Here is a 131,625-nt window from a genome sequence, read left to right on the forward strand (position 1 = left end):
TCCACGTGTTGCAAGCACACTAACGTTTGAGAACCACTGCATCATCATACAACTAAAACCAAATACCATAGTGGTTCAAGAAGCAATAATGTCTGGCCAGAAGATGAGGAAGGTCCTAAAACGAGAGGAAGACTTTGAGACAGGTTTCAAGATTGGGTAGATGACTTGAAGCAAATATTATCTCACAAACAATATTGTAATTGCGGTGAATAATTTTCAAAACCCTTCACGCAGACAAATCAACTGTTTCCTGTTACATAAGGTCTTTTCATTCTTGGTCGTATATATTGATTTGTAACTAACACAGATAACGTTTTCTATTTTACTTTTTTCACTCGACATGTTTCTTCACGGCGCTGTATGGTTTCCATTATATATGCATTTTAACCATTTATAATACATTTGAGGAAACTAAAGAAGATTTTAGAAGTTATCTACGGACCCACCACCCCAGCCCAATAATTATTATCATTTCCTTCTTGTCTTTTTCTTATGGAGATTATTTATATAATTAGAATAACAGCAGACATACATTATACATATATACTTACATCACAGTACAAGCAATCCTCCTCATTGCTGAACGGTTTTCACGGGCATACGTTTCATTGTGTACAAGAAGCCATCAAATAAACATCATGATTTATTTCACCAGTGTCTGATTATTAATCATGTTGGTTGTTTCCACTTTTGCTGTGATAAACATCTTTGTGCATGAAGTCTTTTCTCCTGCATTTTGGGTTTTTTCCATAGAACAGATCTCCAGAAGTGGAATTACAGGGTCACAGGATACAAACCTTTTTGTAGTTCTCGATACATGTTGCGAGATTTCTTCCAAATGGTTTGTACCAATTTACGTCACCACCAGCAATGTGTGAGAGGGCCAGCTTTCCCACACCCTTGGCAGTTTTGGGTCTTTTAATTAAAAAACAATTTTTTTTTTTTTGGCCAATTTAACAGCGGAAGAAGTTTACCTTGTTATAATTTGCATGTTTATTACTTTACCTAATATTACTTAATACATTTTCCCCAAATTTCTTCAAAGTTCTTAATAAACTCTTTTATGATTGTAAAGCCCTCTTATGGTTGAGATTTAATCAGTGAATATTGAAGGGAGGGCAGTCCAGTAAGAGGCCAGCATGAGCAGCTGCACAGGATCAGGGAGCCCAAACACAGCCTATCCGGAGCTGAGCTCTGTTTCCAGCAGCCTCCTCCTCCTGGGCCTCCCATCCTGAGCAATAGCACCACTAGCCATCTAATTGTTCATGCCCACTGTGGACCCCTCCCTGCTCTTTATCACCTATATCCAATCAAGAACCAAGTCTCCTAAGCTGCTCTTGAAGCTGTAGCCCCATCTGTACTGCTACTACCTTAGTTCAGGCCGTATCAGCTTTTCCCTAAACAATTGTATGTGCCTCCTGCTGGGTCTTGTTTTCCTCCAAATCATACTCCACATTGCAGGCAGACCCATCTTTTAAAAAACCCAAATATTGGCCGGGAGCGGTGGCTCATGCCTGTAATCCTAGCACTTTGGGAGGCGGAGTGGGGAGGATCACGAGGTCAGGAAATCAGGACCATCCTGGCCAACATGGTGAAACCCTGTCTCTACTAAAATGCAAAAATTAGCCGCTGGTAGTCTCACTTACTGGGGAGGCTGAGGCAGGAGAATTGCTTGAACGTGGGAGGCAGAGGTTGCAGGGAGCCGAGATTTCGCCACTGTACTCCAACCTGGGCAACAGAGTGAGACTCCCTCTCCAAAAAAATTAATTAATTAATTAATTAAAAACCCCAAATACCACTCAAGTTTTGCTTTTGTTTTTGATATTCTGAGATGGAGTCTTGTGCCATCACCCAGCCTGGAGTGCAATGGTGCAATCTCAGCTCACTGCAACCTCCGCCTCCTGGGTTCAAGTGATTTTCCTGTCTCAGCTTACCAAGTAGCTGGGACTAAAGACACCTGCCACAATGCCTGGCTAGTTTTTGTATTTTTAGTAGAGACAGGGTTTCACCTTGTTGGCCAGGCTGGTCTTGAACCCCTGACTTCAGGTGATACACCCACGTGGGAGTTCTGGGATTATAGGCATGAGCCAACACACCCAGCCTCAATTTTTTTTGTTTTAAACAACTTTCAACAGTTTTTAGGATGAAGTTCCCAAATTCCTTAATGCATTTTGCAAGCCCTCTATGATCTGAACTCTTCCCTTTTCTTTTCTGAGCAGTGCAGTTGGAAGGTTGCGTATTTCTATTTTCTCGTGAACCACATGGTGACCGTGCACCACACCTTTGGGGACCACAACTGCATTTTCAAAATGGCCGTCTAGGGCTGGGGTTAAATGATGGGGAGCATTACCCAGTTACATGAGTGGCCTTACTAACCTTCCCTGTATCCAGACCAACCATCTGGGTGGTGCTTTGCCCCAGAGCTCTTCAGAGTAGCTGGTTAGTCTTTGAAATGCTTCTTACTGGTACAAGATGAGGTGAATACAGGAAGAGGAAGCAAGCATTTAGAAATGGTTACAGCAACTCGACAATGTAATTTTGTGTTTAATATCTAATAATAAAATGAATTTGTATTTTCTGTCTTTTAAAATTTCATTTGTTAGCTGGGTGCGGTGGCTCACACCTATAATCCCAGCACTTTGGGAGGCCAAGGCAGGCAGATAACCTGAGGTCAGGAGTTCAGGACCAGCCTGGCTAACATGGTGAAACCTAATTTCTACTAAAAATACAAAAATTGGCTGGGTGTGGTGGCAGACACCTGTAATTCCAGGTACTCGGGAGGCTGAGGCAGGAGAATCGCTTGAACCTGGGAGGCAGAGGTTGCAGTGAGCCAAGATTGTGCTGCTACCCTCCAGCCTGGCCAACACTCAAAAAAAAAAACAAATTAATTAATTAAAACATAAACATAAAAATAAAAAAAAGAAAAAGAAAATTCATTTGTCTCATCTCATAATTTAAACATTTTTCTAATATTTAATTTTGTGGGTACATAGCAGGTATATATATTTATGGGGTACATGAGATATTTTGATAGTAGTGTGAAAGAATAATCACATCACAGAAATGGGATATTAATTCCCTCAAACGTTTATCAATTATATTACAAACAATCTAATTATTTTCTTCTAGTTATTTTAAAATGTACGATTAAATGAGTGTTGACTGTAGTAACCCTGCTTTGCTATGAAATACTAGATCTTATTCATTCTTTCTATTGTTTGGTGCCCATTAATCATCCCTCCTCCCACCCCCGCTACCATTCCCAGCCTCTGGCAACCTTCGTTCTATTCTCCATCTCCATGAGTTCAATTGTTTCAATTTTTAGATCCCACACATTTGTGAGAACATGCCATGTTTGTCTTTCTGTACCTGTGTCTCATAATTTGACTCTATCGTATTTTATGAGAGTCTTGGTATACAATGCAATGAATCGGAAATTTTAAAATCAAAGCTCTTTGAACACAGATAGTTTGACTTGAGTTCTTTTGAAAAAGTTCAGTCTGAAACATCTTCCCATAAGTTTATAAACGCATTTCCTGGAGTAAAAAGATGTTTGAATCCCCAGCTGAGAGTGTGTGCTTCAAAAATGGAAGAGAATCACAGAAAGAAAGAAATCACAACTTTAATTTATATCTTAACGGTTCATGATTTTCATAGAGTAACTGGTTAAAATAGAAATCTCTGGCTTCTGACCACCAAGTCCAGATGTAACAGTACGTACTTGATATACTGAACAGTACGGTAACTTGGAACATTTGAGAGGGGGCGTTGCTTTCAAGCACTTTCTCATTTTCTTGGTCTGTAAAATGAGGTGAGATGAAAAAAATTTTCAATGTTCTTTTCAGCTCAGTATAAAACTGTGTACTTTTATGATTCTATAATTGACTATTAAGTTTAAACTTTTCTAATAAAGATACCTGATGGTATATTATAAGGAATAAAACAGGGCTTGGAAAAAAGTAGATGGATAGTCATTGGTATTAGTCATTGTTATTAGTAATTGTTATTATTTTTTACTGTCTACAAATGCAACACATTTTTAGTGCCAGGAATTGCCAAATACTGTTATTTATCAGAGACTTGGTTTCTTTACCATGAAGTGGCTGGGTGACTGAGGATAGATGATTTCACTTGTTTGTGCCCTCTGCTTTGGATGAAGGGATTAAACTGTGTTGTCAGCATCCCTAAAGTGTGGAAAGGGGCTGGGGAGAAGGATGGAGAGCCAAGCAGGTTGGGTACTTCTTGAAAGTTACCTCATCCTCGGCCAAAAGAGCTTTTTTGTGTTTAGAGATGGGTAATGTGGTTTGCCTCTGTGTCCCCACCCAAATCTCATCTCAAATTGTAATCCCCATGTATAGACGGAGCAATCTGTAATCCCCATGTGTTGAGGGAAGAAGGTGATTGGTTCATGAGGGTGGTTTCCCCCAAGCTGTTCTTGTGATGGCTAGTGAGTTCTCATGAAAGCTGATGGTTTTATAAGTGTTTGGAAGTTCCTTCTTTGTTCTTCTCTGTCCTGCTGCCACGTGAAGAAAATCCTTGCTTCCCCTTCCCTTTCCACCATGATTGTAAGTTTCCTGAGGCCTTCTCAGCTATGTGGAACTGTGAGTCAGTTAAAACTCTTTCCTTAATAAAATTACCCTGTCTCAGGTATTTGTTTGCAGCAGTGTGAAAGCAGACTAATTCAACGGACCTTTGAGTCACATTTTATTAGAAGAAATACTCAGCTCTCATAAAAAGATTGGGAAAACGGTTAGGCCATATGATTGCCAATGTCCCTGCTAGCCTTATGTCTGCCTTGTACCATTTAGTGACAGATGCCTGAATTGCAGGTATATTGTCTAGGTTTGGGGGGTTGAAAATTCAAACACATAGAAGACAGGCAAACTATGTAAATGAATGAAGAGGGCTGAATATAAACCCAACAGGGAGCAGTGAGGAAGTGGAGAATTAGGAAGCATATGCCCTGTCTAAAGGGAACCTCAAAATTCAGGTCCTGCCCCTTGTTGCTATGAGATGGTGTGAGCACTGCTCTAGAGGCTATGTATCCAATATGTATTCTGCGAGCTAAATGTGACTCATCTGCCCCTGAACTGTGGTTGACCTGAAATTCTTCGAAGTTTTTTTTACACTAAATAACTAACACACATGATAGCAGGCTAGTAGGCCTAATCATCTTCCCAATTGCTTAGCACTGTCTCTGGTGCATGGTAAACAGACTATGGATGTTAGCTGTCATTATCATCATCATCATCATCATTACCTAATAATGATGTAGCAGACTTGGATCTGCTAATAATTGCAATGGAATTGTAAGATAATTATACGATTTTGTGCTATTCAAATTTAATTCCCTTAAAAGCCATATGATAAAACTGGAACATTGTGGAGAATTACTGACAACAGGAGAAAGGAAATAAATGAAGCCTCACTGTGAACTTGAGTCCTATCCAAGGTAGGTCCTCTGCTACTCTGCCAAGTGTGGCCCTTCAGGCTCACAGTGCAAAACATGTGGGTGTCCAGCACTGCTGCACCCTTGAGTGTGCTTGCTCTGTGTCTCGTGTCAGACCTACCCCAGCGATCATAGAACAACACAGTCACACTGAATGTGAAGGTGTCTGAATGCTTGGCTTCTCTCTCACTCACATGATTATTGCAACTTTAAAATAAGTTAAGAATGTCTACAGAATAAGGTCTCTTTTCTTACTTTTTTTCCAAAAATGTTTTATCTTGTCTTAATGCCAGATAAACTTGCTTACTTATATGTGCTGTAAATGCCCAGGGACCGATTTCAGATACCACTGTGAAATACTGTCTGAGAACTGACTTTACCTTAAAAAAAGGCTGTAAAACAAAACACAAAAGGGAATTTAAAAAATGCTCTCACAGTTCCACCAGCCTAACAAAAGTATGATCATTTCTCCGCATTCTCTCTCATGCATGCTATTACATTAAATAAACTAAATAAATGCTGACTTTATTGAACTTGTTAAAGGCTGGTTAAGGGGTGGGTGGTTACAAAAATGAGTTTTCTTATAGTTTCATAGTTCCCATAGTTTCTACTCTCTGAGAGGCAGGGAGACACTGAGAGGTAAAGGAGAATCTTAAAATGGAATAAAGAGAGCAGAGGATGACAAGTGGGGGTGTCTAGGAAGAAGGAGGCATGAAGGGGAAGGGCTGATTAATACTGACTGGAATTATCTAGCCTTAAGGTTCCAAAACCCCTTTGTAACCTATTCTCACTGAGGGTTTTTTAAAGCAGATTTTCTTTCTTGCTTTTCTTTTAACTTTTATTTTAGGTTCAGGGGTATGTGTGCAGGTTCGTTATGTAGGTCAACTTATGTCACGGGGGTTTGTCGCACAGATTATTTTATCACCCAGGAACTAAGCTTAGTACCCGACAGTTATTTTTTTCTGTTCCTCTCCCTCCTTCCAATTTTCACCCTCAAGGAGGCCCTGGTGTCTGTGGTTCCCCTCTGTGTGTCCATTATTTAGCTCCCACTTAAAAGTGAAGACATGTAGTATTTGGTTTTCTGTTCCTGTGTTAGTTTGCTAAGGATAATGACCTCCATTTCCATACACGATGCTTCAAAGAACATGATCTCCTGCTTTTTATGGCTGCACAGTATTCCATGGTGTGTACGTACCACATTTTCTTTGTCTAATCTGCCATCGGTGGGCATTTAGGCTAATTCCATGTCTTTGCTATTGTGAATAGTGCTGTGAACATTCATGTGCCTGTGTCTTTTTGGTGGAATGATTTATATTCCTTTGGGTTTATACCCAATAATGGGATTGCTGGGTCGAAGAGCAGTTCTGTCTTCAGCTCTTTGAAGAACTGTCATACTACTTTCCACAATGGTTGAACTAATTCACACTCCTACCAACAGGGTGTGTTTCCTTTTCTTCACAACCTTGCCGGCATCTGTTATTTTCTGACTTTTAAATAATTTGCTAAGGGCTTCTAAGGCTGGAGATCCCTACTAGATCTGAGGGCTTGAATTTATATGTAAACACACACACACATTTCTGTTTTCCTTTAATGAATCTTTATGTTAAGAAGTAGACCATTTCTTGTGTTGCTACAGAAAATCCTCATAATTATTTTTTGTAATCTACTGAAATATTTTTCTTGTATTAGATATGTATGTTAGATCCAGTTTATCACAAATATAAATAACACCGTGACCAATATCTTCATACGTGATTTTTTTCTTCATTACAGTCATTTCTTTAGGATAAATACCATAAATTTGAGAATGTTGAATTTAAAGAGATTACTATTGTAACTCGTGTCATATTGCCCAGCTGTCTTCCTATAGATTATACAAATTTACATTGCTACCAGATTAAATGGAGTCTCAGTTTTTCTGCAGACATTTGAGAACTGGATTTTGTAGATTTTTGTTTTTATTGTTTTAGTTTCTGTTTGAAGCTTTGAAGGTTAATAGAGTAGAAGAGCTTTAAAAGCTGCTTGTTGTTATTATTATTATTATTACTATTTGAGACAGAGTCTTGCTCTGTTGCCCAGGCTGAAGTGCAGTGGCACAATCTCAGCTCACTGCAACCTGGGTTCAAGCTCCTGGGTTCAAGCAATTCTCCTGCCTCAGCCTCCCAAGTAGCTGGAATTACAGGCACCAACCACCATGCCCAGCTAATTTTTGTGTTTTTAGTAGAGACAGGATTTCACCATGTTGTCCAGGCTGGTCTTGAACTCCTGACCCCAGGTGATCCACCCTCCTCAGCCTCCCAAAGTGCTGAGATTACAGGCATGAGCCACTGTGCCTGGCCTGATTATTGTTATTTTTCAATAGAGACAGAGTCTCACTCCATTGCCCAGGTTACAGGGCAGTTGTGCCATCATTGACTCATGCAGTCTCAACTTCCTATGCTCAAGTGATCCTCCTGCCTCAGCCTCCTGAGAAACTGGGAGCACAAGCGCATGCCACCACAAACAAAAGATGAAGTTGATGCACATATAGAAATATATCAAACTTATTTATTTATTTATTTTTGTGGAGACAGGGTCTTGTCATCTTGCCCAGGCTGTTCTCAAACTCCTAGGCTCAAGCAATCCTCCCGCCTTGGCCTCCCAAAATGTTGGGATTACAGACATGAGCACTCAGCTTTGTTTATTATTTCTGTTTTTTCTCGCGTTAATTGCCTACTTATGTCTTTCACCATTTTGTCTCATAGGACTGAGACGATGTTCTTGTATACATATCTACCTACTTTTATATGGTATAAATACTAACTTCTGACAAGTAAAAAAATCGTTATGCTGGTCAGGTGTTTCTCCTTTTACATCTTAGTTGAGTTAGGTTGTGCTCATCTGCCCTGGGCTGCCCTGAGCTTTGTTCATCTCACGATGCTATTCACAAGGTTGTGCTGTAACGATTGGTTTACTTGTCCTCTTCTGTTGAGCCACGAACTCAACAGAGCTCCTTTCTATACACCCAGCATCTTCTATCGGGTCTGGCACATCATATTTGCTCAAAATTGCTTGTTGAGGTTTTAGAGAACGAAACACATTTGAGTGAAAGAATGAAATGAAGGAGTGTGCTGCAGTGGTACCCCCATTTTCAATTTCAAGAACTAGGAGACCTGAATTTTCTTCCTTCAGTCAGGAAGCCATAGGAAAACCTCTGGCTGACCCTGTAGGACATTGGAGAGCAGAACTTCCTCTCTCCCCTGGGGCCTCACCCAGGACTCTGAGGTCCTACTTGAGAGCCCCTGGGGGTCTGGGTGGGTAGCTGCTTTCCTTTGGCGCCACTTTTTGGGCAAAAGGTTCCAGTGTTTGGATTTTATTAGCCAATAAAATTAAGGGGAAAATGCTGGAAAAAAAATCACAGCACACTGTTGTTACTCTTGTAAATGAATAACATAACTTGCAACTAGACTATTAATGGCTAAATGGATTTTCTGTGCTCCAAGCCAAAACACATTTCATAAAGTTACACAGAGATGGATAGCATCCCAGTTAATAAAAACAGTTGTGGGCGAAAAATGCATGGTCTGACAGGAGGGTGCTGATTGATGCTAGGTTGCTGGAATTTTTGCATTTAGCTGAGATTTTACCTTATTTTTAAAAATTAAACATTCTATTAAATAGTTGAACTTAAACATTATTCACCCCCTAACTTTAAAAAAGTATATTTATTGAGCGAGTGTTTGGAGATATATAGATGGAATCTTATGAGTTATCTTAAATAATTTTCAACATCGTATTATCAACCAGTTTAGGTTTAATCCAATCCTAGTTTGTCCCAAGTCATAAATAGGGATGTTTCATTTTAAATCACATTTAATTGATTTGTTGGATCAGTATCCCTCCCAGATTGATGTACAGTTTTAGAATTTTAACTCAATACTTAAGTTAAAACAACTCTAGAGATTCTGATAGCTGAGGATACCTACCTTAGCTCAAAGAATTAGTTCTGTGATGACAATCTATTGTGATAATACATTGCAGAGTTTGCCTTCTTTAGATCCACCATTATATTCACCCAGAGAAAGAAAGAACGAATGTGAGTCACTGTATTGAAAGCCCGACAGCCCCAGGACTTTCATCCAAAAAAAGGTAACTTTTCATTTCATTCTTAGAAATCTTCCCCATCCCAGTAGATCTCTTTAGTGGGGATCAGTGGCTGGTGGCTGGATATTGCTTGAAATTGCAGCCGCCTCTTCCAACAGGGTTATTTGTAACAGTGGCAAGGAAATCTGTGGCCCAGGACACAACTGGCTTGGACAAAGTAGGTAGCAGCCTATGTATATTTAATGTCTATATAAGGCCAGGCACAGTGGCTCACACCTCTAATCCCAGCACTTTGGGAGGCTGAGGTAGGTGGATCACTTGAAGCCAGGAGTTCGAGACCAGCCTGACCAACATGGTGAAACACCGTTGCTACTAAAAATACAAAAAATTAGCTGGGCGTGGTGGCGTGCGCCTGTAATCCCAGCTACTCAGGAGGCTGAGGCAGGAGAATCACTTGAACCTTCGAGGAGGAGGTTGCAGTGAGCCGAGACTGTGCTACTGCACTCCAGCTGGGTGACAGAGCCAGACTTGGCCTCAAATATATATATATATACCTCTTTTGTCACACATTAGAATATATAGTCTTCCCTTTTATCACACATTATTACAGACTTGTGTACTGGGTTTCAGGCTTGCTTGGGACCCATGGCCTCCTTTTTTCCTTCTTATTTCTTTTTTTTGGAATGGAAGTGTCTATTATATGCCTGTCCACCACTGTATTTTTGAAGCAGATAATATGTTTTTTGATTTCACAGGTCCACAGATAGAATTTTTTCCCAAATTGTACCATACCCCAAGTCTCACTCATAAATGATTTAGATAATAAAATTTGTGACTTTAAAAGTAGATTTTTTTTTTTTGAGACTGAGTCTAGTGCTCTGTCGCCCAGGCTGGAGTGTAGTGGTGTGATCTCGGTTTACTGCAATCTCCGCCTCCCGAGTTCAAGTGATTCTCTTGCTTCAGCTGCCAGCATAGCTGGGGTTACAGGCACTTGCCACACCCAGCTAATTTTTGTATTTTTTAGTGAAGACAGGGTTTTATCATATTTGCCAGGCTGGTCTCCAACTCCTGACCTCAAGTGATCCACCTGCCCCAGCCTCCCGAAGTGCTGGGATTAGAGGCATGAGCCACCATGCCCTGACTAAAAGTTGATATTTAGATAAGATTTTGGACCTAGAGTTGATAGTGGAATGGCCTAAAATTTTGGGATCAGGCGAATGTATTTTTGCATGGGAGATGGACCTGAATTTTGTGGTGCGTGGCGCAGACTATACTGGGTTAGTGAGTATCCCCCTCCCCCAAATTTGGGTCCTTTCTGGAACCTCAGAATGTGATTTATTTGGAAATAGGGTAGTTGTAGATATAGCTAAGATGTAAGTTAAGATGAGGTCATATTGGAATAGTGTGGGCCTTAATCCAGTATGAATGGCGTCCTTATAAGAAGAGGAGAGTGGTCAGGTATGGTGGCTCACACCTGTAATCCCAGCATTTTGAGAGGCTGAGGTGGGTGGATCACCTAAGGTCAGGAGTTCAAGACCAGCCTGGCCAACATGGCGAAACCCAATCTCTCTTAAAAATACAAAAAAATTAGCTGGGCATGGTGACACATGCCTGTAATTCCAGCTACTGAGGAGGCTGAGGCAGGAGACTTGCTTGAACCCAGGAGGCGGAGGTTGCAGTGAACCAAGATCACACCACTGGACTCCAGCCTGGGCAACAGAATGAGACTCTGTCTCAACAAAAAAGAAGAGGAGAAGGCACACAGGAGGGATACCCAGGGAGACGGCTGTGTGACAACAGAGCAGAGACTGGAGCAATGTGCCCATAAGCCAAGGAACACCAAGAATTGCCGGCCACACCAGGAGGCAGGAGAGAAGCACGAAACAGATTCTTCCCAAGAGCCTTCAAAGAAAGCATGCCCTGCCAACACCTTGACTTTGGACTTCAAACTGTGAGACAATAAATTTCTGTTGTTACAAGCCATGCGGTTTGTGGTGCTTTGCTTTGAAGCGTTAAAAGATGAATACAGCTTGTATATGAGCTACTATATTGATACGTATATTATAAAGCATATACCAAAATTGATATTGACAAATGTATCAAGATAAAGAAACCAATATTTGAAAATTTTTAATCTAGTTTATCAATAGCATATGAAAGAATTTTGAGAGCAATAATCTTGAATATGTGCTATTTTAAAATAAACTTTTAATTTTGGAATAATTTTATATTTATAGAAAAGCTGTAAAGATAGCGCAGAGAGTTCTCCAGCACCCTTCCAGCACCCTTCCATGTGGTGTGTGCGTGGCAGGGGGCGGGAAGCAGATGGTGCCTGCCAGATCGATAGCATCTGTGATACCCAGGAGAAAGTATTGACCTACTCTCCATATCAAAGCCCAGCTTTGCTTCCGCCCATTTCCTGCCTCAGTTTCCTCATCTGGAAACAGGGATGAAATTGTTGTGAAGATGAGTAAATCCTGTTCTGTCCTGTGCTACCTGAAGACGACACTTGACTGTTTAAGGTACAGTTTTCTCCTCTGTAAAGTGAGGAAAGTCATTCTTTCCTTACAAGCGTGGAAGAAGTGGGGTAGTTGTTCAGCTCTAGGCTACTGGTCATCTGATCTTCCCTTTCTTTACTCCTCGCCCACGTTTTTCAGGCTTCTCCTTAGCTCTGTTCTTGTTTGTGGCTGTAAAAATGCCAAAAGGCAGATCAAATATCCACACGGTATGTTCAGACACACCATGAAAACTTGCTCTAAATACACAGCTCACAGCATGTGCATTTGTGTAACCTTGTCTGTATGTGTGTGTGTGTGTGAGAGAGAGATTGGTGACCCCTTGGAGACCTTCCAGTCTTGAGATTCTCTGTATCAAGATAGGCAGAATCTAAGCTCAATGCTTTTTATGCTGGAAGTCTTCAGCTCTGCAGTCCTCTGGAAAATTCCAGGAGGAGGCTTCTTCAGTACATATGTCTGAGAAGCACTGATTTGTTCTAAAACGAGCAAGTGTGTGGGTTGCTACGCACTGCTCCTTAGCACATTCCCCTCGCCCCCACTTCTGCCAGCATCAGCCTTGCCTTCAGTGGAGGAACCTCTGCTACCACCGTTCTTTTCTCTCCAGATCCCTTCAGGGAGGAGGGGACACGCCCCAGGGTCTGGTCCTCAGCTTTTTTCTCTTCTTGTTGCATGATGACAAAGATCACAGAACACCCGTTTTAGAGTCAGCTGTTCTCAGATGGTTTTGTCAATGTGTGTCAGTCCTGGCTACATTCTGCAATCTCTCAGGGGAGCTTTCAACACATACAGATTTCTGGGTTCCACCCTCAGAGATTTTCATTTAATTGGCCCGGGAAGAGGCCCAGGCATTAGTAGGTTTTTAAAGCTCCCTTGGTGATCCTAACATTCTGCCAAGATTGAGAACCATTCCTTCAGTCTAGGATTTTGCAGACCACCTCTTACAGAAAGCAAGGCTGTCTTCTTGTCCACCACTGTTTCCCCCAGCTATGCAAATATTTGTTGAATGAATGATGAAACTCACTCCTCAAAGCCCTGGGGAGTCCCTGTATGTCATGCAAGGCTGGGGAGAAAAGGGCCAATTTTCTGGGCTCTAGGCCCCCATTCCTACCTCAGTTTTATCTGTTAAAACTTCCGGGTAAGATATGGAAACCCCTCATTACTGATAGTGTGGAGGTTCCATACAAGAGCACAGAGACGGTGTCTCCTGATGCAGCAGAATGATCTTTCACAAGTAGAGTTCTGTAGTTTAAGAATAATTTCATTACACAATTACAGAGTTCAACACGTGATAGCCATTTTTCATAACAGACTTATTTGTTTTTCGAGGTGGAATTTCGCTCTTGTTGTCCAGGCTGGAGTGCAATGGCGCAATCTCAACTCACTGCAACCTCTGCCTCCCAGGTTCAAGTGATTCTCCTGCCTCAGCCTCCCGAGTTACAGGTGCCCACGACCGCGCCCGGCTAAGTTTGTGTTTTTATCACATGTTGGTCAGGCTGGTCTTGAACTGCTGACTTTGTGATCTGCCCGCCTCATCCTCCCAAAGTGCTGGGATTACAGGCTTGAGCCAACTCACCCAGCCATAGACTGTATTTTTTAGACAGTTTTAGATTTACAGAAAAGTTGAAACGACAGTACAGAGTTCCCATATACCCTGCGCCCACTTTTCCACTACTACTAACACCTAAGGTACGTGTGTTACAGTCAATGAGCCGAGATGGACACATTATCATTAACTAAAGTTCACACTGTTCAGATTTCCTTACTTTTTGCCTAGTGTTCTTTTTCTGTTTCGGGCTCTCATCCAAAACATCGCATTGTGTTTGTAGCTGCCATGTATCCACAGGCTCTTCTAGGTCATGGCAATCTCTCAGGCTTTAATTTTTTTTTTTTTTAATGACGACCAGTTTTGAGGAATACTAAAGTTTTGAAGAAGGCCCTGTATTGGAATTTGTGTTTCTCGTGGTTTAACTGGGGTTATGGGTCTTTGGGAGGAAGGCTGCAGAGGGGAAGTGCTGTTTTCTTAACATCATGTCAAGGGGACATACTGTCAATATAATTGATCACCACTAGTGTTGACTTTGAGCAGCTGACTGAGGCCATGTTTCCCCACTGTAAAGTTACTTTTCCCATCTCCCCTTGACCTAACTAACTGTACTCTTTGGAATGGAGTCACCGTGCACGGCCCACACTTAAGGAGTGGGGAGCTGCATAACCCTCCATGAGTGGGCAGCATCTATGTACATTATTTGAAATTCTTCTCCATGGAAGATCCTTCCTTCCTTCCTTCCTTCCTTCCTTCCTTCCTTCCTTCCTTCCTTCCTTCTTCCCTCCCTCACTCTTTCCTTTCTCTCTTTCCCTTCCTTCCTTCCTTCCTCCCTCCCTCCCTCCCTCCCTCCCTTCCTTCCTTCCTTCCTTCCTTCCTCCCTCCCTCCCTCCCTCTCTCCCTCCTTCCTTTCTCTCTCTCTTTCCCTTCCTTCCTTCCTCCTTCCTTCTTTCCTTCCTTCCTCCTCCCATTCTCCCTCTTCCCTTCCTTTTTCTTTCCCTCCCTCCCTCCCTTCCTCCCTCCCTTCATTCCATCATTTATGTCAGTGTGAACTCTGGATATTTATTTTATTTTTTGGTTTACAATCCAATATAGGAATACCTCAAAGATATTGTAAGTTCAGTTCCAAACCACTGCAATAAAATAAATATCACAATAAAGCAAGTTACGTAAAGTTTTTGGTTTTCTAGAGTATATAAAGTTTATCCTATACTATAGTCTATTAGGTGTGCAATAGCATTAGGTCTAAAAAATGTGCATACTTTAATTAAAATGACTTTATTGCTAAAAATGTTAATGATCACTCGTCTTCAGTAAATCATAATCTTTATGCTGGTGGAGGGTCTTACCTTGATTTTATGGCTGTGATTAATCAAGGTGGTGGTTGCTGCAGGTTGAGGAGGCTGTGGCTATCTTGGATCACTGCAGCCTCAACCTTCTGGGCTTGGGGGATCCTCCCACTTCAGCCTCCTGAATATTTTTCGTATTTTTAATAGAGATGGGATTTTTTTTAATTACTCTTATTTTTTTATTGCATTTTAGCATGCAATACAGTTGCATAGGTACACACATGGCAGTGTGTTTTGTTTGCTTTCACCCCTTCACCCACATTTGGCGTTTCTCCCCAAGCTATCCCTCCCCACCTTCCCCTCCCACTGGCCCTCCCCGTTTCCCCCCAATAGACCCCAGTGTTTAGTACTCCCCTCTCTGTGTCCATGTGTTCTCATTTTTCATCACCCGCCTATGAGTGAGAATATGCGGTGTTTCATTTTCTGTTCTTGTGTCAGTTTGCTGAGAATGATGTTCTCCAGAGATGGGATTTCATCGTGTTGCCCAGGCTGGTCTTGAACTCCTGAAATTAAGCAATCTACCCATTTTGGCCTCTCAAAGTGCTGGGATTACAGTCACGAGCCACCGCACCAGGCCAACAGTTTCTTAAAGTAAGACAATAGTGAAGTTGGCTGCATCGATTGACTCTTCCTTTCATGAAAGATTTCTCTACAGCACCCAATGCTGTTTGATAACATTTTCCCCACAGTAAAATGTTAAATGCCTTCAAAACTGCAGGCAATCCTCTCAAACCCTGCCACTGCTTCACCAACTACGTTTATGTAATATCCTAAGTCCCTTCTTGTCATTTCAACAATGTTCATGACATCTTCATCAGGAGTAGTTTCTGTCTCAATAAACCACATTCTTTGCCCATCCCTAAGAAGCAACTCCTCATCTGTTCCAGTTTGATCATGAGGTTGCAGCCATCCAGTCACATCTTCAGGCTCCACTTCCAATTCTAGTTCTCTTGCTATTTCTACCAATAACTGCAGATTACTTTCTCCACTGAAGTCTTGAAGTCCTCAGTCATCCATGAGCGTTGGAATCAACTTCTTCCAAATACCTGTCAATGGAGATACTTTGAAATCCTTCCATGAATCACGAATGTTATAATGGCATCTAAAATGGTGAATCCTTTCCAGAAGGTTTTCAATTTACTTTACCTAGATCCATCAGAGGAATCACTATCTATGGCAGCTATAGCCTTCACAAGATTTATTTTTTAAGTAATAAGTCTTAAAAGTTGAAATTACTCTTTGATCCATGGATGTAGAATGGATGTTGTGTTAGCAGGCATGAATACAGCATTAATCTTGTACACCTCCATCAGAGGTCCTGGGTAACCAGGTGCATTGTCTGTCAATGAGCAGCAATATTTTGAAAAGAAATCTTTTTTTTCTGAGCAGTAGGTCTCAACAGTGGGCTTAAAAGATTCCATAAACCATGCTGTAAACAGATATGCTGTCATCCAGGCTTTCTTGTTCCATTTCTAGAGCACAGGCAGAGTAGATTTAGCTCATTCTAAAGGCTCTAGGGTTTTTGGAATTGTAAATGAGCATTGCTTTCAATTTAAAGTCACCAGCTGCATTAGTCCCTAACAAGGGAGTCTATCTGTCCTTTGAAGCTTTGAAGCCAGGCATTGACTTATCTCTGGTTATTAAAGTTCTAAGCCAGGCTCAGTGGCTCATGCCTGTAATTCTAATACTTGTGGAGTCTGAGGCAGGAGGACTGCTTGAGCCCAGACATCAGAGACCAGCCTGAGCAACATAGTGAGATTTTGTCTCCATAAAAAATAAAAATTAGCTGGGTGTGGTGGCTTATGCTAGTAGTACCAGCTACTAGGGAGCTACTAGGTGAGAGGATCACTTGAGCCTGGGAGGTGGAGGTTGCAGAGAGCCAAAATTGCACCACTGCACTCCAGCCTAGGTGACAGAGCAAGACCCTGTCTCAAAAAAAAAAAAAAAAAAAAAAAAAAGGAAAAGAAAAGAAAATATGACATCTTCTTCCAATAGAGGTTGTTTCATTTACACTGAAAAATCTGGCTGGGCGTAGTGGCTCACACCTGTAATCCTGGCACTTTGGGAGGCCAAGGCAGGTGCATCACCTGAGATCAGGAGTTTGAGACCAGCCTGGCCAACATGGTGAAACCTCATCTCTACTAAAAATACAAAAATTAGCCAGGCATGGTGGCAGGATCCTGTAGTCCAGGTGATTAAGTAGCCTGGAGTCCCAGCTACTCAGGAGGATGAGGCAGGAGAATCGCTTGAGCCTCGGAGGCAGAGGTTGTAGTGAGCAGAGATCACGCTACTGCACTCCAGCCTGGGTGCCGGAGAAAGACTCCATTTCAGGGGGGAAAAAAAAGAAAGAAAGAAAATCTGTTGTTTAGTGTAGCCACCTTCACCAGTGATCTTAGCTGCATCTTCTGGATAAGTTGCCGCAGCTTCTCCATCAGCACTTGCTGCTTCACCTTGAGCTTGTATGTTACAGAGACGGCTTCTTTCCTTAAACCTCATGAGCCAACCTCTGCCAGTGTTCACATTTTTTTTTTTTGCAGCTTCCTCACCTTTCTCAGCCTTCATAGAATTGAAGACTGTTAATCCAGTTGCTCTGGATTAAGCTTTGACCTAAGGGAATGTTGTGACTAGTTTTGATCTTCTAACTAGACCATTCAAACTTTGTCTGTAGCAGCAAAAAGGCTGTTTTGCTTTCTTACCATTCATGTGTTCTCTGGAGTAGCACTTTTAATTTCCTTCAATAACTTTTCCTTTGCATTTATGACTTGGCTGTTGGAGGCAAGAGACCTAACTTTTGGCCTATCTTGCCTTTCAATATGTCTTCCTCACTGAGTGTACTCATTTCTAGCTTTTGATTCAAGGTGACAGATGTGTGACTCTTCCTTTCACTTCAACACTCAGAGGCTGTTGTAGGGTTATTAATTGGCTTAATTTCAATATTGTTGTGTCTCAGGGAATAGGGAGGAGAGAGAGAGAGAGAGGGAACAGCCAGCCGGTGGAGAGTCAGAACACACACAACATTTATCAATTAAGTTTGCCACATGTGCACAGTTTGTGATGTCTCAAAACAATTACTATAGCAGCATCAAAAATCACTGATCGCATGGTCAGGTGCAATGGCTCACACCTGTAATCCCAGCACTTTGGGAGGCTGAGGCAGGTGGATCACCTGAGGTCAGGAGTTCAAGATCAGTCTGTCCAACATGGTGAAACCCCATCTCTTCTGCAAATACAAAAATAGCTGGGCATGGTGGTGGCCATCTGTAGTCTCAGCTACTTGTGAGGCTGAGGCAGGAGAATCACTTGAACCTGGGAGGCAGATGGTGCAGTGAGCCAATATTGCACCACTGCATTTCAGCCTGGGTGACAGCAAGACTCCATCTAAAAAAAAAAATCACTGATCACAGAACGCTGTAATAGATATAAAAATAATGAAAAAGTATTTAGTATTAAAATATTGTGAGAATCACCAAAATGCAACACAGAGACACAAAGTGAGCACATGCTATTAGAAAAATGGCACCAATAAACTTGTTTGATGCAGATTTGTCACAGTCCTTCAATTTGTAAAAAACAAAACACACACACAACGTCTGTGAAGCACTGTAAAACGAAGTCCACGGGATAACTAGCTAGCCATATACATAAGATGGAAACTGGATTCATTCCTTACACCATATACAAAAATCAGTTCAAGATGACTTAAAGACTTAAATGTAAAACCCAAAACTATGAAACCCTAGAAGAAAACCTAGGCAATACCATACCATTCAGGCCACAGGCACGGGCAAAGATTTCATGGTAAAGATGTCAAAAGCAACTGCAACAAAAGTAAAAAGTGACAAATGGGGTCTAATTAAACTCAAGAGCTTCTGTACAGCCTAAGAAACTAGCAACAGAGTAAACAGATAACCTACAGGATGGAAGAACATTTTTGCAAACTATGTATCTGACAAAGGTCTAAAATCCACCGTCTATAAGGAACTTAAACAAATTTATAAGAAAAGAACAACCCCATTAAAAAGTGGGCAGATAATATAAACAGACACTTCTCAAAAGAAGACATATGTGTGGCCAAGAAACACATGAGGAAAACTCAACATCACTGATCGTTAGAGAAATGCAAGTCAAAACCACAATGTGATACCATCTCATACCAGTTAGAATGGCTTTTATTAAAAAGTCAAAAAATAATAGATGCTGGTGAGGTTGTGGAGAAAAGGGAACACTTTCACACTGTTGATGGGAGGGCAAATTATTTAAAACATTGTGGAAGACAGTGTGGCAATTCTTCGAAGACTAGAGACAGAAATGCCATTCCACCCAGCAATTTCATTCCTGGGTAAATACTGAAGAAAATATAAACTGTTCTACCATAAAGACACATGTACATGTATCTTCATCGCAGCACTATTCACAATAGCAAAGACATGGAATCAACCCAAATGCCCATCAGTGATAGACGAGATAAAGAAAATGTGGTACATATACACCATGCAAGACTATGCAGCCATACAAAGAATGAGATCACGTCCTTTGCAGAGACATGGATGGAGCTGGAGGCCATCACCCTTAGCAAAGTGACATGGGAACAGAAACCCAAATACTGCATGTTCTCATTTATAAGTGGGACCTACATAATAAGCACATAGACACATAGAGGGGAACGACACACACTGGGCCCACAAGTGGGTGGACAGTGTGAGGAGGGAGAGGATCAGGAAAATCCACTAATGGCTACAAAGCTCAATACCTGGGGGATGGAATAATCTACAGGACACACCCCTGTGACAGACATTTACCTACATAACAAACCTGCAATCCTGCACATGCTGTACCCCTGAACTTAAAATAAAAGTTAAAAAAAATAAAGTGAAGCACAATACAGTGAGATATTCCTGTATTTCTTTATTTTGTTGCTTAAGTTGTTCCAGCTTTGGCCATTGGGAGTTTTTTCAGTTAGCTTTTGTTCCTTTGAAATATGACCACCAATTTTTAAGAATTTATTTACTTTTTTAAGCATTTCCTTACTTTCTGGCACTACAAGATGCTGCAGTCTCATGTTTATTTTCTGCCCCAGATTGTAGCCATTTACTTGTGTTGTTCTTTTGTACTCCTTAATTTCAGATTCATGTTCTATTTTTTTTCCTCAGAATAGCTTAAAAATTAAAAAAAAATTAGAATGGTGTGTCAGATAGTTAGGGTCTTGTGATACGGCTCAGCTTTAAAGATTTTTTTTTTTTTTTTGAGACGGAGTCTTTCTCTTTTCACCAGGCTAATCAGCCTCCTGCGTAGCTGGGACTACAGGTGTGAACCACCACACCTGGCTAATTGTTTGTATTTTAGTAGAGACGGGATTTCACTATGGCCAAGACGGTCTCGATCTCTTGACCTCATGATTCGCCTGCCTTGGCCTCCCAAAGTGCTGGGATTACAGGCGTGAGCCACCGCGCCTGGTCAGCTTTAAAAATTTGTAGATTGTTTTGATTTATTTTCTTTGTTGAAATGAAGTTTTTGTTTTTTTTTGAGACGGAGTCCCACTCTGTTGCCCAGGCTGGAGTGCAGTGACATAGTCTTGGCTCACTGCAACCTCCACCTCCTGGGTTCAAGCAGTTCTCCTGCCTCAGCCTCCTGAGTAGCTGGGATTACAAGCAGCTGCCACCATACCCGGCTAATTTTTTGTATTTTTAGTAGAGACGGGGTTTCACCATGTTGGCCAAGCTGGTCTCAAACTCCTGACCTCAGGTGATCTGCTCGCCTCGGCCTCCCAAAGTTCTGGGATTACAGACGTTAGCCATCACGCCCAGCCATATACATTTTCCTTTAAAAGAGACCTTTCCGGCTGGGCACAGTGGCTTAAACTCGTAATCCCAGCACTTTGGGAAGCCAAGGTGGGGTGGATCACCTGAGGTCAGGAGTTCGAGACCAGCCTGGCCAACCAGAGATGGTGCAACCCCATCTCTACTAAAAATACAAAAAATTGACTCCGGAATCTGCGAACCCTAGTTGGTGCCGCATCCTCAGCCCGCAACCATGGCTGCCTACAAAGTGGTGCTGATCCGGCATGGCGAGAGCGCATGGAACCTGGAGAACTGCTTCAGCGGCTGGTATGAGGCCGACCTGAGCCTGGCGCCACGAGGTGAAGCACGCAGGCAGGCGCTGCGAGATGCTGGCTATGAGTTTGACATCTGCCTCACCTCAGTGCAGAAGAGAGCGATCCAGACCCTCTGGACAGTGCTAGATGCCATGGATCAGATAGCTCTGCCAGAAGTGAGGACCTGGGGCCTCAATGAGCGGCACTATTTCTTACAAAGCATGGCAAGGCCCAGGTGAAGATCTGGAGGCGCTCCTGTGATGTCCCACCACCTCCAGTGGAGCGTCACCGTCCTTTCTACAGCTACATCAGTAAGGATCGCAGGTGTGCAGACCTCACAGATCAGCCACCCTCCTGTGAGAGTCTGAAGGACACTATTGCCAGAGCTCTGCCATTTTAGAAGGAAGAAATAGTTCCCCAGATCCAGGAGGGGAAATGGGCACTGATTGCTGCCCATGGCAACAGCATCCGGGGCACTGCCAAGCATCTGGAGGGTCTCTCTGAAGAGGCTATCATGCAGCTGAACCTGCTGACTGCCATTCCCCTTGCCTATGAATTGGACAAGAACCTGAAACCCATCAAGTCCGTGCAGTTCCTGGGGGATGAAGAGACTGTGTGTAAAACCATGGAAGCTGTGACTGCCCAGGGCAAGGCCAAGAAGTGAAGGCCAGCAGGCAGGCTACTGTCCCGAGGAGAACCCTCCCTGCAGGTCATGTCCCTCGGCCCCTCCCTCCTGCACGCGTCACACTGACCACATCTGCAGGCATCTTGAGTTGTAGCTGCAGATGGAGACCAGTGGCTCCCACTTTCATTTTAGCCATTTTTGTCTCCTGCACCCACCCCCTTCAAACATTCTAGTCAGAATAGCACTTCCAGGGCACACGTTCTCAGTCCAAGCTGTGGGAAATCTCCCCTTATCCAAGAGAGTTGAAAGGTAGTGACTTGGGGTTTTCAAGGAAGTCCTTGTTTACTAAGGACTTGTGGACAGGAACCATGCTAAGCCATGACCAATGAGAGAAGCGAGAGAGCCTGTGTACCCCCAGAAGCCAGTCCTGTGCTCTTCTGCCGTTGGGCCACCGCCTGGGGGCTCTAGTCATTCCCAGGGACGATGAGTGTAACCTGCATGGTGATGTGACAACTGCTTCCTCCCTCACCCCAGAGGAGCTGGCTCTAGAAGGTTGGGATGAATCCTGAATTTAGTTTAGGTGTTACGTTTAATTTTATACAAAAAAAGAAAGTATAGCATATATAAATAATACAAAACAATAACCTTTCTGGGGTTTCTCGTGGCAGCTGAAATAGTCCCACATGTGGTCGTCAGAAAATAGGCCATTCGTCATACCAATATGGGATCAGCTCTCTGACCTCTGAGGGGCAGGAGTGCTTCCTGCTGTGTGTTTTTGAATCCCGCCCCCACCTTGTTTCGTGGCAGCGAAATGCCTCTAGGTCCCGTCCAAGTGTCTCTTTCCCTGATTTCTGCATCATGTTCTAGCTGCTTGGCCCTGCCACTTGGGTCCAGTGTTCATCTGAGCATAACTGTACTAAATCCCTTTTCCAGATCAGTATAATAATGGAGTGATGCGCAATGGTGAAAAACAAATACAAAGAATTAGGTGGGCATGGTGGTGGGCGCCTGTGATCCCAGCTACTCGGGAGGCTGGGGCAAGAGAATCTCTTGAACCCAGGAAGTGGAGGTTGCAGTGAGCCGAGATTGCGCCTCTGCACTCCAGCCTGGGCGACAGAGTGACTCTGTTTCACACACACACACACACACACACACACACACACACACACACAATAAAAAATAAATAAAGAGACCTTTCCTTTGCACTTATGACTGGGATCTTTGTTGCAAGAGGCCTAAAACTTTTATAACTGCATAAAACTTTTACAACTGCATAAAAGTTTTAGGCCATAGATATTTCCCTGCTGAGCCCCTGCTGCCCCTTGGCTGCCTATAGTGAGCCAAGGCCCCAAGGAATGAAGTCTCGGTCTTCAGCATTCACGGTCAAGAGAGAGAGTGACAAAATTGGGACATGGAAAAAAAGCTGGCCCAGCTCATGGGCCAGGACAGCTGAGCCATCCCTTACGCTGACTGCTGACCCCGGGCCTTTGCTAACAGCCCTTCTTTGCCAATAATGTAACTTCAGTTGTTGTATTTATTATTTTACTAACCATGTGGTACTGGTGATTCATTCAATAAGTGTTCAGTGAGAACATCTGCTATGTGTTAGGCATCTTGCTGGGCATGCTGGAGATAATAAGCAAGACAGGGAACCAGGAAGCTAAGAACCAACTCCTAGGAACGAACCTGCAGTGCAGAGGAGGAGCTAAGATAGGAAAGTCCACGGGTAGTCACAGATTAAATGTAACAGGTACTCCGGGGCCACATAATTCTCGAGGAGAGTTGTCTTGTCTTTTGGGGTATCAGAGAAACCTCCCTAGAGCAGGGGATATTTGGATTGGGTCTTGACAAATGAGTAGAAGTTTACCAGGCAGAGAAAGGGTTGATTCAAGTTGGGAAATGAAGTCAGACTGTGTGAATACAGCTTAGGGTTGTGAATACAGCTTAGGGTTGTGAAAAGTCCCGCCAGGCACATCAGGAATCCTAGAGAGGTCAGTGAACCCAGCATGTGATCACTATTTAATATTCTTTTCTAGATGAACAGTTCCTGTGTCAGATCCATCCTCATAAGTCTACACCCAGACGGTTCATGGAGAATAGCAGGTGCTCCACAGCATTTGTTGAGTGAATAAAAGAAAACATGCAGCACGCATTCTAAATTGACTTCTCCAATGTGTGCGAATATCTGACTCTACAGATGTGCAGCATAACATTATATACAACAATAGAAACCTCAAAAGAACTTTCATTTTCAGGTTGGTTAGAAAAAGTATGGCACGTTCACGAATACAGCAGAATTTGATGTAGCCATAACAACAAAAAAAAGATTATACTTATGAATATGGAAGAGTATTTAAATATATCGTCGAGTAGAAGTAAGAGGTTACGAAAACAAAATGTATCATATGAAGAAGTTTTGTAAATTATATATTGTGTATGTAGATATATGCGCACACATAAGTATATATATACATATACACACACATATTTATATATATGAATATCTGAAAGGATTTTTGCAAATAAATTATGGATTATTTTGATTTTCTATTTTTGGTTTATTACTTTTCTTAATTTTTCTATAATGCATAAACATTAAATATGTAATAAGAGAAATGCTTTTAGAAAACTAAAATTTTGAGAAAAAGTGTTTTCTGAAAGTGTTTGGTTCCCGACAGTAACCAAAAAAAATTACCTATTAAAATACAAATAGGGCCGGGCACGGTGGCTCACGCCTGTAATCCCAGCACTTTGGGAGGCTGAGGCGGGTGGATCACGAGGTCAAGAGATCGAGACCATCCTGGTCAACATGATGAAACCCCGTCTCTACTAAAAATACAAAAATTTAGCTGGGCATAGTGGCGCGTTCCTGTAATCCCAGCTACTCAGGAGGCTGAGGCAGGAGAATTGCCTGAACCCAGGAGGCGGAGGTTGCAGTGAGCCAAGATTGCGCCATTGCACTCCAGCCTGGGTAACAAGAGCAAAACTCCGTCTCAAAAATAAAATAAAATGCAAATATGCGTGTGTGTGTGTGTGTGTGTCTGTGTCTGTGTGTGTATGTATGAGTTTAGGAATGGTGTAGCTAGATTGATATTTTGATACCTTGTTGTCTCACGTTTTGAATGATCATTTTCTAAACATTGTCTCACTTAATTTTCACTATAGCCCTGGGGTAGAGGTGAAGCTGGCATCGCTATGAGTGAGGAGTGTCAGTATTGGGAACTGAGGCTCAGAGCCTAAATTCGGCCTTGCCTAAATTCTCACATCTGGTAACTGGCTGAGCTGGAAGTCATCCATGGACCTCTCAGCTCCAAAGGCCAGCACATTCTTCTTTTCTATTTCAGAGATTATAATGGGGGAGGCAGAAAACAGCCCCAGCGATATTCCAGGGCTTTTCCAGACACCGCAGCCTTTGAAAATGATACTGTGGAAGAATATTTGAAAATATGCAAAGAGGTCCACAAACAATTTTTAAGTAAAAAAGCACAAGTTACAGAAGTATGATCTCATTTCAGTAAAAACTAATGTTTGCATAAATACATTAAAAAAAGCAATAGAATATATTGTCAAGTCAAAAGTGAATGCAATTATGTGATATGCTACCTTTTGTAGTAAGACAGGTGTAAAACAAGAATTGACGTTCGTACTTGTACTTGCATTAGACAACGTTAGGAGAATGTAAAAACAGTCGAGTTCACCTGGGAAGGTGGGAGTGAGTGGGAAACGTGATGGAAGGGGAAGGGGTAGGGGAAACAATTCTCAAGGAATATCTTTTTAATGTCACTTAGATTTTGAGCCATGCCAAAACAAAAAAATTAAAACAATTTTAAATGTGATAGACATACCAAAATGTTATTTTTGGGTAGGAGAGAAACAGAGAATATGTATTCCCTTCTCTCGATGCATCTATATTTTCTCAATGTTTTACATGTGTAAGAAAGGGGTTATTTTGAAACATTTCTTTCTAAACTTATTAAAGTCTTTGTACCCATGGTTGAAAAGAGGAGTCGAAGGGGATTTTGAAAGGATTTCAGGAAGAAAAGGCATATCTGTAGGATACTGTGAAAAGGAATCCTTTTTTTCACCTGAATCTGTTTATCCCTTCGGCCTGCCAAGCTGGAAAGATGCCTTCTGGACCTGGTTTCCATTTTAGGAAAAGTCCCTAGAGTTCCCTCTGGAACTGCATTCAGGGTACTGCTTGGCTAAAAGGTGAAAGGCAGATTTCTCACTACAAGGCTAGTCCTCCTCCCACCCCAGTGTTGATTCAGATAATGCTTAAAAAAGGATCCCACACCACCTACTTTCAGGGAAATGGAAGACATCCAGTCCAAATATATTCTCTGGGCCTTTAGCATTTTTGATTGATTGTGAATTTAATGTATTTTTAACTCAATTCAAGTGCTTCTCTCTCAAGAGACTGCTCCTCCTCTGCTTCTCCGCTGTGCTGCTGGAGGTGTAGTTGGTGCAGTTTGGCTGAGTGTTTGTTGACACATTTTCTGGGCAAGGCTATTTGAGAAACACTGACATTTCCCCTAACTTCCTCTCCAGGCACAACTCGGTTTGTCTCCTCATCCCTGTTGGTGCTCCAAGTCTCTTTCTTGGAAGTGAAGAATCTGCTTTCGTCTTCACAATCACTTTCAGATTTTTTTTTCTTCTCTCTTTCTTTATTTCCTTCTCCAGACTTGTCTCTATTCCCTCAGCTTGGGCCTCTGCCCAGTCAGCTTCCGAAACAGGCTGTCTCCCGAAGCACAGAGTCCTCTGCTCTCAAATTTGGAAAGGTCCTCGGAAATCTTGTCAGTTTTGCGAAATAATCAGGAATCTCCTCTACCACATCTTTGCCAGATGGTCATCCAATGCCTTCTTGAACACCCCTAATGGCAGAGCGCTCACTCTCTTTCAAACCGTTGATGTCAGCCAGGGGGTTTCCTAAGGAAGCCAGGAGCAAGCTGGAAGTTCCTGTGCTTGCTCTTGAGTTAGTTTTCATCCGAGTGAAAAGAATGGCCTGGGAAAAGGAGGATGGAAAAGAGAAGAGATCATTGCCCAGCCTGGACTAATGGGAGGAGGTCCGAGAGTGGCATTTGCCCCAAAGGCAATGAGGTCAGCTAGAAAGAGCTCTGCGTTTGGCCTTGGAAGACAGGGCCTAACCCCAGCTCCATATTTCACGTACTGACCCAGTATTCGGGATCATTTGTACTGAGTCTAGCTTCTCTTCTTTATAAAACTGGAGGTGTAATTACCTCATAGGACGAATGGGAGTACTGAATGAAATAAGGCAGGTGGATCTGCTTTGTAACTAGAAAGCGTTTTGCAAACAGGAGCATGGTTATCATCTAAGATGCTAGATGCCTAGGGTGGTAAATCTGTGAACCGCCCAGCCCAGGGAAGTTACAAAGTGAAGAGTTTGTGGATTTGCTCTGCCTGTACCTATGTGTCATTGGGAGAACCAGCTTGTGACCACCATGGCCTCCTCTGAGGGGAAAACTGCAACGTGATGACAGAATCTGGGCAAGCCGGAGGCTGAGGATGTGAGTTCTCATCTGGAATAAAATGCTCATTTTCAAGATGAATGAGATGGATTGGTGACTTGCCCAGTGCCCTGGCTCACTACGGTAGGCTGGACTTTGACCCTGGAAGCCTGATTTCTAGGCGCAGCTGCTGTGAGGTTTCTGACAGAGGTGCAGCTGGTATTTTGGATAGTACACTCTTCATCGTACAGGATTTCCTGGATCACTGTTGCAAGTTTAACATCTCTGCTTCTCATCCACTAAATGGCAGTTGCAACCTCTTTTCTTTCTTTTTTTTAAATTTTGAGATGGAATCTCACTCTGTCGCCCAGGCTGGAGTGCAGTGGCATGATCTCAGCTCACTGCAACCTCCGCCTCCCAGGTTCAAGCGATTCTTCTGCCTTAGCCTCTTGAGTAGCTGGGACTACAGGCACGTGACACCACGTCCGGCTAATTTTTTGTATTTTTAATAGAGACAGGGTTTCGCCACATTGGCCGGGCTGGTTTTGAACTCCAGCTCCTTTTCTTAAGTCTACTAATAAGGCTCCTACACACCTGCCATTGCTTTTGGGGGCAGTACTTCCCCTGGCTGACAACCTCTGGGAACTATAGTGATGTCGTGTAAAGTGAAGAGAATATCGGATGAGGAGTTAGAAAAGTATGTCTGCTCTTAACCAGCTCTGTGAGCTAAAGAGAATGATATCACGGCTCTAAGCGCTCGTTTCCCCATCTATGGAATGAGGGAGCACATCCACAGGCCCTCTGAGTTCTCTTCCATGCCTCTGGTCCCCACGCTTCCCTCTCTGGCCTGCCTACACCCAAAATGCCTCTATCAGTGAGCTTTCACGTTAGGTCTTGATATGATAGATGATTTGGGTTCTTTTATACTATACACCTTTCTGCATTTTCTAAATGTTATACATTGAACATATATTGAGCCCTAACCCTAACCCAAGAATAAAACCAACACAGTGAAAAGCCGAGCCTTGTGTGATAAAATGAGACTAGACGCTAGTAAAATTATTTGAGCCCCTGGATCCTACTGTGTCTTATCCCTGGATGTGTTGGTAACTTGCGCCAATTTATCTATCCGTCAATCATCTATCTTTCTAATGTCAGGGGTCCCCACTCCTTGGGCTGCAGACTGGAACTGGTCACTGGCCTGTTAGGAACCGGGCCGCACAGCAGGAGGTGAGTAGCGAGCATAACCGCCTGAGTAAGCGCTGCCTCCCGTCAGGTCAGTGGTGGCATTCGATTGTCATAAGAGCTCAAACCCTATTGTGACCTGTGCCTATGAGGGATCTAGGTTGTGCTCTCCTTATGAGAATCTAATGCCTGATCTGAGGTGGAATAGTTTCATCCTAAAACCCTCTGCGCCCCCACAATTTCACATGTCCGTGGAAAAACTGTCTTGCATGAAACCAGTCTTTGGTGCCAAAAAGGTTGGGAACTGCTGATAGAGCTTTTACTTGTAAGCAAAAGACCCTTGACTTAAAACAATCCGTTGATTTGAGAAAATGCTCTTATTATATATGAAAAATTGACACGAACTTGTCCCTCTAACCCGTCCCATTGATCCATTTATCTATTTCAAGGGTCATAAACTAGAGGAACGTGCTTTTCAGATCTCTTTTGTTTGGATAGCTCACTTACAAACGTTTTGAATTTGAATGTTGCTGTGAGTAATGGCTGGTGATGGTACCCAGTTAGTCCTCTTCTTCAGAGGAATGCTGTCGGTGAAACAGAAGCCCTCCCATGGGGGAGGCTGTGCCCCACAGTCACCCCCAAATTCTGCTAGTGACTGAATTCCCTGGGGTCCAAAAAGGCCAATCCTCTTGCCTTAAAGGGAGACTGTGTTCCAGAGCATTCTTGCTTGGCTTTTCCTCCTTGCTGGAGAATTGAGAGCACTTCCCAATAAGCCATTTGAGTAAGAATCCCTGACTCAAGTTCTGCTTCTAAGGAACCTGAACTAAGAGAGAAAGGAATTCTTTTTTTTTTTGCTCTGTCACCAGGCTGGAGTGCAGTGGCACCATCTCGGCTCACTGTAACCTGTCCCCAAGTTCAAGTGGTTCCCCTGCTCAGCCTCCTGAGTAGCTGGGACTACAGGTGCCTGCCACCACACCCAGCCAATCTTTTGTATTTTAGTAGAGATGGGGTTTAGTAGAGATGGTCTCGATCTCCTAACCTCGTGATCCGCCCACCTCGGCCTCCCGAAGTGCTGGGATTATAGGCGTGAGCCACTGTGCCCGGCCATTTGAGAGAAAGGAATTCTTTTCAGGCAGTCTTAACACTCATCCCTAAGAGGTGTCACTAACTGGAAAAAGTAGCCCCTCTAACAGCAGAAGCAATGCAGATTAAGGATATCAATTGTTTTTTTTTTATTTTAATTTCTCTCTCTCTCTTTTTTTTTTGCACTTATTGGTAAGATACAGGATGTTGATTCTTTTAAATGTATCTACATAGTTTCCTGAATCCAAGATATATCAGACAATCAACACTGGGCACCCATCAATGTGTAGCTTTGTTTGGGCAAAAAGGTCATCAGTGGGCCGGGCGCAGTGGGTCATGCCTGTAATTCCAGCACTTTGGGAGGCTGAGGTGGGCGGATCATGAGGTCAGAAGTTCGAGACCAGCCTGACCAACATGGTGAAACCCCATCTCTACTAACAAAAACACAAAAAATTAGCCAGGCACAGTGGTGCGTGACTGTAATCCTAGTCACTCAGGAGGCTGAGGCAGGAGAATTGCTTGAACCTGGGAGGCAGAAGGTGCAGTGAGCCGAGATCAAGCCATTGCACTCCAGCCTGGATGACAGAGCTTGACTCCATCTCAAAAAACAAAAACAAAAACAAAAATGAAGAAGAAGATCATCAGTGGATGCTGAGACCATTGGTTTGGAAATGGGTTATTATTAATCACATAGGGGAAAATACACTTTTATAATCAAAAGAATCGGCATTACCACCTTAACGAACAGATCAAACTCAGCATCAGTAATATTGGAGCAAACCAACAATATGTGCCCCTCAGAGGGATGTTAGGAAATTCACAATAACACTTAGGTAGTATTCCTGCCAGAAATATTAACCTGAATCCAATCAGGAGGAAATATCGAGCAAATTCAGCTTGTGAGACATTCTACTAGATGATGCGCCTGGAGAATGTCCTTGTGCTTGGGAGCTGAGGTTCATTAAAAAGTGCACAAATAGCCAGCATAAATGAGTTTAAGTGTTTACACGTGTTCTTCATAGTATTCTTTCTACTTTTCATAGGTTTGAATTTTTTCAAAAACAAATTTGCAAACAAAAAAAGGATTTTTGATAAAGGCACACAAAATATATACCATATAAAATTCTCATGTTCTTCCAAATTGATGTGTGTGGTTCAGTTAAAACCTATTTTGTCAAATCATATTATGAAATGTGCACACAATTATAGTCAATACTCCTCTTATTTCAGCTTATAATAAGGTTTTATTTCTCCTATTAACAAAATATAAAATTATATGCTAGCTGCCAGACCAATTGGTTTCTTTTTCATTAAATACATAAGAAATTTAATTATAAGGCCTAATGAAATTAATGAAGCTATTTTGGCCTCTTTAATGCAATACTTAATTGCATTATCCCCAAAAGCTGTCTACCAGAAGTCAATACCTACACGAATACACATTTACTGGAGTACCTTGTCTTCTGTAATATTCATCACATTAATAATAATTATTAATTTTCGCCACACATCACAGTAGTTATAAAAAAACGGATTGATGTTATCTTCTTGTTTAGGTAACTTGGATATGACTATCTACATTAGATCTGCATCAACTGCATGTTGACCGGGCTGCTTTAGTAATATTTCTTGTAATACATGCTCCAAATTGCATCATTTCAAGTTTAAAAAATATTTCTTAAAATTTGTGTTACCACGTTTTTGTTTTTGTTTTTTTTGAGATGGAGTTTCACTCGTTACCCAGGCTGGAGTGCAATGGCGCGATCTCAGCTCACTGCAACCTCCACCTCCTGGGTTCAGGCAATTCCCCTGCCTCAGCCTCCTGAGTAGCTGGGATTACAGGCACGTGCCACCATGCCCAGCTAATTTTTTTGTATTTTTAGTAGAGACGGGGTTTCACCATGTTGACCAGGATAGTCTTGATCTCTTGACTTCGTGATCCACCCGCCTTGGCCTCTCAAAGTGTTGGGATTACGGACGTGAGCCACTGCGCCTGGCCTATTTTTTTTTTTTTTTTTTTTATAGACACAGTCTCACTCTGTTGCCCAGGCTGGAGTACAGTGGCACAATCATGGCTCACTGCAGCCTACACCTCCTAGACGCGAGTGATCCTCCCACCTCAGCCTCCAAAGTAGCTGAAATAGCTGGGACTATGGGCGCAAACTACCACACCCAGCTGATTTGTATTTTTTGTAGAGACAGGGTTTTGCCATGTTGCCCAGGCTGGTCTGGAACTCCTGGGCTCAAGCGATCCCTCTGCCGTGGCCTCCCAGAGTGTTGGAATTACAGGCATGAGCCACCACACCCAGTCAACACTTTTGAATTGAAAAGTGACATCAGACTCTTTCTGACAGAAATTAAGTCAGAGCCTGATTTGGCTGATTGGTTTGATAATGAGGCCCAGCTTTGCCAAAAATGTTCTAGTGAACATTTTTCAGAATGCTTATTACTGAACGACCTAAATGGAATCTCTGGTTTTGATAAAATAAAGGATGCAATAAAACAAAACATCTCAACAAAAAATATTGGGTGATATGGCAGAAGGATTCTAAGCTGGCCTCATGATCCTTGCTTCCTGGTATTCTTGCCTTTGTGTAATCCCCTCCCTTTGAGTGTGAATGGGACCTAGGACTCTCTTCTAACCAAGGGAATATAGCAAGAATGATGGGATGTATGTGATAATGTGATATAAGACAAATTGTAATGCCAGTGTTGTTAGGAGAGACTCCCTTGCTGGCTTTGAAGAAACAAGTGGCTATGCTGGGAAGACCCACGTGGCAAGGAGCTGAGGATACCCTGCAGCTGACAGCCAGCAAAGAACTGAAGACTGCCAACAGCCACGTGAACTTAGACATGAATCCATTCCCAGCCCCCAGCCATGCCTCAGCGGAGGCTGCTGACCCACCCAACGCCTTGACTGCACCCTCATGAGACCCCGAAGCAGAGGACCCAGCCAAGTCATGCCCGGACTCCTGGCCTACAGAAATGTATGCTGTTTAAAGCCGCTAAATATCTGGTAATATTGCACACTGATGGATGACTAATACGAAGTGGCAAAGGTAGGCTGAAATTGTGATTTCAATATTTGAACCTCTTTGGAACCTCGCCCTATTAAACAGGAGCCCGGGTGAAAGAACTGCAGGCGTAACATCCAGCAGCGGTTCACAGACGAGCAGGCACCAGAATCACCTAAAAGGCGGGTTGGCCAAACGCCGATTGCCAGTCCTACCCCCAGAGTTTCTGATTCAGTAGGTCTGGGTTGGGTTCTGAGAATTTGCATTTCTGACAAGCTGCCAGGGATGCTGATGCTGCTTGTCTGGAATTGACACTTTGAGAGCCACTGTGTGGAGTCACCAGTAGCTAAGTATTAGTAAAGACTTGCTGGTGTACTAGGTCATTGAGAAAATGATTGGATTCTAGTAACTGGTAACAAATACTTTTGCAAGTTAAATTGTTTTCAGTTTTCATTTTCAATAAAATTGAAGGGGGACCTAAGAGAGTTGTCAATTGATAAATCATTACAAATACTTTCTGATGAAAGAATATGTTAATTTCAACAAGAACTTGTTAAAAGTTGGAAAGACTTCCAAGAATGAAGTTGCATTTCTATTAGAAACTCTCACACGTTGGCCTGGCATTGTGGCTCACACCTGTAATCCCAGCACTTTAGGAGGCCGAGGTGGGTGGATCACAAGGTCAGGAGTTCAAGACCAGACTGGCCAAGATGGTGAAACCCCATCTCTACTAAAACTATAAAAATTAGCCAGGCATGGTGGCAGGAACCTGTAGTCCCAGCTACTCAGGAGGCTGAGGCAGGAGAATCGCTTGAACCTGGGCAGCAGAGGTTGCAGGGAGCCGAGATGGAGCCGCTGCACTCCAGCCTGGGTGACAGAGTCAGACTCCATCTCAAAAACAAAACAAAACTAAACAATTCTCACTCGCAACTCCTTCTATTCCTAAGTGCTTATTTAAGTGAATAAGGTGTATTAGAGTAGGTTAAACTGCTGTTACAAATAGACCCAAACATGGTTCAAACATAAAGTTTATTTCTTAATTAGCAAGTGTTTCTGCACGTGGTGAATCAGACGCCCAGGTTTCTTCCATCTGTGGTTCCGCCATTCCCCCAGGGTCTTGCCATCATCCACGCCCAACTAGAAGAATGTACGGAGGAGCACCTCCTCTCTTACTAGTCCTAGCCCAGAAAGAGCATGTTTTATTTCTGCTTACTTTTAATTAGATTGTATCCATCCGGGTCCAATCAGCAGAGAGAAACCATATAGTGATTTGAATAGGGGAAGTTTAATAGGAAGAATTATTAACTGTAAGAGGGGATTGGCAGTTCAGAAGTAAAGGGATAACACTGATAAAAAGTAAATACTACCCCTAGAGCTGAGAAAGAGCACTCCCACCTCCTTCTCTGTCATCAGGGCTGAGACTCATGTTTCATTGAAGAAGTGTATTTGAGGGCCCCAATATCGCCCTTAGCTTCAGTGATATGTGAGGACTCAGAATTCAAAAAGCTTTTATACTGAGAGATATGGTTTGTTACAATGAAAAGAGAGTTAAAAATCAGCCAAAAGAAAAGGCACATGGGGCAGGGGCTGGGACAGGCCAGCTGCAAGCTTCCAGTTGCCTTTTCTCAGTGGAGTCATATGGACAGCACTTAATTCTCCCAGCAATGATGTATGAAAACACTCATAAACTATTGCCAACGAGGGAAGCTCATGCAAGCTTTGGTGTCCAGGGTTTGTACAGGGGATTGATTACATAGGCGTGGCTGATAGGTGCTCACAGGTGACCTTAGTTATTCAAATCTTCAGCTCCTCCAGAGGCTAGTTAATACCAAGACCCTCACCATAAATCACACCATTAGCATAGACTACCTGGCGTGGCCTAAGGTCCCAGATAAACAAAGACACTCTTATCAGGCAGTATATTCCAATACTTTTTTTTTGAGATGGAGTCTCACTCTGTCACCCAGGCTGGAGTGCAGGGGCGCGATCTCAGCTCACTGCAACCTCTGTCTCCCAGGTTCAAGCAATTCTCCTGTCTCAACCTCCTGAGTAGCTGGGATTATAGGTGCGCACCACCATGCCCAGCTAATTTTTGTATTTTTTAGTAGAGGATGGGGTTTCACCATGTTGGTCAGGCTGGTCTTGAACTCCTGAACTTGTGATCCGCCTGCCTTGGCCTCCCAAAGTGCTGTGATTACAGGCGTGAGCCACCATGCCCTAGGACTTATTTTTGAAGGTACAGGGCTTGGACAATGTGAACTGAGTTAATCCTTTATTGCACAACAGGGCATGGCTACTGCTCACTGAAGGGTAGAGAGGGACCTTGCTGATTGGACTTGCTGGAAATCTACCCTATTGGGTGCCAGGGAAAGCTGCTCAGCCCACTCTGCTACAGAACTGCCTGGAAGGGTGTGGGCCAAGGGAAGCTGCAGGCTGCAAATGCTGCTGACTACTGTGCATTGCAGTAGCTGGGCACTGGAGAAGCTGTGATCCTTGGAGGAGGCTGCACATGGGAAGTAGGAAGCAAAACACTTTTCTCTTTTCAGTATCACTCTAGCATTCCAAAGCTCCAGTGCCAGCCACCAAAGGAAAAATGTTTAAAGGGCCCAGATCTACTTTCTCTGTTTTTTGTTTGAGATGGAGTTTCACTCTTGTTGCCCAAGCTGAAGTGCAATGGCAAGATCTCGGCTCACTGCAACCTCTGCCTCCTGGGTTCAAGGGATTCTCCTGCCTCAGCCTCCTGAGTAGCTGGGATTACAGGCGCCCACAACCACACCTGGCTAATTTTTGTATTTTTAGTAGAGACAGGGTTTTGCCATGTTGGCCAGGCTGGTGGTCTCAAACTCCTGACCTCTGGTGATCCGTCCACCTTGGCCTCTGAAAGTGCTGGGCTTATAGGTGCGAGCCATGAGCCTGGCCGGGCCCAGATCTACTTTACAGAGCAAACAGGCAAGGATGAATTTGAGCTGAAAAGCAGTATATTGATAATGGCACAGCCACACTGCAAGGAATGCTGGGAAGTATAACCCACTCACATATTTAGCTAACAATCTTATTACTGAAAGAGAAGAATAATGATTTTGGTGAACAGGTAGCACTCTCTGCCACATGATATTTCTTAGACTTAAAATGGAAAAATAGGAATAGAATTGATGCTAAACCCATCTTATCTTGCAGTGAACTAACTAGTGGAAAAAAAAAATAACACTCCTGTCTAGCTCATTGAGAGATTCAATTCAGACAGATTTTTACTTTTTTGTTTAATAAGTATACATCAGATTTGGTTATATACTTATGTTTTTTGATCAATTGTGAACTAATACTTATAATTGCTCAATACAGAATATTTTTGAACATATATTGCTTTATTGTCAAAAAATTATTTAAAACAATTTGCTGTATACAAGTATGATAGAGTAAATTTTTTTTTTGGTTGGGGGCTGGAGTTTCTCTCTTGTTGCCCAGGCTGGAATGCAATGGCTCAGTCTTTAAAAGTAAGATAAGCCCGGCATGGTGGCTCACACCTGTAATCCCAGCACTTTGGTAGGGTGAGGCAGGCAGATCACTTGAGGTCAGGAGTTTGAGACCAACCTGGCCAACATGGTGAGACCCCGTCTCTACCAAAAATACAAAAATTAGCGGGGTGTGATGGTGCACACCTGTAATCCCAGCTACCCAGGAAGCCAAGTCAGGAGAATCACTTGAACCTGGGAGGCAGAGGTAGCAATGCGTTGAGATCATGCCACTGCACTTCAGCCTGGGTGACAGTATCTCAAAAAAAAAAGGAAAAAAGAAAAAAAAAGTAGGATAAAGACTTTTTTATAATAGTCTTTATAAATTAGTGATAATTTGGTTATGGTGGTAATTAAATTGCTATTGTATACAGAATTGGTTGCTAAATTATGATAATATTTTTATTTTATTTATTTATTTGAGACAGAGTCTCACTCTAATGCCCAGGCTATAGTGCATTGCCATGATTTCAGGTCACTGTAACCTCCTCCTGGGTTCAGGTGATTTTTGTGCCTCAGCCTCCCCAGTAGCTAGAACTACAGGTGTGAGCCACCATGCCTAATTTTTGTATTTTTAGTAGAGACTAACCATGTTGGCCAGGCTGGTCTCAAACTCCTGACCTCAAGTGATCAGCCACCCTCAGCCTCCCAAAGTGCTGGGATTACAGGTGTGAGCTGCTGCCCCTGGCCACTAAAATGTAATAATATTTTTAAATGTCAGAATTTATAATAAATTGGAAATTCTTTTTATAATATGGTAGAAATTACTGTCAACTTAAAATAGTGCTAAAGGGTACCCAGATTTTAAATTCTTTTAGATAGAATGTAAGAAAAAAATGTGAAACTACTGATCTAATTCATCATTTCATCCTCAACATCTGGTCAGAACATGGTATATAATAAGTGCTCAATAAGTATTATTTGAATAAAGATAAGAAAGAATGAATGGTAAATAGAGGCGTAAATATAAATAATGGTTAATATGAACAAAAGTTGTAAGAACCCAGGCAAAAGAAGTTGAAGGATACTAGTAAAGGTACAAATCCACACAATCTTTCTGGAAAGCTTTTTGCAGTTTATATAAATAGCTTTAAAATTTGCCTCCCTTTTGATCAAGTCACATATCTTCTAGGGATTTATCCTGAAAGTCATAAGTGAGCACAGATGCCCATTACTGCATTCATTCAGTCAATAGATATTTCTTTTTCTTTCTTTCTTTTTTTTAGACTGAGTCTCACTCTGTCACCCAGGCTGGAGTGCAGTGGCGTGATCTCGGCTCACTGTAACCTCAAGCCATTCTCCTGCCTCAGCCTTCCAAGTAGCTGGGACTCAGGCATGTGCCACCACGCCTGGCTAACTTTTTGTGTTTTTAGTAGAGACAGGGTTTCACTGTGTTAGCCAGAATGGTCTTGATCTCCTGACCTCGTGGTCCACCTGCCTTGGCTTCCCAAAGTGGGATTATAGGTGTGAGCCACCTTGCCTGGCTAATGGATGTTTCTTAATCACCTACTCTTTACTGTAGATAAAGCAGTTAGGTGAGGGATCTGTGGGGATCACTCCTGTGTGAGGCCCCTAGGAAATGGGCCTCGCCATACGGTGAGCTTGAGCCCAGACACAGATCCCCAGTTGGGGGAGTCGAGCTGAGGGAAAGCAGGAACCGAGAGAGGGACTATGCTATTCAAAATAATTAACAGACATTACTTTATGGATATGAGGACTTGGGAGGCATTGTGTCCACTTTCGGCTCCTTATGGTTTATTGCTTGTGTTCATTTTGGACCCTTGTTACCTTCATTGTAAAATATAAACTTAAGTATTTACAGTTGGTAACTTACTTACCATAACTTACTGGGTGTAACTGTAACTTACTTACCATAACTTACTGGGCGTAATTGTAACTTACTTATCGTAACTTACTGGGCATAACTTACTTGCTAGGCGTAACTGACTTACTGGGCTTAACTTACTTACTGGGCGTAACTTAGTGGGCGTAACTTGCTTACTGTAACTTAAGTATGTTGATCTGGCGTAAACAACATAAACTTCAGAAAAGTATATAATGGAACATATTGCAAAAATAAAATTGCTGCTTGGACATAGCCTAAGCCAGCCCTCCAGACTCCGCTTTTTTCTTTTCTTTCACTTCCGTGCACTCTCTCCCTCAGGTTGAACGAGACATCTACGTTGGCGGTCTTGGGGACTCCCGCAGGTCGGTAGTCCCCCGGCAGATGTGCCGGACCCCAACAGTTAGCTATGGTCCTGCCTACATAAAATGTACCATCTTTTGGAGAAGGCAAGTAACTAATCTTGCAAATGAAAGGTTAAAAATTGTGAGAAGTTCTAAAAAAATAGATAGCAAGCTCTGAAAGGGTATAAAAATGGTGTTGGAGGGGAATGAGAGCAATGCTAGGAAGGCTTGGAAAATGAAATTATTCATTTACTTAAAAGATAAGCTGATTGTTTTCCCCGAGGTGATCTTAGAAATGACAGTAAAGAATGTGTGGAGGTTAAGCTGCTTGGAGGCCAGGTATGGATTCAGGGGCAGTATAACATTTCAGGTCCAGGGAACAGCTTGTGTCAAGGCTGGAACAGGAGGGAGCCAGGTATGGCTGAGACACTGGAAGAAGGTGAGGGGCTGTGGGACATATAAATTAGGGGAGAAGATGGTGCACAGTGAGGCTCAAGGCAGGTATTGGCTTGTAAGGCCAAGTTCAGGATTTTGATTTCTTTCTTTCTTTTTTTTTCTTTAATACATTAAACGGAAAGTGAAGGATTTTGGTTTTATCCCAAACAATGACTATAAATGCTTTCAGAAGAATAATAAACATGAAATAAAATGCACAGACTTCAGGTGTTAAGCTCAATGAGTGTTAACAAACATATACATATGGCCCAGCATGGCGGCTCACGCCTGAAATCCCAGCACTTTGGGATGTGGAGGCAGGTGGATCACCTGAGGTTGGGAGTTCGAGAGCAGCCTGACCAACATGGAGAAACCCTGTCTCTACTAAAAATGCAAAAAATTAGCCCAGCGTGGTGGCGCATGCCTGTAATCCCAGCTACTCGGGAGGCTGAGGCAGGAGAATTGCTCGAACTCAGGAGGCAGAGGTTGTGGTGAGCCGAGATGGCGCCATTGTACTCCAGCCTGGGCAATGAGAGTGAAACTCCATCTCAAAAGAAAAAACAAAAACCCCACAAAAAAGCAAAAACCTATACATATAACAACCACCCAAACCAAGATACAGGCAATTCCTATCAATCACCCCAGCATGTTCTCTCTACCCGCTTCCAGCCAACACCTGTCCACCCATCCCTTGCTACCACTTTCTATCACCATAGGTTAGTTTAGCTATTCTAGAATTCCATATATTATAGAGTCACACAGTATGTACGCTTTCATGTTATATTTAGTTTAACATAATGTTTTTGAGATTCATCCATAGTGCTATGTGTATCTGTAGTTCATTTGCTTTTTTTTTTTTTTTTTTTTTTGAGATGGAGTCTTACTCTGTAACCCAGGCTGGAGTGCAGTGGTGTGATCGCGGCTCACTGAAAGCACCGCCTCCTCGGTCCTGGTTCAAGCAATTTTCCTGCCTCAGTCTCCTGAGTAGCTGGGATTACAGGCATGTACCACGTGCCCATCTAATTTCTGTATTTTTAGTAGAGATGAGGTTTCACCATACAGGCCAAGCTGGTCTCGAACACCTGACCTCGTGATCTGGCAGCTTTGGCCTCCCAAAGTGCTGGGATTACAGGCGTGAGCCACTGCACCCCGCCCCATATTCTTTTAGTGCTGAGTAGTATTCTGTTGTATGGATACCATGACTTGTTTATTTGTTCTCTGGTTGATGGACATTTAGGTTGTGTTTAGTGGCTGTTGTAAATAAAGCTTCTATAAATGTTCTTGCATAGGTCTTTTTGTAATACTTTTTGTTATATCTCTTTTAGGCAAATACTTAGGATTGGAATTGCTGGATCATAGAGTAGATGTATGTTTACCTTTGTAATAAACTGCAAATAGTTTTCCAAAGTTGGTTGTGCTAATTAACACTCCTGCCTGCATTGAATCCTTACCAACATTTGGTGTTCCTAATCTCTACTTTAGCCACTCCAGTGGGTATCATTGAAAAGTCTCAAGCAGGGGAATAATTTAAAAATAAATCACTCGCCTGTAATCCCAGCACTTTGGGAGGCTGAGGCGGGTGGATCATGAGGTCAAGAGATCGAGACCATCCTGGTCAACATGGTGAGACCCCGTCTCTACTAAAGATACAAAAAATTAGCTGGGCATGGTGGCGCGTGCCTGTAATCCCAGCTACTCGGGAGGCTGAGGCAGGAGAATTGCCTGAACCCAGGAGGTGGAGATTGTGGTGAGCTGACATTGCGCCATTTCACTCCAGCCTGGGTCACAAGAGCGAAACTCTGTCTCAAAAAAAAAAAAAAAAATAAATAAATAAATAAATAAATAAATAAATCACTCTGACTACATCATGGAGAGGGGGTGGGGTGGGGCAAGAGTGGATGTGGTAGACCTGTCGGGTGGTGACGGGAACAGTTCGGGTGAGAGAAATGGGGAGATTGAGTTACGGTACTGATGACAGGGATGGATTGTAAAGATATTTAGAAGATAAATTCATAGGAGTTGGTTACTAATTAAAAACAATAGAAAAGACCCCAATAATTATTTGCCATTTGTTTGATTTTGGAGGAGGGGGAAGTATAGATTACTCGGTTTGTGGGGAATGGGCATTATATTTGTGGTCCCTTTATCTCCGCCAGCAAAGGGGACTGCTTTAATCTATGATGTACATACATACTATGGAATAGCATGCTGTCGTTAAAAATGGTGCTGTAAAAGAAGTTTTGATACAGAAAGATGTTCAACACACAATGCTCGAGACAAGTTTCAAGACTTTGTAAAGTGTATAGTATGACCATTTTTAATATTTAAAATACGGCATAGAGAAAAGCCATCTGGAAAGATGTAAAGTGTTAACTGTGGTCTCTAGGTTGAGTTTTCAGAAGAGTTTTTAATTTGGGCTATGATTTTTTTTCTGGTTTTCTACAAAGAACATATGCTAATTGTGTAATATGAAAGAAGGTTATTTAAAAACACTTAACATTTCAAATATAGAAATTTATTTTAAGAGCACAAAATGAGAATAAATAGAGCTCCGAGGGGATGGGAAAGGTAGTGGTAACAGGATCTTGATTCTTCCTTTATCCTCAGATACTCCTTCCCACCCTGTGTCTTCTGGGTGGCTACCTGGTAGGGGTTCCTAGGCCTTTTTCGGCCTTTGAGGGTCTGAGAGTAGAAGGGCTAGTGAGAGAGGCCAAGCTGACGTCAGGTCCAGGATTTTGAAATCCATGGAGACTTCTCTGATCTCTGTCCCCTACTGAGGGTAAATTCAAACCTCCTTTGGATTCTTGTAGTATTGATCAGTTCTATTACCTTCGCCGCTCTGGAAATGGCTTCTGTAAGTCAAACATGGCCTCCACATTGCTAGTCCAGCTTCAGTCCTCACCATACTGGACACATCAGAAGCACTGGCCATCGTCGATCTCTCCTTCCTCCTGCAGACGCCCTCCCGGTCACCCCCATTTCACTGGCCACTCTTTTTCAGCCTCCCTTGCGGTTTCTTCTTTGTCTCTCCAGCCTCTTAATCTGGGAGTGTCCAAGGGCTCAGTCCTTGGAACTTTTCTTCTATATATACTTATTCCCTTAGTGATTTCATCCAGTTTTAGCTTTAGATAGTCTCTTACACACTGACAGTTCCTAATTGCTATCTCCTGCCTGGATCTCTCCCCTGAACTCCAGATTCGTATAACCCAATGTGTTCCCATCTGGATTTCTCAAAGGCATCTGAAAGTTAATATGCCCCCAAAAGAATGCCTGTTCTTCCCCCACCTCTCCCCAGATTGTTCCTCAGTAAATGGTAACATCAGCCTTCCTTGGGCTCAGACCACAAACCTTGGAGCAATCATGGACTTCTCTTTTGTTTCTCACCTTACATGAGCAAAACCTATTGCCACTACCTTAAAAATATGTTCATGTATGCTCTCCTTATGCCCTGGCCATGCCAGCATCTCGCCCCACCTGGATCACTGCGGCCGCCCACAACCTGGTCTTCTTGCTTCCTTCCTTGTTCCCTACAGTCTATATTCAACTTAGCAGACAGAGTGATCTTTCAAAATACACATCAGATGATGTCACTTCTTAGCTCAAAAAACTCTAACAGCTAAACATAAACAGAGTAAACGCTAGAGTCCTTAAAAAGCCTACATGGCCCCAGATGATACAACCCATTACTTTTCTTTTAACCATGCTCTGTCTGACTTCTGGATCCAGTTTCACAGTCCTTGTTAGTCCTAAATATTCCAAGCATGTTCAAAGCCTCAGGGCCTTGCACTTGGTCTTCCCCCTGCAGGCAATACTCTTCCTTCAGATGTCCATCTGGCAGCCACTTTTTTGGGTCTTTGCTCAACCGAGACCTTCCCTGACCTCCCTACTTAGAATTGTACCCCTCTACTCCCATCGCTCACCACTTCCTTTCCCTGATTTATTTTTTCCCATAGTACCTAATACCTAACACATTCTATCGTTTGTTTTTTTCCCTCCCTTTCCCAGATGTAAGATCCTTGAGAGCAGAGATTTATTTCCCTCCACTAATCCTAGAGCAGTACCTGACATAGAGTAGGCACTATTTATTGGATGAGTAATAATCGGTATGTTATATCTTGTATGCTAGTTTCATCTAGAGAAATGTTTCCCCCACTAGATTGTGAGTGTTGAAGAAGAGGGTGGGCTTCACTGTGACTCCCTCATCTCCACCTGCAAAGTGTCGATTACAGTGTCTTATACATCACAGATGATTGGTACATGGTAACTCCATGATGAAAGCACTGACTCACACTTGTTTCACTCTAGAAAACAGGTCATCCAGAAGAGCCTGGCTAGTTGTTAAAGGCAGGTGTCACAGACACCAGTGATGCCAGCTGCATGTGGCCTCAACCCCACAAGCTAATCGCATCTGAAAACAGTTCCTAGCACACTGATTATCTGCGTCTAGCTCTTCTCTTCCTGATAGGACATATACTGAAGAGTTAACATCTCTGGGAATAACCTTCAACCAATAGGGGCAGGAGTTGGAGGATACGCACCCCCAGGCTCCTGAGCTTCTGGTCAACGTGGCCTGGATAAGATGGTGTCCGTTGTGTTTAAGTATGAGCTGGGAAGTATAGCATTTAAACATGTAAGAGGTTGTCACACAGTTACTATACCACGAACAGGGCTTTCGCTTGGCAATGCCATCTAAATCATTTATTTTTAGCATCCAGCTGTGCCTAGCACCTAGCAAGCGCTCAGTGGATGACTGGAAAATAAACATGCCCTTAATGGTGGAGCAATCTTCAGAGTTTGCTTAAAAATGGTGACTTGAGAATGATGTTCCTAACTGGTAACTCTACACACGAGCACACATCTCTTGATTTCCCTAGGAAACTCCTTTCTACCTTACCGCCTATGAGATCTGGGAAGTAGTGCTTCATCAGTGCCCTTAAGGAACCTAAGAGGTTAGGCCAGATGGCCCCCTGAGACTGTCTAGTTAAATCCAATCAACCACTGAACTGGGGCCAGAACCCAAATGTCTAGTCCTCTCTCCACAGTAGCCACTGTAAAAATTCCAAAACAGAAATTAATTCTGGAGGCTAACAGCCATGGTATTTTCAGATTCAATTTCAACGGTATTGCTGTTTAAGAAAGCCTGCCAAAAAGATAATGGAGATGAAAAAGTGCTCCGTAAACTGTAAAGTGTTATCCAAAGGTGATCTGAGGTTCACTGCCAACATCAACAAACCCAGGCCTGGGTGTAGAGCCAGCTCTTAAAATGAGAGGAGCTAGGTTGGTCATTCAAGGGGCCTCTTCTGAATGGGACACCAGAGTACTCGATGGGATCAAAAGGACACAGTTGGTCACCTGGTACCTCCCCCACCCCTCCGCCTGTCTTAAGTACAATACACTTATGCTGAACAGAACATTTATGCCATGCATTTGTATTAAGCAATACTTACACTATGTATTGGTATTAAACTGATGATCTTCTGGACTTCCTTTGGCTTTTATTTCTCAGGCCACACGTTGAGCAGAAGCCACCTGCACCTCTGGACAATGGACTGTCTCTAAAGTTTCCAACCGTCTGCGTATGTTAGTGTTTTTCTCCCACATTAGTTTACATTTGTCCCAGCTGCATTAGAATTTAGATTCTGCACATATTCTGGCTCTCAAAACCACATTCTTCTGCGCTCACACTACCTCTTTGTCATCTAACAACTGAATACGCATTGTTCCCCTGGCTTGGCTCGTGAAAGGGGACCCTGATGAAGAGTAAACTTCCCATTTTCTGGGCTTCCTTAGCTCAGCGCCCAACACTAGAAGGGCAGCCGTGTTTGGTGACCTCCCGCGTTAGGTTAATGATCTGGGTCTGGGCCCAGGCTGGATAACGAGCCCGTGAATAATGGGGAGCGGACTGTTAAAGCCTTATCATGGTGAAGCTGAGAGGCAGAGACGGCTTTTTCCTGCACACCCCTGCCCCTTCTCCCCAAGCATCTTTTCTTAATCTGTCGGGGCTAATGGGGTTTATGCCACAGACATTCATTCCTCACAAGCTTCAATTCAAGCGGCAGTGCACTGGTTCAGTCTCAGATGTTTCTACACTTAGAGGCTTGTAACACAGTCAAGAAAGATAGCAGATAAACTGACAGAAAGCCTTCTGTTCTAGGTTTGAAAAAGGCTCTACTTTATTTCTCCACTGTAATAGGAGTCTTGAAAGGCCAAATTAGAGGTACAGAAAAAGGGTGAAATAGGAACACTAAAAGCCATACTGCTAACTGCAGACAACCCAGCAGCTGCCTTTTCGTTTCCTTCCACATATTTCCCAAGTGATATTTATTCACGAGACAAGCTTGGAGGAAAGGTTTTTACTTACTGCTGTATGACCAGAAAAAACATAAGCAAAACCTTCCTGAGTGCTTGTGATTTATCAACCATTAGTCAAAATTTTACTTGTCAAGAGCAAAACTTATTGGGGAAAAAATGAGAAAATATGTTCTTATTAATTTTCCAAGTATCCTTATAAGGGGCCGAGAGTAATTCTGGGACTCCAAAGTCCTAGACTAGCTTGCAATCTTTTCACACAACCGAAAGCCAAACATGGGTTACGCTTTAAAAAAAAAGTTACTAAGAATTGGCAGTGCGGGTGGATCACGAGGTCGAGATTGAGATCATCCTGGTAAACATGGTGAAACCCCATCTCTACTAAAAATACAAAAAATTAGCTGGGCATGGTGGCATGCGCCTGTAATTCCAGCTACCCAGGAGGCTGAGGCAGGAGAATTGCCTGAACCCAGGAGGCGGAGGTTGCGGTGAGCCGAGATCGCACCATTGCACTCCAGCCTTGGTAACAAGAGCAAAACTCCGTCTCAAAAAAAAAGAATTGGCAGTGCGGTGGACTCAAGGGGATGAGGTGATCTCAGCTGACCATTGGCTGGGAAGAGGATCTCTTGACTTCTTATCTCTTTGGATTAAATTTTTAGCTGGAGTTTATGAGAAGATGTGTTTGTCTATTTCCAGGTAACAGAGTTCCTGAAACTACCCTCAGTTCCACGGGCCATCCATTGGTAAGGCTAAACTACTGAGAGAAGGCTAGGGTGGGGGTGGAGAGAAAGCCAGGAGGCTTTTGTCTGCTTTAAAATTAGACCACTGAGGGCAAGAAAGAGGCAGGTTTCAAATGCTTGGTAAACGAAAAGCAAACTTCTTTATTGTACACAGTACAGAATATAACGCAGCTTGGCAGGATGCATACGGCCCTGCGCAGGGGAAAGTATTTCAAATCAACTGGCAGGTTAAAGTCTTTCTGCACTGTAGACTTTCCACACTCTGGAAAAGAAGCAAACAAACAAACCCCTAAGAACCCCCGAAAAAAACAAAAACCATCCGGGAGGCGCATGAGTCCAATGGGAATGCAATGGTGAGGCGCGGTCCTGTGCTGGTGACAGCACAGGCCACGCAGTTACAGCAGGGGAGGGGTAGCTCAGGCTACAGAGGATTATTCTCATATTGCTAAGACAGCATAAATCCATTCAAAAAAATCCAAACCAGGATAAGTAAAGAAAGGAAAACCAAATCTATACAGCATTTACAACAAATAAATCTCTAGCCAGCTGGGGGTAAAATATGCATCTATGTATAGACTATGTGTAGGTTAAGAAAGCTATAAATATGGTTTAGAAAGAGTCCTTGATTAGAGTACAATGCTAATTAAGGCCCAAGCTATAGGTTTACCACCTTTGTGGGCTAATTAGCTTCCAACAGAGGAGAAGCTCATGTTTCCATAGCTATAAAGTGCACCCCTTATCCCTGCGAACCGCTTCACAAATGTGCTGTCGGTCATAAGGGGGACTGTTTGGGACTATGGAGTGCTCCATTAATAGAAAAGCAGTTCAAAGCATGTGTCTCACACTCACAGAGTCAGCACTGCCTCCATCACATACGAGGAACAGCGTGGCATTCTTAATGTGCTAAGTGTCATGGGGAGCACAGAATTCTACCAGCAGAGCAGGCAGCAAGGTACCACCAGTAACTTTTCCTCTCCCTTGAGCTCAACTTTCACATAGCCTTAGCTTGGTTGTTTAAAACTTTCCCAATATAATACAGCAATGAGAATAATTTCTTTTTTAAAAAAGGCGGGAATCTAGAATGCTAGCACTGTTGCTTACCTGTCAGTATCACACATAAGTCTCAAACCCTACTGAACCATACAGGTAGGGTTTAAAGTCCAAGATTTAAAGAAAAAGGAAAACAAAACAAACTGATGAAATGGAAATTGTCATCAGTCATGCCCAGGGAAGAATCTCAAGAGTTCTCACCAGGTGACCAGGTTTCCGAAGGACATGACACATGTTATATACATATGCTTTCCAGAGAGGGCATGTTAGTGAACATGGGGAACTATACACAGAGAATCTAAGCTTGTGTCCAGGCTGCCCTGCACACTTCAAAAATGTACAACTCAGGTGCAAATGTTCCATCAGGTTGTCTGGTACAGAAAGCACAAAGCAGGCAACAAGGCGGGCTTTCACATGGCCAAGGGGAAGCCCCAGCAAAGCCCCTCTCAAGCTGCAGTGTCTTCGTAAGTCAGCACGGCCCTGGTTCAAGGACACAGTGCAGTTACCAAAAGGTTTTTGTTTTTTTGTATTTTTTTTTTGCTTTAAATACCAAAACTACAAAAATCAGTTTATAAACTGTTTTTCCAAAACAACCACCAAAACAAAACAATCCCCCAAATCAAGGCAAAACAAAATACTGCCCAAAGTGTTAATCGCCCTTCTCCTAAAATCAAAGTCATCCGCACTCAAGCCATGTGATTGGGAAGAGAAAGGGCGCTTGCTCTACTTGGCGACCACATGGCCGGATGGTTCCCAAGAGTAGCAATGTTTTATGATTTTGAGAACCACGGAGTGGGGAACAGCTGTTCTGACTGCCCCCCCGCTCTCCTAGACAAGGGGTAACATTTCAGATTCAGCTGGAAGAGCTTTCCAATTTTTAAGATATACTTTTAACCCTTCATGGTTTGAGCCTCCCCAACTTAGCCTACTTCCTTTTCTACGGGTTTGTGATTTCTTTTTCTAGAAACTGTGCAAATCAGAGCCCTTCTACGTAAAGGCATTTAGTAGTCCATGATCAATGTAGATTGTCACATACTGTGTCCCATTTTGCGGGTACTAACCTGAACAAGATATTGCTTTGCATATATTGTCCATGGTAAGGAGACTCCATTTTGATCTCTTCCCAGAAACCTCATCAGAATCAGAGTTGAGGCACCAGCCTTTTGGTGGTTTTCTGCCCCTCCCTGTTCCCACTCCCCAGCCAATGTATCTGTCTTTAAGGGTGCCAGTCCAGAGACGGCTTGGGTTCTCCAGATAATACTCAAAGGGCGAGCTTTAGGATCAGCCAAAACACAAACAAAACCACTGCCCTCGTTTGCCTGAATGGGAACTGCTAGCTCTAGGTTTGGCCACTCCGCCACTCAAACTTAGTAAGCAAAGCCTTCAGCATAAGGCAGGCTGCTGCAGCGATCCATATCCAGGAGGTAAGCGGGGCTGTCTTCAAAGTGGGTCAGTGGCAGGGTGTCCTCCTCGCTGAGGTGGCACTCGGACTCTGCCTTCAGGAACGGACGCTGGTTATCCGGGAAAGCCATAGAGAAGAGGGCATCTGGGTCACAGACAAATTTGTAGACATATCGCTCTCCAGCCACCTGAGGGAGAAAACACACCTTACAGGGTCCATTTGGAACAGGCCATGGGATCAGGGGAAGAAAACCAGGCATTCCTAGGTCACAAAGACAGGGACCAAAGAAGCAGCTGATTACACCAATCACTCAGATTTATTTTGAGAATCCTGGGAACCTATTACCTGCCAAGTGTTTTACTGATACTACAGCAGTTAAATAAGAAAATATCCCAATTTCAAATTCACACTAGATGGACTCTTAAGAGAAAATCCTCACTTTCTGTCTTCCAGTGACAGCTTCAAAAGCATGGTTATGCTTAGCCTGGAGTTTGGTGTTCCAAAAAGGTGTAAGGACTGACAGGTGCAAGGCCTAATAGACTACATTTTTGGTCACCTCCAGAGTTTACAGTCTTCATAGTATGGCCATGTTATTTTGAAAGGTTAGAAATCTGATTAGAGAGAGCCCGTGTGGAAGCCTTAAGTATGTTCCAAAGCCAGAAAGAATTGCTTTTGGCTTACTGGCAGCTTTAAGCTACCCGTCGCATGGTGCCGCTACACTCAGGGAACCGCAAACTACCTTTCTATGGGTCTTCTGCGTTACCATATTAGAACCAGAAGGCCTTGGTTATTCAAGGGCCTCATGGTATGTGGTTGATGAGCCATCTAGGTCAATAGGATCATCCTCTCTCAGTTGGTTGGTTAGCAACAGTACAAGAAGCACCTAACACTGAAAATCGAACCCGATAATCGGCTTCTGTCTGGAGACGCGGAGAGGCAAGGGAAGGCAGCCAAAATTACTGATAAAATAAACATTTGAGATTAAAAAATTCGAACTGTTGAGTTTAATCCTGCCCTTCAGTCATTCTGCTGTGACTCTAAAATCTTTTTTTAATTCAACAAGTATGGCTCTGCTTCCAAATCTCTAGCAATCAACCATCTCTAGTTAGTGTTGTATGCCATAGTTTTACCTTAAAGTCCAACTCCAAAAATGAGATCCTGTGGAAGAGTGAGGCAGGAGAGCACAGTGAAAATAATCCTAGATCAGAAGCCAGGAGCTGCACGGCTTCCAGTCCTGGTTTCGTCACTAATGAGTCTTAACCTCTGTGAATCTCAATTTTCCTTTAAAAACTAGAGGGTATGGGACTACAGCTTTTGTAAGTCTCTCTACTCGCTAACGGGCTATCATTCACCTTTTAATGAGCTCTCACTCATGAGTCATATAACAAATAAAATAACCCCTCCCTTACATTGGATGGCACATTCTGAAATATTTTCAACTATATTGCCCAGTGATATTAGAGCAAGAATTATTATCTACATTTTTATTAGAAATAGAGGCTTTGGGAGATGAGGTGACCTTCCTCAAACCATACTGCTAACAAACTGAGCCTACCCAAGCCTCATTCCTGGGCCTTCTTTGTACTGTTTCCCTATTTATTTTCAGAAATAAAGTTCTCTTCTACTTCCTTAGAAAACACAGAAGCAGCTGGGCACAGTGGCTCACACCTGTAATCCCAGCACTTTCGGAGGCAGAGGTGGGTGGATCACAAGGTCAGGAGACCAGCCTGGCCAATACGGTGAAACCCATCTCTACTAAAAATTAAAAAAATCAGCCAGGTGTGGTGGCGTGCACCTGTAGTCCCATGTACTCAGGAGTCTGAGGCAGAAGAATCACTTGAACCTGGGAGGTGGAAGTTGCAGTGAATCGAGACCATGCCACTGCACTACAGCCTGGGCAACAGAGCGAGAGATTCAGTCTCAAAAAAAAAAAAAGAAGCCAGTCCTAAGGACAGCTCATTTTCATTGGTTCAAGCTACTGTGTCCTGGGCTGTTCTCCCCATGTTGGATCTGGAGTTGGGAACAGCAAAGGAATTGTGGCTCTCCCACCTGAACTTAGGATTTGACCTGATGATACTGACTCTACAAAGGACAGGGGAAAATCAGGAGGGACTGCTGATGGGTATGGGGTTTCTTTCTGGGGTGATAAAATGTTCTAAAATTGATTGTGGTGATAGTTGTACAGCTCTGTGGATATATAAAAACCCATTAGACTGTATACTTTAAAAAAAGAAGAGGTAGGATAGGGGGACCAGCTATCTTATAGCATTTAACTCTGTGTCAAGCACTAAGTTAAACCTCAGTTCCTACCCTGAAGGAGCTTATATTCCAGAGGAGGGTAGCAACAAGAAAGGAGTTATTTAAGACACAGTGAGAAGAGCAGTGGTAGGAACAAGTGCTGGTGCCATCAGAAGCAGCAGAGGGGACCGCCTAACCCAATCTGAAACAGAAAAGTGACGGTTGAGACGGAAAACAAGGAGGGGCTGGCCAGGTACTGAGAGCATTAGGAATGTTCTAGGTCTTAAGTAGGATGGTACGTTAGTGGGTGTTTTCCATTTTATGGTATGCTTGATAATGTACATGCATGTAACACGTATTCTTTGGCAAACAAATACTACATTAAATTAGAAGGTGGCTATGCTAGTGAAAGCAGTCGAGTGTGAGGGAGGATATGTGGTGATCCGACTGGGAACAGCCTCAGAGCCTGTACGAAGCACTACCAAGTCTAAGGTTTATCCGGAAGATCACGATGAGCTGTTGAGTATTTTTTAAGGTGGTGAGGAGAATAAGGGGTCACATTACCACCCCACTATAAGAAAGATGAATCTGGCTTCTTGTAGACAAGTTCTCAGCAGCTATGCCTGTATGTTTCTGCCAAGTTCATCTTATTAGCTACTGTCAGGTACACTGCCTCCATGTGTAAATGCTGGAATCTGGGCGACAGTACATTACAGAGTTTGGTAGCTAAGAAAGACTTGCCATTCCCATCTTCTACCTATCCATGAGTGTTAAGACTATGACCTCTCACTACCTAGCCCAGTAAGAATTTTGTACTGATTTCCTCAAAATATGCTTCATCTTCTATTCCACAAAGAGCAACCTGCTACCAGGTGACTGTGCTGTCATTCTACAAACCTAGGGTTTTTAACTTGAGTTCAGTTTCTGTAAATCTGAAAGAAAAATCAGATGTTCTTATTCCTCTAACACTTCTGAGCATATCAAACTAACAGATTTGGAGGTCTAGGTGTTTTAACAATTAAGGACTTCAGCCAAGCCACTGAAGTAGAGACCTTCAAGTTGATTCCCTCATGGAGTCCTTTTTGGATACAATAGTTGGCCTAAGTTTCTGGGAACTTTCCTATGTAGAGGCAGTTTGGGGAAAGCAGAGGAACCTAATTTTCTACTGTGTGTTCTACATGCAACTTCCAGTTTCCACATACCCAACAGCACTCAGTATACTCTTTATATCTTACTGGATTTTTGTCTCAAGTTGTCTTCTCAAGATTCTTTCCTACCACAGAATAATTTAGGGGGCTAACATTTATTCTTAGCGACGATCACCAGTCTCATTACAGAAGCCCTGGACCTTTTCCTTGAAAGAGACCAGAGTGGGCTAAGAGTCTTGCATAACGACTCACCTTCTGCATGATACCCTTTTCATAGTAGTAGCGGAGAGAGCGGCTCAGCTTGTCATAGTTCATGGCTGGCCGGTTCTTCTGGATGCCCCAGCGCCGAGCAACCTGAAGGGACAGGAAAGTGAAGAGCAGTGGAAACACATTCCCTGGGCCCCATGTCCTCTCCCAATCCCAGCAAAGCCAGGTTTGTAACCTGACTGCTCTGGTCAATGATCTACTACTCTGACCTGGAAGGGAAGGCATTTAACTCCCTCAAGACTGAACACTCAACAAAGGCGATGATTCAGTGACCACTAGGAGGTGAGACCTAGAGATGGAAGAATGCTAGCACTTTAAGATTGTAGAGGGCTTGGCTAACGTCCCAGAGGATGCAGGCCCTCTACTGTTTCTCCACGTATGAATTATCGACAAATACCCATAGACCATTAACATGTTGCCATTAAGCGCTATGGTTTCTGTAGCAGTCAATAAGGAATAATTAGAATGGTCATTCCTGAAACATTAGAAACACACTAGTGAGTTGCTAATGGGCCAGCAGAGCAAAAGTTCAATTCTAATAAGATTGGAGGGGGGCTGGGAGATGTTTACTTATTGCAGCTCACGGACTAAGGGGGAATCAGATCATTTCAGCCTGTTGCCATCCAATCCCACGCTCCCAACAGACTTGCAGAATGGACATTAAAGCATGTAGTACCATTATCCACTTAATGAAAAATTAACAGCGTTTTCCAAACAGTTCTGAAATGCATTATATCCAACCCAGTCCACCTGAGGTGCAGTAATAGGGCAATATAATTGGAGCTCTGGGCAAAGAAGCCTTATAGCAGGAAAACTTCCTAGGAGAGGTTACCCAATTATCACAGCAGCCTAGCAATTTCTGTTCTCAAGTATATCAACTTCCAAAATCCTACTTATAACAACGACTGTCGAGGTAGGAGAATAACCCTGGAAATGGGAGTTTTCTCAAAGGTTTTCCAATGTATGTAAACCACGGGTCGGGGGTCATGTTTTGAGCATTTTAGGTCAGTTTTGGAAACTTAAAAAAAAAATTAAAAAACTAACTATATTCCTATTTCCTTCGGTATTTTATTTTTATTTTCTGAGACGGAGTCTCACTCTGCCTCCCAGGCTCAAGTGATTCTCCTGCCTCTGCCTCCTAAGCAGCTGGGATGATAGGTGTCTATCGTCATGCTCAGCTAATTTCTGTATTTTTAGTAGAGAGGGGGTTTCACTATATTGGCCAGGCTGGTCTCAAACTCCTGACCTCAAGTGATCCAACTGCCTCAGCCTCCCAAAATGCTGGGATTATAGGAGCAAGCCGCCACACCCAGCCCCTTTGATATTTTAAAAGCCAAATGTTAAACACAGAGTAGGAAGGAGAGAACAGCATTTCACATAAATATTTCCTTCAAATATTTGGGCAGAATGAAAGCAACATCTCCTAAATTCAGGATTCTGAAATGACCTTTAATAAAAACAAAACATGATCTGATGAGAATGCATCTCTCTCTTATTACATTAATAGCAATGATGCTACTGTGCTTTGCAAGAAACCCTGTGAAAGTTAAATTTCCGTTCAATTGCTTCATGTCTCCACAGCAGACACAATGTCCTGGGTCTCTCTTTACTCCATATGGTACCCACTCAACTCTACCTTTCGAACAGCCCAAAAGGCAAAATTAACCAAAAATTACATCCTGGTTAGAGAAGATAAACATTTTAAACCAACAGAAATAATGGTAAGAAGAGAAATCTGCTAACCCAATAATATATGTCATTGTACCCTGGTCAAAAGAAATGACGCTTTATAAAACTAATCTTTAACTGCTGTCTGCCGTAAGTGACACAGGGAAATTGCAAAGAAGCCTCATCATTTTACTATGTTCAGGGGTGGAAAACAATCCTTGAATATTCTTCAACTTTAGCGGCCAACTCTCAGCTGTTGCTTGCATATGCACTTGCTTACTGGAGAGAGGTTTGGTATATGCAGATTTGAAAGCAGCTCTGGTAGCCATAGTTACTGACTCATCCTCTCGGGCCAGAGCCCTGTGATTTCTCTAGCCCTCACCACGGCTGTTCCTTCTACAGTAACGCATGATGCAGCTCAGCTCCAGAGCAGCTGGGAATTAGGGCTGCCCCTCTTCTGGGACTATGGAGGCAGGCAAATAGCTTGTCCCCAGATCTTTCTTCCTTTCTTCTCTCTCATCAGTTACTTTGGTAGCACACATCTTGAGGACTGAGGCTGAAGGAGTTAAGGAATCTACCTATCCCTTCTCCCCTTTAAAGAGAGAAAAGCCACTGAACTGGGAATGGCTCTTTCTAGCAGCCCATCCCTTCAAATCTCCTAGCATCAGTTATCTGCCACATGTTCAACAAACAACCCTACCCCCAAAATATTCATTAATGCAGATTCACAGTTAAAATGGCTCCAGATTAAAGCCGAGTCAGTCATAATTGAGAGGGTGCTAAGCTGGATGACTATCAAAAGACATTTGATTAGGGGGCCTGCCAAAACGCAGTTCTAAAACCACAATTTCCATGCACAGTGTAATGGATATTATGGATAATTACCCAGAGTGCACTACTCAGCCACACAGCTGCCTACAATTACGTCCTCAACAGCTTCCTCCTCCGCTTCACCCTTCAAGCTCCCCCATGACAACTTCTTACAGCTTTTTCCAGTAGCTGGTATCTTCCCGACATTAACAAGAACAGGGCCCTGATAGGTAAAGGAGGGGCAGGGGGAGCTCAGCAAATGTCACCTGTCCTGAGGCTAACATGCACATGTGGCACCCAGCTGATCCTGGGTGAACAGAAAGGCACATTGGGAGCTTAGGGAATGCTTGGGGACTTCAAGGTGGGGTGGAAAGCAACATTTCCTGAAGAAACAAAGCTGCCCGGTCAACCGAGGGAGGCTCAAGGACACTGCAGGCTTCTCACATGACTTGGCTGCCTGGCATTTATGAGGATTCTGTATTAATATTCGTTTCTTTATTAAGTAAGAAAGCAGGAGCCCTTTGCCATCTGTTCGTCGTTCTCTTTGCCACTGGTAGGAGTGCAGAAGATTCAATAACAGCTTTACGGAAGGCCATAACCAGGTTTACCTGCAGCTAGATGGCCTGGGCTTGGGCCTGAGGCAGTGGCAATAAAATAATAAAAGCTCCTGTTTGTGAAACAAGATAAAGCAATGAGGACTGCCCACATGACAGAACTACTTTCAAAAAGCCTCTGTGAACCTAGGTGACATGCTTTCCTCAGACTTCACATAAACCAGGACAAGTTATTCAGAAAGCAGTGAGGAGGAGCATGGGTCCGTGTGGGGTGGATGGCTCTCTAGGGGTGCTGGAAGCCTAAAACATGGCTCTGTTTCTACATAACGTAGCCAGAAAAAGACACTTATGTAAACGAACACAGTGGCACTCAACTCCAGCTCGGAATGTAGACTGAACCTCATAGAGGCTGTCTACAGTCTAGATGTTGATACATTTCCATTCTCGGGAGTGAACAGAAAACCAGGGAACATATGCATACCTTGTTTTATAATTGCCTTTAATGAAGGCTGCCTTCTTCTCCTACCAATCAGGATCCTTCATAAATTTCCAATCCATACATTCTCCTCCTTTTCCCATTTGAACCTTTAGACCACCTTCTTCTTCCAAATCAAGTCCCAGGTTGTTACCTCCTGCTGTTAACCCCATGTCAACGTATTTCCTTGGTGTACTAAAGCAAGCCCTCAAGTTAACTCAACACTGACAACTGCAATTCTCATTCAAATGCTTTCTAAGAGTGTCTAAGAGTGTTGTTCCCAATTTAATTATACCCAACCCAAAGATGCCTTTTGATCTGCTGGTTTAATTTATATGCCTAAGAACATGCTACTGAAAGAAGCATATGTCAGTTTTTTTGGGCACTTATTTCTGTTCCATTTATAATCTCCCTAGATTCTAAATCAAACAGAAATTAAAAATCAACCCCTTTAGAATATGCTATACTGAGAGCCTGATTTAATTTACTTTGTTTTGTGATATTCGGGAAAGGGATTCTAGGGTGTATCTTCTCCACTGAAGAAATGGTACTGGTTCTGTCAATAGTGTATTTCTGTCAATAGATCTGGGTACAGAAGCAGTAGCAACGTTTTTTCCTGTTAAAATAATCGAGGTTTGCATCATCTCTCAACTACTCTATTGTGACGCCACATAACACACCTTTATGTTTTTGGACACAGGCTTCTACGCTGTTGCCCAGGCTTAATCGATCCTCCCCACCTCACCCTCCCAAATGGTTTGTACTACAGACACACACCACCATGCCTAGCTAATTTTTTTTTTGGTATTTTTTGTAGAGACAAGGTTTTGCCACGTTACCCAGGCTGGTCTCGAACTCCTGGGCTCAAGTAATACAGCTGCTTTGGCCTCCCAAAATGTTGGGATTACAGGTGTGAGCCACTGTGCCCAGCCCTAACACACCTTTAAAAAAAAAAAATCTAGGCCAGGTGCGGCGGCTCCCGCCTATAATCCCAGCACTTTGGGAGGCCGAGGTGGGTGGATCATGAGATCAAGAGATCGAGACCATCTTGGTCAACATGGTGAAACCCCGTCTCTGCTAAAAATACAAAAATTAGCTGGGCATGGTGGTGCAGCCTGTAGTCCCAGCTACTCAGGAGGCTAAGGTAGGAGAATTGCTTGAACCCAGGAGGCGGAGGTTGCGGTGAGCCGAGATCGCGTCATTGCACTCCAGCCTGGGTAACAAGAGTGAAACTCTGTCTCAAAAAAAAAAAAAAAAAAAAATCTAAGCTCATAAGATTGATCCATCTCTGATAATTTAATTTTTCCAGGCTACAGCCATTTGAAATACATAGTGGGTAGCTGTATCCTGTAATATATTGGCAAAGTGTCATACGATATGTTCATGCAGCCTCAGAGACAGTCCATGGCCTACAGGGGCTAAGAGCAAAACAAGTCTGTATCATTGAAACAACAGTTGAAAAAGACTTTCCAAGGGGGAGAGCATATCCTATTTGAATACAAGTCTTCATGGTCTCGCTCCCCAGATTTTGCAGAAGTGTTAGAAATACTTTTAATGTATTCTACAGTGGAGAACTCTGCCTGTCCGTGTATTATAAACTGTCCTATTAATAAGAGGTATACTGCCAAGCCCACTGGCCAGGCCAGAAGTTGAATGAGAAGAGCAGACTTAACACAATAAAAAGCCTCAAAGGAAATCTAAACAAAAAACATCATCATCAACAACAACAAATCAAACATCGTCTGAGTCCAGCATCCAGCACATACATACCTCTTCTGGTTCTATCAGCTTGAACTCCATGCCTCGGCCTGTCCAAGCAATGAAGTGAGCATTGGCTGGGTCATCAAGAAGGGTGACCAGGAACTGCCACAGCTGAAGGGAACCTCGCCTCTGATAAGGGGGCCCCTCTCGATACATGGTAGGCTCCTGCTTGACTTTGCCTGTTTGGGACAAGGAAACATCACACAATATCTTAGCTGTAAGTATCTCAGGTGGTTGGGATAAAAAGGAGTTGTTCATGCTGATTTAATCATTCAACTTGGGAAGACAGTCATGACTGAGGTATTCTGACATCTCCAAACCTCTACCTGGCAACAAACCCTGGATGGGACTACTTACCTTCCAGTCTCTCAGGCACAACACAAGTGTCATCAAAGTACAATCGGGGATCTTTTTCATATGAAAAACCTGAAAGAGAATTTAAGAAGAAAGACTACATTGCTTAACAAATTCTGTGTTGTACTAAAACTATGGATTTAAGGACTAAAGTGGGACCCTATCATTTCAGGTCCTAAGCCCTACTGCTGTATCTATGCCAGACTGAATTTTCAGGGATTTCAAAAGGGCTCAGGAGTTCTAATTCTGATGTAATCACCTGCGCCTCAGTCAGAGCAGAATCAATTCCTGCTTTTACAGCTAAGACTACAGGAAGTGCTGAGTCACCAGTACGTTCCTTCACATTTTGCTTCTGAGGTCTGCATGGATCAATGTCGCTCTGACTAAGCCTTTACATCTGAAAACACACCTCTATTTCAGTTGGCCTAGCTGGATGGATTTGGTTGATCTGTACATAGACCTGCCATTTTCCTGTTAGCTAAAATTAATTTCAACCTTTCCTATAAACTCATCCAAACTACTCACATGTCTCATTCAATTACGAAAGAGCTTGAAGGGTAAAGAATGTTGCCAAAATGAATAAAAACTTGGGCCTGTAGCGATTTCGAAAGCAGTACTGGAGGTGTTCTTACCAAACACAGTGAAGGGGATCTGAAAAGACTGTCCAGCAAAGAAACAAATTCATTGTATAGACGACAAAACAAAGGTCAAGAAAGAGGAACTGGCCCAACAACACAAGTTAAAGGGCTCAAGAAGGAAGGATGGCCTGATGTTCTTCCTCCACAAACCCCTAATACACATTCAGTGCTAACCACCATGCCACTAGGCACCCTGTCAAGATTGGTGCTTCTAATCAGAGCCAGGTAACAGATAACTTTGATGGGGGCCACATTCTTCCTTGTAGTTTAGCCTGTTGGGAAGTGTAAGGTCTGCAGTGCATATTCCTTCAGCAGCACACCTCTTAGGAGAATGCCCCAGGGCTCCTGTCTGACAGGCAGTGCTTCCCAGAGCTTCATCCTCCAGTCAGTTCACCTGGCTCTATAGTACAGGTTTACATGTTCAATATACAGTGGGGGCAGGCAGGGGAAAAGGCTCTACAATGAAGGATTTTCATTAGCATCTGAGAAGGATTCACTGCAACTTGAAAAATCCACAAGGCCGGGCGCAGTGGTGAGTCCATGAGCAATTACAAGGGTGACTACCTGTAAAGCTTCAAGGGGTCTGAATGAGGACAGCCATAATAACAAGTGACATGTGGCTTACGGAGGAGCAAGGAATAAGTGATTTTAAACCAGTTTGTCATAGACAAACAGCCTGTAGTCCCAGCACTTCGGGAGGCTTGGGGGGAAAGTGAATCACCTGAGGTCAGGAGTTCGAGATCAACCTAGCCAACATGGTGAAACGCTGTCTCTACTAAAAATACAAAAAATTAGCTGAGCATACTGGTGGGTGCCTGTAATTCTAGCTACCTGGGAGGCTGAGGCAGGAGAACTGCTTGAACCCAGGAGGCAGAGGTTGCAGTGAGTGGAGACCGCGACACTGCGCTCCAGCCTGGGAGACAGAGCAAGACTCTGTCTCAAAAAAAAAAAAAAAAAAAAAAAATCCATGAGTAAAGGCGCCAAGATATAATTTCACCATTCTTTGTTTCTTCAGTCAACCCGGATCGAGTAGCTTCTTGGCAGGACCAGCACCATTTTTAAGAGGCCTGGGACTGAAGAAACTCTGCACAACTGAGACTGTTTTGAGATTTGTATTAATCATTTTTGTTTTCTCAGCCCTAAGCATTAGTTCTCTGTTGCTTAACGACATCAAAGGAAGTCTGTTTTATTGACATTTATATACTATTTAATCCACTAAATATTTATGCCAGGCATCGTGCTAGAAGGCAGTAGGTAGCCAGAAGAATATACACTCGGTCCTTGTTCTCATGGAGACTGCATCCCAACTGCGGGAGACAGACCTGCCATTTTCCTGTTAGAGAAAAAGAAATGAGAGATGGTATAGTACCGATGGATCCCAATTAGCTGTGCGATATTGAATAAATGGATCTCTCTGTGCTCCAGTGTCCTCATTTCAGCAGATAATAATTCCTACCTTGTGGTGTTGTTATGAGTTTGAGTTAAAATCATTCAATTGATCTACTGCTCTATCTTTATACCAGAATGCCAAGAGTAGCTCCTGGTACCTAAGTGTGTAATAAATGATATTTAAAAAAACATAGTCGTTGTACATTGTGGTGAGTACAATTAAGAAATTAATGGAATAATGTGAGAGCCTGATCTTATATCCTCCATCAAAATTCTAAATTCCTTGAGGATAAGGACCATATCTTGGTATCTTAGTATCCTCATGGCAACTTACACATAAGTACTAAATAGATATTTGAATAAATAAGAGATTCTATAGTCTTCGTTAAAAATATGTAAGAATATAATGCTAACTTTAAAGTCAGGGATTCAGTGACTCCTGATAAATTTATTTTCCAATTTGGTACTAAACTGACTTTTATGAAAAACTGGTATACTCTGTCTTACCAACAAGACTAATCTAGTATGCTTCAAACATTTTGTCCTGGCTGCCAGGAAGCTATATACTTCCCGACATCCCATATGTATTTTGATATTCCAGCGATGTCTTAATGGTCTTATTATAAAGTCATTCTAAGTGAACTACTTCAAAGTTTACATATCTGTCAAATTTGCCATGTTCTTTTTAGAGTTGTTCTCCTCTAAGGGAAGAAAAATACATTCAGAGTACACAGAAAACAACAACAACGTATACACCCAGATGAAATTCTCGGTTTGTTTTTCAGAACTAATCAGATGAAGATCTGCCTATAAGAAGCATCACTTTGGGGTATTTTGCGGTTTCTAGGCATCACCACCTGTGGTCCTCTAAACCATCTGGAAGATACTGTTGGTTTAAGTGAAATTTAAGTCAGCTGAATTTGTGCCAGCAGTTTATCAGTTGTGGCCACAATCATCTAATCACTCAAATAAAGGTGGCAGGAAGGAAGAACCTGTTTGAGGGGCGAAGTAGAAACAAAAGACTCAAAACATGATGCAAAGACTCCAGGTGAACACTTAAGGCAGGATGGCTATCTTAGCAATCACAGATGCCAATCAGAAACACTTGTTTCATTAACTGTTTCACAGACATCTGTGGTCAAGCCTGTATAAGGAGAGAAAAAGCAAGTCAGGGTAATTTAGAACAATTAAAAATGCTGGTTTTTTTTTTTTTTTTAAACTAACTTCTTCCATGTGTTTGAAGTCAGGGAAAGGGTGGAGGGAAAACACACACAAATGCACTTGTGTAGTAAGCAACCCAATGCCTTGCTAAAAATATTTCCCCTAAGACCATGCTCTTTCCTAAATGTTGTAATTATGCAAAATGCTTTCCTTCCTCTCTTCCCCCACTCCCTTCTAGTTTGCCTGCTACAGACATCAACTGCTTCTGTAGAAACATTCAGGAACCTCAAAGAGAGCCCCAGGCAGCTGTGCCCATCACAGCCAGTGTCCAGGAGACAGGGCTGGGCACTCAATCAGAACATCACAGGGTACCCAGTGAAACAACACTCGGTCTCCCATCTAACCAAGTGAGTGAGAAGCAGCTACCCATAGAAACCATCCTCAGGAACTAATCACTTATAAAAGGCAGCCAATGCTTCATGAGTATCAGTTCTTTTGACTTTCATTTCAAATGACAGAGACTAGTGGTCCCCAACCTTGGATGCACACTGGAATCACCTGGGGAGCTTTAAAAACTACTAAAGCATGGGTCTCACCCCAGAATTTCTGATTTAATTGCTCTGGATGAAGCCTGGATATCAAAATTTTTAGAAGCTCCCCCAGTGAGTCTAATGTTTGACCAAACTTGAGAATCTCTACTCAGTAGTTCTCAAACTTGAAGGTGCATCAGAATCTCCTGAAGGACTTGTTAAAACACAGATTGCTGGGCTCCACTCCTCAGAGCTCTGATTCAGTAGGCCTGGGATGGGTCCTGAGAATGTACATTTAAAAAAAATCCCAGGTGAAGCTGTTGTCACAGGTTTTGGGAATCACACTGCTTTAAATCTTCAGGGAGAAATGTATTTGAGAAAAAGAAGACATACGTCTAGGAAAGGAGTTCTAAAAAAAACCTTTCCCATTTCAGTGTTCTGAAAGGAACTCCTGAATCTACCATCCCAAGTTAGTCTTTGCCCAGAAGGGTAACTTGAAGCTCTGAGCTCACCTCTGAAGGCCTTTCATGCCCCTAAGCATGATTGCAGTCCCTACCGGGGCTCCTTTCCATCAAATGAGCCCATTGATTTGCTACTGTCATTCATTTATGCAGGAGCTTAAAAGCCCAATTATCCTCCCCCAACAAAAGGCTCCCTTCTTCCTTTTGATTCACATTTAATTACTTCTTTAGAGAAATCCTAGTATTTAAAAATCTGTGACAATGCACTAAAAACAACAAAACACAGACCCTCACAAAAACTGTCAGTACCCCCTTTTACCCAGAAATTTCAGAAACTTAGTTTCAAGAATCAAGAGAATGATAATACAAAAACATTCAGCTAGATGAATGTTCACTGAATTTAGGAATAATCTGGAAATACCCACTTTTCAGCAACAGGTGATTAGCTAAATACATACCCATGCAGTGAGTACTGTGCAGCCATGAAAGAGAAAATCATAGAGGAATGTTGGGTGCCATAGAGATGGCACTGGCTGTGGAGTATGGAAGGAGATGGTAGGCATTGGCTGTGGAGTATGGAAGGAGTATGGTAGGGGCTCTGGAGCCACAGGGCCTGGTTTAGAGCTCTGGCTCAACCCTTACAGCCACATGCCCTTGGGCAAATCTTTTATCCTCTCTGGGCCTCGGTTTCCTCATTACCCTATGGGGCAAATAAAAATATCTATCCTCTAGGGCTGCTATGGGAATTAAATAAATTAATGCATGTAAAGAACACAGAACAGTGTTTGAAACACAGTGTTCAATGTGAGTTAATGACTGTTAAAAAAGACTATAAAACAATGAGTCCTGTATAATCTGTATAATTCCATATTTACATATGCACAGAAAAGACTGAAAGACTATGTAGCAACTTAACGGTTATCTCTGGGCAGTGAGATTCAATTTTCATCTTTTTGCCTGTTTGTAGTTTCTAAATCGTGTGCAGTCAGTATTTATTGCTTATGCTAAGAATAAGCTACAAAAGTTTATATTTTAAAGAAAGAAAACTAGCTCAAAAGCAAGCTCCTCCAAGAAACGAACATTCTAGCTCCATTCAGACCACTTCCTTGAAACCATATGCTTTGGAACACTTATGCATCTTATTTGTTTCCAGTTACTTTCACCCTAATTAGTAGGTCAGCACTAATGAAGGCAAAGTCACAGGCTCAACCTTGCCCACTGCTCCTGCTGCTATATAGAGTGAGATTATCTCAGAGACTTATTAAATTAAGTTGATCCCAAAGGGATTGGGCACAAGAAGTCGAGGAGACAGCATACACTCTTGATATAAAACTATCATCTTCACATAAAAATAGATGTTAGGATAAGTGATAATCCAAGCTTGCGGGTAAACTGCTTTATATCTGTTCTCATTTGAGGTACTTTTTAAAAGTCCAATTAGAAAAATATTTGTGTCCTTCAACAAAGCATTTTGTACAAAATATATCTCTCCACTCCCATCCCTAATACTCCCTACCCCCTGCTAGCTCACTTCACCACCAGCCCCCTCAAGTTTGGTGAAGAATACCTTAAATTTCCCTCCTATGTTAAAAGTGGCAACCATTTAACATACAATAATAATTACAATGTAGAGTTACCCACCCAAGCACTCAAACTAAGTAAAACCTAGAGACACATTTTAAAAACTCTAAGACATCCTTGGACCCTCACTGACATAACTATAAAACAGGAAAACCATCCTCACTGACATAACTCCTAAATTCCAGTTTAAGCTGATCGTGTCATGTAAGCTATTATATATAACCTCCATTTCTGGAAATGGGGAAATAAGGTGCATTTATTTTTTCTCCAAATTGTCCTACACTCTAAAAAGTTAGGATCACTGCTAATGAAAATGGCAGCCCTCACAGGGCTTAGGGGCATGCTTAAACCCTGCGTGCAAAATAATTGAAGATTACAATCAATTAGCTTTATATTCATGAGCTAAGCAAGGTTTAATCTATGATCTCAAATATCAGCTTGGAAACTGAGCAATTTTAAGCTTGAGTACTATTCAAAAAAAGAAGAAGAAAGAAGAAAAGAAAGTAAAAAAAAAAGAAGGAAAGAAGGAAGGAAAGAAAAAGAAAGAAATAGAAAAAGAAAGAAAGTGAGAGAGAGAGAGGTCTGGGCGCAGTGGCTCACGCCTGTAATCCCAGCACTTTGAGGGGCCGGGGCGGGTGGGGTGGGGGTGGTGGTGGTAGATCACCTGAGGTCAGGACTTTGAGACCAGCCTGACCAAAATGGTGAAACTCTGTCTCTAGTAAATACAGAAAATTAGCTGGATGTGATGGTGCATTCTTGTAGTCCCAGATACCTGGGAGGCTGAGGTAGGAGAATTGCTTGAACCTGGGATTTGGAGGTTGCAGTGAGCAGAGATTGTACCATTGCACTCCAGCCTGGGCAACAAGAGCAAAAAAACTGTCTCAAAGAAAGAGAGAGAGAGAGAGAGAGAGAGAGAGAGAGAGAGAGACAGAGAGAGAGAGATGGAGGAGAGAAGTGAGGAAAAGCAGGTTCCTTACCTTCATGGCTGCTGGAGAAATAACCCCCTCTCATGTAGGATGACTGGCAGTTAGGCACTTCTGAAAGGGAAACAAAGGTGGACACAATCCCATCAATCATTTCTGCAGCAGAAGCAGCATATCGGTCAACTGCAGCCCTGTGGTTAAAGCCTCTAAACCTCCTGCTCCTCCATGTCTGGGGTCATGTCTTTTTGGCTTTGTCCTGGGAAAGAGGTGCCACCCAATAAGCAAGATGGGAAACACCATAACCTACCATCTGAAAGGAAGGTTCTCCTAATCAAGAGTCATGGGAAGAAAGAAAAAAGCTGCTTCACTCTCATCATTTGCTCATTTTAGAAATTAGCACCAAATCTGGTGAAAGAGCTAATGGCAGGGGAAAAAATATTGGTCTTCAAAAGGCCAAGCCCGGGCTCTTGCCCATGCTAACTCCTGGGCGTTAGGGTGGGAAGGAGAAGAGGACGGCTTTAGATCTTTTCCAGTTTGCTCCCCTTTACTGCTGGTGGCCACATCTAATTCTGCTACAAGAGGTGGGAATATTTTTAGGCCAAAGGGATTAGGGGACCTGAAGTTAGGAAGCCAGGACTTGCTCTGGCAGGGGTAGAGGATTGCAGTTTGGTACATTTTTGCTGTGCTGGGACTGTCACACTGAAACCGAACCACACTCAAGTGATCTCGTCTTCAGGCATCATGTTATCAGTGTCCATTGAGAGAAAAGACAGTTGAGTTGTGTTCACGTGGGATGAGCTATCACCCTGGGAACACAACTCAGATCAGACTTACAGATACGGTAACATCTGTTGAATGCCTTGCTTTAAGGGAGTGGAGTGGGGTGGGGTACAAAACCCATCAGGACAGATCAAAATGTCAGTCTTAAAGGAAAAAATGTTGCTGTTCATACTACTCTTGAGACAAATCCATTAAAGCTTTCAAGAGGAATGCTTATGGAAATGTTTACACACATCACTATCTCACACTTGGTAAGTTTTCTGTCATAAAGCAACAGGTCTCTCCCTTCTGCCTACTTCCCCAGCATTTCCCATAACCAGTTTGTGCCAGAATAGATCAATCTCTGTATTATCTCAGAGAACGTCAAAAGCAAATTCCATCCAAAACTGAACCCCAACAATCTTCGGGCTTGGACTCAGAGATGTACTTCATACCACTTCTGCCTGCCTACTGCACTTTCTACCATTTACATAGCTTTTCTGTTTGTTTGTTTGTTTTGAGACAGAGTCTTGCTCTGTTGCCCAGGTTGGAGTGCAATGATGGGATCTTGGCTCACGGCAGCCTCCACCACCTGGTTTCAAGCAATTCTCCTGCCTCAGCCTCCTGAGTAGCTGGGATTACAGGTGAGCCACCACATCCAGCTGATTTTTTTTGTATTTTTAGTAGAGACAGGTTTCACCATGTTGGTCAAACTGGTCTCAAATTCCTGATCTCGTGATCCACCCACCTCAACCTCCCAAAGTGCTGGGATTACAGGTGTGAGCCACTGTGCCCAGCCAGCTTTTCTGTTTTGTATTCCATTGTGCATAATAAACATGTCAGCTTTACTAGCTCCTGTTATTTGAGGGCAATTCTTATAAAATGATTCCCCAAGGCCCTGCATGTATAAAACACTGAATAATGAGGCAAGAATGCAAGAATGAAGCAATGACAAGCAAGATTTTCTGCTGACCTGAATCGACGCAGTAATCCCGAGGCTCCTGCTTGATTCCCATTGGTGTCTGGAACCCATGTGCTGGGGGGCCTGGCATGCCTGGGACCCCATGTTCATAGAGTGGGTCATGATATTCTTGTTTGAATCCCTGAGGGGGTGGGGGAGCTGCAGGGACAATAGGTTCTGACATTTGCCGATGGTAACTGGGGCGATTATCTCCAGGAACTCCTGGCTGAGGAGGGAAGGGGTGGCAGGGTTCAGACAGTTGTCTCTGAAATCTGTAAGAACAAAGAGGTTTTCATGTTGAACTGAGACTTGATGAATACCTACTAGACCGAGCACTGGGGACTAGACGTTCCAATTAATGAAATTATTTGCAAAGTATTTAATAATGCTTATTTCTCGACACTTAACCCTCTTCCCAAAATTACACTATGTATTTCAAAGCTCTTGAGTCAGGAAGTGGCAAAAAAAAACCCAAAAAACAAAAAACAAAGCAATGATGTGGTAGCCTCTAATCTCCCATGTGTGTTTATTTTATGCGCAATTTGTATAGATTATGTATCTGAATATATAAGATCAATTATTTGCAAATAGCACTAACATATACATAAATGTTTATTCACTAGTTCATCCATTCTCTCACCTAAGATAGAAGGAATTTTTAAAGGCTGAATACAAACTAACCAGTTACAAAATGTAGTGTTTTTTTTTTGTTTTTAAAAGAGAGAATCCCGGGACTGGCTTTAGCTCAGCGGGGCAATGCTTTCTATGGTGGAAAACAACCATTCTGCGTGATTCGAGACCCGCGGGCACTCTCTGGCCCTTAAAAGAAGAAGAAAAAAAAAAAAAAAAACAGAGAATCCCATTCATAGTAGCAATAAAAAAAATAACATTCCTAGGAATAATCAGGAAACACAGAGGCCATATAAGAATAAAATCTTGAAATTGTTTTCTGAGGACAAGAAAGAAAAAAGAGCTAAGAGAAGATATTTAGGACTTTGAAGCTACTGATTCACTGAAAATTATTCTATAAAAGCAAATGCCTTCCCAACTAACTTGACAAAATAATTGTAAACTTTATTTTGAAAAGATATAAGGACTCACTAGCTACTGACATGTCATAAAACTACAATAATTAAAACAGTAATACAAGGAATTGTAAGATTGGCAGATCAAAGGAATTGAATGGAAAGCCAAAAACTGTCAAATATATTCCAAAATTTATTACTTGTTAAGGTTAGCATTTCAAATTAGTTGGGGGAAAAATTAGACCTTATTTTACATAGACATCAAAATAAATTTATAAGGTTCCAATATAAAAAGTGAAATCAGCCAGGCATGGTGGCTCATGCCTACAATCCCAGCACTTTGGGAGGTCGAGGCGGGCAGTAAGCTTGAGGTCTGCTTGGCCAACATGGCAAAACTGTATCTCTACTAAAAATACAAAAAAATTGGCCAGGTGCAGTGGCTCACACCTGTAGTCCGAGCACTTTGGGAGGCTGAGGCGGGTGGATCATGAGGTTAAGAGATCGAGACCATCATGGCCAACATGATGAAACCTGTCTCTACTAAAAATAAAAAAATTAGCTGGGCGTGGTGTAGCAGGCCTGTAGTCCCAGCTACTTGATGGGCTAAGGCAGGAGAATCACTTCAACCTGGGAGGTAGAGGTTGCAGTGAGCCAAGATTGTGTCACTGCATTCCAGCCTGGTAACAGAGCGAGGCTCCATCTCAAACACACATCTCAAACACACACACACACACACACACACAGAAATTAGATGGGTGTGGTGATGTGTGCCTGTAATCCCAGCTTCTCAGGAGGCTGTGGCTTGAACCTGGGAGGTGGAGGTTGCAGTAAGCAGAGATTGCGCCACTGTATTCCTGCCTGGGCGACAGAGCAAGACTGTCTCAAAAAAGTGAAACCATAATATGAATGTAAATATATATGAAAACTTCCATAACTTTGGAGTGAGGGAAAACCTAAGTATCACACCAACAGAAGAAATCATCAAGATAAACGTGGATATACCTCACTGTATAAATTTCTGTAAGTTAAAGACACCAGAAACAAAACCAAAAGAAATACATCAAATTAGGGGGAAAGAATCTGTAGCAGTCAGAACACACCAGAAACAAAACCAAAAGTAAAACTGAGGAAAATCTCTGACAGATACAGCAATCTCACTGTTGACATAAAGAGCTTTTAGAAATTAATAAAAGATGAACATATCAAGAGGAAAAGAAAGGGCAAAGGACATAAACAGGAATACCCTTAAATAATAGCAATGGTCATAAACAAAAAGTTTAACTCATTAGTAATTTAAAAAGTAACAAAGTCAAAAGACAAGGATTTTTTCCTTTTAACTTGGAAGATGAGCAGGCAGTTAATAATTCTATGCCAGGTATCTAAACAGCACTTCAGTCACAGATGACCAGATATAGCTACCAAGATGGTCACCAACACAGTTATCTAACAAGGAAACTGGCTATATATTGTGATATAGTCATTTAGTTGAAAGCAACCATTGGAAACTATATAATGTGAATATAAAGGTATTTTTGACGTATTAAGGAAGACTGCTAAACAGTACATAAAGTATCAAAGCTTGGGAAAAATAATAGTATTATGGTGTCTATTTAAAAACCACAGAAAGATTTACACTTAAATATTAACACTGCCAATCTTTGGGGTGGTTCTATTTTTAGGTGATTTTCTTTTTTTTGCTCATCTATAGTTCGATAATAAATAGACACTGTTTTTATAGTGAGATAGAACAATAAAAATCTGTTATTAGTTGAGCTTCCTTAACAATCTTCAGCTGTCACATAAATCCAGATGTGTGCCAGCTGCCCTTTCCAAACTGTTGGGTGGGCAGCGTAGAAGGGAAAGCCTGCCACCCCTTAGTAGGGAAATGACCAAAGGCAAAGTTTCTTGGCTTTGTTTGCTTATCTGTGACAGGAGGATGTATTATCCTCCAAATGCTTCCGAGAGTGAAACTACAATCATGTCTGTAAAGCATGGTTTCTGCCACAGCCGTAACTGACAGACTGGGATATTTAGGATGGTGGCTCTTCAGAAGTTGGGAGATGTGTGACTCTCAAACCATGAAATATGCACTAAACACTGATCTTTGTGTATAAAGAAAAGCATTTGTGAGTACATACCCTCAGGTAGAAAGGTTCAAGGAAAAGTAATACAATCCTGTAATATTAAGGTCTTATTCTCTACTTTTAGCTTGTTCTATTGATAAACAGAATTCTTGAATAGCTTTAATAAAATAGTTTGATTTGAACCAATCTGTGGGAACAGGTGGCAAACAGATTTCTAGAACATCGAGATTTGAAATCTCAAACTGAAGAGATCTGTGTGCAGACAGAACACTGTCTAGATCAGGGTATAGCATGGCGCAGCATGCTCTGTCTTTATTACTCTACCTAAAGCAGCATGGTAAGATCATTTTATAATATGAAAATTACTAGGCAATTTACATACACTTATCCTTTTATCCCAGACATCAAAAGCCTCAGAATCCACCTGGCCAATATCTTAAACAAGGTTCAGTGGGCTGATAGCCTTTCACAGGGACCCTGAGTGCTCTACAGCAGAACTTCATCAGGTTGCTCTTAAAGAAACCTTTCAATGGTCTTTGAAGAAGTGTAAATTGCCAACTCAGGTTTACACTTGACATTTAGAACACAGGCACTGGCAGCATGCCGCGAACCTGAAGGGAATTCTTTCAGAAAAGAAAGACAAAGAAGTTTTTTTAAGACAAAGTCTCGCTCTGTCATCCAGGCTGGAGTGCACTGACTAGATCTTAGCTCACTGCAACCTCTGCCTCCCAAGCAGCTGGGATTACTTGGGAGTTTGAGCCACCATGCCTGGCTAATTTTTGTATTTTTAGTAGAGAGGGGGGTTTCCCCATGTTGGCCAAGCTGTTCTTGAACTGCTGAACTCAGTGATCCGTCGTTTCAGCCTCTCAAAATTACTGGGATTACAGGTGAAAGCCACAGTGCCCGGCCGATGAAGATAATTTTTTTTTTTTTTGAGATGTAGTCTCACTCTGTCTTCCAGGTTGGAGTGCAGTGGCGCAATCTCAGCTCACTGCAATCTCTGCCTCTTGGGTTCAAGCAATTCTGTCTCAGCCTCCCAAGTAGCTGGGATTACAGGCGCTCGCCATCACACCTGCCTATATATATATATATATATTTTTTTGTATTTTTAGTAGAGACGGGGTTTCACCACGTTGGCCAGGCTGGTTTTGGATTCCTGACCTCAAGTGATCCGCCCGCCTCAGCCTCCGAAAGTGCTGGGATTATAGGCGAGAGCCATTGCACCTAGCTGACGATATTCTTAAGGCCTTATTTTTGCAAAGTGCCTAAATCTTGGACTATTTGGAAAGGAAGGTAATTAACACCTTCCATTTTCTCTCCCTTTCCCCTCTGCCACCATCCCAGCACCTTCAAAGGTGACCTCAGGAAATCAGTTCCTTTGATAGCTCCGAGATGGCGTGGGCTGCTCAGTTCTGTAACCAGAGCCTCTGCAGCTGGCAGGCTGATGGCCTCACTTCCGCTTAGTGCTGGTCTTCTCACCTTCCAGAATGAAACTCTAGAGTCAGTCTGGTATGGCCTCCTCAGGAAAAGGGACTTCCACATGGGCACTAGCCAGCAACCTCATCCCCTCCCCGTGGCATAACTTTAAGGATGTGCAAAGCTTCAAAACCTGTGATCTGCAGAACAGATTCTATAATTGGGATTGTTCTGTACTGTTTGTTTTGACAGAGTGGGAGTGGCCAAGGGGGGCATTTCAGGGGTAGGTCACAAAGCCAACGTATTGGGAAGAAAGATTCTCAGAGCATGCTGCTGATAACATCTTTTATTTGCAGAGATGAGTAAAGTCATTCAGTCCTTGTCCTCAAAATACATCCTGTGAACTTTACTCAGTGACCTTCACTTGAACCCCCGCTCCCTTCTCTAGTCTTTTTGAAGTTATCTAAGAATGTGCTGCATACATAATACAGCTATGACAAAGATGCCTCTAATGTACCAAGGCAGGCAATCACTTTCAGTGAGGGCACAGCCTGGTTCCTACCAAACCTCTTCTTCCTCCCTTCCCTCCACTCCCACCATTCGCCCAACAGAGCACACATGTAAGGAACTCACGCTGGGTGAGCAGAGGCAGACTTCTGACTCCGAATAAGCCTAAATTCAGTAGGTCACAGTTTAAGGTTTTCCCAGTGCCAGTTTATTTAAAGAACCAGTTATTTATTTATTTGTCAGATTTATATAGTGCCTTTCCTCCCACGAGCTCACCCACACTCCCAACATTTGGTTTACGTTATGAAAACCGTTAGATGCTTTTTCTGCATTTCCTTTTTAGTTTCTGCTGCCAGCACACAGAGTAAACACAATGCTGACAGGAAAAAAAAAAAAGGAGAAAAGGGTCTAACAAAGGCTATATGATAATTATGGGTGCCAGGTGAAGTAGGGACAGTTCAAAGGCCAGCTGAGAGATGATATATAAAATGTGCCAAGAAGACAACATCACGCACTTAGTATTTCCGTTAAGGCTCAGGAAGAAGATGGAAAATCGAGAAGCAGCATAGCTGGGTAAGAGGCTCTGGCTGTGAAGTCAGAACATCCTGGGCTGCAATCCAATCTTTACCACTTACTAGCTGTGCGACCTTGGATGAGTTATCTAACTAATTGTTGTGAATCCTCAGTTTCCTCTCCAAAAAAATAAGAGCAGCCAGGATACCTTGTAAAGATGATGTAAGATAATGTATGTAATAGGGCCCAGCCCTATTATAATACTGGTAAGTTTTCAACAAACATTATCTTCAACTGCCCCACATTCTCCCTGCAACTCCCAACCTAAAATCAGAAGATATGCAAATATGGCCCAGGCAGGGTTGCTCAGGCCTATAATCCCAGCAGTTTTGGAGGCCAAGGCGGGCAGATCACCTGAGGCTGGGAGTTTGAGACCAACCTGGCTAACAAGGTAAAAATCCTGTCTCTACTCAAACTACAAAAAAATTAGCCAAGTGCAGTGGCAAACACCTGTGAACCCAGCTACTCGGGAGGCTGAGGCAGGAGAATGGCTTGGCCCGAGAGGCAGAGGCCGAGATCCTGCCACTGCACTCCAGCCTGGACGACAGAGCAAGACTCCATCTCAAAAAAAAAGAAAAAAGATATGTCTGACTACCAGCAATATTAGGACTCCATGGCGGAAAAAAAAGATATGCAAATATAAGAGAAGATTTTAAGGAACTGGGAGACTGTAACACACAAAATACATGCATAAATCAAGAGCCCACTGGTTGCCTATTCGACATCCATTCTCCTTTTTTGGAAGAGAATGCTGATTTTCACTGATTTTACTAAACATTAATGTGCCAACTTCACATTAATGTTTAGTTTCCTGCGATATAATGAAGAGCCAGATACTGTCCCTAAACACACCCAAGAACTCTGAAACAACTCCCCAAGGCATGCCAACATTGCTTAGGCTCCAATGGGCTCATCTATGCTGTGAGAAGACATTGAGAGATGAGGAACAAAAAGTACGTCCTTTCTAGGCCTACACGTTTGTCTGATTTCTCAAGATCAAATATGGGAGAAGGATGGTGATGAAACTCAGATTTTAAAAACTTACCATAAACAATGAAGTTTCTCAGTCCCCAGGATACCAGATGGTGAAAGTATTAGTTGTACATATAACATTAGTAAGTTGGCTGGGTGCGGTGGCTCACATCTGTAATCCCAGCACTTTGGGAGGCCAAGGCAGGCAGATCACCTGAGGTCAGGAGTTTGAGACCAGCCTGACCAACATGGTGAAAGCCCGTCTCTACTAAATATACAAAAACTAGCCAGGTGCAGTGGTGCACTCCTGTAATCCCAGCTACTAGGGAGGCTAAGGCCGGAGAACTATTTGAACCTGGGAAGGGGAGGTTTTAGTAAGCCGAAATGTGAGCCACTGCACTCCAGCCTGTGCGATGGAGAAAGATGCAGTCTCAAAACAAAACAAAAACTATTATTAAGTGTGAGGATGAAAAGACTAGGGATAAAGGGCGCATTACATTTTAAAACTTAACATTAAACAATGAAGTTTCTCAGTTTGTGGTATCGACATCATTTAAGAAAGTGTCCTTTAGTATAGTTTGTGTAAAATAAAAGTGATTTTGAAAAAGTAAAATTGTCATAGAAGATAACATTTACTGAACACCAAGTGTGATTTTATTTAATCCACCCAATGCTTCTATGTGGTAAGTATCTATTATCCTATTTTCGGATGAAGAAACCGAAATGTAGAGAATCTGAGTGCCTGCCCGAGGTCACACAGCAACGATTCAACCCCAGATCTGTCAGTCTGTCCAGCTCCAGAGCCACTGGCCTATAGTGTTTCTACAATCATTTAAAAATACTCTCTGGATGAGATTTAAATAAAAATCACATAGTCTAGGCAACCAGAAAAATCCCATTAGGTTTAGAAATTAAGAAACATATCTATAAAGAACTCCAAGGTTGAAAGAAATAATAGAAAATACTTGGAACTAAATTTTAAAAATACTGCAAATAAGAACTTGTGCGATGTATTTAAAGCAGAACTTGGGTAGGGAGATCAAATAACTGATTGTCCAAATCAGGAACCTTTGGAGAGTGCAAGGCGAAGCTATTAGCAATCACTTCTCCACAAGGCGTACACAGACCATCCCCTAAGTGACCTGGGCAAACCTCCATGTACAGTCGCCCCAGCCCTAAGAGAAATTGTATATGTTTATGTGCTTATACATTATAAAGAAAAAGGGCTAAGAATTAGTGAGCTCATCACACAACCAAAGAAGTTTGAAAAACAGAATAAACCCAAAGAAAACAAAGAATAAAGCATTTTAGTGAGAGCAGAAATCAATGAAACAGAAACACCCAAGAGAGAGAATAAGGCCAAAAGTAGATTTGTTGAAAAGACAGTATTATGTGCCAAGACTAGGAAAAAGAAATATGGATAAATAATATCAAAAATGAAAAAGATAACTACAGATGCTAAAGAGATTTTAGAAAGGGCACCATGAATAACTTTATGTCAATTAATTTTAAAACTCACACAAAATGGATGTCTTAGAAAAATTTATTTATTAAATTTGTTCAACTAAATAGAAATCCAGGGCAAAACTATAAAATGTGAAGACACTGAACCAGTAATTAAAGATCTTCCTACAAACAAATGTCAGGCCCAAATGGTGTTACCAGTAAATTCTTCCAAAAGTTCAAAGAATAAAGATTTCCAATTTCACATGAGATATTCTAAATTATAGAAAAGGGAAGACACCCTCTACTCATTTGATGAGTATAACCTCAATGCTAAAACCTAGCATGGACAATATAAGAAGGAAAAATTATGGTCAGGTACAGTGGCTCTCGCCTGTAATCCCAGCACTTTCAGAGGCTGAGGCGGACGGATCAGGAGGTCAGGAGTTTGAGATCAGCCTGACCAACATGGTGAAACTCCGTTTCTACTAAAAATACAAAAATTAGCTGGGTGTGGTAGTGTATGCCTGTAATCCCAGCTACTCAGGAGGTTGAGGCAGGAGAATCACTTGAACCAGGAGGTGGAGGTTGCAGTGAGCTGAGATCTTGCCATTGCCTGGGCAACAGAGTGAGACTTGGTCTCAAAAAAAAAAGAAAAGAAAAGAAAAATTATGTACTTTCCTCAATCATGAGTACAGGTGTGGAAGTTTTATTTATTTGTATTAGAAAACCCAAGTTCAGCAATGAACAAAAGATAATACAAAATAAGCAAGTTAGGGTTGGGCATCACGCCTGTAGGGAGGACAAAGTGGGCGGATCACCTACGGTCATGAGTTCAAGACCAGCCTGGCCAACATGGCGAAACCCCGTCTCTACTAAAAATGCAAAAATTAGCCATGTGTGGTGGCACGTGCCTGTAATCCCACCTACTAGGGAGGCTGAGGCAGGAGAATCATTTGAACCTGGGAGGTGGAGGTTACAGTGAGCTGAGTTACGGCACTGTACTCCAGCCTGGGAGACAGAGCAAGACTCTGTCTCAAAAAAAAAAAGAGTAAACAAGCTAGGTTTGTCACAAGAATGCAAGGTTGGTTTCATATAAATCAATGTAACTCATCATATAAGAAATTAAAGGAGAAAATTATTTGATCATCTGAATAGAGGCAATAAAAATGTTTATCAATTTCAACCTCTATTCATGTTAAAAACTTTCAGTAAACTGGGGATAAAAGGCAATGTCTTATAGCTTGTTACAAGGTAACAAGAAGCCGACAGTAAACATGACGAAACTCAAAAAACACCCTCTTAAGACTCAGAACTAAAAAATACTCTGCACTCTACCCATTACAAGTACATTATTCAGTCTGCCAAGGAAGGTTCCATTAAGCATCCAGGAAACTCAGTTTCGGATCCCAAAGTGAATTTGTGCTGCCATATACTACAATATGCGATTAACAGGCACTTGGAGAAGAGATGCGTTATACACATTCACTTTATTCCAGGCCAGGCTACAAATGTAACTTACAGTCAAGTTCATCCCTCTCTAAAAATTATTGTACTACAAAATCTGAAAGATAAAAATGAACAGCAATTTACCTTAAGGGTAATGAACTTTAAGAGAGGAAGAAAAAACAAGAGGAAAACTTTGAGTGTATTAAATCTCTTAATTTATCTAGCATCCCTAAGGAATTAGTAGTTTCTGTTAAATCAAAATTTCACAAACTTAGCCCATCCCTTTAAGAGTTGAATCCTCTATAATAACCACGGAGAGAGACATTCTCGACATTATCAAACAGGTTAGGCCATTTCTTCCTTCAGAAGACACTACCCAATTGACCTTTCCTGATGACTCCAGCACAACACATTATGTTCTGTCAATTACAGCATGCTAGCCTACTACAACACTGGTGCCCGTAGGGGCTATGCAGAAGCAGAGGATTCTGCTGCTGCTTCCTGGGTTTTTGCCATTTTGGTTGATGTCAAGTAAGTGAGAAAGCAATGTATTCCAAAATTCTTAGATGATACATTTTTCTTAGTAGAGCCTCTTCTGTTGAATTGTAGGGCTTTCCTCAACTCAAGATGTAATGAAATATGGTTTAATAAAAGCCAAAAATATGTACGGCCAGTACTATAGGCATAACATAGGAATATTTTTGTAAGTTCTTCCACCCAGCACATGTAAACATCATAAATAACACAATGAAAAAACTCAAGATTGGGATGGCTAAAGGAAAAAACACTTCTCTTCCAGGAGCAGCTGGTCTTTCAGGATAAGTGGAACATGTCTGAACATGCCAAATTACATGTCTTTTCCCCTCTCCTTGTGGGGAGGAAATCACCAGTATAAATCATGGCTTTCAGACACAGTATTTATCTTCTAAAAATAAATTAAGTTGTGAGGAATTATATGCTAAGGTTATATAAAACATTAAGAATGTACTTTTTTCTTTCTTCATTATTTTCTTAGAGTTGGGGATCTCACTGTGTTGCCTAGGCTGGAGAAGAGTGGTGCAATGAGATCATGGGAAGTTTGACCTGCTCTGTTTCCGACCTGGGCTAGTTCACCCCTGCTTAGGCAACGTGGTGGAACCCACTCCCAGGAGGTCACCATATTGATGCCAAACTTAGTGTGGACACCTGATAGGTTGGCATAGTGTACTACAGCCCAGAACTCTTGAGCTCAAGTGACCCCCACCCCCTTCCCCGCACCAGCCTCCCAAGTAACTGGGACTACAGGTGTGTGCCACCATGTCCAGGAAGGATGTACTTTTGACTAGATTACATTTTAGTTATTTAAGGTGTAATTTTAGCACACTTCTATCACTATCAATAAACAAATAAGAGGCGGGGCTAAATGTGGCCTAAAGAAAGGAGTCTAAATCATAGGTTTTTACCCTCAAAGAGCTTATTCTTTTCAACAGAACAGATAAGGCACACCAAGCAAAACGAAAAAGATACATGTTAAGCACACTGGTTTGGGTTAAGTGATGTAGGAGTTTAGTAAGATTTTGTAGTTGAAGAGACAGATAATGTTCAAGGTCAAAACAACTTTCTCTAGGTCAATTATGCAGTTTTTACAGCAGACATTAGTGGATGTTAGCAACCCAAATAAAATCATAACAGAAACAAATGGAGTAATTATACGTCATGAAAGGTTTTGGTTGCTGAACGTAGGACCCTGTATTTGGCTATGTGAGCTTTAGAAAGTCCTTTAACTGGGCAGGGTGCAGTGACTCACACCTGTAATTCCAGTACTTTGGGAGGCCAAGGCGGATGGATCACAAGGTCAAGAGATTGAGACCATCCTGGCCAACATGGTGAAACCACATCTCTACTAAAAGTATAAAAATTAGCTGGGTGTGGTGGCACATGCCTGTGGTCCTAGCTACTCAGGAGGCTGAGGCAGAAGAATCACTTGAACCAGGGAAGTGTAGGTTGTAGTGAGCCGAGATCACCCTACTGCATTCTAGTCTGGGTGACAGAGAGACTCAGTCTCAAAAAAAAAAAATCCTTTAAATGTGCTGAGGCCTGATTTCTAATCTGTAAAATGAGATTTTTTTTTTTTAACTCTGTCTACATCACAGGACTGTTAAAAGGTTCAAATTAGACTCTTTTTACTTCTATCATACAAAATACCATATATTTGTATTAAGGATTTCATTTTGAAGTAGCAGTCCCTCTAATTTTAATAAAAAGTTCTAAGCTGAGAGACAACCTATAGTCACCAATAAAAGTAATCTGCCCCACTTTTAGGCAGGCATAAAAGTTATTAAATGTATGATTATTAAGCTTGATATTATCCATGACTGTAATTTCTATTACTTTTACAAAAATCAAACCAGGGATTTTAGTTTGTCTCATTTTCTGCGGGCTATCTATCTAGTATCTAGAAGCAAAATCATTTTCATGGTTTTGATGTGTTTTATGTCACACAGCTATCACATGGATGGCTATATTAATAGACAAAGGCAGTAAGAACAAAATTTGATAATATATGATTGAAATAAAGGTGGGGTGGAATACAGATGAGGGTAGAGAGAGCTGGATCACAATTTCCCAAAGTATGACAAGAACATATCCAGGCTCTGCCCCAGGCCCACCAACTCTATCTCTGAATGGAACAAGGAATCTGCATTGAAAATCCCCCCTCCACACTCCCGTGGGGACTCCGGTGCACTTTCAACTTCGAGAGGGCAGCACTCTAGTGTAGAAACCCAAGTGCCCAATGTTGTTTTTAATCGATTTGGTTATAGCCTACAGAATACCTCACCCTTCACCTCAATTCTCTCAAGGATCTCTGTATCACGCCAGTGTATGTGTGAGATCTTTCAATTTTAGATCCATGAGTCCTAAAGGCAGAGTATAAGAAAAGTAAGTCCAGGATGTACAGGCAGACTTCAAGGAGGAACCACCCGGAATACCTGCTTTCTGGTTCCCTCCTCTCTTCCTCTGAACACTCGAGGGCAAATAACTTATAAATCCCAGGAATCCAAACCTCCTGCCTTCTCAGGACAGACTTATTTCACAGCTGAGACTGGGGCTACCTGTCTCCCAGTTCTCCAGGAGAACAAGGATATTTGTCTCCCAAGTCAGTTTACTGTTAATACCGTATGTTACATAAGCCCCTTGGATACAAAACACAGATTGAGGGGGAAATAGTACATAAAGGAATTTTCTTTTATACTTCATGGTATAACAAATAGAAGTTTGCTAAGAATTCCAAATATTGAATATATGGCCCACCCCACCCTGGCTCCCCAGTTTCCCCATAACCCTTGCAGAAAATCAGCAAGATGCTCTTTAAAACCACCAAAAAAACCATTGAAATAAAAATGATATCTAGGCCAGAGTTCACAAGTTGGCAGGCCTGCAGGATGATTTTGCCCAGAGAAGTTTTGTTTAGTCTGCAGAGTGGCGTTGTTTTGAATTTGAATGAGTTGCCAACTTTAAAAAAAATCTACAATTTTTACATAAAAAAACAAGTATCCAAATTCTGAACAAGTACAGGTTGTTAGTACAAGGTAATAATTGCCAAAAGCTCAGTGGCAGCTGTGTCCTCCAGATGAGTACCCGGTGGCAACAGAGGCCCACTCCCAGCCAGCCCATGAGTGCTCACCCCTTGGGCCCTGTGTAATGCGGGTGTTTGTGCCTAACCAAGGAATAAACACCAACCGGCCATATTTTGCAGTTCTTAATAGTGACTTTCAGAGCAAAATGGGAAGGGGATCAGAACCAGACAAAGGTACCTTATTTTTTATTTTCCTGCATTTCATCTAGAAATAAAGTGATCTCCAAGTAAATACTGGTAGGCATCTGGAATGGATCAGGCCTGGGAAAGGCACACTCATGTATTCTTCCTACTTCTGCCCCACTGCCTCCCCCTACCCTGATCCACCCAATGCAAGATAGATAGATACGAAATACCATGGTCGCCATCTTGTACCCCTTGGTAATATTGTTGACAACAACCCACCTGTGGTTATCTCTTAATCCCGGAGAAATTTGAAATAAAAAAGACAGGCCCCCAGAACATCTTACATAAAACAAGGCCACAAGCATCTAAGATTCTAGAATACCACAGTTAATAAACTTAGAAGGCTGGGACTTTAAGAGGTCATATATATGATTATTAAGCTTGATATTATCCATGACTAATTTCTATTACTTTTACAAAAATCAAACCAGGGATTTTAGTCCGTCTCATTTTCTGTGTACTATCCAGTATATATAAGAGGTAAGGTTTGGAGTGTGCAGAGAAGGCTCCCTTCACACAGTTTTTTGATAAATGAATGACTCTGGACAAGTTACTCCTAATGCCTCAATTGTCTGCAGAAATGTAAAACCACGTGCAGTGTAACCAGATTTCTATCTCAAAAGCAGGTGTATAAACAAGGTCCTTAACTAACCTCCTACTGTTAAAATGTGTTAGAATCAGATGAGTAATGCTACCTTGTGTAACTCAGCAATCGTCCCTTATATGTAATTGAAATAGTAATAACCAAAGTTCAATTCTATTATAGTAGGCAGCATCCAATGAGGAGTCAGGAACCTGCCCTCAGTGAAGGTCAATATTGTATCCTGGCAAGGCATGCTTCCTCCAGTTCTGTGAGGGGGGAGAACACCTATTACTTCTCCCTTACCTATTTCATAAGGATGTCGTAGTCCATCAACCATCTAGAGCGCCTTGGAAACAGAGTGGTATATAAACAGTCATATTCGTATTATTGTTAGTCTTGTCTCACAAGCTGCCTCAGTGCAGTGATAACTTTTTAAGAACCTGGTAAAATAAGACGAACTGCTTCCCCTCTCCCAGTGAGAAAGGAGCAGGGTGATGGTGGCAGTTAAGGAAGAAGCCCAGATTAACACCCACCTCTGTTCTGATGGATACTGGTTTTCAGGCATCATCTTTGGCATCTGCAGGGGCTGATGTGGTGGTCGGGGGACCGCAAATGTTTGCTGCTGTGGTCCAGGCTCTGGAAGCGAATGGGGGGTGGGGGCGGGGCCCACACCTTGAACAGGGCCAGCTGCAGGGGCGTGTGCTGAGGTGGGCAGAGTTGCCTGAGGTGGGGGAAATAGGGGATTCTGATGGGTGGGTGAGAGGGGGGTTGTAGGAGGGGTTAATGGCTTGAACCCAGAGGGAGGCTTCCTATCATAGGCACTGTAAACAGAAAAAGAGAAGAAACCATTAAGCTGAAATGAAGCCAATTAGCATGGTTACCAGGTCCAGCAGAAAGCTAGTTTGCAGCCCATTGTTGCCAGGAAATAACAGCATTAACATAGTTAAATCGCTTGTAGCCCTGAGGGGATATTTGTACCTCCGAAAAGTGACAAACACACTGCGTCACAGGGACTTGTTTAACACTTCTAGTGATTTTTCTCAAGGATAATTTTAGCCTCTGCTTCCGGTTTCCTTTTTCCCTCCTTCTAAAAGAATTCTCCGTGTATGCCTGTGTAGGGTGGGTGGGTGAGGGGAGAATTTACGCTTTGCCAGGTGTTCTCTGGTCCCCTCTCTCAAGTGTTCAAGGTTCCCAGGAATTAGTCAGAATCTGTGTTGAAGGTGCATTTGTGCTGTGACATCACTTGAATTAACAACTCTTCTCCTCCCCCTTTCAGGCAAATCTATGTTTATCTTCTAGAGCAAAGAATGATTTAAAATTTAAGCTTCATTCCCAGGCCCTGGATATTCTTAAGTAAAGGGCACAAGCGTCAAGACTTTTCATATATTCTGATTTGGAGATTACTTCTTTGGTGCTTAAAGTTCACATTAACATATGATAGACATGAAGAAGTATATATTACCTGCCTCAAAGCCACAGATCAAATATCCCAGGATCGAGACTCCTTCCCTAGAAGGAGCGGGTGCCCTATGAACTGAGTGCCCTGCGGAGCCACAAGGCTTTAACAGCTTTCTTTCGCGTGCAGGATGCTATCCCAAGGGGGCCAGGATGACACTGCTATGAAAGAAGGATGTGTTCTACCCCAGGGTCTGCTGGGTGACACCGGGAAGGAACATTCAGCTTGACGGTGACATCCAGAGCCTTTCTAGGCAGCCTTTCTTCGATGTCACTTGCCCACTTACCAATAGTTGTAGAGGCACTTTTCTCCATAGTTAGCACCAAGAGCCTGCTCATGGCTACAAGACGACAGCTCCGAGGAGGGGCTGTGCAGCTCCCGTTTGATCTTGGTTGGAGGTGGGGCATGAAGCACCACTGAAATCAGAAGAGGGATGACAGGGGAATAGAGAGAACAGCTGATTAGCAGGGAGCACAATGCTTCCTTCTGCAAACCTTCTAACTAGCTGATTGTTCTTGGAACTCATGTCAAGTCACATGTCAGAAAAAGCAAAACACTTCAACACACAACCTCCCATCTAAAGCCAATTAAATTCTTCAAAGTCAGAAGTCATCATCTGACACTTTTAATTAGCCAAATCTTTTTTTCCCGAATTTCTTTAGTCATGGGTCTTGCTTTATAGAAAGCTGCAAAACCCTTAAAAATCTTGCAGGTAAAATTGGTCTTCACCAAAAATGCAAGTGACTGCAGACATGAAGAATTTGTTTCCAAAAAGAATAAAACGACCAAACGTGTTGGTAGACATTACCAACACATGTAAGCTTAGCAGAGGCTTAAAATTGCTGTGGCAAATATACTTCTTATTCAGATGCATATTTACAAATTAAATATAGAATTTTTAAAAAGCCCTTCCTCAAGTAACTTTAAATATCAGCTCTCAGCAAGAAATACTCAATTTTAGAGGTATTCCAAAAATTTTAAAAGCAAAGGAATAAAACAACAGACCAACACACTACCTAGGAAAGGCTACTGAATACAGAATGCAGAAAGCCTGGCTACCTTTGTGCTTACAGCATCTGCTCCAGGCCTGTCTCAGTGACAGACCAGCAAGGGCGGGTTTGCATAACCAGTCCTTTCATAGATGAAAATAAATACATGGAGTTACTGCTTTTGGTTTGGAAGCCAACTACATATTCCATAGAGGATTCTGAGAGGGCAGAGTAACAAGAATTTTTCAAATCAAGGTGATTGACATGTAGTGGCCAAAAAACCCCGAAGAACAAAAACTCGAGTTTGCCTCTTCTGTCTTCTCTAGGAGCCAAATTGTTTCAGAGCGAGCATTTTATCCAAAGTGGAAAGATGCCTTCCAAAGATGTTGCACTGTAAGAGCTGCCTTCTAGTTGAGTTAGAATGGTTTCTCCTGGTCTAGCTGCCTTTGGAAGGTGGGGAAGGAGAGCAAGTTAAGCTTCTGTGCTGGCCACTGGCCACTGTATCAAAAGGCCTCATTAAATAGCTAACTACAGTGTGTGCTCTGGTGACACAGTAACGTTTTCAGTTTGACTCAGTGTTTACTCCTAAAACACTTGTAGGAGTTAGGTTAATTCTCAGTGATTATACTAGGTAGAATTAGCTAAACAATCATCACTTTTCTACTTAACATCCGACAAGACTGAAGAATCTTCCAGCCAACTGGCCTCTCAGGTGCCTCTATAATCCCAAATTCTGAACTCAGGGGTGAACACGAGACAGACGACTCTATCACAGATGACAGAGTTATAGAGCAATGTTGCTGCAAAGTCCTGCCCGTGACCGACTGGAAAGGATAGATTTTTATAATTCTTTCTTACATAATGCCAACTGCTTTTCCTGAATACATAAAATAAGTTGAGAACTAGCAGATTATATTTAGAAGTCATTAGAGTTTCTCTGGAGATTTTTTTGATGATGACATCATGGCAGCCAACACTCAATTGTTATCAACTGTTTCAGATATTCAGACTCAGATAACAGCTTGTTGTTGGAATGCTGCTAGCAAATGAGAATTTGACACAGAAATTCCTTCCTCCAATGCAGTGGATAGTCTCAGCTATGCCTGTGGTCGCTGCCCTTCCTATCACCAGTCTTCTGCTCTAAAACTTTTGACAAAACAATGAGGAAAGGTAACGATGACCCAATTTAAACGAAAGCTACATGTCCTTGAAACGTCTACTTTCTTGCTTTATCTAAAGATAATCATTTGCAATCACTGCTTTACCTAAGTTTGGGAAGAAAACAATTAGGGTGTTATTCAATGGTCTTATTTCAGGTTTTAGAAATGTCTTGACATTTTCACAATATTATTGTAACAGTTACCACTTCTGCTGACAAGTCTAACACCAGAGGGTATGCCAAAGTTGCCCAGAAAGAAATATTTTGTTAATTGTTTCAGGAACTGCACATATTTAAAAGGATCTAACCGCTCATGAACTGATGTCTTGGTTTCTTCAAATCTAGACAGTACTCGTGGCGTGTACCACATCATTTTGGCTCTAAATTATATAGTACCTTCTACCCCAAAATGTCTTAATATGTGGAACAGTATATTCTTTATACAAAGGGGGAGTTCAAAAAGTATTTGCGTGAACAAATGGATTATATTGCCAATTTGTTCTTAACCTTGAAGGCAGGGACCATATCTACCCTACAAGGCAGGGTACAATGTTAGTTATATATACTTTCTCCCCAGGATAAGACATGGCAGGAACGAGAATGGAGTTTCACAGATCTACACCGACAGGAAGGCCATGAGGGGCCCTGTGAGTGGTGAGGAACAAGGCTCAGCTCCTCAAAGGTCTGTGGGACTAGAGGATGTGTGAAGGAGCCTAATTATGGCATGTGTTAGTCAGATAGTGGTGTATTTAAAGCAGGAACTCAGAAGCCCAAGGAATGCTCCTTGCTTTCAGTCTGCTCCTTCATTTGTAAAATAAGGAATGTGGTGCTGCCTTGAAAAAGAAAAAGGGCACAGCACCTTGCAGATGGCGCTATGATGTGTAATTATACCCTGTGCTTTCAAAAACAGTATTTACCTTTGCACAGCTGACTTTCTAAATGATGACAGAGACCCAGGACTATAAAGGATGGCAACAAATTGGAATTGAAAAGGGATCATGAACTCTTCAGGAAGTTTGAAAAGAAATGCTAGAAAAAGTTGAGGATTTGAGCTAATAAACATCTTCTGCAATTAGAAACTTTGAGTTTAAGATCAGAATTACAGAAGAGGGGCCCACAAAGTCAGTGGTGCCCTGACAATAATTTCTGATGAGCAGGGACTATCTTCTTTGTCATGAAGATCTTTCTTTCCTTCTTTTTTTTTTTTGTTTTGAGACGGTGTTTCGCTCCTGTTACCCAGGCGGGAGTGCAATGGCGTGATCTCGGCTCACCGCAACCTCCGCCTCCTGGGTTCAGGCAATTCTCCTGCCTCAGCCTCCTGAGTAGCTGGGATTACAGGCACGCGCCACCATGCCCAGCTAATTTTTTGTATTTTTAGTAGAGACGGGGTTTCACCATGTTGACCAGGATGGTCTTGGTATTTTGACCTCGTGATCCACCCGCCTCGGCCTCCCAAAGTGCTGGGATTACAGGCTTGAGCCACCGCGCCCAGCCCTTTCTTTCCTTCTTTTTCCTTTCATTCATTCATGGAGTATCTCTGATGGGCCAGGTATTCTGGACATGCCGGGTATAGGATGCTAAGCAAAACAGACATGGTCCTTTGCTCATGGCATGCCTAATTTAGTGAGACATCTGACTTTTAGCATCTTCTCAAAGATGCAATTAGAAATAGACTGAATTCAGTACACTCACTTCAATCCATTTATGGATAAGGATCCTGAGGCCCAAGGAACTAAAGGTCTTGGGGCGGCTGCTATTTGAGGGGAGAAGAGGCAAGGGCCCCCGCACTGTCATTTTAGTAATCTACCACACTGGCAGAAATGGGAGATATTCCACTCTCTTAGTTTGTACATTAAAAATAGAAGGCATAAACCTTTTGTTTCAACTAAACAAAAATACCACTTATATCTGATTAAGAGAAAATGCTCTAGAATAAAGGAAAAATGGATGAGAAGAACTAGTATCTCTTAGAACAAAGAAGGCTGACCAAGAAAGAGGCAGCCAGCCAGACCCCTTACCATTGCCTTTATGCCTAGTTCTTATATACCTCATTTCATTCAGTCTTCCCAATTCAATGAGAAAGCTATTAATGCTTCCATTGCCTTCACTTTACAAACATGAAAACAAGGCTCTGAGTAACTTTCTAAGGTCTCACAGCGGGTCAGTGGCCAGGATTCCCATCTATGCAGCTCTTGGTCTTTTCATTATATTGGCCCCCAGAAGGAACCTGAGAGAAAAAAGACCAATCAAAAATGGATCAAAAGAAATAGGGAAAGAGAGAAGGAAGACAGCACAAGAGAAACAGCAGAAGGATACTTTTTTCCAGCTCTCAGGGTTGTATCGTCCTGCTTACCCTACACACCTCATACCCCAAAATCCACTCAAGGACTTATGCCTTCCCTTAGCTCTTGGGAATGACCAGGATCTCTATTTCACCCCCATTGTTACAGGCAATGACATCTCTAACTCCAGAAGCCTTCACTTTTTTTTTTAAGACAGAGTTTTGCTCTCGTTGCCCAGGCTGGAGAGCAGTGGCGCGTTCTCAGCTTACTGCAACCTCTGCCTTCCAGGTTCAAGCGATTCTCATGCCTTAGACTCCTGAGTAGCTGGGATTACAGGCGTGTGCCACCACGCCTGGCTAATTTTTTGTATTTTTAGTAAAGATAGGGTTTCACCATGTTGATCAGGCTGGTCTTGAACTCCTGACCTCAGGTGATCCACCCACCTTGGCCTCCCAAAGTGTTGGGATTACATATGTGAGCCACTGTGCCTGGTAGCCTTTACTTTTTGTAATCCTTGCCTCCCATTCTAGCATTCCATCTAAAAGGTCTCACTCGCCCTTCTGCAGTCGAGCTAATCAAAACCTTCTGCTCATTCAGACAGCTGTCAGCACTTCAGAAGACCGGGTATCTTGTACAGGGGTCACTACTACTGAGCCAACTCACTGCAGCCATGGATGCCATCTCTCTCCCCACAAGCCCTGCCCTGCCCTGAAACTGCTTCTGGACAACTGTCTTACTATCACCACTGAGGCAAGAAGATCCTGAGTAAGCTGTCTGGATCCCTGTTTGACTACAAGAACTCTGCTAAGGATCTATGCACAAATATATGTGAAAGTCTCAGCTTGTCAGGGGTAGGAAAAAGAAGGGCAGCTAGCTGTTAAGATTTAATTAAGTGGGTGTGCACAATCAAGTACATGTATTGCCTTGCAGACAACCACAGCACCATTTTAAATTTAGATGTGATGCTCACAAGTTAACCAACTTCATGGTTGCTTTTCTTCTTAGACTAGGAAACCCCTTAGAAGATTTTTCTACCTGACACAGAGATCAAAATCCAGGTCTGGGCCGGGCACAATGGCTCATGCCTGTAATCCCAGAACTTTGGGAGGCAGAGGCGGGCACATCATGAGGTCAAGAGATCAAGACCAGGCTGGCCAACATGGTGAAACCCCATCTCTACTAAAAATACAAAAATTAGCCAGGCATGGTGACAGACACCTGTAATCCCAGGTACTTGGGAGGCTGAAGCAGGAGAATCACTTGAACCAAAGAGGCAAATGTTGCAGTGAGCCGAGATCATGCCACTGCACTCCAGCCTGGCAACAGAGTGAAACTTTGTCTCAAAAAAAAAAAAAAAAAAAAAAAATCCAGGCCTGGTGCCTAGCCAATGCAATAAGGCAAGAAGAATAAACACAAGGCAAATTAGAAAGAAGGAAAAAAAAATCTGTAATTATTAACAGATGGCCTGGTTGGGTACATAGGAAATACAAAATATCCACAAAGTGTAAGAATCAGTAGGCAAGGTCATCAGTCATGAGGTTAACCTTTCAATATACAGTAACTAAAACAATGTGAAATTAAAAGCACACATTTACAGTATCAATGAAATCATCAAATACCTAGGAAAACATCTAATAAAAGACATATAAGATGTCTACACTGGGCCAGGCATGGTGGCTCATGCCTGTAATCTCAGCATTTTGGGAGGCTAAGGTAGGGCAAATCACTTGAGCTCAGGAGTTTGAGACCATCCTGGGCAATGTAACAAAATCTTGTCTCTACAAAAAATGCAAAAAAAAAAAAAAAAAAAAAAAAAAAAATTCATCTGGGACTCTGGTGTGCATCTGTGGCCCCAGCTCTGTGGGAGGGTAAGGTGGGAGGATCACCTGAGCCCAGGAGACTAAGGCTACTGTGAGTGGTGATCATGCTACTGCACTCCAGCCTGGGCAACAGAGTGAGACCCTGTATCTCAAGAAAAAAACAGAAAAAAGATGCTTACACTGAAAACCACAACACACTAAGAAAAATTAAAGAAATGGAAGGATGGATCATGCTCGTAAATTCGAAAGCTTGACATTATAAAGCTACCAATTATTCCCAAATTTATCTATAGGTTCAATGTAACCCCCAACAAAATCTTAGTATTTCACAAAAGGGAAAATAAAGAAATTGCAATTACGCCTAACAACATGGATGAATCTCACAAATATGCTGAGCTAAAAGAAGCCAGAAACAAAAGTGTATATGCCATGTAAATCCATTTATGTGAAGTTCAAAAAAAGACAAAACTAATTTACAGCGTTTGAAAGCCAGCAGGGTGGTTTCTCTTGAGAAATCAGTGCCTGTTAAAGGGGCACAGAAGTCTTCTTATAGTCCGATAAGTTCCGTTTTCTGATCTAAATGTGTATACTATTTGTGAGAATTCATCAAGCAGCTATACTCTTGTGATTTCTGTATGTTACTTTAATTAAATTTCTACTTTTTAAAAAAGCAGCCTGGTCCTCATCAAACAGCACCACAGAGTTAATACTAAGATTTCTCAAATGTTAGAAAATCCTTCTTCTGTGGTCTAGAAACAGTCTTCCAAACAAACAACTCAGTTGTTTCAAAATAGAAAAAATAAACTGGTCCATTCAAGAGAAATAATAATTCCCTCTGCTGACAAAATCTGTCTCCTGCTCACAAGTACAGGCCCATGGACTGTTCAGGGCAGCCACCCCATGCCTGTGCTAATGGTAAACTTCACTATTACAGCCCCAAGGGCCAAAATGTAGGAAAACACTTTTGTTGAATGTTACGGTGAACGACAGTTCCATTCAAAAGGAATTTTTTTTTTTTTTTAGGAAACACAAAACCCATCTTGCCTAATAAGGTTTTCTTGGGTGTTTCATAATCATCAAAGATTCAATTTGCCACAGACTTTGTTGCGAATACATAAAACACTGATGTAGCCGTTGAGTGTTAAAGAAATGGCCAGTTACTCTGCAGACTGAAGGGGAGGAGGACTAAGGCCATCTGAATTTCTCCTGCTTCACAAACAGGCTTTGCCCACCTTCCACCAGTTGCCATCCTTCAGGTTCTGTTTTGCAGTTTTTCTCCTCCCTTCTTCAGTTTCATTTACCTTCTTCTGGGGCAGACTCATCTTTCCCAAATCAGCTGTGCAGGCTTGACCTCCAGGGAGGATCTTATTTGGTCACACTCAATGACCATGATCCTCTTACTTCACGTGGAAAGTTGCGTCTTACAACAGAAGCTGACAAGTACATCTGAATGGCGTATCAATGAGGCTGCAACTCAGGGCCCAGCCTTGGCCTCCAGAGCCTCCCATTACACTTTGAACAAATGTCATGTTTAATGTACCCAGATAGTCATGACCAAACACTGCTCAGGACTCCAGAGTCATAATCCTAAAATAAAGGCCTTTTCCTAAGTCTCTTGGCCACCAACTTTGGGTCACTAGTCCTCTCTGTGACCACTGCCATCTCACTTCCTTTCCCTCTAAAGGAAGAATTATATACTTTGCAGTCCAAGAATGGGGGTGGAGGGAAGAGAAGTCCGAGACACCTGCCCATACTATTAATATTCTATGGTTGTGGGAGTGAATAGAATAGGGAAAGAAGGCAGAGGAAAAAAGACGATCAAGCAGAGGGACCTGGAAATATCACAAGGATTCTGGCAAAACAGAACTGAAAAACCCACCAGGGAAGAGCAGGTGTGACCTCTTTTTCCCTGACTTACCCTTAACCTGTCTGAATACTCCACTGGCAAAGACCAGAGAGCTTTAAGTCACTGGAGAAAGTGTACTCTGTGTTTCCAACATAGTGCTGCCTACTCTTAACTCTTGCTTTTTTTGACAAATTTTGAGACAAAGCTCAAATACCTAGTTAGCAGGAAAAAAAGATGTAGATAGGGGCTTGGTGCAGTGGCTCACACCTGTAATCTCAGCACTTTGGGAGGCTGAGGTGGGAGGATCACGAGATTTAGAGATTGAGACCATCCTGGCCAACATAGTGAAACTCCGTCTCTACTAAAAATAGAAAAATTAGCTGGGCATGGTGGCATGTGCCTGTAGTCCCAGCTACTTGGGAGGCTGAGGCAGGAGAATCACTTGAACCTGGGAGGCAGAGGTTGTAGTGAGCCGAGATCGTGCCAGCCTGGTGACAAAGTGAGACTCTGTCTCCAAAAGGAAAAAAAAAAAAGAAGATGTAGACAAGATAAGCCTTATTTTTTAAGTTCTACTATATTACCAGAGAAGGTCAGAAATATTTGTCTTATGACTGAGCAAATTAAAAACTCATTTCATACATAAAATCTATGGTATCTCAATATTTTTTGTAATTGCTCTAACAGGACTAGTGAATGACTATAATAGTAGATAATACCCTCTTCTGGGAAACAAGAAGGTTCACAAGGAGATAAGGTAAGTGGACAGGTTCTGGCACTTAAAAAAGAGTATCTGGAAAAGGAGATGTCTGGATTTCCAAACCAAATAAGAGGCATGCTCAAACTTGTTTAACATTGATCCTGCCTGGCAACAGCTTCTAAAAATAAAAATTGACAATGTTATCAAATTTACTTAGGGGATACACGTTCTAAAAGCAGAATCAGAGTAGGTATGGGAGAATGTGCCATTTTTCTTTAATATCTCACACAGCTAACCTTTGTAAGGATAAATTCTTGAATTTAATATGTGAAAAATCATCCACAAACAGTAAAACTATTGAGCCAGCTGTGCTAAAAACTGCTTAATGAGTCCCCGAAAAGCCCTCTCCTCAAACATGCACAAACGATCTCTGACCCAATTATCTCCATCTGTGTCACTCTGTTCTTTCCAGTGTTTTCAGGTCAACACAAATACATGAATGTGAGAAGTGAGAGAATCAACAATATTGGAGATTTCTCAGCCTAAGGGAAGCATTTTTGGATGTTGTTTGCATTTCTCTATATTCTTTAAAAGTTTACCCTAAAAAGTCAACAACTGGCCAAGACTTCAAAAAAGTCACTGTTAGGGGAAAAAATAAAAAAGGTAGAGAGACTGCTGCACATTAAAGAAGATAAATGAAGCATAAAGATAAAAGCAATGTGTGATTCTGCATTGAATCCTCGATCAAAACCATTATCCACACTGCTATAAAAGATACCTGGGGACAACTGGGGAATTCTAAATATTACTGAATAAGAGTTAATTTTCTCAGGCTATGTAGGAGAATGTCAATCTGTGGAGACACACACCTGAGTATTAGGAGGTGAAATGTTATAATGCCTGAAACTTGCTTTCACATGGTTAAGAAAGATAAAACTATATATACACAGAGATAAAGCAAATATAGCATATGTATTAAAAATAAACCAGTAAAACAGATATTACGTCCCATTTCCTCTGAGATATTTGGAGGAAAAAATTCCTTTATTTTATGGTTGACCAACATGTAGAAATGCTTAGAACTTCAAAACCATACATCGACACATGAAGAAAGCCATCCTTGGCCTGCTACCAAATTGGAAGAGTAATACAGCCTTGGGAATCTAGCCTTACACAAGGATAAATGCTGGTCACACCTAATGTCTAAGCCAGTGGTTCTCAAAACATTTTGCTGGCTTTGGCCCACTTAGAAAGGACAAGGGAACACGCTAGAGACGGCACAATAAAAACAGCCACTGCTGTCACTGTGACCACTGCCTTCTGCCAATACTTCCACCAAATTGCTTGGGTAAAAAGACAGTAGTTATACAAATGCAAAATGATCAACAAAAATAACACCTATCAGTAATTCTATATTTATATTAATGCATATGTAACAGGAACTAAAATACATGCCCAACTCAACTGCGAAACATTCTTAAGAAAAAAATGGAGAATTCCCACTTCTTGTGAATTTATATATCCAATAGGTTTAGAATAATAGGCTGTCCAGAACAGCTAGAAAACTCATTCAGTTTTTATCCCAAGTCCTCAAGAGAGCACAAGGTAGCTATCACCAACCTGGGAAGGCTGGCAGAATTAAAGTTCTGTTTCTTATAGTTCTCCTTCATTTTCTTCCCTCATAAGTAGCTGGGCTAGACTCTTCTACCCCTAAAGCATGAGCAGGACTGGGACCAGGACAAGAGGAAGCTGGAAATAGGTGGTCTAGGCTTTTGCTGCTCTGAGCCTGAGGGCTCCAACTGTTCAGTCTAGTTTACCAGGCTAGATGAAAAGGGACATGGGACTGAAGACCTCAACTGTGTTAAACTAAGTACAACGGCTTGGAAAATCCCCCATGAATTTTTGTCTTAGGAACCAAGAATGGCAGCTGGGCCTTAGTGTGGAATCAAGGCCCTCCATACGACTCAGGGGAGACATGACAAACACCTGGCAAGCCAACAAGTGGCAGCCACACCACATGCCAGGGTTGAGATTTCTGGGCAGGCTCATTCTGCAAGAACAGCTGCATTTGTCCTGGGCATAGTTCCACATGAAGAAAGTAAGGCTTATGCTTTGGCATAGGCTTTGCTATTAGCAGGTACAGGGAAAGATAGCTTCAGGACTGGCACAGCTGTAGTATTCAGGCTTTAGATTAGTGATTAATCATGGTGGTAGAAGGTGGTTATAATGTTTATGACTCCAGGGCACTTTTTCTATTTGTCCTATTTCTCAGCAAGAACCAAAGGACTGACTGTCACCCTTGTGGTATATTTCAGGGCTCCAGGGTATCGGATCAACCATGAGGTAGCAGAATTCATCAATGAACAGTTAGAGAATAGAAGCCCTTCCTATAAGGCCAATTACCATCTTCTGTACAATAAATAGCGCAAGAGCCAAATTAGGGAGTGGTAAAGCTAGTTCCTGGAACATTTGGCTTCAGGAATCAGATTTCTCCCATGCAGTGGGAAAAAACTATAGTCAGCAGAAGAGAGGCTTCAGGAATTGGCGTGTGGACAACAAAACCACTCTATTCTTCCTGATTTAGACCTAGAAACTTGGGGTAATACAATCAGCTTAAAATAAAAGGCTTTGAACTTATTATCCTGACATGGACTATGTCAGGGAAAGACAGATTGAATAAATAGGTTTAGGGTCACATTTGTATAGGAATAGGACCAACCTAAGATCCAGATTCAGGTTTCTGAAATTTTGATGGCCTTGCATGAAAATGGCTAGAAATACCAGGATGAAATAATAGCCAGTGAAATTAGAGCCAGGTCTTACCACAGTGGGAAAAGAAGTGAGGGAAGGAGACACCTTTCTTGCCCGTGAGAATAGATGAGGTTATATCAACTGTCTGGAAATTCCACTGCCAAGACCTTTTTGGGAAGATTTTTGAAATGCAAGCTGACAAATTTTGTTGGTGAGTGCCATGTTAAAAAATGCTAGGCACCTTGCGTGAAAGATAGTGTAGAGACTATCTCCAGAGAGCCCACTTTCAGTTTGTAAGTGTGGTGGTGGAAACACAATTATTAAGAACACTGAAAGATTACTCTAGAATTCTGAAAATGGAAATCCAAAGGTCTTGAATATAACAGAAACTAAAGGGAAGAAAAGGAGCTTAGAAAAAAATGGAACCAACTTTGAAAATGTATAAATAGCATTAGCAGAGAATGGTATCTGAAACATCTCTAAGAGGTTGCCTGCAAAGGTAGTGGAATTTCTCCCAGAATACAGGAATTGAGAGTTACTGATAAACTTTCCCCCACCTGGGTTTCATTTTATCTTTTTCATTTTGTTTGTTTTTTTAAAGACAGGGTCTTGCACCCAGGCTAGAATGCAATGGCGCAATCATAGCTCTCTACAGTCCCAAACTTCTGGGTTCAAGTGATCTTCTTACCACAGCCTCTTGAGTAGGTGGGACCACAGGCACATGCCACCACCAGTTGTTTGTTTGTTTTTTTTTAAATAGAGATGGGGTCTATGTTGCCCAGGCTGCTCTCAATCTCCTGGCCTCAAGTAATGCTCTAGTCTCAGCCCCTCAAAGTGTTGGTATTACAGGCTTGAGCCACTGTACCCAGCCTCAAACCTGGGTTTTAAAACAGATGACAGAACTACTGCCGTGAAGCAGTTAAAACCATGAGGCCATCCCCTCCCTCTCCTCCATTTCTTGTTTACCTCAGATAACCCTAAGTCTCTGCTATGCGCTCGAGCAGATAATAGTAACATGGGTCTAGGTTGTGACACACATCATGTATTGTGCTTGTAGAACATTGCTTTCTCTGGGGCAACGCTGGCTGTATATAGAATTGATGCTTTGAAGACAAGATCGGGCAGAGTTCTGGAGAGTCAAGTGTTTGTATAAGGCTGGTGTTATGATATTTTGTGCCCTTATTGCTCCCTGGAATGTGGTCTATATGAGATAAAGAACAGATTCAACAATGGAGAGATCCAGCTTGAGGGTGCCGAAGCACATCAGCAATTCCAGCTTAGGTGGCCCCCAGGTTGTAGCTTCTAGTAGACCCCAGAACAAAGCTTGTCTGGCTATGGGTAAAAGCAAGGAAACATGAAAATGGTGATTTTATACTTACAACGGAATTTTAATTTCTTTGTGGGAAGGAGGAATGACTTGACAAGAAGGTTACACTTTACAGAAAAGGGCTTTAGTTGGGAGCATTCTCACACTGTTAAAAGTCTTATTATTTGAACTATAAGGTTTATATTATTTAGTGACTTCATATGACCTGCGGGGGAGGGAAGGTGGTTTAAAGTTTGCTTCTGCTAAGCCTGGCTCAATGACTGCAAGGTTCAGCAATTTCTTCCCTCCCCTCCCCCATTTCCCATGGTCGCTTACAGTAATGGTAGCAGCTAGACAGTGGAACCAGCACGTGGCATCTCGAAATCAAATCACCAACTGAATACAATAGGTTAAAAGACGAAAAACTAAATTTTGCCCGTGAAAGTAAATTTGGGAGGTTACTGTCTAACACATAATTGTAACCAACAGGTTGGACAGTACAACTCAGGCTGATCGGCCAGAGTGGAGAGCACTCCAAACTCCAGGGGGAGCTCAAGACTTGCCCTACCTCTTGACTCCTTCCAGAGAGAAGACATGTGATGGATTGGGTCTAAGATGACACCCAGGTCCTCAAGGACAGACAGGGAGAAAGATGGGTGGGGCGATAGCTTTGGCTAGGAAGAGTATATAGGGTCCTCAACGCCGTCTGTCTTTTCTGCTGCAGGAGGCTGAAAGCTGCTCCCACTCTCCAAAGGCTGAGAAGGCCCAGGAAAGAGCTCAAGGCAACGGGCGCCTGTTGCAGGGCTTCAGAGTAAAAGCGTATCACGGGTGACCTATGGGGCATTAGCAAGTTTGCCAGCGTAGAGAAGTTGGCAGGTCATGCCTTTGGTCATCAAGTAGGAGGGCTGGCTTTTGGGATACTGGTCTTGTTCTTTCTTCACTTCTAATAGTGAATGACATGGGTGGTTTGAAATGGTTTCTATTCTAACTCTGGCTAAAATACAAGGAAAGAAATTCTTTCTATTAATGTTTTGTCTCTGCTCCTCCTACCAAAAGAAGTGGTCATGGATGGGAGGAGAGACTTCCATCCTTGGGTGTAAAGTATTTAGTCAGGAATGACCTGATTCACAGATGGTGACCTGTGGGTAAGAACGATTATCTATCACTGAATAGCTGTACCTTATTCTTGGGACAAAATTGCCTCTTTCAGACTGTCATTTCCAAACAGAAAACCTCTGTTATCAAGCAATGAAGAAAACTGAATGCCAATCGTAGTAGAGAAATTTTTTGACCCAAATGAACTAGTTTCAGATTTACTTCCTTTAAGTTCATATTCTTTCTAACTTCAGCGTTTTTCTTGAAACAGCTTGGATTTGTACAGTTCCTTTTCTTCAAAGGGCTCATTTAGCCTAACAATTTAGGACTGTTGCTTCAGAACTCTGAAAATGGAAACCTAGATGCCATGAATATAAGTGTTAAAAATTAAAGGTCAGAAAAGGAGATTAGAAAAGAACTGGACCAACTTTGATTGAGGTAAGGCTCATGTATTAGTAGATATGGGGCTCTTCCATTAAAAATATTTTGTACAGGATATTTCTGATTGCATAAGAGTGTTGCATCTCAGAACTTGTGGGATGTGGAGAAACGAAAGCATTTAACAGTCAAGTAAAATACTTTTGAGTACAGAGCTGACTCCATGAGAGTCAAGGTAAAAACAAGAGGTTCTTCTGATTTCTAATGCACTGCCCCCTCCTGACTAGCATAGCTGGGCTCTTTTAGACCTATAGCCACAGAGCTGGAGTGTTGGTTACTTTCATGCTTAAGAGAACAGCAGGAAAAATATGTGAGGGCCTGGGGCTGGGCATGGTGGCTCACGCCTGTAATCCCAGCACTTTGGCAGGCCGAGGCGGGCGGATCACTTGAGGTCAGGAGTTCGAGATCAGCCTGACCAACATGGAGAAACCCTGTCTCTACTAACAATACAAAATTAACTGGGCGTGGTGGCACATGTCTGCAATCCCAGCTACTTGGGAGGCTGAGGCAGGAGAATCGCTTGAACCCGGGAGGTGGAGGTTGCACTGAGCCGAGATTGTCCCATTGCACTCCAGCCTGGGCAACAAGAGTGAAACTCTGTCTCAAAAAAAAAAAAAAAAAAAAAAAAAAAGTGAGGGACTGGCCTGATTACACCAAAGGGGGATCTAAGCATTATTTTAATCAGTGTTTTACTACTTTCCTCAGGCATCTAGCTGTTCAAGGAATTTTAATATTCAACCTGTAGAAATACGATAGATAACTATTGGTTTTATTTTCAAGATTGAGAAAGAGGTCTAAGGAAACCCCTGTCCTCCCAACTCCAGTGTTATCAGAGATGACAGGGTGGTTTCCTCTACTGTGACCTTACATCAACCACAGTGGATTTTACCATGAAGGGCTGCTCACAGTGGATCATGCAATCAGGATAAGGGGAAACAGGACATTTTTCCTGAAAGGAGAAAAATCACAAAACTAAACCTTAAGCTTTAACATTCCTTCTATAATTTACTCCCAACTTACATAATTCTCATCTACACTGGCACTAAAGTGAAATGTTAACAGTACTTGAAATAGGATTTAAGTACTGTGCAAAATCTTATCTTTAATTTCAATTTGAAAATTCATCCTTAAAATCTGACAGGAGAAAATCCAAACCCTAGAGAAATGAGTTTCTTCCCCCAGAACTATGCCCTTCTATGTATAGCCCCACTTCTCCTAAAAGCAGAAACTCGGCAAGTACGTCAAGGGTGCCTAAACTGTGACTTGCTCCCTAGCACATGCAGTCTTACTGGGAAACATAGCATTAGCTGCTCAAAGTCTAAATGCAGCCTAGCAACACTTGGCTAGTGTATGTGTTTAAAAGAGGAAACAGAAAATGAGAAATAGCCCTCACTAGTTTTTGTTCTATTTATCCAGAAGGTCATCCCAAGGACTCTCAGAATTCTGGGTTTGATTGAGACCCTTTACAGAGTTACTCTCCACCAGCTGGAGGCTGGGGCAGCTGGGGTGGGAAGGGCATGCGGTAGAGAATGCGGTGGTGTGCAGGCTGTCCTTGCCAGGTGTCCAGTGTGCAGAGCAGGCACTGTGGACAAGGCGGACATAAAGAAACACGTGACAGACAGCTTCTTTGCTTTTGGAGACACTTAGAGCCTAAGAAACATGATTTGTTTCCTGTTTCAATAGGAATAAAAATTGGGAAGCAGGGACTATGATGATTATTTGTCAAAATACTGAATATCTCAAACCCTATGCTGTTTTCACCTTCTTCCAGAAGAAATAAAATTCCATGGCTGCTGGGTAAGAAAAATATGAAGAGGGAGTTGAGGAGAAGCAGAAATTTTCTGAGTCAAGATATGCCTCAGCACAGCACAGCAAAGTTATCCCTCCTCAATTATTCTCTATTAAAATTCAGATGAGGAAATCTGGAGTAGGCTCCAGGATCTGGCCTTTACTGTGGGTGACCATGTGGAAGAGACATCCCCCCTCTTCTTTTCTACCTTTTCTATGGGAAAAGTATAAAAGACCCTCATTAAGTGCTCTTGCAGGCCATTACAAAGCATTTCCAGGCACTCAGCTGAAAAGTGTTTATGTAAGCGAAGTCCTTTTCAGCCCCTCTGGAGAAGCACACGTATCAGCATCCTCCTCCACAGCTGATATCTAGGGTTACCTCCTGAGAGGTTTCAAACTCTCTCACAAAAGGACAATCTGCCCAGGCCTGTTCTTTTTTTAATAGGAGAGGGAAGGCATGCTTGCAAGACCGATTTATAACAAGGGGAAAAAATTCCTGAAGCAAAACACAAGTGCAAACTGCCATATTAAGGTTGTGAGGATGAAGAGAAGGAACTAAGAGGAGCTCTTTAAAATCCCAAGGAAGTTGCTCTGGATCATTACTATCAAATTTTGTTTTTGCCTTTTAACTGATTGACCTGTTTATGCTCATCCTACGTCCCAGGGCTTTCTTGGGAGTGTGTCTGTGAGCTGCTGGGTAAGATGTTGGAGGATGTTTAAGTGTGGAAGCAGTTGGGTGTGGTGGCTCGAACCTGTAATCTCAGCTATGTGGGAGGAGGATTGCTTGAGGTCAGGAGTTCCAGACCAGCCCGGGCAAGACAGCAAGACCATCCCCCTCACCCCCTTGGCCAACGAATCAATGAATCAATCAATCGAGGGTGGATGATATTTTGAGGCATGTGCACACTTAAAACCAGGCCTGATTTTGGCACGATGAGGCTACTTTGGTTTGGGGACTGCTCAGAGGCTGGGTTTTTCTGGTACTTCCAAAGATTCTCATTTTTGGAGGCAATACATTTGATTAGTGTGCAGTGGAAGGGTTGCAGCCACAGTGAGGTTCCCCCATTGCTCAGTAGAAAAGTTTGAGTACAGTCATTTAAAAAAAGCATACTTATCTGACCACAGTGGAAAATTAAACAGGAGAAAAGGCAAAGGAGTAGAAAAACTAAAACTTCGTCTCTCTCGTGTTAAAATTGTAAGCCTAAGCAGTAAGTGTCTGTGTCGTGGCAGGCAAACACCTGGGTTGTTAAGGCCTGGATGGAGGGGAGGTCAGAGGGGAAGAGCAGGCAGGAATCCTCAACGGGGAGCTAAAGCCACAACCCCACGGAAAGGAGATAAAAGGGTAACAGCCTCAGATCAAGTCTCAACACCTCCCTCTCCAGGGGAAGCTAAACCACCCTCTCCTCTATTATCACTCCCTTTGGACAGCTACAGTCTAAAATAAGAGACAAAGTAAGGGGAATGGGGTTCACTGGCTTTGTGGGTCAGCAGCAGCTCTTCCCCATAATCCCAGACCATCAGCCCGGCAGTTTAAGGGTTAAAGTCAGCACTTACAAGAAAACTCAAACCCCATTAAGCCCAGGCTTGGAGAGCAGGGAGCAGCAGGGAAGCCAAAGGAAACTAATTTTGGAGGCTCTCCAAGCTGCCAATCACAAGCATATTTCTAACAGTCCCAGTGTTGTTTGAGTTGGTTGTTTTTCCACAGGCTGCACAATGGGGTCTGGTTATTCATTGAAAAAGTCTGCAAGTGAGCCCCGCCCTCCATTCACAACCAATTTGGAATGCTCCATTCAGGCAAGAGGGGGAACCTGCAGCTCTGCTAGCTGGGGCAGACCTAATAGTGCTCAGCGCCCAGCTGTCGCCGCAGGGACGCTTGCTCGCTCGGTACACTGTGTTTATGTAAGAAATTCAGACACGGCAGGGGCTCTGGCCTGCTGTGCGCCCTTCCTAGGATTGAAATGGCCAAGACCCTTGGAAATCTGCAAGGGCGTGCAAAAGTCGGCTACAAGTAAGGTCACAAAGTGCCCTCTGGTAAAAGGGGAAAGGCAAAAGAAAAACTATCTTGTGCAGCTGGGTTCAGACCCTGACTGTAGCTACCAGCTGAGAGAAACAGACTTCAGCGGTATTTCTCCTGCCCCAGGGTGAGCTGGTTTGCATTAGGGGGGACAGCTTTCTCTGGAAGCCTGCCTCTCCAGACTTTCTTTCCCTTTCACTGCTGGTAGCTACATCGGGAGCCACCTGGCTTCCTCCCTAGGGGAGAATGGCTCTGGAGACACTATATTTTCTGGCTGCAGAGGAGAAGGGGACGAGCTACCTATTACAACAATTTCACAGTTCCTTTTTTGGCTTTGGATCCAGCCTGAAGAGTTGAGAATATCCTCCTGAATGCTGTGAGACATCAAAAGGGAAGAAGGTGGAGATCTAAGGTTGGAGGGTAAAATGTACACCAAGACTTTGCAAAGTACAAGGCAAAAAACTGGTTTCGTTTCTTAAATATTTTTTTCCAAACCTTCAATAATCACCCTGAGGGAAAGCTGATGGAGCCGGTCTGACAACCAGACTTTATTTCAAGGAAAAGCATACCTCTTTATGAAAAGCAAACCCAGGAGATACAGTTGAGCTCATGGCTGTTCCCTTTTTTTCATCACATATTTGGCTGTTTTCAGATGTCTCATGTCTACTTCTCACTGCCTGCCCTCACATCCCCTCCAGCGAACTCAGTGCCACTGGAAGCATTTCTCTGAAGTCCTTCTGACCACAGATTCCCCATTCCATGCCTCGGCTGTTCAGATCAGCCTCAAACTTCTGGCCTCTTAATAGCTAGATCTTATCCTGCTCGCTGGAATCTTGCACTCTGCTTCAATTTTCCTTTAGATGCTTCTTTCCTTTAAACAAGGGAGCCCCCTTTATTTTCTATGCAGAGTCCTCTTACTGTGGAATTCTTTTCCCTTTAACATCTAAGTTGCTAGCCCACTGTCATTTGCCTGCCAGGCCTAAAGGTGTACTTACATCATGGTTATAATTTATACAAATCCACTATAACTAGTGCGGGCACATACTAGGGGCCTGGTATCTTGCCACTCCTTTAAGACAAGCCTAGAGGGATAGGACAGTGATAGAAACTGACGACCAAAGCCTCTGTTAAATCAGCTTGATGAGTTCACAAAATGAATTTTTAAAAAAGCAACCTAATCCGGTAATGGCATCAGCATGCCTGGCACTTGTCCAAGAGCTGGGAGCTGCAACATGACAAGCCTCTGAGCTCCTTGGATTCCAAGTGGAGAAGCACTGTGTGCCAGGGCACAGATGGGGCCCAAGCTGCCTCAAGGGCAGCCGTATGCCCGAGAGGGGGGCTGTCAGCCTCTGAGGCTGGATGTACTTTACCACCACTAAAACCCAAGAAATGTGTGGACGGAACAGTTTCTCAGCAGAGAATCACACACCCCACCCCAACATCAAGGAGCATTTTTTCTGGGGCTGAAATTAAAACAATGATACTACTAGCTGGTAGAAATGGGAGACAGCACACATTTTCAGCTTCATTATACTACCCATGTCTTACTCTTATAAAACTGAAGAATGCTGAAGAGGAGGGGATACATGGTAATTTATTGATCGACGCCAGAATTTTGTTACTTCTGGCACCTACATAAGTGATCTTGACACAGATATAACTCCCCATTCCAAGCCTTTCTCACCAAATACAAAGGACTGGGAAGCCTACTGGGTTTTGTTAAGACGACTAAGAGCAAAGAGACACAGAAGAGTAAGAGAAAAATTCAGTTTTGAATAGGCCTAACTGAATTAAAGGTAGATGAAAGCAGATTTTGTAAAACAGACAGCTCCTTTAGATAAATGGGTACTGTAGGTCTTGGAGATCTTGGGTCCTTAAAATTATGGAGTCTAAGAACCTTCGAGGCTATTTAAACAGGAAGGATTTCAAATCACTGAGCACTCTCCCAACAGTAAGGTACCAGGCTACCTAACAGAGACTGAAAGTAACACTGTAAAACTTGGAGTGCAAGAATCTCTCTCCCATGTTTTCCTCCTGCTTTCTTCAGCATTCTTTTCTACCTTCAGAACTACTGACTCCTCAAAGTATAAACCAATGGCCTTATTTTCCCTCAAACCTCTTAAAGTGCCCACTGTTTTCCTTCTTACCTTGCCAGTCAAAAAGACTTTAGGACCATCCTTTTGAATAGAGGTGGCCCAAGCAAGAAAATGTGGTATTCTGCTACATGACACCTACGACCAAAGACCAAAATGATGTACCCGCTCCGAAAGAAAGGCGCTGCCTCTGCTATACTAACCTCACACATTAATGAAGAAATCCTGCTGAATAACCTCATCGTGAAACAGGATTAAGATCAATGTGTTTTAGGCTCCAGGGCTGTCATAACAGTTCATTCTATTTCCCCAGCCATCTATTGCAATGTATTTATGAAAAGTCGATTTTATCAGTTAATTAGCTAGTCCTTAGGAAATTACTTGTACTTCCTCCCGTTGTTCCATTCTTTTTGAAACACAGATCTAAAACGAGCACTTTGAGGGGAAAATGGGGTCATTTGGATCTTAAAACAATTCTTTAGGCTAATTTGGTATGGAGGCCATGATTTTGAAATAAGATTTGTATCATGCTCTCTCCTCAGCATAAAATAGATATCTTAGTTACTCAAGATGCTAACAGGTATATATTTACAATATCATAACTGAAATAAGTGAGATTAAGAATCAGAAGTGAAATGTGTATTTAAGAAACTGCTATTTATATATGCTAAAATCTAGTAATATACTCTTAAGTACCCAAGCAATCAGTTCAGAAAAATGAATGGAACACATCATCTTACCCCACCTTGAAACACTCTGAGTTCCAATCTTATCCATGGCATAGTGAGCTCTATGAAAATGTGTAGTAAAGATGTACACACATCTATGCACTGACCCAGATTCCCTGGCTTAGTAGCTCTGTGTTAAGGTACACATTTAGCTACATACACACTTTCATACATATATACACATGTACAAACACTTCTTTATAAATACATAGGACCTATGTACACAGTTCTATCTGTATACATACTAAGGTGTCTTCTAGGAAACAGGGCAGTTGTTTTTTGTTTGTTTATTTGCTTTTTAGTGATAGGGTCTTGCTCTGCTGCCTAGGCTGGGGTACAGTGATATGATCACTGTTCACTGCAACTGCAATCTCGAGCTCCTTGGCTCAAATGATCCTTCCAACTTGGCCTCCCGAAGTGCTGGGGTTACAGAGTGTGAGCCTAAATATGTCAGTTTTAATAATTTTTTTGTTTTATAATTGCTCTCTCTTTTCCAAATTCTAGATGGAAAAACTCAAAGCATCAAGGTATTGATTAACTTTCTCAGGATCATAGAAGGAAAAGAACTGAGTGTTGAACTGGACAGTCAGAGGTCTTTCTGATGCTTTCCTGAACACCATCTCTAGGTAACTGAAATGATAGAAAGTCCTTAATATACTTTAACATGCCACTACTCCCTGGCTGTATAGCTTTGAGAGCTTCTTGAAGAATATTATTACATAAATCTTTTTCTTATTTCACCTAACCCTTCCCATTTGTTCCCACTACTGGTCAGTCTCTCCAGCTATTTGGAAATTGCTGTGAAAGGAGTGGGCTGGGCAAGACTGTCTACCAAGGACATCCAACCCAAGCTATCTGAGATCTTCAGGGTTACCTCTTAGGACCAAGGGACAATGAGGCACACTGGTAGAATCCCATGATCTATAGGTTTCTATTCCCTTGAATTTGACCTTTAAGAGTTTCCATGTTTTACTGATATCTATATTTGTGAGGCAGAGGTGAAATCTGTACAGCTGGAAGTAAGCTGCGCATTTCTGTAAGATATAAAAGCAATGGTTTCATTCACTCAAATCAGACTTAAGGATGTATCCCTATGGGCAGGAAACCCAATTCTGAGAAACTTAGAAAATATAATCTCTTTAAAAGCTGAACTTTTATTGTCTAGAGAAAAAAAAAGCCATAATCTTTAAAACTGACATTCCAAAATAAAAATATTACCTACATTTCTTAGTATTTCTTTCATGTATACAGTAAACTCACATATATACAATGGAAAATTATCAAATCATCATTAATAGGAAAGTCTGATTACCAGTGGCCACTGGTAAGACCACCTGTTACAGGCTGGGCATGATGCCTGTAATCCCACCACTTTGCGAGGCTAAGGTGGGCAAAAGTCAAGAGTTCGAGACCAGCCTGGCCAACACGGTGAAACCCTGTCTCTACTAAAAATACAAAAATTAGCCGGGTATGGTGGCAGGAGCCTGTAATCCCAGCTACTCAGGAGGGTGAGCGAGAATTGCTTGAACCCAGAAGGTGGAGGTCGCAGTGAATGAGCTGAGATTGAGCCATTGCACTCCAGCCTGGGCAACAGGAGCAAAACTCTGTCTTAAAAAATTTTTTTTTTTGTTAAAAATGTTTTTGATACTGTAGGAAAAAGGTTTGCTTTCCGCTGGCAAATCTAAGTTTGGCTTATATTCATTCATTTATTGAGTCAAACCAACTCATAACGTTTCATTAAATTTGAATGAGTTTTTTCCCTTCCCTGAAAAAATCACAGGCTCTTCCAGAAAATGACTGGAGTGAAGCTGGTCCTGAGCTTAAGGCTGTGGAAAGTGCTGATAGAGAAGTGCATGCTTGCAGCCAGCTGGGGGCTCTGCCAGCTCCTCCCCGTGCTTCTGCTGTCAGTCTGAGCTGCAGGCAAACCTAACAGCAAGAATGAATGGCTCAAAGATGCACCACCCACATCTCTGTTCTTGCCCAGCCTCTTAGGCTAGGCATTCCATTTAATCTATCCCTTCAACAAGCTCTACCTCAGGAAATAAAGTCAGGGGAAAGAATCCTTAGAAGAACTTTTCAAGGTTAGTCAACCATCTCTTTTATCCTTAGAAGATAGAAAGGCTCAACTTAGGAAGTTAAAACAAAAAGTAAGCAAAGTAAAAAAAAAACATGTCATACTTGGTAAGCAGACATCTCCCAAAGTACCTCCATTGATGGTACGGAATTTTAATTAGAGAACATAGCACATTCTAGTTGCTGAGCAGAAATGATTTCTAAAGAGCCAAACACATTGATTGATTTCTTCATTTTAGCCTAACCCCACAGATAAATATCTCTCCAAATATAAATCGTGCTTGCTGACAAAGAACATACCCTTGCTTCAGCACATGCAATCAATTTGAATGCAGCCATCTCATCTCCCTTTTGACTCTTTTGGGTTACAGAGAAACAAACAAAAGTGTCATAAAAGCATTTCAAAGAACCTCTGCCAAGAAAGCCACCTCCCAAACAGACTGCAGTTTATGCTGCTTTGAGCAAGAACTGGAAAGGCTGGGCCAAATTGTCAACACAGAACAAAGTTGGATTACAAACCCTGTCTTTCATCTTGCAAACACACACACACACACACACACACACACACACACACACACACACACACTTTGGGTTATCTTTATTTAGTCTTTCAGTGGCAAGCTTCCCAATCACTTGAAAGCAATCAAAGGGCAATAATTAACATGCATTTACTCTCTTCTAGAACACATCGGCAGCAAGCTGTGACAAAGCTAAGGTAACCATGCATCTGTGTGTTACAGTTTATTCCCTTTTACAGTTTCATGGCATTGTGCCTTGGACATGAGGCCTATCATTAAGGAATGTTTAGCTGGTACCTCTGTTCTTATATTTAAAAGATTTGGAATACCCAGCTTTTTACTTAGAGAGAGACCTAAGATACTCTCTCTCCAGTGGCATTTTTACACACATACACCCACCTACCCAGAGATAAAACAAAGCTGGGAAGAGTCTGTTGGTCCAAAATGAGAAATTGAGTCCTTGCATGGCTCAGGTGCTTGCTATTATAAACTATGACTAACAGACATGAATTTCTCTATGATGCAACTCTCAAGAGAGGCAGCATTTTCTCCAGGCCTCTCTTAAACCTGCTCATTCGCCAGTGACTAATGCTCTCTAGAGCAGCCCTGTGCTGCTCAAATTTCATCAGCCAGCTTTGTCCTTGATAGCTCCGCCTAGACCATAAAAGCTCCCAAACCTGTTGAGGACAGCCCCCAAAGATCAGGGCAGAGCCAACCATGCCCCTGCCAGTGCTGAAAGCCATCTTTTGAGGTTCCCACTGCATTTTATTATCTCCAGTAATGAGCACTTAGTGGCCATTTTAAGAAAAAGTTTCTCTGAACAGCAAAGCCACAGCAACTACATGAAAAATAAGAGTAAATCGGGCCACCCTGGGACCACCCCTTGTCAGCTTAGGAGTAGAGACAAAATTGACAACGTGTTGGATGAAGCCAAAGTTAAATGGAGTTTTCCATTAACTATTTTCTGCACCTTTAAGAGAAAGAGAAATGTCAGGTTCATGATTTATGTCAAGGACTTAATTTATAAAACAAATTTTAAAAAGCTATAAAACAATGTCTGATTAATAGATGCTTGATCCAACATCACATATATTATGTTAATTTATAATTTTGTGCTTAAAGGTTTGCAATATTCCGTTGTTTGTTTTTGTTTTTTGAGACAGAATCTTGCTCTGTCACCCAGGCTGGAGTGTAGTAGAGCACGATCTTGGCTCACTGCAACCTCCACCTCCTGGGTTTAAGTGATTCTCCTGCCTCAGCCTCCAGAGAAGTTTATTGGAATACAGGTGTCCGCCACCGCCCCCGGCCAATTTTTGTATTCTTAGTAGAGATGAGGTTTCACTATGTTGGCCAGGCTGGTCTTGAACTCCTGACCCTCAAGTGATCCACCTGCCTCAGCCTCCCAAAGTGCTGGGATTACAGGCATGGTTTGCACCCGGCCAGCTTTGTAATATTCTTATGGTAAAATGAAATTTAGGATAAAATTATGTTCAGTAAGTCTAACCTACAACAGAGTAGAACACTTTAGAAATAATTTTAATAAGAAATAAAACAGAAGTTTCCAGGGTTAACTCTGAATCATTAGAAGAAACTAAATGCATACCACTGTCTAAATCTGTTCATAGCTGAAAAAAGCACATTCTAGACATGGATGATCCAAGACCAAACAATTTCAGAACAAATGTGCCATCACCAGAAAGGTACTTACAGTTATCAGACTGAAAATCTGGGACAAACTGTTCATCATCAGGAACTTGTGCTGGAAAATAGATTTTTATTTTAGACCTTTAAGTTTTATTAAAAAGCACAGTAAAATGTTTTATATGGAAAATAGGACATCCATGAAACTTGCCTTCAGCTAACCAAGCCTCTTGAAGTTGACTGAGATCCTGAAACAACTCTGAAATCAAAAACAGAAGACCCCAGAATGAAGAGACTTCTTCTGCTAGGGAGGAGACAGGGAAGAACCTACATGCTACAGTCACTCACAGGCAGGGAAAGCTTTACTACCTTCAGAATCGTGAGCCAGATCTGTGTCCAAAAACTTCCTCTTTCTGTCAATCACAGGCCGCCCTCTACATTCCTCAGATCGAGATTTCTGTAAGAGGCCAACAGACAGTGAAGACTCAAGTGTAGTGAAGAGGTCCAAAGGGGGTCGACTCACTAAACCAACAGCGGGATGACTCATATTGAAGAGGGAGGACAAAACAAACCAAAAGCCGCAGAAACTTACCCCTGGGACCATAAAAGGGACTTGCTGATCATAAAACCCATCCATGGCGCTTTCAACGTCTCTAATATCACTTTGAGAGGTTTCAGCATTGAGTAATTTCTGGGGGAAAAGGGATCCTCCTGTAATATGAATTTGGGAGATTTTAACTAAGATGGGGGAAAAAGAAATGAAACAATTTTAGACTGCTTTTCCTTTAGGGCATGTGCAAAATTATTACCCTTCTGTGAAGTACTTAAAACCTACTTAAGGTGTAAGCTTTACAGACCAATGCTGGGCTTGATTAATGGTATCAGAGGTGCATGATGTACCTAGTGCCAAATCCATTTATCCAGTCATCATTTCTTTCTTTTTTAAAATCATTAAAATATAGATTTGCTACCGTCTGTCCTTTACCAAAAAACAAAAACCAAAAAAACCTTGTTCTCATTATAAAAGGGTGATTTCAAGATTCTCTCACATCTTCCAGGGCATTTATAGTAGAGTTTTAAAAAAAGAGATGACTTAATTTTTGACAGCATAGTGTCAGGAAGCAGAGAAACTGGGTTTAAGTATTCCAAATTATTCGCAATTAAAGATTTGACATACATGTTGTTTCTAAAAGCATTTTGTAGGTCAGTATTAAAACACTATATATAGTTCCTGGAATAAATTGATCAGAGGTATACTTATCTTCACACAAAACTCTTTATTTAAAAGAAGTCTAAATAGATGTGGCATCTTGTAATGTCACAAATATCTCTCCGGCTGCTTACAGAGATATTTGTGACATCTCCAACTTCTAAAAGAATAAAACGTCTATGAGAAGTAATGGATTTAAAAAACTAATTCCATTGCACGTGTTTACAATACATCTCTACCAAAGGTCTTTAAAAACTCAGGTTTTAAAAGTTTAACCTCCCCCCCACCCCAAATGAAATGAAACTCATTTCAGGACTGGTAAGTGTTGAGTCTGGGGAAAAAGGCTGGGGTCAGAAGAGAGAAAACTTCTCCTAATGTGGGTGGAATAAAGTAACAATTTTAGGAAAGTACCATCTTCCTAAACACTTTTATTCTCCAAATAACACCGCTAAGTCAACAAAATGTGGGAAAACATTAATTTCACTCACTCCAGCTTTAAACTGCTTAAAAGGTTAATTTCTTTGGTTTAACATATACAAATTTTAAACAGGAAACTTTCCCCCCAGTGGGCAATTCCATTCAATATGTTTTTCACACTGTGTATAGCATATCAAATTTTTCATAAATGAGCAGGATACAAGGAAACCCTTCACAGCCAGCCTCCTCCTCAGCACTTTGGCCCAAGTAATCAGGTATTTTCAAAGTCAAAGGAAAGAGAGGAGTAAAATATCACACAGTTCATAACTTTGTAGAAAAACACTTGCACCAGCCTGCCTGCGTGCCCGTCCAAGCAGCACAAGAAACATTCAGAATAATGCCTCTCTCAAATGTCACCAAACCTTATACAAATCTGAGAAACCTCATCAGTGAGTTGAGGGGCATGAAAGACGGTGCTCTGTCGATTATCAAAATCTGTTAGATTAAATCGTGGCCTTAGACATTTTGTAAACGTCTGTTGGGGGCAAAGGGACAATGAGTAGGAGACAAGAGGGGGAGATATTTTTCAGTCTCCTGATGAAATACTTCACCGGGAAGAACAAAAAAATCTTCTAAAAATTTAAAAGAAATAAACTGCCATAAACGAACCAAAAAGAGACATTCCAGGGCTAGAAAAATTGTATTCCAAGCACAATTTTTTTTTAAAGCCTGAAGGAAAGCCTCGAGTTCATCCAGGAGTTTAAACCACTTCCTCTGCACCCCCACCACCCGCGCCCCGGGCGCCCCCAGGAAAACTTTAGCACCGCGCAGCGGCGCGATCCAGGCCCCTCCCCTGTGGCGCGCAGCGGGCCCGGTTTTATGAATGGGAGAGCGAGCCGCGGCCGCCACATCAGGTAGAGGCTGTAACTGGATCTCTCGCGCTGGGCCCCATTCACAAAACAAGACACACTTCCACCCAATTCCCAGCCTTCCCCATTCATGAAAACTCCTTCAGCTGCGCCCCCGCCCCCACTTCCAACGCACGCCCAGCCTCCGACGCAGGCCCCTCACCCCAGCGTTTTAGGAAGAAAGCTCAATGCTTCATTCACAAAAAGGGAAGAAAAAAAAAAAAGCCGCAGGGAGAAGCGAGCCAACGAAAGAAACCCGCTTCATTCATAAAGTCACCCACATTCATAAAAACGAGGTGCGGCGCCAGGCGCTACCATCCGCTTCCAATCCACCCCCACCCCCAACATCTCTCCTAGGCACCCCTCCTCGACCAGGAGTTCGGTTCCCCACCCCCCGCGAGTTTTCTCCACCCTCTGAAAATGTGGCCAGAACCGCGAGGCTCCAGTATCTTTCTGTGCGACCCCCTCCACACCCGTGTTATCCCCACCATCCCCAGGCCGCTGTTCCGGTGCGCCCTGATTCTCTCGGGAGTCGCCGCGCAGCCCTCAGCCTGCTGGGGTGGCAGCAGGGCGACTGGACGTCCACTTTCCACCACCTGAAACTTGCAAGGCCTGCGTAAGTTCCTGGTCGACCCTCGCCCCCGCAGGCTGCACTTGCCTGTGTCATTTACCCCTCCCGGTGCTCTGGGGGGGGCAGCGCCTCTCCGACGTGCCCCTCAAACTGCTTCCCGCCCCCTCCTCCCAACTGCGGAGCTCCGCCGAGCGTCTCTTCTCGCGAGCCTCCAAGTCCCCTCGGGGCTCTCGAATCTCCAGAGACGGTGAGAGCCTCGCAGCTCCGCGATCCCCCATCCACCCGGGAGCCCCCGCACCCGCGCTCCGGGGCGCCTCCCCCACGACGTGCGGAAAGCCGCTCGCCCCGCGCTCCGGAACCGTTAGCCGTACCCGCCCGACGCCTCACAGGCATCAAACGGGACCGGGCCTCGGGGGGAGGGGGCGGTCAACTCGAGGGGGGACCACCCCACACGTACTGCACCCCGACTTTGGGGATTCTGAATCAGCCCGTGGACTCTCGCTGGCTGGGCCTTTTGGACCCGTGGCCGGACGCCCCTTCCGATTTTCCCCCTTCCCCCGCAGAGCCCACTCACCTGAGGCGGCCGCTCTCCTCCCCTTGCAGCGGCCCCGGCGGCGCAGGCGCGCTCACGCACGCGCGCACCGGGCCTGGGCTCTTGGGCGAAAGGCTGTGCCGAACCGCTCCGAAGACTGTGAACCGCTCCGCGCACCAGCGGCTGGACTCTGCGCCGCAGCTGCCAACCAGGCTGGAGCGCTGGCCCGGCCCCCCGCAGTCCGCAGCTCCGCCCGCCGCCATTGGCCCGCGGCCCTAGCCCAGCCTCGTTCCCATTGGCCCGAGGCCGTTCCCGCGGCTGTCCATCACCTCTTGTTTACCCTGACTGCGGGCAAATCCAGCCCAGCCGCCCCATCAACTCCGGCCTCCATTGGCCAACGGTGCATCTCTCTCCACCCCACTCAGGGGTCTGTTTTACATAATTTATGCACCGGGGGCCATTGGCCAATCAGCATAGGCTTGTTTATATAATGAATGTAAGGACGTTTTTCATTCATAAAAAACGCGACCTGAGGGGGAAGCTTAGCTGAGTCAGTGAAGCACTTAAAGGGGCCGAGGCCAGGAGAAGCCGCTGTTACTTCCCTTCTCGCCGCTCTCCCGACTTTTCCCCGAGGCGTGATTCTTTCCCCCGAGGCGTGATTCTTTCCCCTATCCCTCTCACCCTCACTTCTCCATCCAGCGAAGCCCCGACCAGGATTGGGTCGCTTGGCGCCAGACGTTCGCAGCTGCAGCACCAAGCAAAGTTACCATTTTAGAATTCAGGGGAGAGGAATTCGTCATTCCACACAGAGACTCGCTGCCCGACCTGGGCGTTTAGCCCACGGAAACACAGAAAACGGAAACCGAGCCCTCTAATCTTAGTTACCTTTAAGAGAGGCCTTAATTTCTTTTAACCAGGTTTCCAGTGGGAAGAATAAGCAGCATCTCCTTTTAAAATCTCAGCTCTCAAACAGATTTTAGTTACTATTTTATACTGGCGAGGCCTAAGGCCCAACCAAATCCCGTCTTCTCTTTAATTGCGCCTCGTAACCTCCGCCTGGGTAGGTTCTGTAGTCGCGGTAAGACAGGGTTCGGGCTCAAAGAAATCCTCTCCGGGGACAGCCGCAGCCAGTCCACCGACCTGGAAACCTAAATCCCTCCGAAACCGGCTTGCAGAGTTAGACCGCTTTGCTCCCTCCCCGGGCTGCTTGTTTTCCATTTAAGTGTTGAATGCAAGATGGTGTATTTGCGAATTAGATCCCGTGCAGCTGGGAACGAGGAGAAGCGGCTCTGCTTGCCAAACGATAGGGCACTAACTGCAATTGCTGAGATTCTTAACAGGGTGTTCCGGGAAACAAATAAACAAACAATCCTCTCCCCTCTCCGCCCCCTCTACCCCCTCCTGTGAAGACCATGGGGCGGTTCTATCTTCTCTCCGGGATGCTGGGGGCCTGTGAGGGAGCTCTGTTCTCGTCCTGCTGGAGTGCCCTGCCATTCATGCCGCGTGCCAGCGGTGGGGAGGAAAGATGCCAAGTGTTAGGAGAGCCCCTAGCAATGGGGGTCCCAGGGTGGCCAACCCTGGGGCTGTTCCTACGCCCGCCACCCCCACATTGTGGGGAATGCAGTGTGGATTTTTAGAAAAAGTAAATAAATAAATAAATAGTTAAAGGTTGCCTACCTTCTTTCCTATCTGCACTGTCTGTCGTGTATAGCCCTTGAAATGTTGGTGCGCACCTAAGCACCCTGCAGCCCCCGTGTGGAGTCCTGGGCTCAGCACCGACCAGGCACACTCAAGCTATTGACTTTGAAAGACTGAAAGGGGCAGGACTTGACGAGCGGAAAGTGCTCTGAACATTTAACAGGCAGTTCCTTGATATCTACTTTCCTGGTGGAACATTTTGCTTCCGACTTCAGCTTTCCCTTAGTGCCTTTTCTCTTTCCCCAAGTGGTGCCGTTTCTGTCTGGTGGCTGGAGATTTCATACTGGTACAGTTGTTATCTGAGCTTATTGCTGATGTTCCTGAGAGCTCTATCTCCCTAGCTCGATGGAGGGTGCAGGTAAGCTCCCAGATCCTCCCCCCCAGTTTCATCTACCCCCATTCCCACTCCCACTCTTCCTCTATCCCATCGCATGTCATCCTGCTCTCTAAACTCATTTTTCTAAAAGGGCTTTCTTACTCCTCTACCCTTAAGTCTCTCAGGCTCCCACCCTCCGGAAGGCTTACAGCCCACAGAGCCACATATCCTCACCATATAAACCATAGCACATCAATCACACTTTATAACTTTGGCTACAGGCAAACAGTGCAGCACGCTTCACAGCAACTTCCTCCACAAGGTTGGACTTGATGCCTGGAGTTTGGCTCTTGTGACCTTTGCCTCAAGCCAAGGCTGTCCATTCCACCTTGGAAAGAGAAGTTGGATATTTCTGGGTTGAGTAGTCACAAACAGTGGCTCAGTTGGGAGCAGGGGAGGATTGGGTGATAGGTTTTTTTCAAAATAAAGTTATCTTGAACACATGATCATACGTAGGGATTTACACGAGGATAGAGTAACTGTCAATTAATTATTTAGATTATTTATTCACACAGTAAACATTTTTTTTTTTGAGACAGAGTCCTGCTCTGTCGCCCAGGCTGGAGTGCAGTGGCCCAGTCACGGCTCACTGCAACCTCCACCTCCCAGGTTCAAGTGATTCTCCTGCTTTAGCCTCCCGAGAAGCTGGTATTATAGGTGCCCACCACCATGCCCAGATAATTTTTGTATTTTTTAGTAGAGACAGGTTTCACTGTGTTGGCCAGGCTGGTCTCGAACTCCTCACATCGTGATCAGCCTGCCTCAGATGCCCAAAGTGCTGGGATTACAAATGTGAGCCACCTTGCTCAGCAGTAAACATTTATTTTGTACCAGATATTCAGCCAGACCTTGTTCTAGGCAAAAAAGTTGCAGAGCTGAATAAGACCCAGTCTTTGCCTTGGAGGAGCCCGGTCTGTGTAAGTTTAGTATCTGGGTTTACTTAGCACTTTATAAATGACTTGTTCATGTCTATACAATTCTTCAGATTATCTCATTTAATCCTCATAATAATAGTACCAAAGTGGTCAGACTATTTATATCTCCATTCTGTAATACACAGTTTAGGCACGGAGAGATTAAGTAATTTGTCAGTGGTCACAAAGCTTGAAAGTCGGTTACACTTTGGGAGACTGAGGCAAGTGGATCAGGAGGTCAAGAGTTTGAGACAAGCCTGGCCAACATGGTGAAATCCTGTCTCTACTAAAAATACAAAAATTAGCCAAGCATGGTGGCAGGCGACTGTAATCCAAGCTACTTGGGAGGTTAAGACAGGAGAATCGCTTGAATCCGGGAGGCAGAGGTTGCAGTGAGCCAAGATCACACCACTGCACTCTAGCCTGGGCTACAGAGCAAGACTCTGTCTTAAAAATAAAAAAAAAAGAAAGAAAGTAGGTTGCTGAACCTGGATAGGAACCAAGGTTGTCACATGCTAGAGCCCATATATGGGAGAACTAGTATGTGCCTCTCTTGTTCAGCGACCACCAGCATATATCATTTGAACACAGTGGTAAAGGACAGAGCTGGTTAAAGTCAGGGAGGCAGACTATAGCTCTGAACAGGGTTAGGAAGGACTTTGGGATATTCTGAGTGGTCCGACAAAGGAAGACTGTATCTGGCTGTGAGTCTCCCATCACAGAAGGCATTTATGGATAGGGTAGAGGAACTAACACATTTTCCAGGATAGATGAAATCTGAGGATTGTTCCATCTCTCAGAGTCTCCAATTCCGGGAATTTGGAGCTTTGTGCTGCAAGGGGAATGACAGCTCTGGGCACAGCAATCTTGGCTGTGACTTTAAAAGTCAGGGTACAGCCTGTGATGACCTGGGCCAGCTCCTGGGCCCAGGGCTCCTCACTGTTAAATGTTTCCTGGTGTCTTCTCTTGACTCTTTTTTTTTTGAGATGGAGTCTGGCTCTCTTGCCCAGACTGGACTATAGTGACACGATCTCAGCTCACTGCAACCTCCGCCTCTCTGGTTCAAGTGATTCTCCAGCCTCAACTTCCTGAGTAGCTGGGATTATAGGCGTGGATTAACTGCCATCATGCCCAGTTAATTTTTGTATTTTTAGTAGAGATGAAGTTTCACCATATTGGCCAGGCTGGTCTCAGACTCCTGGCTTAAGTGATCTGTCCACCTCAGCCTCCCAAAGTGCTGGGATTACAGGTGTGAGCCACTGGGCTTGGCCTGTCTCCACTCTTCTTCCTTATTCTCTTTGCTTCTCTTATGATTTATTTCCTCAGCTCCTCTTCTCCTCTTGTTATCTTTGCCTTTACAAGAGTAAAGGGTAGTATTTAGAAGTTCTTTGTGTAGGCGCGGGCTCGGTGGCTCATGCCTGTAATCCTAGCACTTTCGGAGGATGAGGTGGGTGGATCACCTGAGATCAGGATTGTGAGACCAGCCTGACCAACATGGAGAAACTCTGTCTCTACTAAAAATACAAAAATTAGCCAGGTGTGGTGGCAGACACCTGTAATCCCAGCTACTTGGGAGGCTGAGGCAGGAGAATCACTTGAACCTCGGAGGGAGAGGTTGCAGTGAGCCAAGAGCGTGCTATTGCACTACAGCCTGGGCAACAAGAGCGAAACTCTCCATCACACACACACACACACGCGCACACACACACACACACACACACACACACACAGTTCTTTGTCTAGTACACTAAGGCTTCCCTTCTAGGAACATAACTTACATGGGAGGTTTTGTCGAACAAGCATGTGTTCTAATTATCATGCCCTCTCCTCCAGGAGAGAAACAGGATTGGAAAAGAAAACAAAAAGAGAGAGCAGTCTTCTGGAACATTTGTATAATGTCAATCTAGCCTTTGTCCTCTGACAGTAGCAAAACTCAGTCACAGCAAGATAACTAGACCCTTGTTCTTTAAACTCAATTTGCAGTGAGTCTTGAGGGAAACAGTGTAGAAGAATAGAAAAGAAAGTACCTTGCCCCAAGCCCGAGAACTGTTACTTTTTAGAAGACTGCTTTTAGAATTTTCCCCTCAAATGCCAAAAGCAAGTTACTGTATAAGGCAGGCAACCCTGTCTTGAGCTGATCACCAAAATAATGGTGGGAAATATGGAAGCATCATGATCCTCGTTTCTTGTACTGGAAAAATGTCTCCTCTTTCTCTGTTAGAAATGCTGGTGTGAGTGTAGGTCTGCCTAGAGGTTGGGGTGTGGGCTCCTGGGGTCCTTTCCATTCTTGTACAGGGGGAGGAAGAGATTTGAGGACAGGGTCAAAAAGGTACTGAAATGTCAGCCAGGTGAGGTGGCTCATGCCTATAATCCCAGCACTTTGGGAGGCTGAGGTGGGAGGATCACCAGAGGTCAGGATTTCGAGACCAGCCTGGTCAGCATGGTGAAACCCCATTTCTACTAAAAATACAAAAATTGGGTGGACATGGTGGTGCGTGTCTATAATCCCAGCTACTTGAGAGACTGAGGCAGGAGAATCTCTTGAACTCAGGAGACAGAGGTTGCAGTGAGCTGAGATCGTGCCACTGCACTCCAGCCTAGGAGACAGAGTAAGCCTTTGTCTAAAAAAAAAAAAAAAAAAAAAAAGAATAAAAGGTACGGAAATGTATTTCTTTAAGGGAGAAATTGAGAATCTTATCTTTCTTTCTAAAATTCAGAAATAAAGGCCCTAAAAACTTAAGAGAGAAAAGAAAATCTGTTAGCTTCAATGTCTCTTTAAAAAAATAGGGGCGGTATTGTTTTCAGAGTTCCTTCTAGCCAGCGAATAGTAATAGCTGACATTTACTGAGCACTTAATATGAGCCAGATGCTTTGCTAAACACTCCACATGCCTTGTCACAGTTAGTCCCAACAGCAGCTCTCTGCGGGAGGTACTATTATCATCACCTCCACTTTTTTTTTTTTTTTTTGAGATGGAGTTTTGCTCTCGTTGCCCAGGCTGGGAGTGCAGTGGTGCGATCTCGGCTCACCACAATCTCTTCCTCCCAGGTCAAGCGATTCTCCTGCCTCAGCCTCCTGAGTAGCTGGGATTAGAGGCATGTGCCACTATGCCTGACTAATTTTGTATTTTTAGTAGAGACGGGGTTTCTTCATGTTGGTCAGGCTGGTCTTGAACTCCCGACCTCAGCATCACCTCCACTTTTCACAGGTGAGAAAGCTTAGGTACAGAAAGGTTCAATCAATTGCTCTAGGCCACATAGCTAGTATATAGTAAGAAAAGGAGTGTGCCCAAATAGCAGAGCCTGCCCTTCCAGGGCCTGCCCAGAAGCCACTCTGCTGTGCTGCCCCTGCCTGCCCTGTGGAAGCTGTATGTGCTTAATGACAGCAGCCAACACTGCAAGAACAATTCCCGGTGCCAGACTCTGTTTAGGGGCTTTGTTCTATTAGCCGACTTGATCATCCTAATAACCCTGGGAGGCAGATATCATTATTCTCCCCATTTTACAGATGAGGAAAGTGAGGCACAGAGAGGTTAGGTAACTCGCCCAAGGTCACACAGCTAGTAAGAGTTGGAGTCGGGCACCGAATGTCGATCCTGAGCAGAGTCCTTGCTCCATTGCCTTCGTTCCTGCAGTCTCTCGCTCTGCCCTCCGCCTCGCCTTTGGGGCTGTCGCTGCTTGCTTGCCACTCCAATGAGACTTGCTATGCTTCCTTAGGGACTTGCTTCAGCAACTCCAGCCAGACTTCTGAGTTATTGCCCTGGGCTGGCAAAGATTTGTCTTCAGGAGAACCACTTTAGAAAGAGAATGAAAATGTTTACTGAGCATCTCCAATATGCCAGGCTCTGTGCTAGACACTTGACATACTACAGTGTTTCATTTAATACTCCCAATCTCTCTTAGAGGTGGTAATAATACCCAACTTGCTGATATGAAAACTGAGGTTCAAAGTGGGTTAAAATCATGTCTGAGATTTCTCAGTTAGAAAGGAGCAAATCAAGTTTCTGACAGAATGCATGTTCTTGACCCTCTGATCCAGCCGGCCTGTGGGACCTTATTTCTTTCCTGGCTCTCAATTCTTATGAAACAGCCACTATCAAGAAAACCTGGGCTCGTCACGATGGCTCACACCTGTAATCCCAGCACTTTGGGAGGCTGTGGCGAGCAGATCACTTGAGGTCAGGAGTTTGAGACCAGCCTGGCCAACATGGTGAAACCCCCCCATCTCTACTAAAAATGCAAAAGCTATCCAGGCATGGTGGCAGGTGCCTGTAATCTCAGCTACTCAGGAGGCTGAGGCAGGAGAATTGATTAAACCCAGGATGTGGAAGTTGCAGTGAGCTGAGATCATGTCATTGCACTCCAGCCTGGGAGACAAGAGCAAGACTGAGTCTTAAAAAAGAAAAGAAAAGAAAACCTGGAAGAGCATGTTCTATTTAGATTTCTGATGGCTGACAGATTTATTTCTTAAGCCCACAACATTAAAAAGAAACAACTGGGGCCAGGTGCAGTGGCTCACACCTGTAATCCCAGCATTTGGGAGGCCGAGGCAGCTGAATCACTTGAGGTCAGGAGTTTGAGACTGGCCAACATGGTGAAACCCCGTTGCTACTAAAAATACAAAAATTAGCTGGGCATGGTGGTGTGCGCCTGTAATTCTAGCTACTTGGGAGGCTGAGGCAGGAGAATCACTTGAACCTGGGAGGCGGAGGTTGTAGTAAGCTGAGATCACGCCACGGCACTCCAGCCTGGGTGACAGAGCAAGACTCTGTCTAAAAAAAAAAGAACTGGGTGGAAATCTCAAGAAACTTCCCATGGCTTCCCCCTTGACTTCAAAACTGAGTTCAGCTCTGCAGCAGAATCTTCACAACGCCCATATGACCCTGCAGTCTCTCCCAAGCCTCCTGAGTCCTTTGGTCTGGCCATGCAGGGAAGAGCTGTCTGGTCCTGGAGCCAGTCACACACCTGCATCCTTCTCTACCTCTGAGAAATTTGAAGGACTGCCTGTCCCCCATGAAGGAGCCTCAGGCTCCTGGACTTTTTGGGGATCCTGTGTTGGATCTTCAGCGTTTTCCTGCCCCTTTTCAATGTCAGGTTGTTAATCAGAACATCAGATGCGTTCAGCACATGCTTCTCCAGCTCCTCACATCTGTTGTGATTTTCCACCTCTGATCTGCCACGGGCATGAAAACCAGGAAACCAAGTGTTTGAAATGGGCGTAGAGAAAGAGTCCACAGGTTCCAAGTGACAGCTAAAGCGCCCCTCCAATGAGGAAGTGGATGAACTTGGATGTGTAGACTTGGCAAAATCTATTTTGACTGCTCAGAGTCCTCTTTTTGCTTCCTTTTATGCCCTTCCTGGTGAGTTTAATGTGACTAGGGGTTAACCCGTGCTGCGCCTTCCTTGGACTTTGGCTCCTAAAGTGGGAGCAGGCTGACTCAGAACTTGCCCGACTCGAGCTACGAAAGGGCTTGCTTCGGCATCTCCTGCAGCTCTACTGGAAGAGAAGACTAAGGGCTGGCAGGGCTGGAGCGTGGCTTCTTCATGGGCCTGTTTCAACGTGGCAGCTGGAGAGCGGGTGGTAAGGCGGGCGGTTCTTTCAGCTCTTGGCTTGGTCTGTAGGCGCCCACCTCCGCGGAGGCTCTGCCGGGCCTGTGGAGTGGGCTGTATTTATTTTGAGTTGGACAAAGGGAAAATCGACCATGGCCAACTGACAGTTGAGCCCCCAGAAGAAGTGTCCCATCGGTGGATTTGATCGCTTGGCTTCAAATGGGGGGTTCAGTCTGCCCTTTTAGTCTGAGCGTCTTCCCACTCATGGCCATGTCAAACCAAATAACCACAGTGAGTGTTTAAAAAGAAGTATACATCCTCTTCCCTCCACTCCCCATCGTGTTTCTTGCTAATAGTCTGTCTTGAATTTCTCTTGGCTCTGGGGCAGCACAGTCTCAGTTTAAACCAGACCCATCTGAAAAGCTCTTCTCATCCCCACTCCTCTCCCTTCTCTGCCTTCTCACCTATCAAAAGGCCAAACTATATGCCTAAAAATATAAAATATGAGAACAGCATCCCATTCCAGGAGAGCCCTGAAGGCGCCCAGGTTCTCTGTCTGTTCCTTCCCACCCTAAGGCTCTCCTTGAGAGTGAGACGCCAGCACTCATGGAATGATTAGGGGGCACATGATTAAGGGGATTAGTTCCCATCCCCATGCTGACCTGTATTTCTAGGAGGCTGGAAGATTGGTATCCAATTCTCAAGAGGGATTATTGGCTCCATGTAAGGGAATGTTCAGGTGTCTCAATTTGGGCCTGTTTTGCATGTTTGTTTACTTTTTAATCGAAGTATAACATACATACAGGAAAATACACAAACCAGGCCTAGCACAGGGGCTCATGCCTGTAATCTCAGCACTTTGGGAGGCGAAGATGGGCGGATCATGAGGGTCAGCAGATTGAGATCTTCCTAGCTAACACTGTGAAACCCCATCTCTACTAAAGATACAAAAAATTAGCCAGGCATGATGGTGGGCACCTGTAGTCCCAGCTACTCAGGAGGCTGAGGCAGGAGAATTGCTTGAACCCGGAGGAGGAGGTTGCAATGAGCCAAGATCGCACCACTGCACTCCAACCTGGGTGACAGAGCGGGACTCTGTCTCAAAAAAAAAAAAGAAAAAAAGAAAAGGAAAACACACAAATCATAAATATATAAGTCAACGAGTTTTCACAAAGTAAGCACCTCTGTGCATTCAATAACATGAAGAAACAGAACATTCCCGCTCCCTTCCTCATCCCACCAAAAGCTGCCATCATAGCCCTTACCACTCACTAAATCTCCCTCCCCTCGAGGGTAGCTACCATCTTGGCTTCTAACATCACCGCTCAGTTTTGCCTGTTTTTGTGCTTTATATGCATGGAATCATACAGTGCATAATGTGGCATCTGGCTTCTTTACTTCAACATTATGTTTGGGAGATTCATTCATTTTGTAGTACAGTATATAGCTATATTTCATTCATTCTCATTGCTGTATAATATTCCATTGTATGAGTATACTGCAACTCATTGACCCACTTTACTGTAGTGAACATTTGGGCAGTTTCCAGTTTTAGCTGTTTTTAGTGACGCTGCTGCGGACACTGTAGTAAGACTCCAACACATCTTTTGGTAAACATCAACCTAATTTGAATGGGTTCACTTAAGATGTAGTCACAGGAATTGTTTTAATCTCTTATTTGTTTGAAAAGTGACAGAGACTCATGACAAAAATTTCAACATCACAGAAAAGTGCAGAATGAAAAATCAAAGCCCTTATATCATCTCCTAGCCTGTATCCATTTTCATGCATGATGAACAGTTTCTTGTGTATCATTCTATTTTGTATTGCCTAAACAACTATATCTAAGTATATGTGTTACAGCCTTTTAAAAATATAAATTGAATTTTATTATACTGTATGTCTGCCCTTAAGTCCCTTCCACGCCACCCTGTAACACTATAGAGTCCTAGCAATGATTGCGTGAGCATATCTGGCCATGGAAAGTGAATGGTCGGTCCTTCGTTCTATCAGATAATGCTGAGCAATCACTGCTTTTGTTTTGTTTTGTTTTTGAGATGGAGTCTCACACTGTCACCCAGGCTGGGGTGCAATGGCATGATCTCGGCTCACTACAACCTCTGCTTCCTGGGTTCAATCGATTCTCCTGCCTTAGCCACCCGAGTAGCTGAGATTACAGGCGTGTGCCACCACACCTGCCTAATTTTTGTATTTTTAGTGGAGACAGGGTTTCACCATGTTGACCAGGCTGGTCTTGAACTCTTGACCTCAGGTAATCTGCCAGCCTCGGCCTCCCAATGTGCTGGGATTACAGGTGTGAGCCACCGTGCCTGGCCTGGGCAATCACCTTTAATGGGTTCTTGTTAAGGTAAGACACTTGGGAGTTTGGATAGCAGTAAATTTCATGTTCACTTCTAGAAGCATTTGTTGAGTTGCTGGTGTCCTCAACTTAGGACTTGTCTGAGAAAAGGTCATAGTCTAGTGGGAGGTAGGAGAAGGGCACAGGAACAAATAGCTATTGTACAATGTTTACAGGTGTCGTAATAGAGCTCTGTAAACGGGTTCTGGGAGTACAAATGAAGGAGCAGTGAGTACTTCCTGTGGGGTCAAAGAAGGCTTTAGAGAGGGTTGACATTTGGGACAGCCCTTGAATGATGAATCACTCAACTTTGCTTTGCAGAGCAGGTAGCTTTTCAGGCAGAGGGAACAGCACACACAAACATATGGGGGCTTGGGAATAGCTGGCCCATCTGGGGACTGTCGATTCCTCATGTGTGTCTAAACTGTAGAATGTGAGGTCAGGGAGGAGAGATGGCTGAGAAGGGGCTGGAATGGATATTTTAGGGACAGGACATCAAGGGTCTTAGGTAATCATTAAAGGAGTGACAATTCACATTTTGGAATGAGTGAATACAACTCTTAGGCACTTAAATCAACCAGGCTGGATGTGGTTGCTCACATTTGGAATCCCAGCACTCTGGGAGACCAAGGCAGGTGGATGGTCTCTTGAGCCCGGGTTCAAGACCAGCCTGGGCAATATGGTGACACCTCATCTCTGCAAAAACATTGCAAAAATTAGCCAGGCATGGTGGTGTGGGCCTGTAGTCCCAGCTACTTAGGGGAACTGAGGTGGGAGGATCACTTGATATAAGGAAGTGGTGGTTGCAGTGAGCTGAGATTGTGCGCCACTGCACTCCACCCTAGGACAGAGCAAGACCCAGACTCAAAAAACAAACAAACAAATACCCAACCAACCAAACAACCAAACAAAAAACAAAATCAAATAAATCAACCAAAAGATAAAGATTTCTTTAAACATCCTTTGTGACATCTTCTGTTAAAGCACAGATCACGGCCGGGCGCGGTGGCTCACGCCTGTAATCCCAGCACTTTGGGAGGCCGAGGTGGGTGGATCACGAGGTCAAGAGATCGAGACCATCCTGGTCAACATGGCGAAACCCCGTCTCTACTAAAAAATACAAAAATTAGCCAGGCGTGGTGGCATGTGCCTGTAGTCTCAGCTACTCGGGAGGCTGAAGCAGGAGATCGCTTGAACTCAGGAGATGGAGGTTGCAGTGAGCCGAGATCCTGCCACTACACTCTAGCCTGGTGACAGAATGAGATTTCATCTCAAAAAGAAAAGAAAGAAAAGAAAAAATGTGAATGAACAGTGATTTCTAACGCACAGCAAAACACTGTGCCTGAGAAGGGGTGGCTGGATCACCTTCTCTTTGTGGACTAGTTTTTTACACATACGCGTGCAGCTGCTGCCTTGCTCACATGGTAGGTGAGGAATGAGAAACTGGTGACCTGGCCTCTGCAATAGCTCAGAGTGCGTGCTGAGGGAACACCTGCATTTCCTGAGCAGCAGTGCCTGGAGCCTGGGACACTGAATTTCATTTCGGTCAGATTTGGAATGGCATGAAGCTCAGTCGGACCCTAGAGCCTCATCTTAGCATTTAGCAACCCAGAAGGCGTTCACACAAATGGGATTCACAAGTCTCCCATTTGCATGTCTGAATTGAAGCCTTGTTCAGGAGAAGGACTTCTGCCTCCTCATTGACTCCTTCTACCTAGGTCCCTTTCCCTCCCCAACATGTGCCCCTTTGTCCACTGGGGCTGGGGAATAGTGATCAGGTGGGAAGAACCACTTTCCACTTCTCTGGTCTGGGAAGATTGGGAGGCTCCAGCGTCCCCCCCCCAAAAAAGAGGTTCTCGCTCACCCCTGGCATTCCTGGTCCTCACCATTGTTGCCAGTTACCCTGGGATAGACCCCCATGCATCTGGAGGGTCTTTAGGCAGCCAAAAAACCCCACTAACATTCCAAGACTCTCCTTTCCACCTGACTATCGAGGAGTTTTCTTCATCAACTAGCATCCTGGTTGGGAGAACTTTGCATACCCTTGACTTGAACTGCTTTTGAAATCTTTCCTCACTCTTGCTCCTTGCTCCATAACCTAATTGTTTTGTGTATTTATCTGGGTTTCATCTAGATCTTCCCACCTAGGAATGTTCATCTTGGACCTGTGAGCTGAGCTTAGGGCCTGCTCCAACAGGGTCTGTCTCCGTCACAGGGGAATATACCAGCTAAATATGGACTTCCCCTTCCTCCCTATTAGTTAAACTGCTTTGGATGACAAGATGCAATTTTTCATTACAGGATCCATGTTTTATCCATTCCAACCCACACATTCCTGACTAGAAAGCAAGTAGCATTCATTTAGAACTATGTGTACACCTTGTAAATGTAAATGATAGCTAGGTAATCCATATGGTAATATGGTAATAGCTCTATAGACTCATGTCTGGAAGAAGCTCTTTATCCAAACATCTTCAGTGGCTCAAACCACCTCCCCCTGCCTCCCATACGTACTGTTTTCTCTCAAAGCTACTAAATTATGCCTGTGCTTCCTTGTGGCAGCTGGGGTATGGTGAAAAGAGCATGAGCTTGGAGCCAGAGCCCCATAGCCCGTCTCAACTCTATCGTCACTGACTAGGGGACTGTTGGTTCAGGCTATTTTCTTTCTCCACACATCAGTCTCCTAACTGAAAAATGGAAATAATAACTCCCGTCTTATAGGGCTGTTTCAGTGAGATAGTGTGTGTGAGGATGTCCAGTGCCAGGTAGATGGGCAGTGGAAATGGGTTTCCACCTTGTGAAGTGGATGGATTTGAGAAAATAATCTCTCTGAGCCTCCGTTTTATCATTTGTAAAACAGGGATGATAATGCCAACCAAGTAGAATATTTGAAAAGCATCTGGCAGAGTATCTGGAAGAGAATGTAACACCTTGTGCTCTCTCCAACTTTTCTGTATGAATCTTGTCGCTAGGAGCTCACCTTTCGTGACCACCACTGACATTTTCAATAAGATCCACAATGCTATTCTCTGTTATAAATTAAACAGTTCTCACATCTTTCTTCTCGATGTGATGTTTTTTCCTTTGTAGATTTCACTTAGTGTTTTCTTCTTTACTACTTTTCTCTAATGTCTAGTGTTTCTCTCTTCCTCACTGATTTCTGAAAAAAAAAAAATGAAAGGAATTCTGTTGGATCTGAGGACAGAGGTTCAGAAAGCCTTCATGGAGGATGGGACCTTGCAGAATGCCCATCTTTGGCAGAAATAGGGTCAAGGAGATCATAGGAAGAATGTATGATGAAGGCATAAATGTGTATGAGTCTGATACGTTGGAAGGGAAGAGTGCGTCTGAGGCAATACTTTGGAAAGTCACTGAGATGTCCTGGCTCTCAGCAACCACAATTTTCTTAGTAGAACATTATGACTTTTTTTTTTTTTAAAGATTATGACAAAAGCATGTGGTATATAATTCTATCATATGAACTGGAACAACTTTATTAGTAGAAAATGGGAATTTATTTTATGTGTGCATATAAAATCACAACCGTGAGCACGTGTCTGTGAAATAAACAAGCTGTTGAAGGACACGTGATGGGCTGCTCCTGAGGCTTTTCCATGATTATTCACACGGGACTTGTTCCTTCGCCTTGCCATCTGTGGGCTCTCACTAGAGATAGGCAGAGCTTCGAGTGCCAAAGGTTTAACAAAAATCGATGGGAAAAACTTAACATTGAGAAAATTGTATCTTTGAGCATAATTTGGACAAGGTTCCACTATTCTATTTTAGTGGAGGAACGTTTCTTTCCAACTTCAGAGTGCCACTGAACTGCAGTCTGCAGGGAGAGCTGGGTTGGGTGCTGGGGGTGGGGTGGGAGTAGGTGGGATGGGATAGGGGTGGGGGTAGTGTCGCAGAGGAAGGTGAGTTTGGAGGGAGTTGGGTAGGGGCTGTATATTGGGGAATCTGAGGAATTTGGGTCTGATTCTTCAAGCCATGGTAAGTCCTAGAGCGGAGGAGTGACAAATGGAAGGGGGAAATTTGGGAATGACAAACCTGATGAGGATGAAGGATGGGTTGTAGTGCATCAGAGCAGACAGGTAAGAGAGAGAGCAGAGACCTGGCTGAAGAGATGGGGGATCAGGAAAAGCTTTCTTCAGATGCCTTCTTGTCCCAGCTCAGAACACCCCAAAGCTCAGAGGAACAGGCCTGGGTTCACAAGGAAGAACAGGGAAGGCTGTCTGGGCTATCAACACTCTGAGTGTCTAGGAATCAACCCAGCAGGTCCTGCTGCTGCTGCTTTCTGCCTCGCTAGCTTGGATCCATAGGAAGAGCAGAGTTTTACATTCCTTCAGTGAGTAATTGACTAAGCTCCACACCAGGTGTGAGTGGTGGGGTGGGGGTGGGGAGGCTCATATTTGCTCCTCCCCTGACTTCTTCTCCACCCTCCCTCTCCCCGGGCACACCAGGGATTTGTTCATCAGGGCTGATCTTGAATGGTAGAGATAGATTCAAGCCATTTTGAGCCCAGGTCCACGGTAAACAAGGAGCAGAATCCTGTAGGCTGCTAGGTTTATTGTTTTAAGAGACTTGGTACATTATTTGTAAGGGAGTGCAATGGGAAGTAACATAGTTCTTTCAACTGGCAGGCCTGCCTATCTGTCATGCTTTAAAAAAATTAAACTTGCAGCCTAATTCCGATCAGAGAGATTTCAGATATTTAATAATCTCACTTTTTACCGTTTCTCCAAAAGCATTTGTTTTTGTTAATTTTTAAAATCAATCTTAATTCACCCACATTGGGAGTTATAAAAACACTTTAAATTGTAAAATCATTCTATATCCATTGTATACAATTAGGGAAATATAAAAAATAATTTAAAATGAACTAAACATCCATCATTCTAGAAATGAGCACTGTTAACATTTAAACATATTTCCTCCCTGTCTTTTTTCCTTGGTGTTTTACGTAATGGAGATTTTAAAAGATAAATAACTTTGTATTTTTTCCTAGTATTATATCGTAGGAGTGGCTTAAGGTTATCAAACATTCTTCAAAAACTCCATTTTAAAGATTTGCTTAATATGCCTTCTTATGGCTCTAAGATGATTTGCTTGTTTTCCTAATGTTGAGTATTAGGCTGTTTCAATTATCTGAGGTTAAAAAACAACACTACCACGAATAAATATCTTTGTGTGTGTGTGTGTGTGTGTGTGTATTTTATATAGATATGACTGCAGGAGGCCTGGCTACTTCCTGTTGTCTATTTCAGATGGGGATAGGACTGCCCCCTTGCCATTCTGAATGACAGCTGTCAGCCAAAGGGAGGGGTGCGTTAGAGACTGTCAATCTGGCTCCTGGGAGAGGGGATAACACTCAGCTCAGGAATGCTGTAAACACATTAGGGAGGTCTTGCAATTCCACTTTGAAATGGAGGAACCTAAAAGACGTCCATTTTCAGCTGGGGTCGGGTTTGTTCAGGGTGGTGTGGCCATAGACAACAATCCATTTTCAAAGGAAACGGAGGTTTTCAAAAAGCCCTTTGAATGGACTGGGGTAGTATTGTGTGATTTTTAAATTAAATTACGCATGTTAAAAAAATGGGGGATTTAGGCCGGGCACAGTGGCTCAGGCCTGTAATCCCAGCACTGTGGGAGGCTGAGGTGGGTGGATCATGAGGTTAGGAGTTCGAGACCAGCCTGACCAACATGGTGAAACCCATCTCTGCTAAAAATACAAAAATTAGCTGGGTGTGGTGGTGGGCGCCTGTAATTCCAGGTACTCAGGAGGCTGAGGCAGGAGAATCGCTTGAACCTGGGAGGCGGAGGTTGAAGTGAGCCAAGATCTCGCTGTTGCACTCCAGCCTGGGTGACAGAGTAAGACTCCTCAAAAAACAAAAAGCGGTGTGGGAATCCAATGAAGTAGAGAATAGCAGTTACTTTGAACAATAAACTAGCAGGAATATTATTTGTGAAGTTCCAGGCCGGCTGGCTTCCTTGGTGAAGCAGTTCACTAGAGTAACAAGACGAATATTGGAGTCAGCAAAGTCTGACCCTAGCTGGGCCATATCGGGCAAGTTGCTTGGTCTCTCTGAGCCTCAGATTCCCCACTAACAAAATGAGGTAGATGATGATACTTGCAGTTTGTTGTTGAGAGGATTTAAAATACCAAGGAAAGATCAGTAAACGGCAGCTAAGACTGTGCCGTAAGAGATGGCTGAGTCTTGTTCTTAACCCAGAATTCAAAATAGGCGTGCCTGACCTCAGGACAGCACAACACGGAAGACTCGCACTTACAGAACATGGCTGTAAAGGGGGAGTCCTGGGTTATACTTTCAGAATCCACTGTGGGGATCTTAAACCTTCTCTCTTCAGGCCTTTAATAAATGGTTTAATTTGCGCACTGGATAGTTCAACACTATTTTTTTTTCTTTTTCTTTTTTTGCCCCAGCCTGTGAAAAGGGACATGGTTGGGCTAAGGGAACGTTGAAACATTGCATTCCTCTGTCAGAAGCTTAAAAACCCTGCAATCAAACCCGAGGCCCTATTCGGAAGCAAGTGTATCCGATGACAGCTTATTAAGGAAGGTTCTGAACTTCTAAGAATTCCTTCGTAGGAAACAAACAAAATACAAAGATATCCTCCTAACTTTTTGCGACTCGGAATTTTGTTTCTTTTCCTCATGTCTCCCAGGCATTCTGCGCGTTTGTTAAAATGTAGGCACACAGGATCCCTGGCATGTGATATTTGGGTGGTCAGAAGGCTAATTCAGCTGGTCAGCAAGGCAGACAAGATGTGGTTTAACACACAGGTTGCTGAAGGCTGGGACTTCTCCCTCATTAGTTCAACATGGGCATGAAGTAAAGATTTCCGATATGTGTGCCTGTGTGTCTGTGATCACCTGTCATGTCTGGGGTTCTGACGGGCCCCCAAGCAAATTTGATTTACATTATCTTCAAGCGGGAAACTTGTCATCCAGTTTTCGTTCGCCCTTCTCTCTGGGCAGAAAAGAGCTCCGTTTTTCCTGCCCCAGAGAGGACGTTTTATTTTTGCAGTTCTTTGAAGAGTGTGTGTGTGGTGGGGTGAGTGTGTATATGGGAGATCTAAGCACCAGGCTGAAGGCAGCTCTGTGTATCTTTGCAACAGATTAGAACATATTCACATTTTATTTGCTCACAGAACAAATATTTCCCTTGGAATGAGACCGAGGCAGTGGAGCAGGACTAGGCAGGACCAGACACCAAAGAACGGCCCCCAGGCCCCATGCCGGGCCTGGTCAACGCCTGCCCAATTGGTTCCAGAAGACTGCTTCTCCCCGCTAGCTGCATTGAGGCACTGTAGACACATACGGCTGATTAGCTGAGTCATTTATCGATTCAGGAATATTTATCGAGCCCCAACAATGTACCAAACACTGTGCTGGTTACAGAAATAAAGAGAGAAACACATTCTGTCCTCAAGGGGCTCCTAATCAAGTAGGAGAGATAAGCAATGTCTGTGTATTCATGAATCACATCAAGATGACAAAGATGAGGCTTCAGAACCCAGCAGACAAAGCGTTTGAGGTAGGTCATCATTCTGTGTGTTGCGGGGTGTGTGGGCAGGGTGAGGTGTGTTGGCGGTGTGTGAATGTGGTGTGTATGCATCTCGGTGTGTGTGGGAGTGTGTGTGGTGTGGGGAGTGTGTTTGTGTATGGGAGTGACAGTGGTGAATATGTGTGTGGGTATGGTAGTGATGGGGGTAGGTGTTTAGTGTGTGTGTTGAGAAGTGTGTGGGTATAGGGGTGGGCATGTGTAGTAAGTGGTGGTGGTGACTGTGTATGTGGTGTGGGGAGTGTGTGGTGGGGAGCGTGTGTGTATGGGAGTATGTGTGTACTGGTAGTGGTGGTGGTGAATGTGTGTGTAGTGGTGATGGTGTTTGGTGGGGTGTGTGTGTATGGGAGTGTGTGTGAGGTGGGGAGAGTGTATAAGGGAGTGTGTCTAGTGAATGGTAGTGGTGAATGTGAGTGTGTAGTGGTGACGGTGGTGTTTGTGTGGTGTGTGTGATGGGGAGAGTGTATAAGGGTGTGTGTGTGTAGTGAGTGTGGTGGTGAATGTGTGTGTAGTGGTGTTGGTGTTGGTGTGTGGTGTGTGTGTGATGGGGAATGTGCGTATGGGAGTGTGCGTGGTGAGTGGTGGTGGTGAGTGTGTGTAGTGGTGATGGTGTTGGTGTGGTGTGTTTGTGTGGTGGGGAGTGTGTATGGGAGTGTGTGTATGGGAGTGTGTAGTGAGTTGGTGGTGAATATGTGTAATGGTGATGGTGGTGTTTGTGTGGTATGTGTGTGTGTGTGATGGGGAGTGTGTATGGGAGTGAGTGTGGTGAGTGGTGGTGGTGAATGTGTGTAGTGGTGATGGTGGTGGTGGTGTGGGGTGTGTGTGATGGGGAGTGTGTGTATGTGTGTGTGTAGTGAGTGGTGGTGGTGAATGTGTGTGTAGTGATGGTGGTGGTGGTGTGGGTGTGTGTGTGTGTGTGTGATGCGGAGTGTATGTGTGTGTGTAGTGAGTGGTGGTGGTGAATGTGTGTGTAGTGATGGTGGTGGTGGTGTGGTGTGTGTAATGGGGAGTGTGTGTGTGAGTGTGTGTGTAGTGAGTTGTGGTGGTGAATGTGTGTGTAGTGATGGTGGTGGTGGTGTGTGTGTGTGTGTGATGCGGAGTGTATGTGTGTTTGTAGTGAGTGGTGGTGGTGAATGTGTGTGGTGGTGATGGTGGTGGTGGTGTGTGTGTAATGGGGAGTGTGTGTGTGAGTGTGTGTGTAGTGAGTTGTGGTGGTGAATGTGTGTGTAGTGATGGTGGTGGTGTGGGGTGTGTGTGTGATACGGAGTGTATGTGTGTGTGTAGTGAGTGGTGGTGGTGAATGTGTGTGTGTAGTGGTGATGGTGGTGGTGGTGTGGTGTGTGTAATGGGGAGTGTGTGTGTGAGTGTGTGTGTAGTGAGTTGTGGTGGTGAATGTGTGTGTAGTGATGGTGGTGGTGTGGGGGGTGTGTGTGATGCGGAGTGTATGTGTGTGTGTAGTGAGTGGTGGTGGTGAATGTGTGTGTGTAGTGGTGATGGTGGTGGTGGTGGGGTATGTGTAATGGGGAGTGTGTGTGAGTGTGTGTGTAGTGAGTTGTGGTGGTGAATGTGTGTGTAGTGATGGTGGTGGTGGTGTGGGTGTGTGTGTGTGATGCGGAGTGTATGTGTGTGTGTAGTGGTGGTGGTGAATGTGTGTGTGTAGTGGTGATGGTGGTGGTGGTGTGGTGTGTGTAACGGGGAGTGTGTGTGTGAGTGTGTGTGTAGTGAGTTGTGGTGGTGAATGTGTGTGTAGTGATGGTGGTGGTGTGGGTGTGTGTGTGATGCGGAGTGTATGTATGTGTGTGTGTAGTGAGTGGTGGTGGTGAATGTGTGTAGTGGTGATGGTGGTGGTGGTGTGGGGTGTGTGTGATGGGGAGTGTGTGTATGTGTGTGTGTAGTGGTGGTGGTGAATGTGTGTGTGTAGTGGTGATGGTGGTGGTGGTGTGGTGTGTGTAACGGGGAGTGTGTGTGTGAGTGTGTGTGTAGTGAGTTGTGGTGGTGAATGTGTGTGTAGTGATGGTGGTGGTGGTGTGGGTGTGTGTGTGTGATGCGGAGTGTATGTGTGTGTGTAGTGGTGGTGGTGAATGTGTGTGTGTAGTGGTGATGGTGGTGGTGGTGTGGGGGGTGTGTGTGATGGGGAGTGTGTGTGTGTGTGTGTGTGTAGTGAGTGGTGGTGAATGTGTGTCTGGTAGTGATGGGGGAGGCGCTGTGTGTGCACATGGGGACTTTGGTTTAGACAGAGGCAAAAATGAGGTGGCAGATCTTCCCAATGGTGACGGGGAGGAGGGGTGGTCACAGGGCGTGAGGAGGGCCGGCAGGCAGAGGGCTGAGCCAGCGGAGGCTTAGAGATGAGGCAACTCCAGAGGGGATGTGCAGGGGGAGTGAGTGGTGGGAGGTGAGCTAGGAAGGTGTTTTAATGTTGACACCTAATCAAGACAATGACAGTTCTGCAGCTGTTCCTCTTCTTAAGCTCATGTGAGGATTTTGGGTTAGAAGCGCTGTTCTTCTCCGCCAGCCGAAGCACGCTAGTGCTGGGGTCTCCACTCTGGGAAGAGCCTCGCGGCGGAATCTCTGAGCCTTTACTGGGCTCCTTCTCTACCTGGGCTGCTGCACCAGGAACAGTTGAGAGTGTCCAGCCTCCTGAGCTCGCAGAATAGCAAAGGTGGATTCTACTGGACTTGGGGCAGAGGAGGTTTAAATGTGAGAATCCCTGAGGCAAATGTTAGAAGAAAGGGGAGTGCAGCAAGGCAGGGGGTCTCCAGCTGGCTCACAATGCATGGCTGCCTGGCTAGATCTGCGCGTGTAGAGCTGTTTAAAGATCGAATAAGGGACTGGGCGCGGTGGCTCTTGCCTGTAATCTCAGCACTTTGGGAGGCCAAGGTGGGAGGATTACCTGAGGTCAGAAGTTTGAGACCAGCCTGACTAACATGGTAAAACCCTGTCTCTACTAAAAATACAAAAATTAGCTGGTATGATGTCGGGCACCTGTAATCCCAGCTACTCGGGAGGCTGAGGCAGGAGAATCGCTTGAACCTGGGAAAGCCAAGATTGTGCCATTGCACTCCAGCCTGGGCAATAAGAGTGAAACTCCATCTTAAAAAAAGAAAACAACAACAGCAACAAAACAAGTAAGGAGGCAGAGGGTAGGAGTTGGCTTTCTTCCTCAAATTTTGGTTTGATTTTTATTGTTTTCCCCTTTCTGGATAGGGTCAAAGCTGCCTCATGATGATGTGCTGGCCAGATA

At 43.3% G+C, this 131,625-nt stretch overlaps 1 protein-coding gene and 1 pseudogene across 3 annotated transcripts; one reads left to right on the forward strand and one right to left on the reverse strand.

Annotated features, from left to right (window-relative positions):
* Positions 1 to 20,970: 20,970 nt before the first annotated feature.
* On the forward strand, positions 20,971 to 21,695 carry LOC100389724 (phosphoglycerate mutase 1-like; annotated as a pseudogene).
* A 24,008-nt stretch (positions 21,696 to 45,703) lies between these two features.
* On the reverse strand, positions 45,704 to 111,715 carry ETV5 (ETS variant transcription factor 5). 3 transcript variants are annotated; one of them, XM_017964741.4, is made up of 13 exons: positions 111,580 to 111,715; positions 106,857 to 106,975; positions 106,634 to 106,721; positions 106,476 to 106,523; positions 106,332 to 106,382; positions 81,313 to 81,442; positions 80,104 to 80,391; positions 65,729 to 65,988; positions 64,051 to 64,110; positions 57,317 to 57,385; positions 56,969 to 57,138; positions 51,677 to 51,778; positions 45,704 to 48,225 (listed from the first exon to the last, which is right to left on the reverse strand). In XM_017964741.4, the coding sequence occupies exons 2-13, from the start codon at positions 106,899 to 106,901 to the stop codon at positions 48,004 to 48,006; spliced, it is 1,533 nt and encodes a 510-aa protein (XP_017820230.1). In that variant the 5' UTR covers positions 106,902 to 106,975; positions 111,580 to 111,715; the 3' UTR covers positions 45,704 to 48,003. The 3 variants fall into 3 exon arrangements, with proteins under 3 accessions (XP_017820230.1, XP_008979599.1, XP_035130580.1); XM_008981351.5 differs by lacking the exon at positions 111,580 to 111,715 and adding an exon at positions 109,945 to 110,094; XM_035274689.3 differs by lacking the exon at positions 111,580 to 111,715 and adding an exon at positions 109,458 to 109,677.
* Positions 111,716 to 131,625: the final 19,910 nt, after the last annotated feature.

Source organism: Callithrix jacchus, chromosome 15 (assembly GCF_049354715.1).
Source record: "Callithrix jacchus isolate 240 chromosome 15, calJac240_pri, whole genome shotgun sequence".
In the NCBI taxonomy this organism is placed as follows: domain Eukaryota; kingdom Metazoa; phylum Chordata; class Mammalia; order Primates; family Cebidae; genus Callithrix; species Callithrix jacchus.

Bases quoted from the DNA above. Each gene is read 5' to 3' on its own strand.
- ETV5 (XM_017964741.4), bottom strand. From the start codon at position 106,901: ATGGATGGGTTTTATGATCAGCAAGTCCCTTTTATGGTCCCAGGG. The intron at 80,392-81,312 runs GTAAGTGGGCAA...TTCTGTTTACAG, and splicing joins AAGTGCCTCTACAACTATTG to TGCCTATGATAGGAAGCCTC. The intron at 57,386-64,050 runs GTAAGGAACCTG...ATTCTCTTTCAG, and splicing joins TTTCTCCAGCAGCCATGAAG to GTTTTTCATATGAAAAAGAT.